General features: G+C 40.2%; 3 protein-coding genes across 5 annotated transcripts; 2 read left to right on the top strand and 1 right to left on the bottom strand.

The window, feature by feature from the left end:
* Positions 1–53,691: 53,691 nt before the first annotated feature.
* On the bottom strand, positions 53,692–60,433 carry CMPK2 (cytidine/uridine monophosphate kinase 2). The gene is made up of 5 exons (XM_064508493.1): positions 59,824–60,433; positions 59,587–59,701; positions 58,581–58,782; positions 56,708–56,941; positions 53,692–55,057 (listed from the first exon to the last, which is right to left on the bottom strand). The coding sequence occupies exons 1-5, from the start codon at positions 60,397–60,399 to the stop codon at positions 54,937–54,939; spliced, it is 1,248 nt and encodes a 415-aa protein (XP_064364563.1). The 5' UTR covers positions 60,400–60,433; the 3' UTR covers positions 53,692–54,936.
* A 6,333-nt stretch (positions 60,434–66,766) lies between these two features.
* Positions 66,767–74,968, top strand: RSAD2 (radical S-adenosyl methionine domain containing 2). Its single transcript, XM_026097147.2, has 6 exons — positions 66,767–67,229; positions 67,354–67,515; positions 67,941–68,170; positions 69,273–69,422; positions 71,279–71,311; positions 71,872–74,968. The coding sequence occupies exons 1-6, from the start codon at positions 66,869–66,871 to the stop codon at positions 72,034–72,036; spliced, it is 1,101 nt and encodes a 366-aa protein (XP_025952932.1). The 5' UTR covers positions 66,767–66,868; the 3' UTR covers positions 72,037–74,968.
* Positions 74,969–76,099: 1,131 nt separating this feature from the next.
* On the top strand, positions 76,100–139,433 carry RNF144A (ring finger protein 144A). Of its 3 annotated transcripts, XM_064508491.1 has the most exons (9): positions 76,100–76,383; positions 77,308–77,458; positions 112,018–112,163; positions 126,992–127,096; positions 127,274–127,334; positions 128,424–128,631; positions 130,306–130,453; positions 131,458–131,547; positions 134,584–139,433. In XM_064508491.1, exons 3-9 carry the CDS (start codon positions 112,029–112,031, stop codon positions 134,713–134,715), a joined length of 879 nt encoding a protein of 292 aa, XP_064364561.1. In that variant the 5' UTR covers positions 76,100–76,383; positions 77,308–77,458; positions 112,018–112,028; the 3' UTR covers positions 134,716–139,433. The 3 variants fall into 3 exon arrangements, with proteins under 3 accessions (XP_064364561.1, XP_064364560.1, XP_064364562.1); XM_064508490.1 differs by lacking the exon at positions 77,308–77,458 and having other exon boundaries at positions 76,101–76,383; XM_064508492.1 differs by lacking the exons at positions 76,100–76,383; positions 77,308–77,458 and adding an exon at positions 90,963–91,058.
* Positions 139,434–144,179: the final 4,746 nt, after the last annotated feature.

Raw genomic sequence — 144,179 nt, 5'->3', positions numbered from 1 at the left:
ATGAGAAAAGAAATCCTCTTTCCTCTTTCCATCCTAGCTCCAGGTGCCACGACCACAGGTAACAACAAGGGACACTACTGTACATCTAATACTACTTATTCCAGAGAATGTCACATGTTACACAATTCCTTGGATCTTTATACTATGCTTATAGTAGAATTGTGATAATCGTTGACTTGACAAGTTTGCAGACCCTTCCGCTTACAGGTAGTCTGTAAAATACTCTGCTGGCCATGTGCTTTGCCCAGAGCCTCGCAAAATCTAGAAGCTGTCTATCTGCATGCAAATAGTTGTGTGTTTAAAATAATAAACCATTTCTACTGAAATAGATTTAGATTTCAGCAAGACACCTAGCTAAACTTAAATGTAGGGAAAGATTTGCCATGATTATCTTTGAAGATTTATTTCCTGTTCATCAGTAAAACAGATTTCTGTCCACAAGCTGTTGCACAGCATCATTTTGGTTTTCCTAAAATCAATTGCTAAAACCAAACCATTTTCCAGACTCTTAAGCTATCAATTTATCACAAAACACTAGCGGGATCTTTCTGCTCCTGTTTCTGTCTTTTCTAATAAACCCAGTCCTAAATGTTCTCTCTCAAAACAGAAGGAGGATCATCAGTTTTCAGGTACTTATCATAGGGTTTCAAAGGGTACCTAAAAATAGGTCATACTGATAAGGGTTTCATTTGACAAATGTCAGGCTTTTCTAATACTTCCCTTTGTACGACAAAGGGCAAGCCAACATTTTCACAGTTGTCAAGTAAAACTCTGCACTGAAACACAGTAGAACAAAACCTGACAGTGAACCATTGCTGCATCTACGTTCTGGTTATATAAGGTAGTATAGGAAAATGAGTGTTTTTCAGCTTAACTTTAATGTCAAGACTGGTAGTATGAATGTAATTATGGCTGATATTTTTATGCTGCAGTCTGACAGATAGTTCGCAATAAATACACTGCCTCATGCAGAAAATGAGCAGACTTTCAATAATGGAAAAAAGAGTATGTCAAGTACTTGTGCAACTTCTGAGCATTTTCCTTCTCTTGGTTTTTATTATCCCCTTGGAAATGTTTCAGATCACAGTTTAGTTTCGGAGCCTCTTCACCTCACCTTTCTGGAGAGAATTTTGAGGGCAGATCTGCTTTCCGTTACCTGGTGATGCTTGTAGCATCCATCTTTCAGCTCAGAAAGCGAGACTCACGATCTTCAGGGGAAAAGGCAGCAATGAATCATGAAAAAGAAGAAGAGATTAAAGTGTTGTGGCTACTACTGACATAGCTAAACAGTGAAGTCAGTGGGGCTGTACCAAAGAACTCACCCAAGTAGTCTATCTCTGCAAAACACATTGAGGCAAGCTACAGACTTTGGTTACTGGTGGCACAAGCTGGAGTATGATTCAGGCGCACATGTCAGGGAGTAGCGGTACATGCAAGTGTTGTGGCTGCAGAAAAAGCATGGAAAAACATCCTCCCTTTGAAAGGAGAGATGTCTGTTCTGCGCTCCACCAAATTAGCACAAGTCATACTGGTAGAGGGAAAGGCTACATGCGGCTGTAACACTAACCAATACCTGCCATCTTGTCAATGCTCAGTATCATCATGTTTACATCAGATTTGAATCTATTCAAAAATAGGGAATAACTCCTTTCTCCATAATATTCCATCTTTCCATTTCCGCCATGAACAAGGCAAAATTCTTTAGCTTCAACATGATGGTGGGAGAGTTCTAAGGGGAGTTTGAATGGGAGGAAACCAGTTAAGGGCAACAAAACAAGACAATCCAATTCTTTGCTGCACTCCTCAACCTTCTCTGTCTTTGGACTACATACATTTGTACACTTACCTCTCACAGAAGGTGGATTTATATTTTTTAAATACCTATCCCTACCTATCACCATCAGTATTCTATTCAGAGATTTTTTTAGTCAACCAGACAAGAGAAAAGACAAGATTGAAGTCCTATATTCACTGAACTTGACTTTTTTTTGATCAAGCCACCTCCCATGAATGTATCGCATCTATCATTATAGATGTTGCTTACATGCATTCATTTTATGATTTCTCCATTTGGTGATTGTGTAAACTTTTTCTTTCATTCGCTCTGGGAATGAACTTCTAATATCCTACTAAATAATCTGCCCTCATTCTTTGATTTAATAGTAAATTAGATTAATATTTATCAATAATATTGCAGAATGCTAGCAGACTGTAGTTCTCAAAGAAGCCATTGGTCATTCTTTCATAGAGAAAATTATCCACATAAAATAAACTGTAGTCTTTTTCAGGTTGACCTGAAGAGCACAGTCAAAAAATGATTAGTGTACATTATAAGAATGTTTGTATAAAAATTATTTATTTAAATGAGCTAGTACCTCATAAGTATTTATAAGTGTTCAGGTTTCAACCAGCAGTAACAAAAATCATGCCTCATGTTTATCAAGTTTCAGAATTGCTGACACTACCTTTCAGGATTGCATGCTTAAAAAGCACAGAATAGCGGTGCTCATTTCTGTGTGCATGGAGGCTTAGAAATGAGGAATAATAGGATATTCCTGTGGTTTTATAAGGCCAGTGATTACTGTAAGGCAGGAGAAATAGAATGTTTTAAGGACCTAGTCTATAGTGCCATCTTCTGTGCTTTAATGCAACACAACAATTGATTTCCATTTCACCCTTTTAATAAATTATTACTATCTATGGGTAAGTCACACTATAGTGCCATCTTCTGTGCTTTAATGCAACACAACAATTGATTTCCATTTCACCCTTTTAATAAATTATTACTATCTATGGGTAAGTCACACTCTCAAAGTGTTAAAGTTGGTTTGGGTCTTTGCTTCAAATATTACATATGTAAATTTCTGTGTTGCAAGTAGGAACAAGTTAATTGCAAGGACAATACATCTTTGAAATTTAGTACAGTACAGACTATATTCTTTCAAGAAAGTCATGCTGATACTTTTATTTGATCTCAGATTTAAGAAAATGCCATACAGTTCAACAAGCTCCAACTAAATTCAACAGAAATATTCCACTGGTTTCGGTGAGATACCAAATTTAGCTCTAGTTAATAGATTACCAGCATCCTGTACTTTATTTGCAGTTCATCCTACCACAAGTCCTCTATGAAGACCTATTTGCTGAGGTATTAGTGTCCTTAATACCAATCGCAAAAAATGGAGAACATGAGATATACAAGATTTCACAGGTGGTATTTAACAACAAGCAGAATCAGATGCTGCATACAGGCTAGAATTATAATAGTGTCTTCCAAATCACTTTGCACAAGCATAAGTCTGTTACTCAGTTATTCCAATAAAAGTGAAAAAGCACTAAGGAGAAGTGTGGATGCCCAGCCCTGAAAAGAACATCTCTGTTTTGAAACAGAGTGAAGTATTCAGAAAGGAGCAGAGGAAATCCAGACACATTCAATGGACCTTGGTTTTGAAGGTAAAGTCCTGAGCAAGGAAGCAGGAACAGTAAACAGGAGAAATCAGGTGGTAGTTTAAAGAGAAAATGTTTCTGTTTTAGACCTAGCTCTAAATGTGATTTAAAATGTAGATGATGAGGTAACTCCTTCCATGACCTGTTTTTAGATGTTTTCTGCACAGAGGCAAGCAGGACAGCCACAATGGAGAACAAAATACATGACCCAGAAGCCTAATTTTCAGCACTGTGCAGCATGTAAAGAAGTGAGTATGTATTTGACAGCTCTGGAAGTCATTACAACAGACTCCATATAAGAAAAGAGCAATAAAGGCACTGAAAACAATTGAAATAGAAGAATAGACTCCCAGGTTTTTGACCAAACACTGAAAGAGATACAAGTGATATACTTCCATCTGAAATTTTTGACCCATATTAGATTTGTACTTAGTCAGTTGCAAAGAATTTCTCTATAGAAGAAAAGAACAGGAAGCTATAGGGGACGTCTGTGAATTTTTCATTTCCATTTCCAAAAATTCAATTTTTGGAATATGACAAAGAGGTCACCAAGAAAAGGATCTTTGGCCAACATGAGAAGACAGGTTCATTTTCAATGACCAGGAAGAAGAATGGAAAAATAATTTATTAATGAATACACAGACAAGATGGACTGTTTTCCTCCATAAGTGAAAATACAGGAAGTAGTTACACAAAATATTTAATGATCCTGAAAAATCTCAGGAAGTGTTAAGTATTCATTACAGTCCATGACTTGACACCACTCAAAAACATATATAAAAAAAACATATATAGGAGACTTTAAAACTGTGAGACCTAGTGATATTTCCAGGGATTCACACAACTAAAACAACATTCTGAAGGTCAGACATCAGGTGCCCTATTGGATTTCTGCTGTGTTTCTGCCAGCGTTAGTGGGAGAGAGAATTGTATCAACTAGATGATGTGTAGCTTATACGTGCATATGTGCATTTGGAAAAGGGCAGAAAGAGAAGATATGGGTATTGGTCTTCTTATTGGGAAACTAGCAATGTAAAGTATTAATTCTAAAATAGAACATACAGTAAAAATTCATATTCAGGGTAATACAGGCATATATGCACTGGTCACCATAACAGAGAATATACAGAAAAGACTGATGATTTTATAGAAAATATTTTTGAAGCCTTACATACTGAGATGGAGTTGGAGTTTGAGAATTAAATACTCAATGATGAAAAAGAAATTCGATATGTCATTGTCACACCTTGTTGAGATGCATCACATAATTGGAATATGAAAAATTTTAGTTGCAATTTGCTCTGGAATGATAGAATGGATAAAAAGGAGAGAATCTGAACTCTCCATTGACAGTACCATCATCTGTTTAAGTTTTATTGATAATTCAGAATGCAGGGATCATGAAAACATAGATAATATGCTAAATAACATAGGGCAGCAAGGAGAACTAATCACTGCCTGTAACAGTCCTCTAAATTATGAGAATGACTTTTTTCATAAGTATATGTTGATAATGTGTAGGAAGAGAAATCATGCTGTTACAGGGGCTGGAATTTGGGAAATGAATATTGGAGGTCTCATGCTCATCTAAAATTATTGATGATGATTTTATAATGCACTAGGAATTACAACAAGAAAAGATAACTTAGTTTTGGACTTCATTGTACTGGATAAAGGTGAATAATCACGATATTGGGAGTCAGTGGTTGCCTAGAAACCAGGGCTCATGACCTTATATTCAGTAAGAACAAACACTGCCCCAACACTGATATACAAGTAACATGCATGATGCTCCAAACTAGCTTATATTCAAAATCTGAAGAAACTAAGAAAAAAAACTGTTTAGATGGAAAAATGCTGACAGAAAAAATGATTAAAAACCTCCATAAGAAAAATTTTAAATGTCTGGAGTTCCCTAGTTCCACAGTTAAGAACAATGAGGGGAGAAAAAGTGAAATACACAGTAAACAACATAAGAGCTGGGAACTGCCAAAAGTAGCTTAAGGCATCAGTGGAATATACAGACTAGCAGAGATAGACAAATACATTTCAGACATCTTTTGAAAGAGGACTAGGAACAAAATAAATTATATAAAGGTACATTACTAGATGAAGACTGTAAAATTATTAATAATGATACAAGAACAGAAGTTTTTAATAAATATTGTGTCTCTATATTTGGAAAGAAGCAGAGAACTGCATTCATACCATATGAGGACAAGGAAGCAATTTCCAGGCTATTAATAAGCCTTAGGAAGAAGTTAGACAATATCTACTTAGAATAAACATTTTTATATCAGGAGGCCTAGAAAACTTGCATCAGAGTCATACAAATGCTGGCTATGGAAACTGATGGCTCACTGATACTAATTTGTAATGAAGATTAAATATATATGTAAGTATACAGATACATATCAGAAAATGCAATGAGGCCCCCAAAAAGCTAATATTATGCCAATATACCAAAAGGTCAGGCAAAGTGATAAGCTAAAAATAGACTAGCTGATTTTTCTTGAATTTCAACAAAAATCCTAGAAAAATCTGACACAGTATTTAATCAGCCAAAGTGTCTGTATGAGAAAATAGCTCTCTCCAAATTACCTAATGGGACAGTATTAAAAATTTGGTTGATAAAGGTTGTGTGCAGATATTACATTCTTAGAAACCCCTAAGTCCACATGAGCTGATAAGGTGTCATGCAAAGGCACTCCAGTACCAGAATTGTAGAGACATGTAAGTACAACTCTGCATCCACATTGATCTTCCCTTTCAGTAGGACTAATTAGCCTGGATACAGTACCATACTTCTTCTGAAGCCAGTTTGCTCAGTGTTGGTTTAAGGAGGTCCTTACTCCATCGAATGGTGTGAGCATGCTCTTACACTTTTGTAAAGATTTTGGACCGCATGATATTCGCCAAAAGGCTAGCTTCATACAGCACTAGTAACACCTGTTAAATGAATTAACAGCTGATTGACAAATCTGAACATGCAGTTGTTAATGAGGAATAGTCATCAAAGCATTTTTTTTTCAGTGGGGTTCCACCCAGCTCCAGAGTATGGAGGATACTAGTCATCATTTTCAGTAAGAGTCTCAAAGGAAATGTAAAGTAACTGGTTATAAAATTACCTCATTTTTTTCTAAATATTTTTTGGAGTGGTAATGAATGAAAAGGACAGCACCTATAAGTCAAAACTAGCTGAATTGTTTGGGGAAATGCCTTCATTAAACTTTTTTTTTTTTTGGTACTGTTAAATATCAAATTATACACCTAGGAACAATGTAAGAACTCTTCATTTACAGAATGAGGGACTCTAACCTGGTAACCAATGACGCTGGAAAAATAAGCAATCCAGCATAAGCCCCTTCCCCCCCCCCACCCCAAAGCTATCATAATAGGATGACATGATCCTTGGTTGATGGAAAAGGATATACCAAACACTTCACTGTTGTGAGGAGGTAATTTTATTTCTCCAAATATCTGATAGTATGTGGAGCAAAACTGGTAATGAAATACTGTAACATGCGCTCATATTCCTATTTGTAAGATTTTTAAATTTGCAGAGTGTTTAAAAGATATCTTCTAAATTATCTGAGAACTTAGAATAGTCTTATACTAAAAGGCATAAAGAGCTAACTTTCAAAAGCTTCTCACAAAGAAGACTTGAGGAAGTAACCTCAGAGGAAGACAATTATGGCTGCTCTCAGGCTCTTTAGTGTAACAGAGAAAGGCATAAAAAGAGCCAGTGTCATAAAGCTAAAGCTAGACAAATTTAAATTTGAAGTTTAAGCACAAATGTTAACAAGGAGAATGGTTAACTGTAGGAAAAAAAATGACCATTGTGATGAATTTTCTGATATTATTCCTAATATTTTCAAATGAAGATGAGATGCCATTTAAAAAAAATATGTTAGATGGGGAAAACTCCTGTAAATAGGAAGTCAAAATGCTTGGTCTGATGGCTCACTCTGGCTTTAAATCTATAAAAGCACATCACATTATTCACTGATGCTGAAGGCTTACATAAGAGCATCTACCAGTAATGCTTGCTTTCTAGCTGGCTAGGAGAGTATTTCCTGGAAGGCAATGACCTGGCCTTTGTCACTTCTCATTTAGACTGCAGTGATTCAGTGTTCAGTGCAAATGCTCATAAAGTTTCAGTGCTTACAGAATTCCAGCTACTGAAGTATGCTGCACTTCCACAAGGGCACACTGTTGACTCATGTCCTATTTCTTGTCCCCAGTCCTTTTCTGCAAAGTGCCTTTGAACTAATATGTCCCATCTGTTCTAACATAGCCCACTCACACCTGATCACAATTTATTATGCAGGCATCCCTGTGCAGGAGATGCATTTCCTTCAGAAGGAAGTAATTTAAGGTGGTGGAATTTGGGGATGACAGTGATGTATAAGTGACCAAGACCAAATGTCTTGCCTACAGATTTTTTATTTTTGAGGTGATTAGTAAATTGAGATATTCTCCAGATCCTAGTTACTTTGCCCAGAGTGCTTGGACTGAGATCCTTCTGACAGCGACCAAAGAAAAATTTCAATGCATTGTTTCTTTCGCTTACCCTTAAAAGACCCACAGATAAGCTCAGCCTAGGGATGCTGCCATGGAACATGTCACATATAAGCTGCTAAAGACATCATGGAGCTAAATGGTTACTCAGCAGGCATGAAAACTCAGCAGGCATGAAAACAACTACAGAGTGACATTCAAATGGATCAGATAGATCTAGTGGTTTTTTGACATTAGTGGGACTCTTTTGGCTTCAGTGAGAGCTGAATTGCTCCAAAACAATAGATTTTTGTGGTTGTTTTTACATTTCAACAAGCTGGATTTAAATTCATTAATATTCCAAATGAGATCAATAATGAATATTTCAGTAATAATTACCAGGACTCTACAGAAAACTCTATAACTTGTCATGAGCTATAGACAGCATGTGCCAATTTTCCATAAACAAGGGATTCATTCGCTCTCTGTTTTCTAACAATGAGCACGTTTGGTAATTGCATCTAGAGCTATATGTTTTTGTTCATTCTAATTTAAAACTGTACTCATTTATTCCTTTGCTAATTTTGTCCTTTCGTTATAATACCAGGTCTGTAAGAAACAGATTCAGCTGAGGGCACCCTCCAAGGCAGAGGTTTCTTGAACCTCATGATCTGGATCTGAATTTCAGCTGAAAATTCATCTGTTCTCATAATAAATTTGCCAAGGCTAAACATGACCCACCAACAGCTTAATACAAACGACCGCAAGACAGCTGGGCTGCCTGCCATAACAATTTTTTGCATATCTCATGGTTCTGTAGTGTTTTTCGTAAGGTTCAAGTCCCTAGAATAAAGTGACTATCTGAAAATATTATTTATTTATTTAAAAATAAATAAAATAAATAAATTATTGACTTTCTGGTCATGGATTGTGGTTGAAAACTTGAGGGCAGAGAAGGCCATTGTAAAGACTTCTACTTTAAAAATTACTTTTAATCTCATTTCATTAATGTATGATGCCTGGTCATAGTATTTGACCAAATGATAGGTCAAAACCAATGGTAGGTCAAAAATCAAAACAGAAAGGGAAAATATTTTTAGAAGGATGCTTTTAGGTTATAGAGAGAAATTTTCAGTTGTGAATTTATTGGTTACTTCACTTGGGGAAACTAAACTTTCAGCAGTCAGTAAAAAAAGGAAAGAACTCATCCTGAAGAAAAAATGCAAAATCATATTTGCAGCAGCTGTGACTGCATTTCCAAAATGATTACATAGAACTATTGATTTCATAATAATCAAAATTCAAATCAACATTTCTAAGTCTAAATGTAGAAGAAGCTTATTTGATATTTTGCCTCAAAAATTAGCCTTAAAAATTCATATGCGGACCAAATGTTTTTATAACCAGGAACTGAAAACTGGAAGGAATCATCCAGTTCACTAAATCCAGACACTTTCTCGAAGTACCAATCAAATCATATAATCTCTTCCATAATCTTACCATGCTGAGCCTGAAGTTTACCTTCTGCCCACTGCTCCAAATCTGTTCCAAATGAAACCTCACTCCTGCCAAGGGTAGAAAAGGCCTTCCTGTAATTTTCACCTTGTGTGATAATTTTATTCATAGCTACTATCTTTTTATTTGTCCTTGTGTCAATATTATTCTTCACTTGAAATAGATCTTTTCCTTCTCTGATGTTTACTATTTTTAGGCACGCTTCTTGTGAAGTTAAACAAGCCAAGCTTTTCTAATCTCCTTTGTAAATTGAACTCTCAAATTTCTTGGCTGTCTTAGTATCTTTTCTCTGTAGACTGGCTGAATTCAGTCTTTCCTTACTGTGGATGATGAGAAGCATTAAGATACACATGTACATTGCTAACATGCATTGGTAAATAGATATGGTAGGGCCAGGACCATTCTGTGGGCCTGAGGTCCATTGGCGTAGCATGGCTCACTTCTGTATAGGTAAATTCACTTATTTCCCTGCTTTCGAATGCTGTCTTGAGAGTGGTTCCCAGCCCATATTAACCCCTTAACCATGTCCAGGCACTACACAGGAGAATGCTAATTGACCCAAACAAAAAACATATAAGGGTTATACTAGCAATTTAAAGTATGGATGATCACGCATCAGTGATTGGCCCATGTCTTGGACCTGTTTAATTTAGATGTAGCCAATTAACTTGACAATAGTACTAGTACTTCTCAATCTCTCATGGAAATACTTTTTCTAATTTGTCCAGATCTGAGTTTGTCTTTCTGTCTGCATCACATTCACAGCTCAAAGGCATTCTGGGGTCAACTACTACACTTGAATCTTTTTCCATTCATCTTCTGTAAGCCATCTAGGCTTTTACTGCGCCAAGCCATTTTTTGGTTGTCTAACTGTGACATTTATAATCTTGTTCGGTTCTCCAAGAGATCTGCAGAATTTTCAAGCCTAAAATAATTAGATCTCTACACTATAAGCTAGAAAATCAGACTTGTAAGCTGCAGTGGATCCATACTCTGTATGGAGCAAGTACAGAAAGGGGTAACAATACAGTGAGCAAGGGTTTTTATATATATACAAAAATGGTCATTTAATCTACTGTATTTACTTGGCTAAGGGAGTGTACATGAGCTACCAAGGTTCACATAAGTATTGGGTTTTTTTAGGTACTGTGATTCACCTTTAGTCATGCGCTAAAAAAATCCTAGATTTCCTCCATTTCATTCCAAGGTTGCATCTGTTAATAAACACTCTGAGAAATTTCATGTTAATCTGTTAAAACAATACCCAGAGAAATTTCATGTGCATTTTATGAGATACAAATCACAGTCCATGCATGTTTATCAAGCTTTCATTCAGAGACCACATGTGAGCCTTCATATTCCTCATCTCCAAGAAGTTTATAGCCAAATCAGCTTTAGTCTTCCATTCACTTGAATCTTTGATTAAAAAAAAAAAAAAAAAAAAAAAAAAAAAAAAAAAAGCATTCTGGTCAAATTTAAATGCAGTACAAATAAAAGCAACTCTGACTTTGACTCTATATTTCTTAAATGTCTATCTCTTAGCCACCAGAGGAAGCTTATCGAGGCTATGAATAGCTGAAATAAGTGATTGATAATGAACAGAGGGGAAAAGTTAATTAAAGATTTCAAATGAGGATTTTGATACCCAATGTGTTCAAACAAACTGCCTTTCTTAGATAGTACAAAGCCTTACCCATATGCTAATTTCATGGAAATGAGGTTTATTATACTCTGTGTTTTTTCCATTAAAGAAGCAGAGACAGAACCATATATACTCTTCTCTGCCTCTCCCAAGCTCTCACAGGTCCTGTGAAAGATATGATAGCTACTTTCTTTACATCCTCTTTTATTCCTTTTCAACTTGTCTGTTGAATCGACATAAAAGATACAGTTACCATGTTGTAGGCCATCCCTAAAATACTCTTCCTTAACACCCCCCAACCCCAAACAAACAGATGAAAAACTATTCTGTTTTTGTTAGGAATGTTTCTTCGCAGACCTCTCTTCCCCACCTCATAAATTTTTGATGTTTACTGTTCTGACTTGTTTTTAAGAAACAATGGGGAACATCATTTTGTGTAAATGCAGGCAGTGCTCCCTATAGAACTGCTATTGATTTCCATAAACTCTTTGGACAACCAGCATAAAGATATTGGCAATGAAAACTTCTGTCCAGCATCTCTCTACAAGGCCTGGAGAAAAGAGATAGTATATTTTCCTTCCTCTTTTTCTGGTTAAAGATGATGTTTATAATGTAACCAATGTTATTATATTTCAACTCTTTTTCGAAATGCCACACTGAATTGCACCAGTGATCCACCTAGCTCCGTGTCTTGTCCCTGGAAGTGGACTTTAATACTGCTTATAGGAAGGGATCCTTTAGTAGATTATCAGGAAATAGTCTACTCGCAGGAAATATTTTCCCTCATGGTTATAGATAAAAGGCCAGCTGAAATCCTGAAGTGTATATTCCTTTTCATGCAATTATGTATGTAGCTTACTCATCGCATTGATTATGTAATCAGTTCTCATGCAGGGGAAGGTATAGCAAAAGGTGTCCAGGTTCCTGCACTCTCTGTAAACCGTGTTTCCTATTGCCACATTTGCAGACTGCATATTGCCCTAGATGGACCACCAGTCTGATCAAACTGAGCATTTCGTATGCTGTTGTGATGCACCTCTGCACTGCTCACTGCTACCACTCTCCAAAATGAAAACTGTCCACGTGTAAACAACTTATTGGGAATGGTGCCTGGCTCACCCTAACCTCCAAACTATGCCAAGGACTGGGCTAACATCTTAACATTGTGTACAAAATTGAGTTTCACTTCCCAGGAAATTGCTTGGTACTTTAAAATTTGCTATTTTGGACATATCTTCAGTCTGTACCGACGCTTCAGTTCTTGCTTGCTGTATCTCACTCCTTGTCTGCTGTTACCTTGCTCTCCAGAAGCTTTTGCCAGCTCTATCTTTGGGCTCTTTTTCTAGTCCAATTATCTTTTTCTCCTACCTTCAGAGGGTTTCACCTGGCCCATAATGCAGCAGCCAGAACAAGATGAGTTTGCAGACTTTTTTGTGCTCCTGGCCACAGCCCTTATAACAAAATATATCATATACTGTATTTCTTCCTGTAACCCTTTCACCAAGCTGCAAAAACAACCAGATCCGTTTTAGACATCAGCAACAAACACCATCTCAACCCATTCAGAGACCTCAGAAAATTAAACTGTCTAGAAACTTCTATCCGATTTCTTGGTGAAGCAACTGCATGGGCAGTTAGCCTACTTGCTATTTCCTGTAGCAACCTTCTGTTCAGAGCATATTAATACTAAATCTCTGAACATACTTCACAACCACGAGCAAGCAAAAGCTGTTCAAATTCTTTAGCCTTCTTAACCTGCTGCTTTTACTGCCTTTATTATTTTTTCTGCCTGAAAGATTCAGAGCTCAGTTGGCTTTTCTATACTTACTTGGCCATCCAACAGAGTGAACAATCACACCACAGAACAGGCCAAAACCTCAATATAAGCATCAGTGTCACACAACAAAGTGACAGTGATAAAATAAAATGTAATTAGTTAAATAAAAACATGCTGCAACTTTTTTATTTTTATTTTAAATGAAGTGTGGAAATCCTGTTGTGTTCTGGACATTTTGTGAGGCTCAAGGAGGTTGCTAATTATTTATTATGCTGCTAGTTGTTTATTCAACTGTGTTAGAACCTGACTCGGTTCCTACTGAAATCAGAGGAGGTCATTCCAGTTGTTCCGGCAAAGAGTTCTGTAAGAATATTTATATTTTTAACATTCTGCATGTTTTTTTTCTCTTGTTATTTATTCACTTTTTTACCAACAAAGACAGCTGGACATAAAGGGCTCAATTAGGTTTTGCTGTTGAATTTGTAGTATGAAGTGTTGTTTGAGCTGTCCTAGGTATCCCCAGCTGCCAGTTCAGAGGGGCAGTTCTGTAGTTCTCTGTCATATTTGCAGCCCCACATAGATGTCTCAGATAACCTGAGGCTTCTTAAGCAGACTAGACATTTATGTTTAGGCACCTCAATCAAGACCAAATTGTTGCAGTTATATCGAAACACAACTATTTTGAAGAATGTTTCAGCTAAAAACACTCATTAAACAATGATGTGACTGTTTGCTTACTTTTTCCACAAATCTAAAATCTCTCTGAAAATTACATAAAGAATGTAAATTCCAGGAATTAAATAATTTTAGCTCTTGATTTTAGAGAGGTTCCAGGAACTTCTGCTCTCTTTCCTAGATATTTTATAGTTATGGGTTTTGGCCTTTTCTTTGGGTAACTAGTTGAGGTTGGGAGGAGTTTTCTAGTCTAGACATATGGATATCCTGTAATGATGTACTAGTAGATGTCCTGTGACGTCCTAGACATCTGGTATGTGGCTATATATGAGGACAAGGAACTGAACTTGGTGAGGTATATTGTTCTTTCCAGGGCTATCCTTGTCTTGCTGTCTGTTCTTTTGCTAAAAATCTGTAGCTTTTATGGCTTTCATAAGAATCAAAGTTCTAAAAACAAATATTGCTCAGTTTGAGCTGTTTAGAAACAACAAAAAAATTCTTCCTACATTCATCTTGAGGTGTGAAAGTAGTAACCTGTATCACTCTAAGCAAAGATGAACTGTCAACTGTAAGAATGAAACCTGGGACCTCTGGTTCTACAGATACATATTTCTACTGACTATGCAAAGGGGCCCTCTTCCACAGCAAGGGGCTGTGGCAAGCTTATCAACATCTCTCTGCACAAAGGAGGGACACATAGTACCTTCAAATGGTACAAAAAAACATTGACTGTTTTATGCTGAAGTACACTTCCTTTGAACTCATTTCACAGAAATGAATGAAATATTGCAGTGTTTTAAGATGATTACAGTGAATGCTTTATATGACCAGACAGTGAACTTGTTCTGAGTTGAGGAATTTTCTTTGTGGGTATATTGATTTAAATTATAGGGAAATGCATGCAAAACTAATTAGGAAGCAACACTTGGCTTCCCAGAACAAATACTTAGGCAAGCTCTTCAAAGATAATGGGCAAAATGATTAACCTCAAGGACATGGCATCCTGTCTATGAATAAGATGTATGTTTATTTTTCAAGAACTGAAAAATGTAAAGGATAATGAATAGGTAAAAGTCTCCTGAGAAGAAAAGATAGAATGCTCCTCAGAATATGGCTAAGAAAACAGACTGAAGGGCTAAATAAAGGGAGAGGCAAAAACAGGTTCTATAGAAAGAGCATAAGATGTGTGTGCCTTTCCAGAGCAAGGTCATAGCAAGCCTTAGGGAAAAGCTTGGTACAAATATCTGAGGGTTTACTGCTTTAAAGTGTGTTTTCTTTCCTTCTAAATAAATTATAGTTTTAGAAGGCCATCAGTCACATACTACCTTGGAATTACCTTGAGGAAAGGGGAACTGTAGAGCCTGACCCCCGTACAGACCCGCTGAAACAATCTCAGAGAAAAGCAAACCAGGGCTTAGCCTAAGAGCGGAACAACTGCAAGGCAGGTGACAGCCAGAGACCTGAAAGGGACTACAGTCACTTGGATTACAAGAGCCACAGGAGCAGTTCCTCGGAGTCTACTACTTTGTCAAAATAAAATTAAAAAAAAAAAGTTCCCTGTTTCATCATAGTTAGTATTTTACATTCTAATAACCCACATCTTTATTTTTCCTCATGTGTCCCTCCTGAGTTCCTTTTCAAATATCTAGACAGGATTTTTTTCCCCCTCCATGAGGGAACTCTTCCTCTTCCTTGTACCACTCCAACTCTTCCTCTGCTGTGGAGCACCTTAAGGCTGAATTTTGACCCATATTGTTCTGAGTAGAAATTGTGTTACTGTTCTAAGATGCAATATGTAGTGAGTCAGGATGTGACAGCTTTATAACTTGGGTGATAGTACAGTGAATGAGCACATTACAAAAAGGGCAATTACTGTAGGTTTTGTGATGTTATTTATAGTACTTACTTTGCTAACATGAACAGCGCTGTAAAAATGCTAGTTGTTAATACTGCTAAAAAGTAATGCCAGAGTTTTCTGCAGCATGAGTGGCTAGTATGCTGATAAATGACACTGCATGAAATGGTGGCCATGAAAAGCAAATTCACAGTGAATCACCCTCAACACCAGACTGGAGTAAGAGCATTGCAAAGCTGATTTGTGGGTTGATGTTGCCATTTAATGTGGTTTCCATCAAACTGTTCATAAAATTCATAGCTGAAGCTAACCTCCATTACTTTGTCCTTGTACATTCTTCTTGAAATTAACTTGTTTATGAAACTTCAGCAGTGCAGAAGGATACTGTATGATCAGAAGTAAATGGAAGAGCTTCATGTAAACATCACTGTGAAATAGTGTCCAAAAGGCATGTTCCCTGTGTGGACTTCAACTTCTAATTTGCACCCTGTGATTATGTTAACAGTCTTTGCGACCATCTCTGCCATATATATTGAGACATGCCTACAGGTAGATGCAGGTTTGGTTGTGACATAACTGTTTTCATAAAGAATCAGTGATGGGAAAATTCTGATGACCAGGAGGCTGTACTAAGGACAGATCCGGTGTCTCTAAGGAAGGAACAGAATGCATGTCCCTCACCATAATTGTGGATCATGATATTCTTTAGGTGGAGAAGGCATAAATGCTTACATTCTGAAAATTATTGTCATTGGTACCAAAAGAAACTATACATAATGCTGTTTTGAGGACTGGCCAGTTACTCTGGTATATGACTTTCTCTGTGTTATGAATTCATTGAATTTTTCCCAGACTACAGAAAAGATCGTTAGGAGGACCTGACTATATGCTTGATTTTCTGGTTTAAATACCCAAGATAGGAGTCATTTCAAGATTAAAACACCGAAACTTAGGTGACTACTTTTTGGTGTCAACGTGTGAGCTACGTGACTAAACACTCATTACTATCAATGGAGATCCAGACTTGATTCAGTTGCCCACATGTAGATAGATGCCTATCTAGTGCCATTTAAGATGCCCTTGAGTATATTACCAGGCCTCCAGCTGTTGCTACAGAACAGCATTGCTCTGCCATTATAGCCTGCAATATATCTACCAGCCCGACAGGACTCACAGGAGATTCTTAGACCATCCTGAATACTCTAAGTGGCAAGTAAGGCAGCAGTAGCCTAAGAATGGGCAACAAATCAAAACCTACTCAATACAGTCAGTAGAGACTAGAGGCCTACTGAGCCATCTATGTTCTGGGGACTAGATTCAGTTGCCTAAAAACTAGCAGCTAGTGCTCCTTGAGACATCTTAGGTTATCAAGACATATGTGTGGGTCTGGCAGATACTACAAAGCATCCATAGGGACCCAGGCCCTTTCTCAACATTAGCTGGAGAAGAAAGCACTAGTGTATCTCAAATGGCATTAAGATTCATTTATGAATCTTAATCTGGAGCTGAACTCCACCCTCTATCACTCTTGTAAATCCCATACCCTCTCATACTGCTGGCAGGATCCTCAAGAAACATGAATAGTGCTCAGGGTTCATGTAGGTACCTGGAGCATCAGAGCCTTCAGCTTCTTGGAGAATCCAGATTTAGACACCAGCACCAATTCACTTCCATGTTAGCATCAAAATAATTTTGATAAAACAGTCTATTTTTATTTTCAAGTTGATGCTTTCATGTGAAGTTTTCACCTGTGTTGATAAATCTCACCAATCTCATGGCCATCTTTGTGATGATTAAATATTCGGCATCTCCAGTCATTTTATATGACTTAGATTCATGATGAGAAAATATCAATGTGATATCTATAGAAAGCATGGCAATAAAATAGAAAAGCACTCTGTCTACTGAAGTTCTCAGAGGGAATTTTTGTATTGCTTGTTTACAGTAATCCCTTTCTTCTTTGATGAAGTGCTTCTTTTTTTAAAAAAAAAAGAACTTTGGCACATACATAATTCATATAAAAAATATTGCTTTTTTATGCTGGAAAAAAATACAAATGTATTTTTTAAATCTCACTATATTAAAGTTAAAGCATATATTCTTAGGTGCCAGAATCGGGAAAGGTTTGTAAAAGAAGTATATAGCGCTGAGGTGTATACTTCGTACAGTTTTATACTCACGTTTCAAATACAGTTTTGACACCATAAATTTAGTCTGTGAAGAAGATTTTTCTTTTAACAGCCCCATAGCAATTCGACTACTTCTCTTAGTTTTCATAGAAGGAACTGGAGTTCTTTTCAGATCACATTGTACGAGTTGTCTAAAGGAGAATCAAACTGGAAAGCATAGTTGCCTTAAAGGTGAATATAATTTTAACGAACCAGTAAGCCCTGGAAAGACTGTGTGTCCATCCTCATATCTCTGACTATAGATTATAGAGTCAGTAAAGTCTTCCCAGATACTTTCATCAGAGGATGAAGCAAACATTGTTTGAGCTCCATAAAATGGGATCTCTGAAAATCTCAGCCTTTTTTTTCCCCGTGTTGGGTAAAAGAAAAAAGTTAAACAATAAAATTTGAAAACTTCTAATTCAATACTGAGAACTGATTATCACAATGAAATTACCAGATATGTTTATAAATATTCTAGGCTCAGTTAGACAGGAAAGTAATTGAAATATTTTAGTGAGATCCAAGCTCTTATTTCCCTGGATAAGCTACTCAGCCTGCTAGCTTGAAAAGGGAAAATACAAAGGGCAAGATTTTCACAACTGATTATAGCACTGCGAGAGTCACTTTGCATTGCATTAAAAGGGGCTTGATTTTCATAAAATACTGAGAAGCCTCGAACTGTCTCAAGCAGAGCACCCCAAGCTAAGGCAGCTAAATTTACAAGTCATTTTTTTTCAGTCTCTGACAAGTGGTATATTTAAATTCAGTTCCATGGGGAAAAAAAGAAATCAAAGAGAAAAATCCAGTTTGATCATGAGAATCAAGTCCTACTGACTTTAATTATTGATAAAATAGATCAAACCCAGGAAGGATGCAACTGCTGCTGACATCTTTTGCTTTCATTCCTTGTTTGGGGTACCAAGGAAACGGCCTAACCTTGCTTGCCACATTATGTTGCATTCTGAAATTGAAAACAAACAACAGCCTCTGCTCTACAAAGTCCTCACCCACAGTCAGAACAACAATAACTAATTGGATTAAGAAATGGATTATGACACCCAGCATAGTTTGAATTGGTTAATTGGATTAAAATAGATTGAACTGGCCATTTGGATTAAGGCATAATCAAACTTCTCCACAGACAAAAGATCTGAGTAGCATGTTAAAAAAAAAAAAAAAAAGAGAGAGAGAGAGAGAGAGAGAGAGAGATTGAGAGAGAGAGAGAGGGAAAAAAAAGATAAGGGGCAAGAAATGCTTGGGGGGGGGGGGCAGAGGTTACGCTACCCTCTTCTTCCCAGCTATTTTTAATGAAGGGCACATTATCTCCTAGCCTAGCAGCTGAAATAACATTGTGTAATGGAAATGAGCTCAGCAAAAGGGCTGTAGTCATTATAAAAGATAAAAATCCCTAGAAGTCTGTTTAAATGTTAATAAATAAAAAAGGATAAAAGAAGAAAGGAAGCACTGCAATACAACATTACCCGCTATGCAAAACTTCCCAGTCTGTATTCCCTCCCCTTCACATTATTGATTTTTAAATTACATTGTCTTTTTATTACTTTTCTCTAAATCTGTCACTGTAAGAACTGACACAAAATCTAATCAAACTGTAAGGAAACCATCAATTCTATCTAGTTATTCAGATGGTTGGTGAATAACATCACAGCCCCCTGGTCCTGTTCACAGTAATGAAATCAAGCCCTGGCCTGTGCTTTCTGATTATAAAGGTTCTACCTTGGAAGAACTGCACATCTGAAGATAACACGTGTTTCGGGATATTGAGGAACAGGGTGGGAAAGAAACAGAATACAGACCATCAAAAGCTATTCACCGAAACATTTCTGTATTTCTTATTCAGAGATCTAGATAGAGATCTGCTTTTGAATACTTTCTCATGCATGTACCTTTTCCACCAGCAGCCCTTGCAGAAATATTTATTTTCAGAAGTTCATAGAGCAATAGAATCTATTCCTATCAGTGTCCTTTCCCTGAGTGTCACATGGGCATGCACAAAAAAGTTGAACTATGCAAAGTGCTTAGGCCCTTGCCATTAGTAACGTGTGTCAAGCCAAGTGCTGCCATCCATTCCCAGCCTGGGAATGCAGAAAGCCCAGGACACAGAGAACTTCTGCTGAACCTCTGTGGTCTTCTGGGAGAGCCACAGTCACACTCAAGCCTCAGTGGCTGGAGGTCTGCTTTATCAGATAACTCCCTATTACAGTGAGGGTGGTAGATGGGGCTGGTGGGAGGAAGGGCTAGGGAAAGAAACAAGAGAGAAGAGGGAGAAAGATGATGATGGCTGCCACAGCAGTAGTTAGGCTCCTAAGTGTTGTCTCTGTATTTCATGTCTATGCTTAGCTGTTAGGTTAGAGAAGACTATTTTTCCTTTTGGGACTTCTTGTACAGAGCTCAATTACCCTGGCTTTGCTCAGGTAGCAGATCAAGTGGGTCCCCAAGTAAACAAAAGTAGCAATAGGGTCATGAAAACAGATGATACTTGAGATCAGACCTGGATTAAGTGTCACAGAAGCTCAGGACTATTTGAGCAATTTTTCCAGCTGCAGAATTTGCCAAAAAAAGTTTGTATTCAACAGAAATGCAATGTGTATTAACTTTGTGTGAAAATCCTACCTCCAGCCTTGACCTTTGCAGAAGCCCTGTCATAATCTGGGTAACACCACTACAAAATGCACCAGTGAAATTAGCAGACTAGTGAAGATAAAAAATAACCATAAACCATAATTATAAACATAATCATAAGTCAGTGTGTATTGTACTTTCCAATCACTATCTCTAAATTAGTTTGGTTCTGTTCAAATTTTCCTCTTTCATCATCTTTCTCATGAAATTAATACCTGGAATTAGTCAGGAAAAAACCAAACTAAAAGTAAGATTCTAGTTGTAATTTTGTAAATATTCATAGCACAGTCTCTGATTGAAACCAAACCAAACCAAACCCAAGAAATGTGTTTTCTGAACTGTGAAAGGAAATGAGAGTCTGTATGGAAACGTCTATCATCCTATCTCCAACTTTCATTCTTATATTAATAAATAACTAGGATTTTATTGTTTCTTGTTGACTAATTCCATGTATTAATATCTTGAGAAATTTCTTTCTTTTGAAAGAGAAGGCACCTGTACTAACCTTTTAAGAATTATGGGAGAAAGCTTGTTCGAGTGCTGCAAAAGTGTAGAGCAATGCTGCATTCTGTGGCTTGCAACAGCTCAGAGCTTGTCTCTGAATGCAACTTCTGCATGTAGCCATCTTCCTCAGGGTCATGCAAAGGAACACATGCCCCTTTTAGCGTGTTGTGGAAGGCTTTCAGCTTCATGAGATACCAGAACCACATGGTTTGGGGGCTTTAAGACCAACTATTAAATTAATCTGCTGCTCACCATCACTTACAGGTTAGTACATTTCAGGATACAAGTCCCATTAATTCATCTATATCAACAAGGTTTTGATGCGCTTAAGTGATATGCTTAACTGTTTCGCTAGGACTCTGTAACTGGCCAAAGAAAGAGGAAATCTCTATCCTTGCTATGCTTCATTATATTGGTCTGGCTGGGTACATCGCCGCTATACCACCTTGACTGAACAAAATAAGAAAGGTGAAAGATTCATCTAGCATCAGAGTAATTACCAAATCAGCACCATAAGGTGTAATTCATAAAGCAATATTGGCTTTGACCCACCCTTTCTTCCTTCTTTCCTCCCTCCCCTCAGCAAACCTGCCTGTCGATCTGCAGTTTCAAGGTGTCAGAAATGAGCTTCTTCATGCTAAAGTAACCAATTAAGTTTTATTGCTTTATTGATGCTGTGGATATAAAATGACTATGTAGAGCATCTGTCATAAAATGCTTGCTTAAAAATCTGTTGTTGGAGACATCAGTACTCCAGTATAAAGATGAAAGGAAGATTTAAAACGCATGATGCGGATATGTGTTAGAAGCTAATTACATGCAGTGGGAACAGATACAAGGATGGCTTGCCATCAGCTGTGGATTGCATCTAAGATGTGGTTATCAGTGCTAAAATGTTTTCATAAAACAATCTTATGTGCTGTCAAGCTAGTCATTTTTCTATCATAAATTGTTCCTTCCAGTGTTTTTTTTTTTTCCCCCCTGAGGAAAACTCCATATTGGATTGAATTTTTATATTATATGGAGTGGAATTGTATTATGGGGAATTCAACAGTACACACAGAATATTAAATGCTGGTCCTGAACAGGGAAGCCTATTGTCAGGAGCCATCTCTGACAACAATGACATTAATTTATAGAAATATAAAGAATATAAACAATAAATTCAACATGAAAAATCTATGACCATATAAATCTATGCTGGACGAGTTTAAATGAACACTGTTGAGCAGAGCTGGACTGCCAATATATTCATGTAACAGCCTGTGACAAAGAAAGTTTAGAAAAGAAAAAGGAAATGATAGCAAAAAAAAAAAGAGAGAGAAAAAGAAATGTGCCTTTTTTTGACCATATCCTTTCATTTTGACATATGCCCTGCTTTTGCAATTTTCTTATGAAAGCTTAAGAGTTTATTGAAATTCTTTAAAAAGAGAATGCATTTTGCCTATCAGATATAGTCACACAGGCAGTACGGTAGAGTCAGATATACAGATTAGAGAATCTTTTATGTTTGGTAGCATCGGCCCTTGCATTGTTCTGTATAGCCTGGACCAGTATTATCTTCTTAATTTGTTATTTCATAAATAGTTAAAGCACTGAAAGCTTAGAAAAGACCTAAAGCGAAACAAAAGGAAGCCCAAATAGCACTGCTGTTGTCAGTTTTAAAACAACAGGCTCAGAGTCCTAGCAGGTTCCCCAGGAAAGAGAAATTGTATATGAGGATCATGCGCATAGGGACATGTTATCAATTCTGAATGATTTTCAAGAAGCAGTCTTGCTTGTTGCTAACATATCATGGAGAGCTGCAAATCGGATGTACCCTCAAGAAAGGTCAGAGGAAAGATATTTTAAATACCATAAGATTCTTCTTCTTTTTATATAAAAGGCTATGCTTTATTGAAGAGGCTGGGAAATCTTGTATTGTAAAATCCACAGTGCAGAACATTTTTATGGCACTGAAATAGGAGGTATGTTATTCACTACATGTGTAAATATGAAAGAACTGAAAACCTGTTCTAACTTAACATTAAACACATTTTTCAGAGATCCAGGCACGTATCTAATAAATTCACCCTCTTGTTCAGGAAAACAAGGAGCTAGAACTAAGTATTAAACACCCCTACCAAACCTGCCCAGATAAATATTCAATGATGATTTCCATTCCCTATTCTTTCTTTTTTCTTTTTTCTCTCATTTCCTCTCTGCCTCCCCTTCTTTCTTCTTCTGGTTCTATAAATACTAATTTTTTCAATATCAGGAAGGATGTTTTGCGGCAAGAGGAAAAAAGCTTTCTTTCTTTTTTTTTTTTTTTTTTGGCCATTTGTTTCATTTATATAGCAGTAGGCTGGTTGAAAAATACTCCCTAAATACTGAAATTCAAAAGAATAAGAAAATTCCAACCTATTTGCCATGATATGTTATAACACAAACAAACCTCTCCGTAATCCTTCTGAAGCATTCAGTGCTTCACTCGATGAAGTTCATGGCTAGAAAACTGGTGAGGAAATAATTTGTTTTGCTATTTTTATTTTACTATTTTAATAATAAACTATACCATTTTTATTCTTTTATTTGAGCATTCACTAAAACCCATTGTGAGATTAAAAATTGCTTTGCATCTACTTATCGGTCCTGACACAAAATTCCTCTCTTATTGATGCAATGAGCTTTTTAACCATCCCATATCTTTTAACATGAGAGAGGAAGCCATAGGAACTGATTTTTTACAGAATTTGTTTCCTTTCTTGACATGGCAAGAGGATCAAATGCACATGCTAAATATCTGCAGGTAATGTGGTTTACCCCAGTCCTGTCAAGTAAGATCACATAAATCAAGATTTACCAGGACCAGTAAGTCTTTGCAGCAATAATGGGGAAAAAATAACTCTGATTGTGGAGAATACACAAGAAGTCTACAGTGGACACATATCTGTAAGTCTGCCCCATTCCCCTCTGCCCACCGAGACAGCATTAATCACCACTATCAGACATGTATCTGTGTGTACTCTCACTGGTTACGTTTACTTGGAGAGTAAAACATAGTTATATACAAACCTCTTCTTGAAAACTCTTGTCCATGTTGAAATATCCAGTTGTCTTGAAAGTTATTAAACAAATTGCAATTGTGTTTCCACGCACAGTCACAGCAATAGCACTGTTTTTGTACTTTGAACATTGTCTAAGTTAAAGTGATTCACACAAATGCACAGTCTTCTTTCATTAGTGCTTTGCACTCTATAAATCATAGGACTAAAGTCACAACACAGCAACAGAGTGTATATTATAAACACTGTGCTGGAGCTACTGCCCTTCTGCTCCTGGGATAGTTTCTATCCAGCCGGCACAAAACATGGATATATCTGGCCATTAGAGTGCTTTAGGCATGTTACTTTTGTGAAGGTTGAATTCCCGGCTCAAAGGAGGCATTGGGAACGTGAATTAATCTACCCTATGCCTTAGTTTCTTAGATCTAAAATGTGAATAATGATTGCCTCTCCCAAAAGGGTATAGGAAGTATATATCTATTAATGGTTATATAAATTTGGATGCCACGGTAATGTCATGAGTTGCCATAGTATGAGTTCCTTGTATCTTAATATTTTTTTTTTCCTTCTAAAATTTTTTTTATATATTCCTTAGTCCCACCATCCTCTTCGAATTCCTATAAATATGTCTCTATTTCATCTTGCCTCTTTTCTTACATGATGTATGCCAGTCCATCAGGAATTATTGGACAGGGCTGGATTCAGCCACTATGTGGGCTGGGGTCAGGCTGTAGAACCATGGAACTGGGAGCATAATCACATGGTTTTAATGGGGATCAACCACCTCCTGAACCCTTCCTGTAATGGCAGTCTATCTTAAGATATGCATTAGTGAAGAAAATCAATTAAATTACCACCATTTAATGAGTTATTGCTTGTCAGCCAAGTCAGGGTACCTGACTATGTTTACCACAATTAAAAAATAAGCCATAAAGGGGATTAAGTAGATGCATTTCATTTCTGAGCGAGGCAGGCTGGGATTTCACACATATTCAGATACCAGTGAAGATTATTGATTGTTTTTGCTTGCAGTGTCTTCCCCTCTGGACTAGCTACAAATCACAAGCAATAATCAATAATTAACCCCCTCCTTTGACTTCTTACTGCAGTAGACTAGGCCTAACCTTATCCCATTGTTCTTTCCCTCCCTAAAATCTGTTCTTGTTTTGGACTCTACCTTAGGAGGAAATTCTTGAAAGAATATTGAAGAGAAGGAATCAAATTATTGCATCACAATTAAACATACAGTTAGTCAAATGTAAATTTAGTTCCAGTTAAGCTACATAACATATTTTTCATATCATTAAGGATCAGCCAGTGTCTTTACTGGTAAAAGGATTAAATTTGGGTTTGAAAACTTTGGGGCTTTTAACTTTATAGTTTCTAGTATGTCTAAGGCCTCAAGCACTAAGAATTTTGTGAACATGCAGTTGCTAGTAGTTCATATTACAAAGTCAGCAGTAAGTGTCTTTCATGGCTCTACACTGGAAATGACCATAAATGATCTGGACTAAATTTCCCCTTTTCCCTCGAGAGGGCTTCCAAGGTCAGAGTTGAGGTCATTAACAGGACAGTGTGGGGAAACTCACACTGCAGCTATCTCTTGTGTTTGCTGCTTGTGCATAAACAACAGACTTCACTCTAAAATGTTTCAGCCCATTAATCTTCATAAACACAAATATTTATAACTCAGTAAGATTGTATTAGCCCTGTACACAGTGCCTGCCTGGTTTGCTTCTCTTTGTGCAGTTCATTAACTGTTTTAATACAGGCTCCAGTTCCAAGGTATATTGTGTCCACTCTTCATCTATGTCTCCATATAAATCATACATGCTGTATCTGAGAATGTAGGGTCATCCTCATGTTTGTGATTTTTGTTATGGTATTTAGGAGAACTTATTGGTTCCATCTCTGTCCTCTTCCTCCAAGGCTGACAAGACCAGGAGAATTCTAACTGCTTTGAAAAATGTGGGAAAACTTTCACAGAATCCAAAAAGCAACCTCTTCCCAAACTGTGCCAAGCACACTTCAAAAAAAAAAAAAAATGCTGGTCCTGGAGAACAGTATTTTCAGAACAGGTTATTTTCATTTGAACAAAAATGCTTCATTCTACTCCACATTTCAAAAATAGGTTCAGCACTCACATCTGCAAGGAATAATTTTTCATAATACGGAGCAGTAAAAATGATGCTGTTTCACTTCTAGAGCTGGTATAACCAACATAATATCATATCTAATGGGCCACTGTCAACAATGAACCATCCATGAAAGAGCACATTCAGTGCTGTCGCTTTCTAGGCAATTAGTTTCACCGTTTAAATTATCACATTTCCAGTAACACTATGGCAGTGACATATGCACATCAAGGTAAAACTGTATTCTGGCAATTCTTCACCCATGCTAATTGCTTGCAGAGCTGTGGCAGGGGTGACAGAAGGAATAAAAGGAGGGGGAAGAAGGCAAAACAACCCCGCTAAGTTATGAGTCCCTGATGAAAATGACTTAACAACCTTCTTAGTGCGCTGTATGGATATCAGTTTATGGATAGATGGATGTTGCACGCATTGTTTTAACAGATATTTGCACGGTTAGATTACTAGTTTCACATCATTAACTAATAGATTGAAATTATCTAGTGCATTTTTTTTCTTTCATAAGATTCCAAACACAGAAAAGTTAAATTTAACAGTGCTGAAAGGTAGTTCTACTTACTTACTCAGCATATTGAAATAAATCAGTCTCTTTTCTATACATAACTAAGCTTTTGGGTTTTGTTCAGCACTGTCACCAGTGCAGAACAACAGCACCATACAGCTTACACCTTAGTGCAGGATTTTTTAATAAACAGCAAGAATTTTCCTCCCACCCATTCTGTGAAGCAGGCAAAACAGAATTGTACTCTGGCACCACCTAGCAAAAGCACAAAGTCACTCTCATTCTTCTTGTTTCTGAGTTTAGACTACAACAGGGGTATGGAATAACTAAACCGGGAGAGAATTCAGAATATTGGTATACATTTAAACACACTGTGCATCTTTTTGACACTGGTGAGAAGAATGCGTTAAGGATCCATTTACAGATACATACCCACTTCTCAAATGTGTTTTTGTACTGTGATAGGAGAAACTAACTTCTTCTGTTTCAGCACACTGGAGTAGAATATACAACACAGAGCAAAGATCTATGCCTTTACAGGATGAGATCACAAAGTAAACTATAGTTTAAGTGTACATTTCTGCTTTAATCTTACCTGAGGTCACCAATGAAGGAATACATTGATCCTCTCCTGAGAGCAGGGCAATTCTGACAGTGATTTGTTTATTGGCCATGAAAAAGTCACCTGACTTTAATTTTCAGTACCTCCATATGTACAATGGGAAAGCAAGATACATTTTACAGAACTGTAGTGACAGAACATTCTTGTACAATTACTAATGGTTCTGGAAGCATAAATTACATTGTCAGATCTCAAGCAACTGCTTTTCTTCCCATTAATATTCTAATCTACAGCCAGCTTTCATGCAGAAGCTTAAACTTTTAAAGGGAAATGAGCAGCCAAAACCAGAGGATGAGAAAGAAAACCATTTTACCTTATTAAAGAGAGAGGCACAGCTGTTCTTGCTTTACCTCAGATACAGAGGGTAAGCTCCTCAGCTGGTATAAATTGCACTCCTTCCAGTGGCTTCAACTGATACCAGTTTACATTTACTGAAGGTCTGGCCTGTGTTTTCTAGCAACTCTGACCTTAGAAATCCCTTTGTTTGAAGATGTTTTATGGAAACCTTACCTTCAAAACATTTATTTTTGGAAAACAGAGACAGTCATAGAATCACAGAATAGTTGGGATTGGAAAGGACCACTGGAGATTGTGTGGCCCAACCCCCCTTGCTCAGGTCAGAGAAGGTTATTTCATCAAATAACAAATAATTATTAACTTCACTAAATAGGGCTTTAGAAAAGTTAAACAATTAATCTGACTTTATATGTCCTATCGTTTAGGCTCACGTTTTAATTTTGTACTTGCCAAATGACTTGTTCCATAAATACCTACTTTTCTTTAATCTCCCCAATGCCATTTTATTTGCAATTTCTGATATTTGTTTGGGATGGTTTCTAAAGAGGTGGGATTCCTTAGCACTGGCAACCTACCCAGATATTTTAAAGCACCTGCTAACACTGGGAAAATCAGGAGAAAAAATTCTCAGCAAGAGGTTTCATTTTGAAAATGTAAAGCTATGTAAGTCATTTCAGACATAAATCAGTGACTATAATGCCCAAGTGTTTGTAAGCATGAAGTTTATTTTACCTGTTTATCTATGGACTTTTTCTTGACTTTTCTCCATTTATGCCAAAGAAGGGATATATTTAAAATTGTGTAAGGCTCATTCCATCCTCTTTTATTTTGCTATTCCTGTTTCCTTCCATCACATCCTCTACAGAAAGCTAACTTTTAGAAGACCTACTACAGAACTTAAATGCATTCAAATTCTCTTTAATACTTTGTTAATTAATTCTAATGCCATTGTATAATATCTATGAAAGAGGAAAGAGGACATTTCTAATTTTCTTGTCTCCCTAAAGGGACAAAGGCAGTTTCTGGGTCTAAGGGATTTTCTCTTCCTGGTTTCTCTTAGTCCCTGTAGTACATATTGAGGCTACAAAGAATTAACTGCTTCCATCTGCAGGGTGTAACTTTCAAGATATGTTATCGACCTCTCAGCTATTTTCTAGGCCAACGCATGAGTTGACAGAGACATATACGAGCACATTGGGTTATCAGTGAGGAATACACATCCATATATTGGCTCACATGGAATACATAAGCATGTTCATCCATGACTATCTTAACAGGGCTCCTTTCAACACTCACATTGCTCTTCTCGAAGGTGGGATGTCCATGGCCTCCCCTGGGGATGCCAAGTGCCAAGCATAGCCTAATTCCAGGTCACGCTGCAGCACTGAACGTGGCTCATGGAGACTGCAGTACCTTGATGCAGATGACCATGCTATAAATTGCAGGGACCTGTATAACTCACATGCCCGGTTTGTGTTCCTGCCAACATTTTGTGCAGTCATGGGAAGACTCAGCCTAGGATCTCACAGAGATAGCTAGTCACAACATCAGGTGATTATAGGTGCATAGCTTTTACCCAAACACATCTTTAAAAATAATACTTGGAAACATTTTTAAATCTGATTGCATTCGTTATTTAGCCACCTGCACTGGATATTCTGTACAAAGAGAGAAGTTTTGTTGAATTCTTGACGTGAGTTTAAAACATGTTTGTCAATGTAGCTGTGTGAGAAATGATTTGAAACTGGACCTTCTTCCATTCTGCTGGAACAAACCCTATAGCTCCAGGGTAAACCAAATGGAAGGCATTTTATCTAAGCTCTGGCAAGTCTCCATGCTGCAATTTTTCACAAAGTCATGATATACATATGCTGAAAAAGTTGACATATCTGAAGTCTTTATGCAGCACAAATGTCATAGTAATAATAAAATAAATGGGCTATGGTTTAGGGCTGGGGTTTTTGTATCATGCCAAATTCCTCTGTAGGATGAACACCAGAGAAATTATCTGTGGAAAAACAGACTGATTATATTTAGTTGCATCAATAAGCTGTTGGTGTTTTCCTCTAAAACACCCACATATGCAAATATTGGCCTTCATATATTTAGATTTTTCTCTATCACCCCAAGCCTGTCCTAGCTCACTGCAGCTGTCCCCTCCAAGCTGTCAGACTCACATATTAACTGGTATTTCATCAATTGGGCCTGAGCTGCATTTGTAACTGAGCCCCGAGGGGAAAAGCTAATGCATTAAACACAGAACATTAGCCTCCTGGAAGTCATATTTCCTTCAGAACTAAAGAATCCTTCCTCAGTCAAGCTATACAAACCAGAAGCCCCAAGATGGCATGGAGAAACTCATATTGTTCCTCGTGAATTTTTCATGAGTGTGTCTGCCTACACATCTCTAACATCCAGCCAAAGTTTACTGACCTTTATTAATCCATATCCCTATGGTTAGGATGGAAAAAATAAAAATGATCCGTCTCCCCTCACCTTTTGACTAAGGATATTTGATGTCAGGGTGCTTGTTTTCAGTTTAAAATGAATGGAGGATATTAGAGAAGAGTATTTGGAGCTGGGGGTGGGAATCAGGATGGATGGATGTTAGTCTGCAAGTCCATAGCCCAATGTCTACAGAATCATGCAGTGCTGGAGGTAGTTAGTTTGTAGCTGCACAGATGGTCATGGATGATAAGATTTGCCTCAGGCAGGAGAGCTGTTCTTGCTTATTCTACTGAAATGCAGCCTTAGATATCTGTAGCTAAATTGCTTTGATTTTTTTTTTATTGTAAACTCCTCAAGTTAAAAGGGTAAAGCTCAATTTACGAACAAGATGTCAGAAGGCGAAGTATAAAAAGCAAGCATCCCTTAACCTAGCTTAAATACAAATTTCAGAAACAATTTCATTTCAAATACATTTAACTTGCAAGCTTACCAATCGCATCATTTCCCATACAGTTCAAATCAAGACTCGGCAGAACTTTCTCATTAATGCATCAAATAATGCAGATGTCCTTTTTTTGCCCCCTTTGAAGTGACATATGCTTCAATTTATTTTTAATCTTCTAAGTGATGTTGTAAGTAAAGCCGCCCTGTGTGACATATGAAGTTACTATTTTCTTCATTGCTATGGATCTGGAGAACTCAGGCAGTAGTGGCTAAATCCAGATTGAATCAGGCTGTTTAACCTAAACGCCAAGGAATGAAAGCCAGCATTTAATTGTGGGGACATATACAAAGGCAAATGCAGTGAATTTGCCCCTTGCACTAAGACACAGAATACCCTAAACACTTAAAAACCCCACATCTGCACTTTTCTTTTGCAAGTCACATTTTCACTGCCAGATGAAGTCTTTCAGCTGTAGCTGTGTGGAACAACAGTGTCATCCAGTGGTTAGTTGGCTAACCACATACTTTTATTCCCTCTAGATTTTCCAAAGTGTGCATCCCAAGCTTGCTTGAGAGATGACAGCCTGAAAACGAGCTGGCATGAACAACTTGCCCTCTTCATCACATCTTTAAGCAATATTTCATATAAGAGAATTGCTTTCTACAAATTCAGCGCTGGGAGAGCTGGAACGGATTCCACTAGGAACATGTTGGTCGTTTGCCTGTCAGGGATAAGGTACTCTGAACAACCATTTTGCTTCTGGCTAATACAAAGAAGGAAAATTTTCAGCTCTCACAAAGTTGTTTCTCAAAGGTTCAGAGGTCAAGACCATTTCAACTGATATATTTTTAGGATTTGACTATAGAAAGCACCTGGGTTGGACTTTAAGAAGAATGCCCAGGGCTACCCCGAAGCATCCAACACCAGCATCTGCTCCTGCTCTCCTTGCAGCAGATTAGGGACACAAGGAACTGCAATCTGCCGCTTCCTGGGGAGAAGGGAGGGAGGGCAGGGAGGTGGAGGGCCCGGAGAGGCAATGAGGAGGTAAGGTGCTTTATTCTTCGCTTGTGCAGACAGTGAGACCAGCATAGGACAAATCAGGTAAAAAAACCCATAAGTCCTGGCTCAGCTAGAAGCACTTTGTTAGATGTGACCGCAAGGCAATTACTATCTGGCTTGTCTGGGCTAGTATTTAAACGTGCTGCTGAACCGGAAGCTATAGAGGACTCCCAGAAAAGCTTGTGCCTTATAACACAAGCATACAGCAGCCATGCTGGGTTGTAACAGAAATCCAGCAGGCCAGAGGGAAGAGCAGATGGGCAAGGTGTCATGCTGTGACACAGAGACACTTTGCCAACCTCACCCCGGCATCCAGCAATTTGCAGCTCGGAGGCTTCCTGAGCCAGAGGCAATATCTTTGTGTGCAAGAGCCTGTTCAGAGATTTTTGTCCAGTTGTTCAGTAAATCTAGGTAAAACTTCTAGTCCATATGCAGCCTATAGGAAGGAGATCTGTAGCTTAAACGTGTGTGGAGAGAACCAACTCCTTTTTTTTTTTTTCTTTTTGACTCTGTCACTGGCCCTTCCTACTTCTTACACTGAAAGAGGAAATGAATAATCTCTCCCTATTCACTTTTTCTAGGCCATCGTGGTGACAGATTTCCACTTATTTCAAACTTCCAGGCTCATGTTTGATCCCAGCAGTCATTCCATACCTTTGAGCTTCCCTGACCCTCTTTGTACCTTTACCAGCTCTATGCCATCCTTTCTGAGACAGAGAGGCAGAAGTGTAGATAATATATTCAATTAAAGATTGCACTTTGTCAACGCTGGAACTTCTTTCATTTTCAATAAAAGAAATTTGAAATTACTCATACAGCTTTTTTTTAATAACATAAAGATCTTTGCTAGTATTAAAATAAATTGGTTTGGCTTTATTGTTTTCATGCATTTTCCTCTGACCTAAGGATTAAATATTTATGTTACTCTATAAATATATAGTATTTAATATTTTATACTGTGATTTGCCATGGTCTAAATAAAATCTTTTAATTTTACTGAACTGATACTTTTTGGCATTCTCAAAATAAAATATAATAAAATTTTCTGTTGTTTCTGAATTTAGGGGAACAATGAAAAAAACAGTCTATCATAAATTTCAAAATTTCCATTTTTTATTATAGTTTGGTATAAGGTGTTCTTAAAAAAAATTCTATGGGAAAACAGTTTTCTCTTTTCAAGGCTGGTTACAAGAGTTATCCAGATGGGAAATGATTCAACTTCTCATGGGAATATAATGTTTTCTATATATTTTGTTAAAGGAGTGTATATGATCACTTTTGAGGAGATATCTTAATCTCAAGATTTATACTATGTTTGCAAGAAAAAGATGCTGCCAGGGAAAAATAAACCTAAAGGAAAGCGTATGAGAGGCCAGCCTTATGACTAAGGAGATTTTTTGTGTTTTGTTTTTGTTGTTTTTTTTCTTTGTGACATAAACCATCCTTTTTCAAAGCTTAATTTCCCTTTCCTTTGGATGGAACCTTTAAAAGAAATTCAACATATCATGATCTAAGACCTCTCTTCCTCCTTTTGTCCATGCGGCCTCTCTATTTTACTTCAGGAGGACTTGAGATAAGGAATTTTATAAAAGAACAATTATAAGCGATTTAGGCACAATTAGATATGTGCTCTTAAATCTGCAAGGTGCATTTAAAAGTCTCCCTGGACAGGTTATGACCATTTATATCCTCATTTATATGGCCTGCCATGACTGCTTCTTTAAATTAGCTTGAAGCAGGCCAGATAAACCTGGAAGGAAGTCAGTTGTCTTTTCTTTTGGCATATAGATAGCCATTGCTTCTGCTTTCAAGGCTAACAACAAACAAGATGAGAGTAGAGATAAAGAGGACAAAGACTAAACTCTTTTTCCTTAAGAGCTCACCCTGCAAGCAGCAAAATGTCAAGACGAATTGGTTGAAATAGTAGTGTAAACTCCAATAAGAACAATACATCTTTGAAAAGAAAGGCTGCCAGATAGCCCGAAAATGTTCCTTGGCTAGATTACCTCTTCCCCAGCAAAGCTCATGAAATCATCACACTAAGCAATCACAGATAAAATGATGGGGTAATTATGAAGGTTTTAGCCATAATACTTGAACTTGGCAAAAAAGCAAGATAAAAGCTCTCTGTTCATTAGTGTTATTAGGTTTCAGTTTGTGCTGAAAATCTATGATATTTTAAGGAGCCTTAAAGCATAACTCAGCTTGAAGAGCAATTTCTGCAAGAGCACACAATGAAACAAGAGGAGAGCATGTGTGATAGCATCGCTGCCAATCTGACTGCAACTGGCTGCTGCAGGGGGTGGGAGGAGGCGGGAAGAGGTAGTACAAGGCTCCTCAAAAGGCAATACTGCTAGGAAAGTTTCAGAGAATGTGTGTTGAGACTCTGGAGAAAAAAAGGTAGGTTTTATATGAAGGTGACCTTGAGATATATGTAAACAGAATAATATCACTGACCTCTACACACAACAGCAAGAGAAAGCTGTGTTCCTGTGGAAGGGGAGGGGGTCACAGTTGCAGACTCAGGTGCTGCCCATATGTCTTCGTATTCTAATTTTAATGAAAGCATATAACACTTATGCTTTTTTTTTTAACCCAGTGTGTTTAGTTTGGGGCGGTTGTTTTTTGTTGTTGTTGTTAGGGCCTTTACAGGTGTGTATAGCTGCAGCTGTCCCATGGCAAAGCACATATACACACACATAAATTCTGGTGTCATATGAAATAAGTTTTCCAGCCTCTAAGGAGAAAGAAGCAGGAGAAGGGTGCTGGTGACTTGATGTAGCAAAGTCATCAGTCTTCCAAACAATAACAGAGAAAACTTCATGTTAGGAGGCGGGGAGAGAAAAATTAATTGCTTTTGCTGAGAGAGAGGCTGAAACGGGCAAAAAAAACAACCTCAGCTGCAAGATGTTAAAAACACGGGCAGTAATGGGCAATATAAATGTCACTGCATATATAGGGTTAAACCTAACACCAAAGGCACGATAATACATTTATTTGCCCTCCTGTTTCTGAAGTAAAGGGCCTCTAAACCTTACTCTTTTTGCAGTTCTGGGAAGCCAACCCTGCTCAGCAGAGCAAGCCCTTGCGGTGGCTGCAGGCTGACAGGGCGGAGAGTCTGTGGTTCACCCCGGCTAACCAAACCCTAGGAGCCACCTCCACTGATGCTGAGGGGTAATAAACACATCTCCTCCCTCATCTCTCCATGCTGCTACGGACAATTCAATAAGACTGTGCTCCAGAAAGCAGCCGCGAGCAGGCAGAACAATAATATTCTTACCCCGTATTGCAGCAAGTGAAATACTCCAGACCCTCACAATTGAGGCTGTAATTCCATTGAGGGTTTCTGGTGACATTAGCCAACCCCTCAAGTCTTGCCCTTGATGGAATTACAGCCCCACTAGGTTCTGGGGGATAGACATCAATGCTGATGTCATTAGCATCAGCTCTGGTTCTGCCTGAAAAGGCTGAAGCGCTGTAGAATAGCTTCCAAAACAAAGAGCTGTTGGAAATAATATTTTAACAGGAAGCCAAAGAGCACAAGTAGCATAGTGCAGTCATCGCCCTCAACACAATAGCAGCTGAAAGACACAGCAATATCCTGAGCAAATTGATGCATTGTTTGCCTTATTTGCACCTTCACTGTGGAAAATCCGTATCTATAAATTTCATCTTGCTTGCATGAGTATGAACTAATGAACTAAAATAACTTCATTGAAGGCAGTGGAATAATTTGGTGTAAATCCATCTGATAGGATGTCAGGATCAAGATTTAAATATAAATATGTTACTCATTCTAGGGCAGCTACTGGACAGTGGGGAAAATCATCATTACATAAGGGGCAGTTCTGTGTTTGGAGTGCTATTCAGGCGCAGTTGAGCTTTCCATAGAAGGGTGCCTAACTGGTTTCTGCACTTTGTCATCTTAAGTGGCCTAAAAATATGCTGACAATAAAAGCTTTTTTTGACAGTTGTGTAGAGGCCTCTAGTGGGGAGATAAACAGAGGATGGAGGTTATTTATCCTCCTCCCTCCCCCAGCCAGCGTAACACTCCACCCAAGCCAGCAAAGCCAAAAATGTGTCCACTGCAGAAGCTTTCTTTTATTTTGGAAAGTTAATCTCCTTCAGAACTGGATTACCACTGGCTAATCCCTTTAACCACAGGCACATAATGTTGGAAATGGATAACTTGCTTAGAAACCTGCTCAGAGCACACACGTTTAACACACATACACGGCCCTTTGGCTTCTCTGCATCATGCCTATTAGAGCAAAACAGTGCCCTCTGCTATTTGCTGGCTTCTGCATTGCAGAAGAGGCATGTCATACCATTGAGATATATATTATAGAGGATTGTGTGCTACCCTCCACATTATGCTAGAGCTCTGCTATTCCACCTCCTGCATTCTTGGAATGTGTTTTATATTTTCGTTGGAGTGCAGTAGTAAAGCTTTTAAATGAGGGGTTTCTGCTCATTACACCGGCCTGCTGCCCTATTAAGCAGTTAGATGTTGCATTTTGTATTGTGCAGGAGTTTTCTGCAGCAGTTTGTGTACTGTGTCCTACACTACACTGCTTTTTATTTACACGTTGAAACACCTGTCCAGTGCTGTTAGTGCTGCACAAAAATTAAATTTACAGCTTAGCACCTGAGATATTGTAAATATTTCTACCTTCTTGATGCTGCACTAGAATGTGAGTGAGAGGAGAGGGAAGGAAAAGGATTATTATTTGGTTTAGAAAACATACGAAAAATCAGAGCTTTTTGATTAGGAATGTGAATCATCAAGGTGCATTATGGTACAAGAGTTATAACACATCCTAGTTGCTAAGTCAGCACTGAGCAGGAGGCTTAAACATGGTTTTTAACTGTGAGCATCACTGGTGTTTGTTCCGCAGTCGGACAGTATCTGGGATATTGATTAAGCATAGATAGCAATACGAGTTATAGTCTAATCATTTAACTGGAAGACAGCTTCTGAACATGTAATTACTTATACAGAAAATCATCCATGCTCTTTGCTGAATTATCATATAAAACGGAACATTATTAATATTCTGTAATGGTGGAGAGGGAAAGTGATGATGATACAGCATATTCTGAGTCTTACATTAAAAGACTAATCCCAGGCTACATAGTGATTCAGGGCGTGGAGCTAAAAGAAAACAAATGCAGTCCTACCTACCTCATAGCCTTGGATGTTGATACCTGCTTAATGTAGGGTGGAAAGGGACTTTCAATCTTTTAGCATAGCTGAACTTCAAATTTACAGATTCTTCTTATGAAATGGTTATTGCATTTGCCTACAGCCCCCCTGTAGTGCCAGTTTCTAATCAAGGATATATTTTGAGTGTATATAATGACTAGAAAGTCATTTTGAGTTTTGTAAAATGAATAGAAAGTTTTAAGTTTTGTATAAAGAGGCACTATCACAGTATGAAATCAGGCCCTGTATAAAAAAACACTAATGATGTAGAGCAAAATCATATTTCTTTTTGTCATTTTTATATTGACCAGCATTAGCTTAATCAATTAGGAAGAGCTGTTAGATTCACAGCTTTGTACCACGTTGGAAATACAGAAGTGACAGTATGCCAGTATGCCATATGTGCATCACTTCTGTCTCCTAGGCATAACAGAGAAACAATTTGTCACTGTAGTGCACCCAACATGTCCCCTTCTATCAGCCAGCCCCTTTATCATATGTTTGTGCCTCCATTTCAGCAGCAGGTACCAAATGTCACACTTTTATTTACTACTGCATGGTTCTGCTGAGACAGCTCCACAAATGCCTACGTATACTACAAAACCCACCCTTTCATTAGAAAGGACTTAAAAAAAAATGCACAGAGACTGTGCCAAAGTAGGTATCTGCCTAGGATCGGCTGCTGCCGGCAGAGATCCAAGGACTAGGTAAACTGTTCTGGAAATGGTTCAGATGATCAGGCAATGTCTAGTCTACAGCCAGCATGTGATCTTCACCTGCTGCCACAAGATTTCCAAAGAGACAGCTGGCAAGTGAGGAAGTCCTAGGGCCCAACAGAGGCTGAGGGATGTTGATGCTCAGTTCTGCATGCATCAGCGAAAGCACCCTGAGGCTGATCTTTGTCTCAGAGGGGCAACTGCATCCAGTCAAGTTGTTTCAGTCCTGTAAAACTGAGAAGTATTTTCCATATGCTGAAGATTTATTGTTTTATTTATGATGCTGTAATTGCTTAGTGTAATGAAACGGTGCAACGTGGGCTGCTCTCACTTTAACAGAGAGCAGAAGTTATCTTCACTTTTTAAGATAAAGATTTAAAGTATTTCTGACTCTAAAATAACTGTTAAAGGAGGTTACCAAATCTACAAAAGACATTCACTTCTAGTCTGTGGAATGGAGTTGGCTCTCAGTGCTGTAATGACTCCAAAGTGGTCAGATATCTCTGATGACAGAAACTGCACACATGTTTCAGTTTAATTATGTGCACAATTTTTTTACAAGTTTTAATTCTGAACCCTCTCCATTTCCTGTGTGTTCAAGGATGCTTTCATAAATTGAAAGTCCTGACAGTGATGTTAGATTTATAAATCTGGATTTGAAAACTAATTTAGATTACCTGGGATAATCCAAAGCATATTATTAGTTTGACTGGCACAGGCTGTTTGAATACTCTCTTTGTATCTGAATCCCAAATACTGACTTCATGACTTTTTCAATGGCCCTTCTGGGAGACATCTAACACAGAGAATGCTACCATGGAATAGGATACAGATCTCAGATGTGTCTGAGCTGTTCAGCTGGGTCCTGGGACGTGGTCACTTATGTTATTAAATTGTTAGCACAGTTCCAGAAAGGCTTAATGAGCTAGTATAGCTGTCTCAGAATCTAGCTGTCTTCAGTTTCTGGGACAAGAGTGGGTGACTCATGTGGCTGTCCCACCTTCTGGACATTCTCATTAACAGTTTACTGCCCCAGAAGCCAATAGTTGATATGTGAAATCAGTAACACACTGGCTTTGCGAATGTTCCTAGACTATTACTGTTCATTTGAAAGAGTACAAGCTGCAGACAGATCTTAATTTAAATCATTGCAACACCTGGCTACTAATGTCTGCCTCAGTTTCTTCAGTAGCTGTGCATACTCTGTGGGAGCTGCTCTGAATCAGCTAGGAGAGCAAGCATCCTCTCTAACAGAGCTTTTCCTGGCAAAGTGCTGCTGAATCTCCTGCCTGTCCAAGAACAAACTATTTTTTTTCTGCTTTACCACAAGTCTTAGCACTTTATGGCCCCATAAGAGCTATTTGAATGTTGCTAGTCTGTGCACTGAACCCAAGCATGATGGCATCGTGCCCTTACCTCCATAATACAAGAAAAATGAAGCAAGAGGTTCATCACAAGTGTTTAATGCAATGAGTTCATAATTTTAAATTAATGAGTTGCAAAACACAGATCTCTGAGACATGAGAAATTGGAACATAGGCACCAAGGAATTTTTATGTTGATTTTTATTTTTCATGTTGATTTTTTTTAACAAATGAGAATGATTTAAAATTACTTTGGTGGCACAACAAGGACCATTTGACTGTGGAAGGGAAGGTATCACTGCTTAAGAAACAGTATTTGCCTCACAGTAGTAGAAGAAAACTGTCCCCTTCACTCATTTTCTTTGTCAGTTGCTTCTGTAATGGAGCAATGGAGAATGTACAACACGGAAAGGGGTGATTCCTTTTTATTTGCATCTTTTATTTTGAGAGTTTAATAATGCAGCCAGAGAATTCATTAATGGGAGCACACCTGGGTGAAGTCTACCTGGCTAGCTTTTTTGAAATGAGACAATTAAAAGGCTCTACAAGTAAATGCAAAAGCAGCAGGATGATAATTTGCACTTTTTCTATCTCACTGCTTGCAGAATACACGTGCACCAGAGAGTACGGTTATCTTTGTGATTAGTAATGCATTGACAGCTCAGACTTGCTTGTTTCAGTGAATTTGTAACAAAGAGACTGTTCAGTTCTCTAGCGACTCCAATGATTTGTCACTCAAGATAATTGGAACTTCCTTAGGGCCAAATTGTGGTGTAACTTCCATAGCCGCATAAGGGAACAACAGGACTCAGACACCCCATAAAAATTATAGGGTGAGTAGTTGCTACAGCAGGGCATTTGGTGACTCGGCTTGCCTTACAGCCTGCTCCCGGGACAATGTAACATTATCCAGCCCCTTGCATGGGTCTCACAGCAAAGCCACAGTTTGCCCTTTAAAGAATAAATCTTCATCCTTAATATTGGGCCGGAATTGTCAACATTAACATGCCAGTGTTGGAAGACACGTGGTGTTGCTGGTTAACATAATGGCCAAGCATGTGTAAAGTGGGAATTCTGAATATTGCAGCAGGATATTTGTGCCTCAACACTGTCTCTCAAAGCTTCTTGACTGTGTAGGCAAACTTTGATATTGCTGGCAGAGTGGTGTGGGGGGGGGAATGAAGTGGGAAAGGGGACAGACAGGGAGGCTGACGGAGGCAGTTAGTTTTCAATGAAGAGAGCTTAGGTAATAGGATGTTGAAGGAAAAGGGGTGTCAGAAAGAAAGGCAGCAGACAGCTATAGACAGAAATGCTTTCTTTGCCTCTTGCTGCTGGGATGGGAATAGGTGCAGCAATTTTATCTGTGGGGAGCAGCGCACACCTTGAAGTAGTAACCCTCCCATACACTGCCCCTGCGAAGGCTGGAGCTGGGTCTCTGTCCAGGCTGGAATAGCCTGCCTCAGAGCAGGAGCCTGCTCTGCCTCTGCCTTGAAAAATTAAAAGATGTCCTGCCTCAGATTTTGCGTGTTACAAACAGCTGGCGCTCCAGCGACTTCAAAGCGCCCACATTCTCCGCTGCTTCTGCAAACCTCTGCAGCAAGAGGGTCAAAGACACCTTACACACAGAACACGGTGCCAAAGAGAATGGCCACCGTTTTTAAATCACATGTACACTGCAAAACTCGCATTTTGTTCAATGGCCATGTTCTCCTTGGCATAGTTTTTGCATTGTATTTGAGCCTGTGTAGCTGTGCTGCATTCACACCCAAGCAGAAAGGGGTTAACAGGTTCATGGAAATGTGTGCTGCAGTTGCCAGCTCAAATGAACACTTGCCGAGATTATATTTCAGTATTTGTACAGGGTTCATTTTCTACCACACTCCAGCACACTCACATACCCTTACTCGCACATGCACAGGCACACCTATATACCCACAAGTACTCCTTTAAGGAGATTACAGTAACCAGCAGTTATATTTTTACTTAAGCCTTTATGACGTTTTTAATTAAAAAGTCTTTAGTGCTTTTCTAGCATGACATTTGATTGCACTCTAGATAATGCACCTTTGCAGATTCTGGCAGCAGTAAGCATTTAGAAAATATATGAAATATTTTTATAAGGAGTTTTGCCTGATCTGTCTTCAATGAGAGACGTAATGATTTCAAATCATTTGTATTCTTTTGAATAAAACAACATATTCTAGAGTAAGATAGCTGAAGAGAATCGCCCTGTCCAAGTAGCTGTCCATTCTAAACTATGTTTTCTTGCATACTGCCTAGATTCAGGCTTATGTTTCATTTAAGAATTTACTGAAATTTATTGCACGATTTTAAATTACTGACTGAAATGAAATCTGCTGCAAGTTTCTTCTTGCCTGTTTGGAAAAACCTGGGTCTGTTGCCTTTGTCATCTGTACCATTTTCATTTCTTTGACTTTATCCTGATTTTCCTCTCAAATAGAATCACACATACTTACTCCTAAGGGGCTGTCAACACTATCCTTTGTTATTATATTAATATTTATTTTCCTTTGATTTATTCACAGGCATTTTTGTATCCAATTTGGTCAGCAGCAGTAACACTTTGCTTAAACATGGTACCTTGTTAATCTGTGATACTGAGCTCTCTTGCTATGTGCTTTCCTGGATTTGAGAAAATCTGAAAGCAGAAATGCTGTTACTAAGGCCTGAACACGCTTTGATATCATGGATACATTTTGAAGATCAAAAAACAAAATTCTAGCCCTACTGAAGACATTTGGAGATAGCCATTAGCAACAACAGCTTCTAGACCTTACTGAAATAGTAGATCTCTTAGAGAATTATCACTTTTTTTTTCAGTTAAGCAGTTTCTGACATTTCACACTGTTTCCACATCAGTCAAAGAAAAATTCTTTTTAGAAATTTCTCTAAAACCTAAGTTTGAGGAAAAGAACCATGTTAGATCAAGCCAAATTCCCCCTTTTGAAAAAATTAAAATCATTTTTTCATTTTGTAGCAAAAATTTGGTATATATTCTGCTGAAAATATTGGGAAAGTTGTACTTACATTGTCTTTTCCAAAATAAAACTTAACAAAATGTTCCTGCAGAAAGTTGCAGTCCTGGGAAAGTCATTTCATGATGGATTTGTCTATGGCTCCATGATGATAGTATGTGAATGCTTTCCAGATAGATTTCTCCTCATAACATCCTTATGCCATGTATAGCTCTCACCCGTCCCTTCTATGGATGAGGAAAAAGGCACAAATTTTCACATCAAAACATCTCCTCATCTGTTATTTCCCAATTTTAAATGCCTATCTCCAGATTTTTTAGACAATGTTGTTTTACGATGCTTTATTTATCATATGGCACTTTATTTATTCTGAGTGTAATTCTCACTGACTTCAGTTGTCATTCTGAAAGCCCAGGATTTCTGCAGACCAGACACCAGATGTCTCCTGGTAGGCACTACAATGAGGGACACACACACTTAGTTGCCACCTGTGAAAAAAGTGATTTATGCAACTTGCCCCGGGATGTAGGGTGAACTGACCCTGCGAGCACCCCGGGGCTCATCTAGACTTGTATCAGTCTTGTCCCATCTGCCTATATAAATGAAATGATGAAGAGGACTGCCTAAAACTTTGGTTTATAGCAGATAGAAGAGCACTCTGCAATAAGAAAAAAGCAGTCAGGGGACACGACAGGAACTGCGAGTCAATGTTTCACAGAGAGTAGATGGCTTTTCAGAGGACAGCTCTGGGAATTGAGTATTGTTCAGGCAGATTGTTCTGAATTTGGTATATACTTGGAAAAAAAGACCACATATTGAATCTGCTGTAGGACTGTTTCTTTGGAAGAGCTGGGGAGAAAAATATTATCCCCCATCTGGAATTATACAGGACTTTTCAGTCATAGTCAGGGACTGAATATCTATCCCTGGGCGGCCTTAATCTGCTTTAACAACCAGGCCAGCCTTCCTGTTGTTGCAAGTCCTTCACCGCTTTCAATTTTTATAGTGAGACAAGGGTTCGTTTTAACAAGGCTTTTTAAAATCCCCATCTTGATCTGTTTCCTGAATCACATCTATCTTCTGTAGTGTATGAGGTGGAGATACAGAGACAAGGTTTCCTCAGGCTGAACCTGGTGAGTCCTATCTCACTCATCAGCAGGTTAAGCCTTAAGCGACAATGATTTCTGCCCCTTCACTCCATAAGGAGACCAACAGCACCAGAAAGTGGTCCTCTCTCGTGGATGTCCACCACAAGGAGACAACAGCACCTGCAGATCGCCTGAACTCTTGCCATCATGTCTGAACACTGCTCCTGACCTTTGCTTTGTCCCAGTTCTTTGGATTTTTACACTGGAATCAGGGGGCACTTCTTGCCTCTGCCAGTAACCAGGCAGCGAGCTTGGAGAAAGCAGGAGGCAGGTCCTGTGCCCCGGGGCAGCCACTGACGGGGGAGGTGGTGAGGTCTCGGGGAGAGCCCTGCTCAGTCTGGGTGGGACCCTGCTCATCAACAGGACCATCAGGGCACTTTAACAAGCCTCTTCTGAGTTTAGGTGAATTTTTCAGTTCCAGGCTTATAGTTTGGCCAGATTTTGATAACTTTTTTTTGGTGAAAGCTAAAGCCTCATTTCTGACATGTAGGCAGGAGTGGCCAATGACTTGAATTTCAGATGTGTTGCAAATTGTAGAGATGATCGAGTCTTTCAACTAAATGGTGGTTGAAACTAAAATGGATGAAGTAGCTTGTGTTCCCTTTATGCCATTCTGAGGAACCAGTGTACCCTTTTTTAACTTTTTTCCCTGAATGTTTTGTTAACACTTTTTTCCAAAATCATTCACCCTGAGGCAAACACTCTGCAGGGCATATTTCAACTCAGAAAGGCTGGCAAAGTTACGAGAAACTAAAAATGGAGTCTTAAAACAACATGTTTCAGGCAACTTTCGCTATAAATGCCACTAGTTGCACTGTTTAGAAGAGGCGTAGACATACGCAGTATGTGTTCATACTCAAAATTCAGTATTAATTTTCCAGCCACAACCAATTTCTCAACAGTAAATTTTTCCCCTGTTTTAAAATCAAAACTCAATGTAAGCTTAACTGTGGAGCTAACATGTTACCTCCACAAGGAAATTTTGTAATATCTTTAATACCATTAATTCGTATGACTCCTGCCATTATTTGTGGCCTAAAAGATACCTGGAGAGGAAGGGGGAGGAATTCCTACTAACTTGAAAGAGATTTTTAGAACCAACACATTATGGTGTGCAGTCTCCTTTCTCTTAATGGCCCAATTTGGTTCAAAGAATGCTTCAAGGCATTCAAAAATGCTTTAAAAGCAGCAGGTTCTCAACTACATATGTCAAGTTGCAGCCTAGAGTGAAATTTTATAGCCCATTGAAAAACAACATCATATTACGGAAAATCTGACACGCCCTTAATTACTGCAGCCTGAACGAGCCCCTTACAATAAAGCACGCTGGTTAAACACCGGGGACACAAAAGACAGTCCTGTAATAGGAAGCAGGATCAGTGCAGCGAGCACACTGCTTCAGAGAGCTCTAGGAATCATGACTTTTTAATCAGGATACCTGGACTGCAACCTCTGCAGCATCAGTTCTATGTGGCTACATAGAAAACTAGCCTAGGAGGCACCTGAACAAAAATAGCACCATTTAAAAAAACATGCAGTTATTTTATGCTAGTTATAGCAATCAAAGATACTGAGCCCTGAATTAGTGCAACATATAAGCTTCTTATATTCTTTAGTGTTTTGAGCATGTTAAGTTTCCCTGCGAGGGAAAGGGGTTACAATACATCCATTTCAGACATGCAGAGGGAATGTGATGTAGGGAAAGAAGTGCCACAAAATTGTTTAGGTTCTGATGTTCTGCAATTTTGGTGAGTATTCGTTGCCTAATTATCTTTGAGGATCTAGGTTTGGGTGATTTGCTCACAGCCGCACAGGAGATCAATGACAGAGAAGTCAACCCTTGCTTCAGCTGTGCTGTTGTAAAGATAAAATAGTGTTTAAATTCTGTGTAACTGAGGGTCATACTAATCACCATTTTTAATGTACCCCTTCTCCCTTTTTCTTAGAGGGGCAGTGGAAAAGTACATGTAGAAGCTACATCTTCATGCCATTTGGCATTTTAGGAAGCTTAGTGAGCATTCTTTATAAAAAGAAATCCACCATTGAAAAAAAAAATTCTACCACATGAATTTGAATGGCTTTAAACCCTCTTTTTGTTTCCCACATTTTAATAAAACCACATACCTTCTGAGCTAAATCCCCCTGTTATTCCAGCTCTCTTTATTTTTATGGTATATCATTCTAAAGCTGAGGCATAGCTCCCTGTTAAATGCCAAGGTGTTTTACCAAGTCCTTTCACTCCCTCTTGTGGCTATAGCTCCATACGCTGAATTTAAAGAATGGCTTGCAAAACAGTCGCAAGTAACATCAGAGGAGACAGCGTTAATCTAACGTGCTTCAGATCTCCCTTTATACATGCGTGTGTTTGATACATTGGATTAATAAAAGAAATAAGGAAGACTTAAAAGAAAAGGAACTGGCATCTCAACACATTTTAGCATATAAATAGAACAAAACACGTAGGTCGGAGCCTGCCATCTGATACGCAGCGCTTCTGCCTTTGATGGAATTTATGGCACGGTGCATTTTGAAATCAGATTGCTTGCATCATGTGTGCCAGATCGTTTCCCTATGTGGGAAAATCTGGGCAAGAGTCAGGAAATTCTGTGAGGTTCCCTTAACATGGATTCCAGCAGATTGTTTTGTCAGATGTTGGCCACCCTGCAGATAAGACACCAGGGCCTATAGATCTCGGAGGGAGTCTGCCAAAACCCGGAGTCACCTCCTCTGAGCCTCCGGGCCTCTGTTCTCCCTTCCAGCCTCCCACTGCTCTCAGCCTGCTTTTAGAGGAACCGGCTTCCTGAGTTTCCCTTCAGGCCTCAGGGTTCCCCTGAGGGGAGGATTTCACAGCACAGGAGGCTGCCTCAGGCAAAATTAACTCGATCACACTAAAAATACTCTTTTTCAGAGGTCAAGATCTTAATGACAAGAGGCAGCCCTCCTTTCTGTACAAGTCTCTGCACAAACGATCAGGGACATTGGTAGGTCATGTACACACGCAGGCAGCCATTGGTAGAAAAAACGTGCAATCTGAGATCCCTGCTTCTGTCTGGGAAGGGCAGAGAGTCCCTGCAAAAGAAAATGTTTGATGAAAGAAATAAGAGATATTTGTCTAAAGGAAATGCTGCTCCTCCCATACTCTTTTGTGCTATAACACAGATTATGAGGACAGGGAGGTCTTTGAAACTGCTTTGAATATTTCACATATGGCTCAGTTGCTTTAAATATTTGGTTCTTCTTATTGAAGCACATGAAAATAATTATATCTTGAGGCTGTAAACCTACTTCACTGTCTGAAACGGGGTGGGATGATTTCTCATCTGTGACCAACAAACAGGATCTGCTCGTCTGTTCATCAGTGTGTGCACAGCTCCTATTAATTGCTAGAGGATTAGTGCACAAGGCCCTCCACCTCCGAATATTAGCTTCCAGATACACCATGTGGATCCTGTTAATTCAACAGTGAGAAAGGATATCAGAATTCAAAGTGATAGTCCACAGCGGGCCTAAACCAAAATCCCAAACTGAAACAGCCGTGAATTTTGAGGGAGTTCAGGTTCAGATCTGGACTCCTGTGACTTACAGCAGCTTGAGAGACTGTAGATGCAACATTAGTATAATCTGAATCCCAGGAGACAAAAGCAAACCACAAACTTGTTAATGCCTCAGCAGAGCTTGATTTACTGAAACTGGATTCAGGGCCTTCCCTGTCACATTCAACCATGGCAATGGCATAGTAGGAAGGAAAGGGTATTATTTGCTTTTCTTCCACAATGTACTAATATGCTACTGCCCATTTTCTCCCCAATACTATAGGAGCAGGAAACAAACCAAAGCGAAGCAAGGTTTGATATTACTAAGAAATTGTTTCTCTGTAGGGTGTGAACTAGAACAACGAACTTGATTACAGAAATTCTTCAACAGCTTTTTCACCCTGGTCATCTCTTTACTCCCTCTTATGCCAATACCTCCAGTCCTGCTAGTATTTTCTGCTCCCTAACCTGGCAATGGAAATGCTAAAATCACTCACTTCTTTTTTTTCCCTACAGGAGATGAACAAATGCCATCTGCAATATACTCTACTTCTCTCTCAGTAATACAGCTGCTGAGGAAGAGAACAAAACAAAAACAAACCCTCAAACAGAGAAGTGAAACAGTGGTGAGAACAAGCCTCCCACAAAGCTTTCAAGCCTGCTGTGGCTTTAGTGATAGAGAACCCTCTGAGAGCAGAATTTCTCACTGCTGCAGCATTTGTAGTCCTGGGTGAGGAAAGGGAGAGGTATGTGTACAGGAGCACTCCAGCTTCAGAAGCTTCTTGAACAGTTTCTTGGCCTGCTACAGGGTTTGGTTTAAGAGTTTCATCATGTTCCAGGAGTTTTAATCTTGTCCAAAACACTCCTCCCATTCCTATTTCTGATGTTTTCTTTTATGCTGTCCCAGAGAGTGTCAGACCTGTGTGTACTCCTGTGGTAACCGCGAGGCACTGTCTTAACTAACACTCTGTGTTCTGATGTTAACCTATTGTGAACATCTGCTAGGAAGTTAATGTGCTTAGGAACATACGACTGGATTTTTGTGAGGTTCAAGCATCTAAAAACTGGTCAACGCATCATTTTTTTCTATCTGGTTGTGAAAGATGAAATCAAAACTCTGAATGAGGTACGTGCGTTTTGCATACGCAGTGCGCAGCCGCACAATCAGCTTTGATCAAGGAGCTTGTTAGAGCAATTGTGCACAGCTTGGGCATCTTCAAAGATACCACAATGGAAAGACTGAACACAAGCTCCATATTAATTCCTACTCCCTACCAGCTACATTATTCAGATCTGCCCAGAAGTGCAACCTTATCTTGGTGGTACCCTGCTGGCGAAAGTACTGACCGAGGCTCGCTCACTCACCTTGAAAGCACAGGGACAGAAATGCCTTTCCTTTATGCAACAGATTGACAAAGTATATTCCGAGAATGGTTTTAACCAGGTCAGATCCTTACTCTATCTTAAGAGGTTCAGCCCCTTTTTTGTTTTCCAAGGCCAGAATCGGGCTAAAATTGCTTGGAGAATGAGAGTATTCTTGCTCTTGTTCCCCTGAGAGGAAAAGATTTCTGTCTAAAACAGTTTTCTTTCTTGTGTGAGAGAAGCCACACTCTACTAAGGCACCATACTGCAAATTGAATTCTTTTTTTTTTTTTTCCCAGTGGTTTTGCAAGTGCTTTGAATGGCACTTAGATCTAGGGAAGTAAAACCAATGTGGAACACTACACCCACTGCAGCTTCCCTCACAGGGAACAGGTTAGGCTTTCTCCATGCTGGAGAGCCAAACAGGCAGCTTAAGGGATCTGCTGACCCACAGAGGCGGTCCCATAGGGATGAATATGAAATTCTCATGTGGAAGGCATTTGAAAAAAATTCCTGCCATTTCACTAAGCTGTGTATTCACAGATTTCACTCCCTATCCATCCCCTCCCCCAGCATGTTTGCACACACACGCACATGCTGACACCATTCAGGGTGGCATGCATCTAACCCTGCATCCTCGCATCCTCGCAATCTTGCATCCATCTGACTCCATCACAGACGGTTGGCTGTATGGCTCTTAAAATGGGAATGCCTCTACCCTTTGCATTTTCTTTGATTTAGAAACATTTCTCTTCCTTTGTCTTCTCCTCTCAGCAAAGCTTAGTTTCTTTCAAACTAGCATCCCAAAAGCCAGCAGAAACTGCCTGCCCAATACAGTCGATACATAGTCAGTGGCTCCAGCTCAGCAATGATGACAACAGATGACAGACTCCTTACTTTTCCTGCCTCATTCTTTATTATACCGTGGGCTGAATGTAGCGGCCCCCGCTGTTTGCTCTCTGACTCAGACCTCCTCTCAGCATGGTGGGCTGCTACCTGGGGGCAGTTCTCAGGTTGGTCCGTTTGTGCTGGAAGACTTTCCCTGTTTTCCCTTACTCTCCCTGAGAGGCTTTTGCAGCCTCCTGGATTTTTGTTTGATCAGGTTTCTGAGGCATGTGCAGCGTCCCAGAGCGCTGTGCTTAGGGTGGAGGTTGGGGACAATTTAGCCAGCAAACTTGTGTATACAAGTGGCTGCAGATCATTCTGCTCCCCTTCTCCAGGACAGTGCTTCAGCTGCTCTATTTTGCCCTGGAAAGCACTGCCATGAAGGATTTCTTTGCAAAAGAAGATGAGGCTGACAACCCCCGTCCCCCACATAGTCCTGTCTGAATATTGTGAAATCATCCTGAAAATCTACCCTGTAGATCCAGTGTCTCTAGGGACTTATGCCAGCAACAGTTTTTTTCCCAACAGAGTCAGATTTATTGGAAAAACTTTGTGATATACCTAACAATTTCTACTTAAGATCAAACTCTTCGGGAAAGTGAATCTTTTCTAGGTGATTGCTGACAACGCAACATATAGGTGCTTCCCCTGAATTGCAGCTGCAGATAAACAAGTTTTAATTTCCTATGCAGATACCACATTCAGATCATTTCCTAGCTGTTTGCTCCATGAAACTCCCACACATATAAAAGAGAGGCTTTTTACAGTACCTAGAGAGCAGTTTGTTGCATAGATGATACATCCTCTGAGGGAGTCAGATGTAAATTAAAAGTAGATGAGCTCTACAACTGAACTCTGCTGTATTACAACAGTCATATGGGAACGCTCCTGGTAACTCAGAAGCTGGTGAAGCCAAGTCAAACCCAGTTTAAAGATCTCTGGTCCCAAATGCCACAGTTAAACCCAGCAGCAGTTCAGAAGCTGAGAACTGATAAATAAAAGCTAACTGCGAGTGCTTTCACTTCACTAAAATAGCCTATTTTCCACTTTCCACACAAATCTCATATGGAAAATACAAAAGCAGAGAAAAAAACAGAGTGTTTGAGCAAAACACATTTGTAATACACAAAAATAATACATAAACTACATTACTAAGAAAGATCTATATTGATCTTATGAGAACACACACAGTTATGAGATCAGCTCCTGTAAAAAATATTGCTGTAGTCTGAGAAAGCTGGAATAAAAATATTAGCACAGAGACATTTTCTTCTGCCCCAATTTGACACGCAATCTGTTCATCCCATTTTGGAGTGAAAACTAAAAAAAGACTTAAATGGTCTGGACTGGGTTTTTTTTGGAGGGTTGGGATGAGTGTTCAGGGGTGTCAGAAGTCTGTGCTGTGTCTCCTGCCAGCCCTTTGGACTGTGGGTGGGAAAGGAAGGCCCCTGCGAGCTGCGGTTGGCGACCAGCACATTTCTCCGCGTGGGGCATTCACCTCAAAAGCTCACACACGGTCTGGGAGTGAGGGGTACATGCAACTGGATCCAGACAGACAAACTGCAGATACAGCAGCAACACAATACCTGCTGTGTGCCAATATACCAAGAATTCCTCGCATCTAAGGGTGAGACTCTTTAGCATGGTACATCTAGAGATCCCCATCTGTAGCGTGGTACATCGCACTATTCCCATTGAGTGTAAATCTGGCTGACACCCACTAGAGCCAGGGAAGACTCTCATTTGCATCTGGAGCTTTATAAGTTTATGCATGTCACTGACAAAAGCCTCGGAGTCCCTGGCCCAGGAGACTTGCAGCTGTGCGATCTGGTCTTGATTCTGCAGTTTTGTCTTTTGTTGTTTCAAGGAAAGATATGCACACTTGATCACAGAATATTTCATGAAAGAAAAACTCAAAGCTGAAGTAAATATGCAGACTGCATTAACCCTTCACCTGTACAACAGGCCCTGGGAGAAGGACTGCAGGAGAAAGAGTGAATTAGCCCACTGGAGTTCATTTTGTACCTGCCCAGTCTTTAAACTGGAGCTTTATCTGGCTGGCTCTTTTCATAAGCAATGAGTTTGCAGACACAGGGACACTTTCCATCATATTTCACTGGCTTTGGAGTACATGACATGCACTGTCTCTATGGCTGAATAAAAGGTCATGCCTGACCAGCTGGTAACACAAAATGCATTTTTTAACTAATGACAGGGTATTCTAGCTTTTGTTTCACATTACAATGACTGCATATTTACATTAACCCTACATCTGTTTCGCTAAATTAAGCCAGAGGGTGATGATCTTTGTCTTTACAAAAGAGCTGATTTAATTTTATTGAACACAGTTTTCCATTTAAAAGATCAAAGTCAGCGCAAGCCCCCTGCAGCAACAATTCAGTCTTATGCATTTCTTCAAATATTCAAATTAAGAAAATAGAGGAACTGAGACTGAAAAAGCTAATGAATTTTAACAGACAACTAGCAATTATTCATTCCTTTAAAAAAAAGACAAGAGAAAAGTCTTTGGGGCTCTTTGTTTACTATAGGCTTAAACAAAGACATTTTTCCTTCCATCAAAGTCCCAGGGAGTGTCCTGATTCTCCTACCTCCAAAACTGTCAGGCATTGATAGTGGATGCAGCATGCACATTTTAGGCAAATCTCGAGAAGCTGGTAATGTTATGGAGGGACTACGTAAAATATGGATCAATGAAATAAAACTGATGAATCACTGGATGTCCTAATATTATATGTTAGTTTTAGGAATTCAGCGCAGTGACTCCTACTTTATGAAACATCAGTTTGTATATAAAGTTGCTTGATAGGGATATGGGAAATAACAGTAAAAATCCTATGAAATTGCATCTCAAATGGAAATAGATACATCATGTCTTCTGAAAGAGCCTGTAAGTCATCTCCTAGCCTCTGACTCCTGGGGAATTAGTCTTTGCCTTCCAAACTTTTACTTTTGTTGGGGGGAAACGGCTGAATACCAGCCTTACATTTCACTGCTAAAGCATAATATTTGCTTAGGATAGTGGTTTAGATGCCTCTCAACCTGACAGCACCATTTATTGCTCACAGGACAGGGTGAGCAGCTGGGCTACCCCCATTCTATGGCAGGATGGGTCACAGCAAGCACCATGATCCACTCTTCTCCCTGCCCCATCTCCATGGGCATCACCTGAGAAAAGCCTGGGAGCATGGACCAAAAGGAGTTGTGGCATGTTCCAGATTAGCCCTCAATCTGGATGCTGGGGAAACAGGACCCCAAGTCATGTGTCAGTGTTCACCTGCCCTTGACTTATTTCTTCAAACTCTCTGCCTGTCCCACTAGTATAATGGATTAAAGAACCAAATTCTGTTTTGGCTCCAAGCAAACCTTTCCATTCCATCTGCAACATACAAAAGATTAGGGGTGCATCCACATTAGCATTTCAGTTTGGATCAGGTATGCGCTCCTTAAAGGGTTTTTTCAGATCATCCCGCCTTTCCACACTTTGTTTTGCATCATGAAGCGGTTCCGATGTGTGTGAACTGGACTCTGTCCGGATGAAACTCAACCTAAAGATTTGGTCTAGGAGCATGCTTAGTGCACTACAGCTGCTGGTGTGAGATCGGTCCGTGCAACCAGATTAAAGCTAGTCCAAAATAAATCTTTGAATTACATGTAGGGCACATGCTGGGTCCTCAGCACCAGCTCTTCTGCTCTCTGGAGCTGCCCTACTTGTTCCACACCATCTGCTAACATCGGCAGAGTCCAAACAGGCTGCGTATTTCTTTTTCTAACTCTCTCACTGCTTAAATGGGCAACTAGCGCCATGTTAGGCACCATATGGTATCCCTGCAGGCCACCAGCTGCCACTGTATGGATGAACAGGTCACTCAAATGTCTTGTGTCATATCTGGCAGCCCTATGCAGACATCTCAGGTACCGTAGGGAGGTACTAAAATCCTTAGGGAGGACTAAACTGGCCCAGGATATCTATATTTGGGCAACTAATACCATCTTATGTAAGTATCTATTGCTCCTAGACTGAAAAAAAAAGGGGGGGGGGAGTAAATAAGGCTAAAGACAGAAAAAAAATGATTAAAATACTATGGTGAGTTCTATAAAGTAAAATATAATGTCCTGTAAAATTTCCTGATACAAAAGGCTGGAAGGTTGTTGTTTTTTTTTAATATTAAAAAGTACAAAAAGTTTTATCTTAGACCAATGAAAGTATTGTTTTTGACTTGCAAGGAACACCTCCATGTTACAAATAGCGCTCTTTGTTCAGTAAGGGTTGGATTCACCAACTTTAGTAGATCTACTGAGAAGCTTGAATTCAAATTTATGCGTATGTTGCTTTGCTGGTCTGAGACCCCTAAATGCTCTTAGGACTGTAGTATCAGGATCTTTGCAGGTTCAAATCCTAAAGCCATCTCTGTGCTAGTAATTAGAAAGATAGCAAATTAGTAAATTTATCAGAATAGTAATAAACTGAACATGCCATGGAGTGATGTATGCTTTGAGGACAACTGACACAGAGCAGCCTTCACCGTGCTAGTTGACTCCTGGCCTCCGACGTAGCCTGGCCGCAGGTAAGTGGGAAAAATGGGAGCCTCCAGCTGCTGCCCCTGCCACGGGATCGCGCGGGGCAGCCCAGCACCCACGGGCCAGTGCTGGCTCACGCGCTCTCCTCCCTGCTTAACTGAATGCTCCCGCTCCAAAGCTGTGGAAAAACAGTTCCGTTTACTATGACATAGCCTAAATTCCCGAATCTACATGGAATTATTTGAAGCCTCAGATATTTTGGCAATGCAATCAACATCCTGACCTCTTGCAGCCATTAAAACTTCCCAGCAAAAATAATTCATAACACAAGGCACATCAAGCAGGTGAAATTCTTGCTCAGTGTAACGGGCGCTGCACTCCTCCCGTGTCTGCAGGGGACTTCAGTTCCTTTCACAGCAAATCGTTGTGTATCCATGCTGCTTCTTTCCCACCTGCGGCTGCGTATCAGCATCCAGAACAAACCTCTTAATTTGTTATACACCTTCTGAGTAGTAAAGTCTTTTTGGACACTGTGCACAAAAACGTGAAGTGGATCACCTCCAACTATGTACTTCTGCTCACACTGCCTGGGTGGTGAATCCCAACGCTACTGCTATACACATAATAAGCCAAATATAACAGCACATTTTAATGGTAAGTACAAATTTATTACATTAATAGCATATAATCAAAAATATTAATCAATACATTAATAAAACACATTTAAATGTAACAATATGATTTTTGGAAGTTTTTCTTTCTACCGCCTTCCTCCCGTGCATATACACATTGGATATAGGGACCATAATTCTGAGTACATTTCTACTGACAGGATAGATTCATAAATAACTGTACTTAACATAGGAAAGCATAAGCAGTGTTTTAAATAAAAAGACATTTTATTTAGGTTCTTTCTTGAACTGTTGTTCATGTCTGACCTCAGAAAGACTTACGCATATGTTTTGTTTTATACTTAAGAATAATGATAATGAAACCAACATACATAAAAATAAACCTTTGCAGAACTGAGGTTTTGATAGTTGCCTGCTTTCACACTCAGCACATGGGGGAAAAAAAACAATAAAGCAAAGGTACAACTATTTCCATTGCTCAAATTTTCTATGGTTTTTCATTTCACAGTCTCTCAAAGGAACACAAATTCACATTAACAAGCTTGTTAATCAGATAGAGAAAATGCTGTGCAGAAAAATATTTCAGTTATTATTTACCAAATACTTGTAATTTCAGATTCTTCTCAGGTCTCTGTTTCTAATATGTCAGCATTCTCCCATTTCCCTCTGAAATTAATTGATATTTCATTCGCATATGTCAACAGGCTTGTAAACAGGCCTAGAAGCCTAAATGCTTACTGGCCCCTATTTACTACACATTTTTTAGAGGATGTTCATCACAACAGCAGCTGCTCATCCTCTCTTCCAGCAAACACTTGGCCACCAGGTTCTTTTTTCCTAAATGTTACGATCATCTTATTGGCTTTCTGCTGGATTAAATTCCAGCATCTCCTTCTGCACCTAATATTCCTGCTGTAATCTACCAAATTTTGGTTCACAGCAAGAGCAGGAGCAGATCCTCCTTGTGATTTTGCAACATGATGACATCTTGAAATGTCACCGCTGCCCTCATGTACCTGATACAACACTGTGGCATGTTTGTGGCTTTGCTAGGAATGCTGAACAACACAGGAGCTGTATCTTGCCCCATACAGAAAAGCATACTAGGCAACAGTGAAACAGAAAACCTGCCATGATTACTAAAGATAGAAGAAAGAAAAGATTTATCCGTGGGAGGAAACACATCTCAGTGTGTTTTCATGTAGCAGAAACAGAGGACAATAAAAAGTATTTTTAGTGCCTTTACACAGAAGTTGTTTTCACAGAGCACAGTGTTTTTTAATTAGTTGTAACACTGTCTTGAGAACCTCTTCCTTGGAAGGGCTGGCATCAACCTCTTGGCATGCAGGATTCACCATCCGTCTGTATGACTCTTCAACTCTATTTAAAAACAAAAAAAGAGAAATAAAACCCCAGATTGCAGGGATATGAAATGACATAATTAGTTATCCATCTCAGGAGAAAATATTGGCACTGTGGGGACACAAAAAAAGGTAATAGGAAGCTAAGAAGGAGATCTACTGCAAAGAGCAACAAGTCATTAGTAACTATTGTGATAAGAACCTCAAAGAGCATAGTTTCCACGACACTGTTGTACAGCGACCTACCAATATTCTCATGTCATGACACTGAAGTTTTTTTTTTTTTTAATAGCTTGGGCACTGGAAATGATACAGTTTAGCAGCACACTGGACAGACTGCTTCTAATGCCTGAGCTAATTTATTCACAGCCAGCTACGGTGTCCGTGCACCATGTGGCATGGTGTTGTGTAGCTGTGCTCACTGATCTAAGCTTGGAGTCACTGGAGAACTGCAGAAAGGTTACATCATTTAACCCTTTCCTGAAATCAGCTTTGCTAATCCTCCATTTACCAACTCCTAATTCTTCACTTACAACCAGCTGCTGAAACTGAAAATAGTATGAAAACCTCCTTGCTTAGACTAGAAACTTTCTCATAACACAGAGCTCTCCCATAGTTAGCCTCTCACAATATGAATGAGCAATAAATATCATCTTCTCTGTTCCCACAAGAATTAATAATGTCAAATATTCAGGCCTCAAGTCATAAAAGCAGTTGAGCAAGACTCTGAATGTTCTCACATCCAGGCTGACACAATTAAAAAGCAGAAATAACCAAAGGTTTTTGTAGAGGCAATGAGAAGTAGCAGAATTAAAAGAAAGAAAGAAAGAAAGAAAGATTCTTAAATGGCATCATGATCCTTTAGCTAACCTGTTCTTCTGCAGGTTCAACTGTGTGTGTCTGCACAGAGCTTATGTCAAAATTAAGCAATGAATACTCTTAAGGTATGTCATCTCTGGAAATGTTAAACCCTAGAGGTGGATTTTAGCTTTGAGATTTGTAGGTGCAGGTAGCTATATTCAAGCATCTGCCTGGAAATGGCTGCAAGTGCACTAGGTCTCTCAGCTTCTACTGGAGACAATGACGATCTAATCAATACATCCAGGGGTGCCCAGACAGCAATTCAGCTCACCCTGAAGTAGGATACCCAGCGTGCAATTTGGTTGCCTCAACACATGTATCTAGTAATGCTTGAGATGCCTTAGAATATCTCATTTAGCTTCTAGCTGCTAGTCCAGAAAGGGTCCATAGGTTGTCTCATATCTGCCAGCCTGATGCAGATGTCCCGTACAGGCCAGAGTATATGTTTACTCAAAACACCCATGTGATATTCATGACTCATCAGGTGTCACATGATGCCAAGCATGTCACATGGACACCAAAAAGGAATCCAAGGAGGAGAAGCAGCAATGACAAAGACAGTACTTTGATTCTGAACTCCTCTGCAAGAGAATGAAATTCTACGCCTGCAGCTTTGAAACATCTTCAGTGAGAAACAACAGAATTTACTCTCCTTGTCAGCCACGAAATCTTACTTAAAAAAAAAAAAATCCCCAAAGCCTAAACCTATGGGAAACCGTTCTCAATACTGTGAGCAGAAGGGCATTTTGCCACTGAGTCCAAAAGAGCCGAGATTGACCCCACCCTCTTATTCCTCATTAAAGCGTACTTTTGGCGAAACAAGCTGTTAGCCTCCAGCTCAGCTTCCTCCTTTGTTTTCTCCAGCCCTCGGCCCTGCAGCCGCCGGATCCTCTCTTCAGGGCTGAGAGTCAGGAGAAGAACAAGATCAGGCTTAAGGAGATCCTCAGGCCACTGGTATACCTCATGGTGAGCGGGTGGAAGATCCTCGACTTTCCCATTTATTTCGGTGGCAATTGCATAGGCAGCTGTGCTGTGCCAGTATCTGACAGGAAAACACAAAATGGAGAGAGAAATTTTAGAAAGGACACTAATACTTCACTAATACAGAAGGCAGGTCTCAGTAGGACCATAAGTGCAATAATGACTAACTTGGTAGGTGACCCTGTGATTTTGAAGGGAACTGTGAAAAATGGTTCTGTGCTATCAATTATTTCTTAAAATAGCAATAATACTCAATACAATATTTAGAATTACTGTGAATTATTAATTAAAACATATGCCAGAAGCTACATATTAGGCAAACAGTGTTCCAAATACTGCTGTCAAACAACTTCTTCTCCTGTAGTGAGATCAAATGAGAAAGAGTTACATTATATGTCCAAATCCAAACATCAAGCCCCTTTTTTGTGGTTCCAATCATGCCACTTTATGCATGGTAGAGAATATATAGTTTTCAACTATGAAAGAAAGAACCTGATTAACAATTGTGCATTTCACCTGGGTTTATCATTGCAACCACTGTGAGGCACTGTCTTTTATGTACTTTAGTGGGTTTGATGATGATTAAAAATAGCACCCACACACCTACAAACAGCTTCTGTGTATGTTTGTAGGCGAGAGGTTACAGCATATCTACTGATGTAAGAAAGGGGTTTCAAACTGCATCTAAACTTTCTTTATTAAGAACAATACTGAAAGCTGTGTATGCAGTGAAAACAAGAAAAGACACAAATAAAACAAAACCAACAGCAGAAGCCTGAGTAACAACAACTCGCATTGAGTTCAAATATACGTACTTAGTTAAGTCCCAAAAGGGCTTTTCATCCAGGTATGCTGCTGGAGTCTGACATCAAAAGAATTCAGTCCCATTTAAAGTCACTAAAATGAGAGCCAGCTTTTTTAAAACTTGCTCAGTACCAACTACTTCCCTTGTAAAATTAATATCTAGACTTCAGAAGGAACTGATCACTTCTAATGAGAAAAAGATTGCTTTGGAAATGAAGGCTATATGCTCTTGGGTAAATCTGATCTTTCACATGTAATGAAAAGGAAAAAAAACAGAAGCAGAGAAAAATAAAACAATATAGAAAAGAAAGTGTAACATAGGATGATTTATGAAAGACTTGTGAAATGAAAAACAGAGATAAAAGAAGTAAAAGAATCAGAAAAAATATAATAATGCTAACAGGTGAGTCAAGGACATAAATTGCAATAATCATACTTCTGCACAAATAAAATGGGCAAATTAAGTGGCTCTGTGTACAAAGTGAGAAGCAGACTTCTGGCTTTACATCCTGAAAGAGCAAGTCCACCTAAATTCAGTCACTGATCCAGCCATACCTCAAGCCTTTCTAGAGGCAGCCCCGTGCAGGCGCGGCACAGCCATCCCCGGGCCCTGCTGCGGGCTGCCCTGCGCAGCACACACCTCCACTACTCCTGGCTGAAGACGCAACACTTTGCGAGTGTCCTGAAACCAGTTATGGGCAGTATGGTGACAAAAACCCCACGCTTGACTCTTACCTTAGGTATTATTCTTCTGAAGGCTTACATTTACCAGACTACTTGCAAAGTGGCGCTCCCAAAAAGGAGACTCCCAGAAGGCATCACTGACAGCTTTTGCCTGCAACACTGAATGACTGGGTGACGGCACTGTTACAAGAGGATTTCTTGAATTTACAAACCTGTCTACAATCACAGGTGATTGAGTGGATGCTTTTGCTATTTCTGAAGCAAGAATGTAGTTGCCCGCAGCATAAAATGTCCTTCTAATGAGTGTTGGTTCGTTATCAAACGTCGTCCTCCACTGGCTGATGCAAGCTGGTGGCGACCTTAACAGAACGGCATTCAGAGCGTCCTTAACAGACTCGGTTACAGTGGTTTTGCCTGCATTTCATTTACAAAAGGAAACATTTGTCATATTGCGTATCAGATACAATTGACTTTTAAAAACTGGAAAATGCTCTTATCTTTTCATTTGGAGCATATGTTCTGACACCCGACTATGTAACTTGAGAATATTGTGATAAGGTTTTCAGCAGAAAATGATTATGAGTCTGATCCAAGGAATTATTACTCCACTTCCCACGCTAAGGGCCTTCTCTCCTCCCCCTTGCCAGCTGTCTGTCTTCCCTCCTTTAAAAGCATTATACAGGCCAATTTCTCTACATAACCATTCCAGTATCCTTCTAGTCAGCAGTCTACACGGATGTCGCCACACTGATTAATTTTTATCATCACACCGTTTATACATGCATTCTTTTTAGGGGGGATTTTCAGTTCTTTTTAACTGAAGACACAGAAAGCAAAGTTATTCAGAAGGTAACTTTTAATGAAAAACTGCTACAAGTTTATCAGACTGTCACTATTTTACTGATTTGAAAACTCTATGGGAAAATTACGTTTCCTAAACTGCACAAGCGATTTAATCTCCAGTACTCCACCTTTTGTAGTCTTTCATTAGCATTGATAAGGAATTCATCCACTGAACGCAAATCAGTGTATGTTCAAATAAGGGAAGGCAGACTGATATTTACAATTACTAATTCATCCGAGTATGTGACAGGTTTTCATTTTTTTGGAATTCTTAAGCCTTACGCACGGATGAAAGTCGGGGCAATCATTATTTTCAACTATTTATCATCAGATAACATGAAAGAAAACGATTCTCCATTCCCATCGCGCTCTTACCTGTTGCATCCAACCCCTCAACGACTACGACGGGAAAATCCCCCTTCTTCGGGCGCCTGGGACACTTCTCCAGGACCTCGAGCACAGCGCCGGCCTCGGGGATGACGGACGCGCACTGCAAGGACAGAGCCAACCCTTGACTGCCCCCGCCTGCCACCTACGCCGCTTCCGAGCGACGGGCTGGCGAGGGCACGGGGACCGGGCACGCGGCTCCCCGAGGCCGGGCGTGGCGCTCACCTGCCGCAGGCGGGCGCGGGCGGCGGGCGCGGAGGGCGGCAGGGCGCCGCCGCGCAGCGCGGACGCCGCGGGGTGCAGCGGCGGCGCCGCGGCCGCCACCACCCGCGCGCGGCGCAGCAGCCGCCGCCCGCCGCCCGCCGCCAGCGCCCAGAGCCGCTGCCGCAGCGCGCCCCGCGCGTCCGCCTCGTACACGGCCAGCGGCGGCCGCGGCGCCGGCTGCGCCCGCAGCAGCTCCGCCAGGCGCCGCTCGGTCTCGGGCGCGCCGCGCGGGTCTTGCAGCAGGAAGCCCTTGCGCGGCGGCCTGCGCGGCGCGTAGCAGAGCAGCGGGAGCACGCGGCAGCGCGCCAGGGGCCCTTCCCGCAGGCGCTGCTGCAGGCTGCGGTGCAGCCGCGCCGCCCGCACGCCGCCCGCCCGCGGCACGCACAGCGAGTAGCAGCGCGCCGGCGGCGGCGGGAAGCAGCGCGGGCGGCTGCCGGCGGCGGCGGCGCCGGGCGGCGCCAGCGCGAAGTGCAGGAGCCGGGCGTCCGGCAGCTCCGCGGCGTAGCGCGGCGCAGCGCGGCGGCCCCGCGGCGGCATCGCGGAGCAGCGCGCCCGGCAACGCCGCCGGGAAACGAAAGTGCCGCGAGGGGCGGCGGCGGCTGGCGGCACACCGGGAAACGAAACTCGTGCCGCGAAGGGCCGCAGCCCTCTCCTGCCGCCCGCCCCCCCTCCCCCCCCCCCGTTTTGGGGGGCTGTTTTGCAGTGCCCAAGTAGGACAGCGCTGTCAGGGCACATGGGGAACTTAACCCCACACTTCTGCCATTCCCCGCCTTGACAATGAGACTGAAATGACTTTCTAGGTAGAATGAATGGTCTTTTACAAGCCTGCAGTGTTTTCATAATTTTATGATGGCTTTGGGTACACACAAATGTCCTTTGGCCAGTTTAAGCTTTCATGGATTTGGAGGCAGAAGCCAGAAGCAATGCAAATAGCTGTAATAGTTATTTAGTTTCATGACAGCTGCTGTGAGTGATATTGTCCAAAATGTGGATTTTGAGTTTTTTAAATATATAACCCAAAGCATAAGAGAGCGTGCACCTCCGTAGATTCCACTTTGCTCACTCAGTTGTTAGAAGCGTATGTGTAAGCTGCTGAGGCATCTTCTGACAGAGTATATTCTACAAGAGAACATATTTTCTGACGAGATGCAGCAGAAACTTGATGTCCTCCTCTGGTCAGCCTCAAGCATGTTGCTGGCAGGTCTGCAGGGAGAACGGGGCAGCCGGTAGGCAGTGACGGGTTAGCTAGGGATCAGCTGTGTCGGTTGGAAACTGCCAATGCTAAGGACACCAGTGGAAGGCTGGGCCAGAGCATCAACTGGGAATATAGCCATGAAGGCTATTCAAATACAGGCTCAGCAGCAGGTACTAAAACTGCCTTTTTCAAGGCAAAACGTTCCTTTTCTCGTATCTGAGAACTCTCGCATTGTTTCACATCACTCATAAGCACAGGGCGACAGATCCTGGGTATGGATGGCAGACGTGTGGTGAGACATGGTTTGTTGTGTAATAAGCCAATAGATAGTAATTTTAAGAACATAAGAAAATGCACTACTGAGTCAGATTAACGGTCCATCTAACCCAGTATTTTGTCTCCAACACTGACAGAAGGACATGCTGCACATGAGCTGACTCATTTGTGGTCTCTTCCTTGTGCTTCTTCAGCATCCACAGTCATTGGATTAGGAATGTTCACCTGCTCCTTTTAGCACCTATTAATGAATCGTTGTCCACAGTTGTCCACAAATCTGTCTAAATCCCTTCTTGACTCCGTGACACAGTCTACCTCTACAAATCTGCATGGACCCAAATTCCATCAGCGCACACCTCTGGTGTAGAAAGATTTTTTTTTTTAATCTGTTTCAAACTCCTATCCTACTGGTTTCAATAAATTCCCCCTTCTAATAGTATTGCAGGCTTGGCGAATAACGGTTCCACCTTCAGTTTATTTATCACCTTCATGATTTTGTAAACAGTGCTCAGATGTCCCCCTCATGTCCAAAATGAACAGCCTCAGTCCCTTGTAATCCCCAATCCTTGCTCCATTTGCTTCATCATTTAGTTACAGGGATAACTTCTTTAACACCACGAGGTCCTGCTGAGATGTGGGAACCAGAACTGTACACGCTTCCCAAGATATGATTGTGCATACCAAGGTGTTACAGAGCAGCAAAATAATACCTTCTGCCTCGTTCTCAATACCTCTCCTGATGGTACCCAACTTTTTGTTGACTTTTTTGGTTGCTGCTTCTGTTAAGCCAATGATTTCAATGGCTCAGTAGAGCCACTACTGAGCTCAGCATTATGTAAACGTGGTTTGCATTTTTTTTTCTTAGACCTTACACTGAATCTCATCTGCCACTTATTTGTTTATTCAGTTTTGTGAGGTCCAGTAGTTCTGTAGCCAACTTGCACTTGAGAAAACGCGTTCTGTTCCTCACTGAGCTATCTAGGTCATTGCTCCTTTTTTTTCTAGCTTCCTGATGCCACAGTTGCCTTTCCCCTCCCTGCTGAATAAACAGAACGATTTTACTTTCATTTCATGTTTTCCCCGCCCACCACAAACCCTGTGTCAATGTTTTAATCTGACCCTGCATTCAGGCATACTTGAGCTAAGTTGCTGGTGCTTCATTCCTCCTCATATGCTTGTGATATCATTTATAAGATGCCTGTGACATCTACTCTACTGGCTAATTTCCTAAAAGTGTCTTGCAAGATTTTAGGGCCTTCACATCACATTATACACAAACAGTTCAGGTAAAAATATGGGAAACCACAGCTGCTTTCTGTCTCCAAGATGGATCTTTGTCTGTATTTAAAGTCAGTATAGAGAGTATGCATCTGTTTTAAAATAAGTATATGCTAAGCACTTTTCCGTTTCTTCACAAGGACCATTATCATTCTACGTTCTGTACAATGTGAAAGGATGTTTTGAAGAGCAGATGTGCTAGTTATGTAAAAAACGCTATTCTGCTGTAGCCTTTTAGTATCTTTGAGGACCTGTTCTGCTTATATGTAGCCATAGGGAAGAAACATAGTCACAACGAGAGGCAATATGGCCATTCAACCACTCTGTGATCCACACAAACTGGAAAAGAGAAAAAATTAATGTGAAAATAAGCCAGCCTGTAGCTTTACAAATATATCTAAGTGCACAGTCTTGTAGTGTCGATAAACAGCTGAGACACACAGCAGGAAATAAGAGAAATTATGTAAGCTGAAGGCCTGTATGAGTACATAAAATACACAAGAATGAGGAATAGCTGCTTTTATGCAGAATAACCTTTAAAGATAGTAAAAATAATGATGTAGGGATAATATCATACCATAAAAGTTACAATGTCAGGTGAAGGACCCACCTATCCCGTCTGCGACGATGGCTGCTGCCAGATATTTGGGGAACAGTACAGGAAGAACACAGAGGAGAGACTGTCTCCTGGCATGTTGTCCCAGATTCCAGGAGGCATCTCTTTGGATACTTCCTGAGCTGGAGCTCACGTATACATCATCGTGTATTAAGGGCCCCTGGTGGACTTCTTTCATATGTGCCTAATCTGTGAGCTCATATTTACATTGCAACGCCCTGTGGCAATGTGTTCCACAGCTTCACTTCATGTCTGATTTCACTTTCTGGTTAGCAGTTTTGGTGGGGACTTCTGGGGCTTTTGTACCGCAAGGAGGAGCGAGGCACTGCAGTGCAAGGTCCCTGGACACAATTCTGTTCATAGTGCTGCAGATGTGGTGGGAGAAGGAGAATTTCCAGCTGGGAGTGGAGCAATAAGGAAAACATTTATCAAGTGCTGACAACCATGGCTGCCATGGCACGACATGTCTAGTTGTCCTTGGATCATTTCAGGGAACGGTTCTCAAATTGTACTCTGATGATGGTCCACAGGGCTGGCATGAGAATGGCTCCTCCTTACATCAGGAAGTGAAAAGCATTACTTATGTTCTTGGTTCATGTCAGTAATTTTTTTCCTATCAGGATACTGTCTGCTTGGAACTGAAACTAGCCACACTGGAGAAAGTAATCTCTGTATTTCACTGGAGAAAGTACATTCTGAGTACTGTGACCGCGTCCTCCCACTGCAGGATGACTCCCATAGGAATCAAAGGGAAGGAATCAGACCTGCTACCACTTTCAAAGAACATGCTATTTTTGAGCCTCCTCTACAAGGTTACAGGCCATAAAATCTGATTACAGTTCTTCCTTGAAAAAAAATATTGTAGATTCAAAGCCGTTGTACAAAAATGCATATCTATGTTTTCTCATAGGTCTCACCAGAGAGTACGTGAGCTAGAAGAACAGTTTAGAAATGCCTTTCCTGGTGCTTCTAGGACTTGTACATCTGTAGCGGGGACATGTCCAGCTCTATGGTTACTTTGTGGTGACAATTACACATGGCCTTTACAGGTAACATAGAGAGTGTTGTCTGAAAACATACTCAGGAGATAAGTTGAGGCAAAAAAATGAAGAAAGCTTTTATAATTGCCATTTTGTAAGGTAGCATCAAGAAAATTATGGAGAACAAGAAGTCCCAAGTAAGCTTGAGTATTAGGTTCTTTGCACTTTTCATTCCCTGAGATCCTGACCTTCAAATAAAAGCATCTGAAAAATGGCAGTGTTCTGGTCTACTGGTTCTTCGAACAGCATTCTTCTGCCTTACTCTTGGCATCTTTGTATATCAGATGCAAGTCTTGTGCTGAGAGAAACTGGTAATCATTTAGGATTTTTTGATACTTTTGGAAATTACATATTTTGGACCTTATTTTCCTATCCAACACTTTGCCTCAGTGCTAAGCAAAGAGCTCAGGGGTAAGGCTGCAATAGATATAAGTCACTTTGCCAACCTCATGGCTAATCAGTGGATCTTCTGTGAGGCCCAAACTTGCAGAAGGTCAGGGAAGTTACTTAGATAAGGTGAACTAAGTGGTAAGTTTGTCACCTGCAAGAACAAGATCTCTATGCAAAACTAATTGCATGCCAGAGATTGTGGCTTTGATGGCGTATGTACATGTACGCACACATACAAACACAGATGCACACAAACACACTGAGTGATGATTCTTGTGAGGCATGACTTGAAAAGTGACGTAACTGTCTGTGATGTTGTGCCTACGAGGAGTTTTCTCAGTAAAAGATTTTAAACTCAAAGGAAGGGGAAAGGCTGTACTGACTGCATCTGAATTGACTCAACTTCCCATGAACAAAAGTTAAGAATAAGGTGAGAAGGGAATTTGAACTGGGGCCAGAGAAGGTACGGACCTAGAGAGAGTTCCTAACATGAAGCAGAAAGGATGTGTGAGCACTGCAGGGCAACAGAGGGTACTAGAGTTCTCCAAACTAACTGAAACACTGAAAGAACCAAGGAGCAAATTCAATGCCATGTGTCAGTCTAAACTTGCATTGCATTGCTTTTCTCCTTACGCAATTCTGTTCTCAAGTTCGTGATCAATAAACCCTTTCTCTTATTAGAAAATCCTACTTTCATCCTATGCTTGTATCTTATGTAACCTCAAAGAAAACGGAAGGACCCACAGATCCATGGTTACAAGTCCAGATAGTCTCTACTGACAAGCTCTGGACAACTTTGGAAGCCTTGGGAACTGAAATGTTTCCCATCATGCTGCAACAATACATTTGTGAAGCAGTAGTAGCAGGGCTAGATAAAGGAAAAAGTCTCCCTTCCTGCCCTACTGCAGTTCCAACAAGAGAGCTGACAGAGAAACCAAATATTGTCTGAATGGGAAAACTTGGATTAGTTATTCACTAATCCAGCCATTAGTGGGCCAATAGACCAGATCTAGGAAAGTGAAGGAAAGGTGATGGGAAGTGAAAGATAGCAAATAACAGTACTATTCAACCTACCTTTTTATGCACAAGCAAGTATAATTTCCCATTAAAACTGGCAAATGGGATTAAGCTAATTCTCCTACTGTTTTTTTCTAAGGGGGAAGAAGAATCCAACCTGAGGCCAAGTCTGTCCTGCTATGTTGGCAGTTCTGACAGGTAAGTGGAAGTGAGCAAAGCTCTAATTTAATCCTGCTAGCCGTCCCACAGCTTGTAGATGTTCAGATCTGAGAGTCTGACGTATTCAGACAGAGCTGGCTCAGGATCTCAGCAGTATGGCAATGCTGACATTGGCCAAGCAAGAATGCGGACAAACCACCCAAAGGAGAAAGGCAGCGTATGAGGCTGGCAGGTTGTGGAGGGCATCCTGGGACTGAAGATAGCAACTGTTGCTGTAACACAAGCCTCGTGATAGCTGTAGGGCCTCGAAGGACTCAAGGAATGCAAAAATTGGGTGCTTGGTCTCTCTTGGCATTGCCAAGATAGGCATTCATCTGCCCCTGGCAATTTGGCACCTGAGGCAGCTGCCACCTTTGCCCACACTATATTCACCACTGTGCTGTAGCTTTGCTTGAAGTGCTTTAGGCAGCATCTAAGGTGAAGAATTAAATATACTTCAAGCACTTTTTTTCCGCATTAACCTGCAGCAGTCGCCTGCCTCCCCGACCTGGAGTGCTGTGCAGACCTGTTTAAAGTTAAAAGAGCTCACGGCTGTCCCGGAGCAGGGTGTGACCTAATCGTACAAGTCCAGCTTTCACTCCCTTCCATCAGTTACACCCTCTTTAACGGGGAGAAGTGGGGCGGCTGAGATCACACAGGTCCGGAGGGGCCTCTGGTGCGCACGGCCCCGGCGCCCCGCAGCAGCCGCCCCACCCTGGCGGCTTTCAGGGCCGCGGGGGCGCAGGGCGGGCGGAGCAGCCCGGGCCCCGCCGGGGCGCCGCGCGGGGCCGCAGCCAAGTTTCCCTGCTGCCGGAAAGGAAAGCGAAACCGGCCGCTTCCCGGCGCCGCGGCACCGCGGGGCGGGTCGCCGCCGCCGCCGCGCTCTTAAGTGCGGAGCGCTGCGCGCCTCGCTGCAAGCGGCGAGCCGAACCGAGCCGAGCCGAGCCCGGCGAAGCCGAGCCAAACGAAACGAGCCGACCGAAGCCGAGCCGAGCCATGCAGCTGGGCGCGCTGGGCCGGCTGCCGCTGCCGCTGGCGCGGGCGGTGCTGGCGGCGCTGCGCGGGTGGCTGGGCGCGCTGTGCTGGAGCCTGGCGCCGCTGTCGCTGTCCCTGCCGCTGTTGCTGTCCCTGCCCGGCTGGCGGCGGGTCTCGGCCCCCCGCCCCAGCGCCGCCGCGGGGCCCCGGCGGCAGCGGGAGCAGGAGCGGGACGGGGCGGCCCCGACGCCCACCAGCGTCAACTACCACTTCACCCGCCAGTGCAACTACAAGTGCGGCTTCTGCTTCCACACGGCCAAGACCTCCTTCGTGCTGCCCCTGGAGGAGGCCAAGCGGGGACTGGCGATGCTCAAGGCGGCGGGTGAGTCCGGCAGGGCCGAGCGGCGCTATAGAGAGGTTTTACCAGCGCGGGCGCCGCCCGAAAGGGGTGGGCGCTCGTGCAGAGAGCGGTTCACGGCATCCTCCCCTGTCTGGTCCTGTCCTAGGAATGGAGAAAATAAACTTCTCGGGAGGAGAACCATTTCTTCAGGACAGAGGCGAGTTTGTGGGCAAACTGGTCCAGTTTTGCAAGCAGGATTTGAAGCTACCAAGTGTCAGCATCGTGAGCAATGGCAGCCTGATTAGAGAGCAGTGGTTCAAGAAGTACGGTAAGGAAAAACCGACATGCACAGAAACACTGACGTGGTTTGGGAGCTTTCTCAGTGCAGCCTCACGGCAAGCTTTTTTTTTTTTTAGTGCGAGTGGGAGATGGTTTGCCAGTCGGTCACTTACAATAAATGCAAAACAAAAGTAAATATCAGCGAAATATTGTTAATTATACGTTTTGAACAGGTGCAGTTTGTAATATTGCCTCTTTGGTATAATAGTCTGATAAAATCAGAGTATGTCCATCATGCTGGGGGAGGGCACGCTGAAGGTGCTGCCGCTGTGGCTTTTGTGGTTTGTACTGTTCCACAGAGCTGTGTTTATGGCACACATTGTGACAGATTGCGAGGAACTGAAAGTGGGCAGACTCTTGACAACCTTTAGCTAAAGATATAAATGTTAATTAATTTTTAAAACTTGTTTTCAGGTGAATATTTAGACATTTTGGCGATTTCTTGTGATAGTTTTGATGAAGAAGTCAATGTTTTAATTGGCCGTGGTCAAGGAAAGAAGAGCCATGTGGAGAATCTGCATAAACTGAGACAGTGGTGCCGAGATTATGCTGTTGCTTTCAAAATAAATTCAGTCATCAACAGATTTAATGTTGAGGAAGACATGAATGAACAGATCAAGGCACTCAACCCTGTGCGCTGGAAGGTAAAGTAGTATATATCACAGGTTATCTTCTGCTCAGAGAAAACCAATGGTGAAGTGAAATTCTGGAATTGCCTGAACCTCTAGCTACCTAGGTTAGCCCTCCAGCTCCAACTTGGGGTGGTATAAGCAGAGTTGTTATTAATATTACATGATGGTGAGGCAAGTTCTGTCTCTTTTTATACTTAAATGGATCCCAATATGCCAAGAATCTTTTCTGTTGTGATATTTCCAGGGAATTACTATTTCAGGCTATATAGTTGTTTATGACACTAAAGATAAGATAGAAGGTCTTTAATGAAAGTATTCCATAGTTTAGAAAGAATGAGGAAAAATTAGCATACAATGGTATGTTAGAGTGAATATTAGCATTATATTAGTGTACACTGTACATTAATATTCTATTATAGAAAATATCATAACTATAATATATACTAACCACTAATACTCTATTAGAAATGTATTAATTACATTATGTTATTGGTTTGAGAGCAGGTAAAGATCATATATATATATATGCCTTATAAACATGGGAGGACCCATGGAATAATTTCTCAGCTGTTAGGACACAGTGGGGTGATAGAACCCATATAACTCCTGTATGTTAATTTTACACTATTAAAATTTAATAGAAACAAATATGAATTTTATCAGCCTTGAATTGATATACAAGCAATATTTTCCAACTAGGAAAAAAAATCACTATAGGTGTAATCTTGGTTCCACTAAAAGAGCGTAAGGAAGAGATGACATGCATTTTATTTTTTTATCAAGTTTCCTGCCCAACTTTCTTTGTGGGGTTGCAGACCGTGTTGGTGGCAAAGGCACCTTTTTCCCCAAAGTCTGTTCTGAATGTGTTTGAGGGTTTCGTCTTTAGAAGGAATCCGTTAAGTAGACAAACATTTGCAGTTAATCTATGAAAAATAACTATGCACTGTGCCCTTTGTGTACTATTCACTTATCACAGTTTGTGTCAGTATGGCTCCACTGACAGGAAAAATTAAAGACAGGTACTGAGACAACTGAAGGCTTTAATAATCATGGCAGTCTCATCCTCAAGGCAAGTAAAAACATGAACTCTTCATCAGGTGCTTTTTGTCTTCAGGTATTCCAGTGCCTCCTCATTGAAGGGGAGAACAGTGGTGAGGATGCTCTGAGAGAAGCAGAAAAGTTTCTTATCAGTGATGATGACTTTGAACGATTCCTGGATCGCCACAAAAATATCTCCTGCTTAGTACCAGAGTCTAATCAGAAGGTAAAATTGAAACTGGCTTTTCATAGCTTTATCCTGGCAAACTGGAAAGATGGCTTAAGAACTAGAAGTTTTCATGGTTATTAACACTTTGCCTGTTAATATTGGCTAAAAGTACTACCGTACCTGGCTTTGTTATGGTGGAAGGCAGTGTTTGCACTTTTCTGTGAGGCTTTCTGCTGAGCACAAAGGTGCTGATCCCAATTCTGTGGAAACCAGTGGGAATTCTGTCACGGTGTAGTGTGACAAGATGCTCGGTTACCTGAGGGTATAAAGGATCAGCACAAAAACTGTAGAAACTGGGTTTTCTGCAGTTGGGCTCTAAACAATTAACCCCCAGGAAATGAAGCGCTCTGCCCTACCAGGGCACTGAGGCTGGTAAGGCTGACTGCTAACACAAACAGTTTATACTCTAAGCACAGTTTCCTAATAGAGATTCACCATGGCACCACACTGTGGCGGCGTCACTTAGCTCTATACCAAGTAAAGATGTCAACCCCGTCAGCGTTATTTTGGGCATCAAATGTATTTTATTTCAGAGGAGCAAGAACTAGTATTCGTGCCTGACACATCTCGCTAGTAACTCGCCTCACAAAGGAGCGAGGGGCCTTTTTAGCTTTGGCGATCTGACCGCCTTTGGAGTGCACTTTCAAGCTCTGTGTTCATGAGGAGACTTCTTGAGCGACTGCAAAACCTAGCTGGTTCATATGCTGAGCTGCCATCTAGCTCAGGTTAGCTCCAACAAAGGACTTTGGTACCTAACGGTAGAACCCAGAACTTTTTGTTAAATGCCTACGAACTCTATACGTGGCCTGAGCGGCGTTAGAAGGCTCACTGTTTAGAAAGCTTATGAACTGAGTGAGCAGATACTAAGTTTAGCCAGTTAAGTCTAGTCTTAAATCTGTCCTCTTTCCTTCCTTTTCGTCTCCAGAGATTAAGGCCTCCATATACAGTTTACTTGTTTTAAGTAAAGTGAGCTCAAGTGAGCAGGCTGGTTTGTCTTATTAGGTAACATCCGAGTGGGTAACGTGCTCCCCTCAGAGGAAAGAGATTTCTGTTTACCGTAGCCTAGGTGAATATCTCAACTACTAAGTGTCTAAACTGCCAGGCTTTAGACTATGACGACTCCAATCTTCCTGCCGAAGTTGTGCCACTCTGCAGCGAAGTGTTCCAGATTAGCTGTGCCGAAGGAGGGAAGAGCACGTGGAAGTGAGACTGTGCGATCCAGTGGGAGGCATTTGGTGGGAGGCAGGACCCATCAGAGAAGGGATTTAGAGGAGAAGCCAGGACTGTTCCTGCATTTTTGCATTCAAGAAGTCCTACCAAAAAAAAAAAGTATGCTTGGTTCTTTCTTCCCGTAGTGGAAGAGACGTTGTTTCTAATTTCTGTCGAGATTGTGTGGAACATGGACCCCAAACAGATCAGACAGATTTCCAGGCCTACACAGCAGCAAACTCCAGCTACCCAGAGAGTTATAGGGGTCAGGTAGGAGATGCCTAATTAGCTGGGCGAACATATCTTATTTCAACTGTTGGCCTATTTCCTGGTGCAGGAAAACCTGAGAGTTTTTTGAGCTGGTAGATTGCCGCTAACACACCTGTTTAGTAGGGTCGCAGTGAAGTACCCCAGCCTAAATGGCCACATCATTTGTTTGGAAAATGACCTAATCATTCCAGTATGTTAAAAAAAAACAAAACAAAGTTTGATCCAAGCTCACTGAAATCAGAGGGAAGACATAACTTGTTCAGAGATTTGGATTACACTTTGAAAGAATAATTATTTGTCTTGGCCTTGATTTTTCACTAGAATGGAGTTTCGGTTTGTCTATTAACTTAAGCTTTTCTTTTGGTCTGTTACAGATGAGGGACTCATACCTCATTTTGGATGAATACGTAAGTCTTTATTTGATCCTTGATATTCGTCTGTTAATATATACCTATGTATACAACAGCAATAACCACTTCAGGTTACTATGTGTTCTCTAAAAGAGTTATACATGGAATAAATAAAATTTCTTTCCATCAAGCATATTCTGAACTGGAATGTAGGTATGGCCTAAAGAAGGGTCCCCGATCAGTTTGTATGCGTGATCATTGCATCGTGAGTCTAGAAGTGTATCTTACACATCTTTTTAGACAAGCCATTGCTGTTTTTTTTTTATTATTATCTAAATGTTTGCTCTTCAGTTACATGTAAACTAAGTAAGCTTTTTGAAATGTAACTTTGAGGACAAGTTCTAAGTTTTTAACCTTGGGTATTTTTGGAATGACTTTGTTCTTGCAAGGTTGTATCAGTATGAGCCTTTGAGTCTTCCTAAGGGCTATGGTGAAACTGTTCATAGGCAGATAACTTACACACCCCTTTGAGGGATTGTAGTGCAAATGATGTAGTTATGTACGAAAGTCAAGCTTTACAAAATGACTTTCTAAGGTCTTATCTATGAATTTTCTAGATGCGTTTTCTAAACTGTACAAATGGACGAAAAGAGCCTTCCAAATCTATCCTGGACGTTGGAGTAGAAGCAGCTATACAATTCAGTGGATTTGATGAGAAGATGTTCCTAAAAAGAGGAGGAAAGTATGTGTGGAGTAAAGCAGACATGAAACTGGACTGGTAACTCAATTAACTGAGTTATGGCACGTGCATTTTGTGAAGAAAATGTGTATATGTGTGTATATATGTGTCTCTGTATATATATATGTATGTATATAGTGCTTTTAACTACACATGGTATATTATACAGATCGATGTTCAATAACTTTGTAGGTGAATATTTTAATGTTTTTGGAATGTAGACTATGTTCTTATCTATTGTTTGGTTGAACATTACCAAGTACCAATAGAATTTTCATATAAATAGATCCCAGAAATCTAGTTACTAGTTTATTGTATGAAGGACTGTAAGGGCAAACTGTTAAGATAATGCCACACAGGAAACAGTTTTAAGATAATAGATAAGTGTGCATGCAAGAAAACAAAAAAAGTCCCAAACTCTAACTCACTATAACCAGCCATAATGATTGATAAGCGAAAATTCTTATCAGGAAACATTTTCTGTGTAGTTCATATGGAAAGGTATATTGCAGTTCCTTACTAGATCACAAGAGGGCCAACTTTGAAAGCAGCCCTGACTTTTTCAGGGACAGTAGAGGGTCAGAATGTAGTTGTTATTATTTCTAATAAAGAATATATCAAAAAGGAAATCAAGATTAAAAATTCACAATTTTAATTCCTAAATCTTAATTGTAGAGGTGTTGTTCTTCTCCCTCTCCTGCATACACATGCACAGTATTTGCAAAAAGGTTAGGGGATGTAAGTTTCTGTGAAAACAATGCTTTGGTTATGATGTTGCTGCTCAAAACATAGGAAATGCATTTTATCCAATGGTGAGCAACTTCTTATTTCACATTGGCAATGACCTTTACTCTAACAAATATTTACAGTGAAAACAATGTTTGCTTTTTATTCATAACTTCCTCCACTTCCCTTTTCTCAACCAATCTTTATTTTTTGTTTGTTTGTTTGTTTGTTTTTCTCTTCTCATCTGTACAATTCTGTTGAAGATTCCTTATGGAATGAATGAATACGGCACACACTTCTCACTGCCTTCTGTTGATTGCTAGGTCTGTGTTATTCCCATGCTTTTTATTTCGCTAAACCATGGAATTACAAATGACAAAGTTCATATATCATGTAACCTTGTTTTAAAGGTCGCTTGGCTCAGTAATCACTCTTACTTGCTAGTTACCAACATGCAGGTCCTAAGTGAAACTAATTAGGTTTTGTGATGGCTGCCTTGGGTTGAAAGAGCTAGCAGCATCAACCTAAAGTAGAGTAAAGTTAACAGCCCTGCAAAGGCAATAATTTAATATGCTGTCCTCTTTTTTTTTCCCCCCTCTGGTAATTTTTCTGGCTTTATATTACAGTTTTTCAAATTTAATAAGCCCTCTTCCATGTATAGCCCTGTGTGAAGGCAATGGGGATAAGCTTTGCACGAAACAGAATTGAGCTAGCATGCCTAGACTTTTTCACATGTTTAAATATTGCAGCAGCTGGGACCCAGCATGCACTAAATACAGCATGTAAAGAAAATTGCACTTTCTTTCCTTTTTCTGATAATGTAAGTTGATTTTTTTTTAGAGTTTTCAGAGTTCTGTTTCCATTTTTACTGTCCTAACTTTAAATGTACAGTCTTAATGGTGCTGGCTTGTTGCAATCCCTGTACTTTCTATGCACTTACATTTCAGTATTTTTTTTTCTTCTATTAGTATTAAGGATACTTAAACTGTGGCCTGCACACATTATGCCCAGAGTCTTTTGGCAGCTATTTTACTGACCTCAGCTGGAGTTCTGCCTGAGGAGCAACTATGGGCAAAGCAAATCTATGCAATTGTGGTGTTTGACTTCCTCGTTGTTCCCATTGCTCAAAAGCTGAATCTAGCATCTTCTTCAGCATATACACCGCATGGTAGAGAAGAGGCATTTTTCTTTGCTGCTGGCTCAGTCCCAGCATGAGCAAAGATTAGTGCATCAATGTAACACTAAATCTACCAGCTTGCTGCCTCTGCTGAAAATGCCAGCTGTATCACAGCACAGAGGCAGGAGGGGCACAAAGCCCCGTTCAGCTCCAAAGGTGCTGCCGTTCTTTGCTGTGGCACTTCTCTCTGTAAATGGTCATTCTTTTGCTGCAAGAGATCCTCTATGCCTGAGGTTGAAGCTACAAGCTAAATAAAAGGCACATGAAAAAGTGAAATTGTATGAATAGTGTACAGACATTGAAGATTGCTTTCATCAGATGGTTGAGTTCTTATTTTTGGCTTTCAAAAGATTTTACATTGCCTCTTATGACTACACCTAATTTAGGAAAAGTGTCTGTTCCGATACCTTTTTTCTGAAGGAAATATCAGTTGTGTACATCGGAAATGAAGACTTTGGCTTAATTTTCAACATGGCTACTGCTTGATTAACCTAGAAAGACTTTTTTTGTAGTTTATAAACAGTTTTTACTGGAAAAAAATGGATTTTAGGCTTTCATTCTGCAGCTGTGTCAAACTTTCACATGGGACTAGAAACATAATATTAAATTCAACAGGGCTACTCCCAGGCTGAGAGATTACATGTACATTGTGACTGTGAAGAGTCAGGATTTAAATTTAAGTCCTGTAAACATAGATATGCTTAATTGTATTTTCATACAATTGTGTAATCTCATAGTACTGCAACTAAGCACGTGCTAAAAATGCTAGATCAGGCAGTAACTTAGACCGTAGTTTATTAGTATTATGCAGCTGTTCATATTTGTAAAATTTGTAGAGAATGAGAATTTGAGAGAATGAATTAATGAAATTAAATCATTCAGAATATACCTTGAGTGAGGAATAAAGCTGTCATATTGTAGCATTTTCGGATGTTCTCTTTTTCAATGTGAAGGATACCTGATGTATTTGAATGTTACAAATAATGAAATTTTAAATGACACTGTCACAGAATTCATACTATTTTACACATTAATATGTTGCACATTGCAATAAATGTTTCTATTTTCTTAAGTTTATCTCCAGTTTCTTTTTTAAAAATATAATCCAGACCCATAATAACAAAACCTGAGTGCATTCACAGGGCAGCGGTGACTCTGGATGGAGTCTGTGCTTAGCACAGGGGGCTGCCTGGGCAGTGCCAATGGCAGCACCCAGGCCCAAGAGCGGGGCACTAGCGCTGATTCTCCTCGTGCTGAAAAGCGTCGCCACATGCTCTAGCGGCCTGGGCGGTGCTGGGAGAAGAAAGCTAAAATACGTTGTGCTGTTTCGATGACAGCCATTACAAAAGACGCAACTGTCCATAAACATCTGAGGAGAAAAAGATTACCTTCTGCTAGGGTGAATAAGAGAGAAAAACTAGTCCATTTAGAGATGGAGTAAAGAGAGGTGGCTTCTCTCCAGGATCATGCGCACATCTGTAGGGTGCAGAATAAACTCTTGCACTGGAGAGCCTGAAATGGAGCTTTTCACGGTAATTGGTTGGGGAGGGGGTATGCTCCCCTCCCCTTGCCAGGTTTTTCTTCCACATGCATGGCTATTTCCCAGCACGGGACTCCCCGGCTGGCTCCCCCGGGGCCCGCCAGCAGCTCGGCGGGGCCGGGGCCCTTTCCGCAGAGGCGACCGCTGGCGAGGTGCCTCCCCTGGGCATCTGCCTTGTCTCGCTCTCGCCACCGCTCTGGCAGGGGCGAATGCTGCATTTGAGTAAATCAACCAGACATTGCTCCCTTCAGCGCGTTTTGCTCTTTTGTGTCTCTCTGCCTTATGAAGGAAGGCTGGTTGTTGCTTGATGCATAAACCAACAGCAGGAAAGCAGCTGCTTTTGCAAGACAGGTCTTGCAAAACAGCTGTACAATCATCATGGTTTGCTTTGGTTTCCCTTTTCCATTTCCTTGCAAGCCAGTCTAACCTTTCTGCCTTCCTTTTCAATGTCCCTCCCCTTGTATCTCTCCTGCTGCTGAATGCCCTGGTGGGCCAGAGGCAGAAGGGGCAGGGACCGGGCGCTCACGCAGCAGAACCAAACCCCTCGGGCGGCACCGCGGGCCGCCCCCGGCAGCTCCAGCATCCCGCGCCGCGAGCGGCGCCTCCTGCGGCCGCCAGGGGCCGCCGCCGTGCGGGGCGCCGCGGCCGCTGCGAGCCGGGCGGCCGCTTCCAAGCGCGCGCGGGGCGGCGCGGCGGGACGGCGGCGGCTGCGCGGCGCCCGCGCGCCCGGCTGCGCGGCGGCGCGCCCGCCCCCGCCCCACCTTCCTGGGCCGGCGGGGAAAAGCCGCGGCAGCGGCGCCGCCGCGCGCACTCGGGCTCCGCTGCGGACGGCGCCGCGAGGGGCGGGGGACGCGACCATGGCCGGGGCGGCGGCGCCGCCCTGCCGCGGCCACTCGGGGTAGCGCGGGAGCCGCAGCCGCCCCCTTGGCGGCAGAGGCGGCGGCTGGGTAAGGCGCGGCGCGGGCGCGTCCTGGGCAACGGCGGCCGGGCCGGGTCGGGCCGCGCCGCGGCGGGTCCAACGGTCGCGCCGGGGCGGGGGGCGCTGCGCGGCGGCGGGGCCCCGCGTGCCCCTGGCGCTGGGGCGCGGCGCGGCGGCGGGAGGCGGCCGGCCCGGGGAGGGTCGCCGGGGCGACCCGCCGGCCTCGGCCCTGTCTGCGGCGGCACGGCGGGGGCGAGCGCCCGTGTGGCCGTGGCCGTGAGCCGGGCGGAGCGGAGCGGCCTGCCCGCGTCGCCGCCGTGGCGCGGGTCGGCGCCGGGTGGCCGCGTCCGCTCGCGGAGCGGGTCCCGGGGAGCCTCCACGCGCCCGGGGGCGGCGCCGGCCGCGGCCCTGGGCCGCTTTGTGGGGGCGCGCTTTGCTGAGCGCGGAGGACCGGTTCCTGCCGGGGAGGCTCCCCGCGCCCCGAAGGGCGCCCCGGGTGCCGCGTGTCCCCCCCGCGTGGGCGCCACTTGTCCTACGGGTGTCATTTCGGTTGTGGCGAAGGGTTTTCTCGGTTTTGGAAGCAGTAGCTGGCCGTAACGTAGCTATCACAAATTACAGGCTGCGTTGGCAAAAAAAGCGGCTGCCAGTGGCGTGGCTTTGAGTGGGTATTACAGGGTATGCAATGAAAACAGTTACTTAGACTTGTGTATTTTCTGTTCTATGATTTATGTAAATGAGCCAAAAACCTTCTTGAAACCTATCAGTAACTTGAAATACAATAAACGCTCTTTGAAGGGAAAAAATGAAGCAGCATGTGGATTGGTGTCCTGGTTGCGGGAACACTTAAAGCATGCAATTGGGGAGAAAGTAATTTGTTTGGTCTGCAGGAGTGAAAAAAAGAGAAGTTGGAGAGTTTTGATGTTGCTTGTAATTTTTCCTTCTCTCCCTGAAGTTAAGAGATGCTATCATTGACTGTTTTGAAGTATTGGAAGAAACCATATGATGATATGGTTGCCCTCCCTTCTTCTCTTCCACGCGCCCTGGACCCCAACGTTCATTACAGTCATTGCTCCTGAAGACCTGGAACAGGGCATATCGATGAGGTGGGATGGTGGCAGGAGATAGGAGCTGTTTGAATTTTCACTGTATTCCTGGAAGCCATGTCACTTCTGTCCTGGAACAAATTACTTTCTGTTTTACAATAAAAGTGAATGATGACTTTTTTTTAAATATAGACCTGTTGTTTTTCATTTGCTTATATTGTTCCCAGTGTAGCTAGACAACTTTACATTGTGAAATGAATTGCTTTGTTTCACACTTGCTTATCAGCTCTGTTCTAGAAGTGGCTACAACTGAAGTTAAAATCTTTGTGTGCAGAATGCTACTGAAAATTACATCAGCCTCTGTATTTTGGAGTTGCACTGATTGTTGCTGGCCTTCCTGTTTGCTTGTGTGCTTGTGCTTGGCTTTTAGACACGAGATCTTTAAATAGCTCAGGGTGGAGGGGACAAGGGCATGTGGGGATGTGGCATGCTGAAAGGCAGACTTGTGACTTTAAAGAAACTGCTCTGTTGATATTTATAAGGGTCTTTACAGCACGGGAGAACTTGAATGACTGCCTCATGGTAGTCTTAGAGAGTCAGCCAGCTGGCCTTATGCGAAGCTTGTTAGATATCCAACAGAAATAAGGAGAAATGAGAAGAGTGGAAAAAGATTTTTCGCTTTCACTTAGGAGTTGCTTGAAAAAGACAATTTTTTTTTCCCTCCAGACAGAGGTTTTATTCCTTACCCCTCCCTTCCCTGGTTGTAGTATTTCAGTATGCCCTTGCGCAATCTGTATGTTGTTCATAAGGTGGAGAAACCGCCTCTGTGATTGAAATAACAGAGTATAATGACAGATGTTTCACTTTGATATGACTGCTTTGAATGAGATGTCTTTTAGGTGAAACAAAGGGTTGAATCTGTCCTTTCTAATAGTCCCAGTTCAGTTCTGGTAGCTGCTGGACCAAATCATGTGTTTATCATCTACAGACTCTTATTGTACACAGTCTAGTCTCACTAGTTATCTTCACTAAAAATACTGAAATATGTGAAGTCTAGATTGTAACGCAGTAACTTGGGAAAAAGGAAATTATATTTTCTTTAGTGTTCTTGTTTCTAATATCTTCTCCAGTATTGTGTTCTAAGTCTTTGTCAAAATTTATAGAAAAATATATTCAAGATTTGACAGTTTTCTTTTCAGTTAAGCCAAAGGACAAGGCTTCTGTCTTAACCGTGGGTTTTGGCTGCACTGCCATGCTGGGGGTATGAATGGCTTCAGTGTACTGGCTGTATTTACAGGAATGCTCTCATAGGCTGGCAGAAAACTATTCTTGTTTGCCCTCCCAGTGCTAATTCAGGGAAAAATACAACTCTGACCTTCCTGCAGCTTGATCTGCACAAATAAACGCTTTCTTTCCTAGACACCTGATTATAGCACAGGGATTAAAACGTGTCTTTTCTCATCATGTTTCCCATGGAGTTGTACTAATAATTGGGCAGTTGCATTAATAGTTTGTGGTTTGATTAAGACATCTGTTTTTAACTACGTTGCTTTCTATTTCTTATTTGTGACTCAAGCCACGACAGCAACAAAAAATTGCAAGCCAACCCATCAGTTAGAATGCTTTAGTAATCCTGCTGTGTGTAACTTAGACTGTAGTCAACTGTTGTTTTTGTAAGATGGGATCCCTTTCTATTCTGCTTTTCAGAAATAAGCTCATAATGTTTATCTTTTCCTGACCTTTTGAAGGAGGTCAGACAAAGAGATCGTAATGATAATTTCTAATTTTAAGTTCTGATGGCTGGATGGAGCTGTTGAAAATGCACTTGCTCTTCTGCCCACGTGCTGCAGTGTAATGGGAGTGATTTTCTGTTTCATAGTCTGTGTACCTTAAATCATACCAGAGATGCATACAGTTTTTTCTGCATGCGCGGTCAGTGAATACTGGAGCTGACGGTGCTAGTACAAAACTAGTTTTCAAGTAGCTTCACTGTTTGCTGGTGGTGACATTTATGATGACACCATAGTGTTCTTTCTCAGTAAAACTGGAGAAAATGAGGAGCAGAGAAAGTGAATCAATGAGACATGGTGGTGCTTATTTATTGTGAGAAGGAAGAGTCTGATCAGATGGTTCTAGTCTTGACAAGACAACTATTTCCTATATATAGCTCACTTCAGTCTCTTCATTCAAAGAGCAGCAAGGGAGTAGTAGCTTGTTACATTAAAATCCCTTGCTATGCTGTGTTCCAGGTAGCACTGTGGCAGTTTAATGCAACTACATCCTGTTTGTATTGAATGGAAGCGACTAATGACAAAGGATGTGAACTAATACTTGTCATACTGTGGACAAGTTATATTAAATATCCAAAGCATTACCTGAAACAACTGGTAGTGAAGAAGGGCCTTGCAAGGCTGTCTGGAAGATGACAGATTCTGACCTTGGGGTTCAGGCATAACCTTCCCCTCCCCTTCCCCTCTCCCCACTGTTATGTAAGTGCTCAAGTCTGTCTCTCTTGATCACAGCCTTGCAACAGGCTTGTGAGCAGCTAGATTCCAAATTTGGGGGGATCTTTACTTCCGGCTTTCAGCTGGAAATTTAACTAGCAGTTCTGTTTCTGGAGTACTGGGCTTACTTCTTGTTATCATAAAACTCCAAACGTAAACTGCAGCAATCAATTCTGCAAAGCACAACCTGTGAAAACCGTCATTGTTGTACTTGGAGAAAGCTTCTTCTAACCTACCTTCATGCCAGCTCCAGCCTCTGGCAAGTCAGTCACCTGCATCATTAGAATCAGATAATACCTGAAAATTGTTGTTCGCATCCAGCCCTTGCAGAGGCCTCGTGTACTTAGCCAGCAAGGAATGTGAAGATGAATTTAGAAAAATACAGTCAGACAGCAATCCCTCGTCAGTTCCCCAGGATCTGTTACATCATCGGTTTGTTCCCATGTTTATTCTGCTATTGCTGATGACCAGACAGTCTATTTCATGTCTCCTTGCTGGTGAGGATTGGTAGAAAGAAGGAGAACCGTGGGTGTCTTCATCTCTCAGGTACTAACCTCCTTACAAATATCCCTACGCACACCACATTTGAATTTCTAAACAGATCTTTTAGGGGATAGATCTGGTGTTATTGTAGACAGCGACAGAGTACTGTCCCACCCACGCTACCTTTCCTGCAATGCTTGCTGTCATGATTTTTGGTATCTTGCTTTTTCTCAGCATGTGGTCCTTGAGGTACACCTCCTCCAGATTTGGATATGCTGATAACAAAGTTCTAGTTTTGTCAGACATCATGGACTAAGGGTAGCCTCCTCCTATTTGTTGTTTGTATGTACAAACTGAAAAACCTGTGCAGCCTGTTCCCTGTGGAGCTGGCTGGGGTAGCAGTCAAGGGAGGCTGTTGCTGCTCCTGGGGCTATTTCTCTTCCTCTTTTGTGGTATTTAAAAGTAACTTTGTGGCAAGTCAGTTCTTCTGTTCTTGCCATAAATGAGCCCCCTAAATAGCTGCTGAAGCTGCTTAGGCCATGATAGGTGCCTTGCTGTCCCTTTAGTAACTGGGGGTGGGGGGTGGGGGTGTGGATCTGCTGTGGGCCCAAGTCTGCAGCTTGGTCACATGCTGGTGCTTGAGGGACTCTTGGGAAATGCTCAGCTGCCATCGGTTATGCGCTCTGTGGGATGTGGTATGATATTAGATCCTCCCAGGAAAAATTTGCATCTTGTCTGCCTGGAGGAAGCCAGACCCTCCCTCTGCAGAGCTAGCCCAGGTCACCTGTGCTAACAGGGGTGTGCAGAGCCTCCTCCCTGCCCCTCGCTGGGGGGCTGGGGGGGCAGAAGCATCCCAAGGACTGACTGCAACAGAAGCTGTCAAAGATAGCAAGGATCTAACCCTGTCCCCCATAGCTGCCCTGTGTACGTACACTGCAAGGGCTGGAAACTAAACTCTGTACCAAGCCAGTGTACCTTAGAGCTTGTATGTATATAGTTTTTAGGAACTGATAAAATTAATGCAGTACAGTCCTCTGGTGTGAACTCAGTTATGCTGTTGTGAAGGTGTTTATTTCAATATTGCCTAAAGAAATTGTATTTTCCAGGCATAATGCCTGAGACAATGTTTATGTATGCTTAGGGAGAAAATAAACTTGGTAAGGTACTTCATTCTGTTTTTCCTTCTATTGCTACTTAAGGAAACAATTTTCCCTTCATTTCTACCTGTATTAAGAATTACATTCATCCAGACAGAGAATTAGAATGGTGCCCTGTGATTTATGTGGCCATCCTTACATCTCCCATGTGATCTTACAACAGCAATTAAAAATTCAAGACCAAGTTATTTGCAACCAGTATATATGTGTTACTCTGTTTTTTTTCCTAAGAAAGCAAAGATTACATGCAACTCTGTTTGTCTTTCACTCTCCCTCTTATAAACTTCTAAGCCAACTACATTTATGAGAGGGGTAGATTTCTTGGAGATACTAAGCTTCTCCAAGGTTGGTGGTTTTTTGTTTGTTTTTCTTCTTTTTTTTGACAAGAAGCAGCCTAGGCAGATGCAAGAGATCCTTTACTGAAGGAAAAAGATTGCAGTCTGAACTCTTCCTACAGCTTTGAGACGCATGTTCCAGGGGAACTGGATTTTACTGGCTCAGGTGGTTATAAAACAACTTCGTTATGCTGCTATGTTTTTGACCTCTCAAATTAAACTGTTACTTCATTTTTGGAAAATTTTCTGACCGTTCTGAATCTGGAGCAGCTAAGTGTTTAATTTTAGGCTCAACATTGATTTGAACACAATTTAGGCTCATCTTTAGCCCAAGATCTTGTAATACTGCAGGAAGTGCATGATGAAAAGAAAGTGTGTGGTGTGTGTAGTTTTTTTAACGTAGTATATTATAATGATGTGCTTCTCTCCATATATTAAATTCCTTTTTGTTAAAATAATTTTAACTCTTACTCCTTTTGCTCATGTAGAGTAGTATGATAGTGATTCTTCAGAGACCTGGATATTTATGTGATCCTTATAGTTGTGTTGCATGAAGACTGCACCCTTAATGGTGCATATTACTTGATAGAACACAAGGAAAAACTGAAGCAGTTCAGCTAGTATTTGTGCAAACAAAAGCAGAAATAAAACAATCTGTGGGATCCTATCAATTATGCTGGTCACTTTTGCACATCAATATCTGTTGAGTGTGTCTATGTCTTCAGTTTGTTTCTTCATACTGACTTGATTCATGAAGTATTGTCATCTTCCTTGATGTATAATATATTTCTTGTCATGTGTTTAGAGCGTAAAGGAGAAAACATCTACACCAACTTTTTTTAGATTTATTCATTACCTTTGATGTATACTGTCATGTTTTATCTTTGTGGAAAAAGTGCTGACCAGAAGGACGTGCTGAGGATAGGTATAAGATCTGTCCAGTTGGAAAGAAGAAGATCCATATATAACTGCTTTAAAAAAAAAAAATTTTAACAAAGGCTTTCATTTTTTTTCCTGCTGCTCTTTGTACTTTCTGATATTTAATGTTTTAGATTTTGAGAAATTTCATCTGCATACAGCTCTCTGTTTTAAAGTATTAGGTTATGCTCACATCAACTGCTGCTCCTTAGTTCTGCTGGCAGCTTTCTAACAAAGGTGTAGTGGTGCAGCCACGAGGCTTCAGTATCTGCGGTTTGAAACCTGGGAGAGGCAGGAGAGCCGAGCTGCCTGCCACAGGGTCACAGCATCGGCTCAGGTGAGGCGTTAGCACTCGCTGCGCCTCGAGGACTGCGCTGAGCCGATCCTGGCGGCCAGATGTTCAGGATGCAGAAATGGAGATCAGAGTGACACTGAGCAGCTTAGCCCCGTGTGCCTGGGCAAGTAGGTCAGGCACCCACCGTGCTTTGGCTCACTCCTAAGGCCACAGCCACAGCAGTGTGCCTCGGGTAGCCACAGGTAAAATGGACCAGACAGCTCCTCCTCTTAACGATGGAGAGTTGAAATCCATCCAGGTTATTAGCACAGCACAGTGGTGACCTTTGTAGTTGCTAGAGATGTTGACAACCACCCCTTCCTAAGGGTGACGCATGTGTTATCTTATCTACAGCTCTGATAGTAAACAGGTGAAGACCTAGAAGGTCATGGCTTCTACCCATTCATATTCATTTGGAGGGTGTAAATCTATCTCAGTGCTCCAAGCTAGCTTGTTTCTCTTTATCTTATAAGTAACATGACAGTCCTCTGCCTTGGGAAACTTTATGCTAGGCCCATTTGTGCTGTATGTGACTCTAGTACTCAACAGTACTGCTGATGCTGGCAGATTTCCCTGCTGTTGTTGGCTCTGGTACATCTATTCAGCTCTGCCCTGTTCTTTGGAGCTGCAGGACTTGCAGGGAGCAGTTATCCACAGCGTGATTTCATCCCCCTCTGCACTGCCGTTTCTCACCTCTGCTGCTTGCCTGGGCAAGAGCAGCCAGCACTTGGCTCACATCATGCTGCTACTGTTACTAGGCATTGGCCTTAACAGTATTTAGAATATGCAGTGACCAGTAGTTTTCTCCTTACTTTCATGATGTGATGTACCGCTGGAGCAGCACTACAGGGGACACACTTTGTATGGATCTAAAATATTCCACCAGTGACTATTATTTAGGGTAAAACTTACAGTTCTGATTGTTTTCCTGTTCTCTTTGCATCTGTGAGGAGACACACTAGTAGAATAATAACCCACTTCTTTTCTTCCATCTTTTGTTTCAGGATGACTTTCCCTTTGAAATATTGAACTTCATAGGGATCAGCTATGTCGTTTTAGCTTCAGTTCATGTGAGATGTTTAGCTTAAAATCAAGTTATGACAAATCCTTAGATGACTTGTAAATCCGAAGAGTGCGATAGTCTTTTTAGCAAACTGTCAGTTAGTGCTAAATATTTTCACCAGTCATTTCACATTTCCATTAGCTTCTTAAACAACTGAAATTCACAGATTTGAATGAAATCTAATGTTTATGGCTGTGTTCCCTGTCTTTCAGTTTAGACTACTGCTATGAGACTTGGTTATATCTAATGGCAAATGAGTTTTTAGGTGATGGCTCCTCTCTCTCAGGAAGATCATTGTTTTGTTTGCTTGTGTCCTTAAAGGTCTCCATTTTTCAGGATTCTGCTGTACTGGTCTCCAGACCAACACAAGCCTGCCTTCCTTACCTCTTATTGCTGGGAGTTACTGCTTTTTCATGGGACAATTCAACATAGCTGTTGGTATGAGGAAGAGTCAAATGGTCATGTCTTCTCGTTGAGCTAGTAGTAGCAGTGCACCGTTTTGCTGATGGGCCAAGCTGCTGCTAGTGGCAGCTTCAGAGGAATCAGTGGAAGGGCAAGAAGAGTCACTCATGACCTCTGCTTTTTCTCTTGCCTTAGGATCTTGCCTCATACCGCTCTGTTTCAGCCCTTCCTTCTCACCCTGTGAGGCTGACCCTTTCTTTCAATTGAGAGAAGTGGGTATTTCTCGCTGCAGTATCAACTAATTTTAATCTTAACTGCAAAAAAGGGCAAGAACAGTGCTTTTAACAGTATTAACTAAAATTATAACTAAGAGAGGGCCCAGGTAAAACAGGATATGGACACTTACATGTGGATATCCTATCAAAGCCACTTCAACTAATATGACAATCTACTTAACTTCCTTGATATTTAGAAGGTTTCATATGATTCCTATAAAATGAGAATCATCCAGTCCTGCTGTTTATGGAGGCTTTGAAGAATTCAGAGTGTCAGGGTTTGATGTGATGAGCTGGATTCATGTTCTGTCTCTCTCACAGTCGAAGTAACTTTAGGGCAGTAGACTTAACGGCTCATTCATTAGAAATCTGTCATGTCACAGGAAGGTCTACATCTTTTCTAATTTAAAGATTTCTGATAATTTTCTGGCCTTTTTGTGTGTGTGTGTGTTGCTATTATGCTAAAAAGTCAGTAAAGGCAAACATTAATCTTCTGTTGTTGCTGTAAAGCAAACCAAGGAAATAACATTTAAGTAAGTGCAACTTCATTGCTTTAGAAACAATAGACCTAAATTCTCCCTGTGTAGCTGTCTGCATTACTTCAAGGCCTGTGTAAAACTGCTAGCAAGTCAAAATGGCCTATTCATTCACTCAGTAGGCTGCTTGCACTTCCTTTAGAGGCAAGGGGGGGAAAAACTAACACATACAGAATAGGGCTGTTAGGTCAGTGTTTGTCTGATGGGAAAGAAAGCAGCTTAAAGGGTGTATTGAGAACTATGGGAAACGAAAAATGCCTGCCTACAGACAGGCTTTTGGGGGTGGCGAAGATGCTCTTCCTATCTGCTCTTATCCTGAATACAGACATCAGATACATGCATATTATATGCATGTATGAATGTTGAAGAGGGCTTCATGATAACTGTGTCTTCTGTAGTTGCATCTGTCTATGTGAAGGAATTCTAAGCAGCAGGAACCATCTCAGTTAACATACATACACAGTGCTGGGAACTCTGCAGGGATCAAAAATGATTTTTGAATTGCCCAAGAACTCTTATCTAAATATACTGTTCACTTTTTTTTATCAAAAATAAGTTACGTTAAAAAAAAAACAAAAAAAACCCTCCAAGTCTTTTCTTCCTACTCAGCAGTCATTCAGTACAATGAAACAGGGAAATAAGAATGTTTACAATAGGGACAGTTTGCACAGGTTACTTCCAAAAAATACTTGCTGCTTCTGAATTTCTATTTCTTCATTTCCTATGGATGCTAACAGTTAACTAACATATCTTGTTTTCTTTGGTGATACCATTATGAGCTCCTTGAGAGGAAAAACACTACATTTACATTATTCTTTTTCAATGTGGAATGCTTTGGCAGATGTCACCGATTCTGGGTATGTGCCACATATGCAAAGCACATAAATACAAAGAGAATGGCTTCAGGGCGATCTGTCTCAAAATGAACAAGACTATTGGGCATCTGATACACATTAAAAGCTCATATGCTTTATTTAAGATATAAAGATGACTGTTGAACAGAGCTGTATAACAGAAGATTTGAAGTATTGGGGAATCTTCTTGGAGTCCAGTGTTAGCCACCACGGCAGTCAGTCTGGATTGCGGCCTTTGATTACTGTGATATTAAGAATTAGTGTTGCATACCATGCTATAAATAAGTAACAGCATACACAGAGAAAGGGGGGTGTACCCTGTGTTTCCTCATTTAGTTAGGACTGTTTTTCTCACTCAGTTCCTGTTCTGATCATTTCCTTCTGCTTTTACACTCTCCCTTCCCTCTGTGTTCTCCTTTTTGAGACTACATGGGAAACTTGCAGCAGAAAACACATATCAGCCACGTGATTTTTTTTTTTTTTTTTTTAATATAACTCCCTCTTTTATCAAAGGCCCATGGTCTCCTCAAGTGATAGAGTGCCTGTGGTTAAGTGTGCTGATATACACAAGACCAGGAAAGAGCCGTGCCTGTCACTACTGATGTTCTAATTCTGCAGATGTGGGAGTGTGCACTCATAAAATAATGAGGCTGTTAGGAGTTTATGCTTTGGGATAATGATGTTCTACTAATTTCTTCTCCCCTTCCTCTTCCCCCCCCCCCTTTTTTTCCCTTAATTTTGGCAATGTAGCTCACTGTTGGTCGCTAGTGATCAAACAGTGGCCAACTCTTTGTCCATCTGGCTGTGGAATATGTGAAATGCCCTTGTACCTCTATCAACATTGTTCATTATGTAGATTATGGCTTATGGTCTGTAAGGAATTGTCCCATGTATATCCACTCACCCAGTCAATGTCTTGTTTAAGCTTCCTGGGGAAATGTAGATGCTTTAGGACTGCAGGAATATGCATTCATGGTCTTTAAAATATATATCATTGTCTTTTTTAACAAAATACTACCTTTTCATTGTCAAATACTTTGTGTTTTTCACAGTAACTGTGAGATGAGTGAAACCTTTTCCGTTCCCTTTGTGAGAGACTGTGAGTGACTGAGTTTTTTCAAACATTCAGTATACCTTTTCTGCACGACTTGGCATTTTGTCAAAATCATAGTCAGATTATTTTAATATTTCTCCTTAAGGAACCAGACTAACAAGCCATGTAAAAAAAGCACAAAAAAAAATCAACACAGTATTAGACTGTTCACACAGTGCTGAACATCTTTTTATAAGAATCTGTACATTATTTCTTTAGCCTTATTGCACTTTAAAAGCATCTAGAGGAATTACAAAACATTTTTCATTAATAAGAAATGCTGATTTCATTATGTTAACAGTAGCTCTCAAATGTTTGTTCTTCACTACAGGTAAAAAATAAAAAACAGGGAAGACCTTTTTCATTCCAATTTCTTAATGAGGTGGGGAGGAAATTGTCGTCTTGTGAAGGCATACTTGCATGTCCTTTTCTACTGCACATGTTATAATAAATATGGCACTTGAATCCAGGTTAAGACCAGCTCTTTTTACAAATCTGAGATAAAAGGATTTCTTCTGCAAGTGCATCCAGGAGTTAATAGAATACTAATAGCTGTTAGGTTCCAAGCAAAACTGGTAATTAAACCTTCTGGTGTATCTCGTTAGAGATATAGTATATTTTCCTGTTTTCAGCACACAATGCCTCATGTATTAGTGTGAATGGATCCATTAAAATACCTTTTATCTCCCTGCTTTGAGCTTTTCTGGTCTCCTGAAATCATGTAGCTGCTCTCTGTAAAAAGCCTTTAAAGAGCTTCCCACATCTCATCTGATAAAAAGCATGTTATTGTTATGAATCAGCCAGATGAATAACTGCCTAGCTGTGGTAATTGTCTCTTGGTAAACACTATTCAGTTTATGTGGGATATAGTGGGTAAGACTTGAGGGAAGGAGGGGAAGGACTGGGCGGTGTCAGACTTGACTCTTTAGGGTCCTTTGGAATTTCACCTTTTGACTTGAATGATAGCAGAGTTAGACCAACACAGAACAGATGTGCCTGCATTTTCGTCTTCACCAAGTAGTGCGCTTACATTCTGTGTGTTTCAAGGTATAACTCTCTGTAACCTCTCTAGCACAGGGATCACAGGACTTTAGTTTGGTTGTGGAATGTAAACATTATTTTGGATAGCAGAATTTCCCTTTTACCAATGAGTTATGTCACTGACTCTTACATTACTTTAGTTCAGACTGTGTTCTGCCTCAGGGAGAGATGACTTCCAAGGAACCTCATTTTTCACTCTGTGATTCTTGCCTTTTTCTTTAGTGCCGGCAGTATATGATTATAGAAACACAATATCCTGACAGTGCTAAGGAGGCCAGGGAGGATATTACATTTTGCATAATCACATATTGTCACCACCATAAGTAAAAGTGATAATGCAAAGTTCAAATTCCCTCTTGTGCATATAATGTGTTGAATTTCATCTTTTTTCTTCTCTTACGTGTCCTTAAGTTTTTGTCCTTGAACCCTGTGGCTCAGAGGCCATGAGATAAATCATCAGCTCTGACAGAATGGAGTGGAGGGAGATGAGTTTCACGGCCATTCATGCCTCCTAGCTACTCTTGGCTGACACAAAAAACAGATGAACCATGGTCTGTCACACAAATGTAGAGCAGATCCCACAGCCTTGCTTTCTGCATCTGTCACTGGTCCTGTGCTGAACTCGACAGTTTCCTAACTCTGATTGTCAGCTTGTGGCTTTGTGCAGCAGAACATCCTTATTAGAAAAATCATTGCAGTACAGCGCTGGCAAAAGTGCACTGACTGCATGGTGTAGGAGCTGGCTGAGAAATATTAACAGGTAGAAGACTGTGGGAAATAAACTGGTAATCAAGGTGTTCCAGAAAGACTGGGACTAGACCAAATTACCATTAACCACTTTTGTTTACAAGCCAGAAGTAATAAAGCATTCTTTGTAACTGCTCACTCTTCATTTTTGGGGGAAAGACAGATGGGTAATTGGAAAGATTTGTGAACACTCATAGAATGGGAGACTGTATCCTGGAAAGTGATGATTCTGTGTACGTATTGGGGATGATACTCGATATAGACGTTCATCTGAGTTTCCAGTGCAGCGTTGCAGGGAGAGGAGAGAGGGCTAATTTAATTCTTGGCTAACAGTATTAATAAAGGATTTTTTTTTCCTTTGCAAAACATGAATTAAGAATAATACAGAAATTCTGTGTGTGGTTCTGGTGTTCACATCTTTTCAAAAGAGACTTGAGAATCTGGAAGAGGTGCAGAAAAGGGCCAAAACATTTTCAGATTGGTGGAAAAAATGCCTGGTAATGACTTAATGTAGAAGGGATGGGGCATGAGCAGCTTCTTATTTTTATGTATTTGTTTTATTATTTATTTGCAATTTTTGGGTCTTTGTCCAGGTAACTTTAGGACAGACTGCATTTCATCCAGAGACAGATGTCTAAAATAGGTCAGATGGGTTGCTCTGTCAGATCCATCTCTGAGACGGGTTGCTCTGTTGGTGATGGAGAGCAATGTCATGGGTTGTTTGGAAGCAGGCAGCTAGCTCTTAATAGGTAGTGAAAGATGATCAGGAGAAAACAGGCTGAGAAGGTTCTTGAAATTATGAAGAAGGAGTTAGATTCCCTTCCTTCCCCCCCCCCCCCCCGCCCTGTTAGATAGCAGAAGAGGGGTTAAAGGGCAAGGTGGCAAGCTGGGGGGATGATCATTGCTTATGTCCCATCAGAAATGGCTTTCAAAGTCAAATCGTCTTGGTCGAAGCCCAGGAAAAGGAAAAACTTTGAGTGCCTGGGTGAGCATTTCAGCTGTCTGACTGCACATGAAAAGACTGCATTTTATGTATATTGTGCTTGTTCTTTCTGCATGATTTAGACACGGAGTTCTAGTTGAATATAATGAACAAGCTGCAGGCTGGGTGACTGGCAGATGCTGGTTAATCAAGAAAGATCCACACAGGAAAGACTTGTGTGGGAGGGGAGATAAGAGGTTTTATCTTTAGCTGTGTAGAGCTTAACCTGGCAGCTAGGTATCTCCAAGGAAATGTCAGATAGGAGGACTGAAATTTTCAGTCTGGATAAGGAGAGGCAGGCCTGGAATAGGAAGGTAAATCCATGAGCTCTCCCTGTGGAAAGGATAACTGAATTCTTGTGGTTGGAAGAAATTGCCCAGGAACAAATAGAAAACAAGATGAATGCTGTTGGTAAAAGGGAAATGTTTCATCGGGTCCTCTCCTGCCTCTGAAAGACAGAAGTGGGAGAAATAGGCTACCAGGAAGGTTATACTGATGGAGTGGTAAGTGAAGTGGTGAACAAGGTGCCAACAGGGGCAAGGTTTTAAGAGGAAGAACTAGGTCAGGAGGCACCTGAGTCAAAGCTGGTTGATGCAGTAGCTGAGAGTATTGGGTATTGTCTTGTGAGAATGAAGAACAAGAGCTGTTTAAAAAAAAAAAGGGGAGGCATCTGTGGTTGAGTTGTAGGAAAGGAGTTCTATAGGTGGCTCTAACTAGGAATTAAAAACCCCCAACAGGATACAAGGTGTCTGAGGACTAACTTAGCAGTGCTTTCCTGAAGAGAAAATATCTTGTACTAACTTTATTTTCTTTTATCATTTAGAGAAAGAGACAGACAGAACTAGAACCACTGACTAAAGTTGAAGCAATTCTAAGTGGAGAGAAGGAGAACATCCATAGCTATCCCAACTGATAAATCGCCCTCACCACTGTTAGGTAAAGTAGTGGATCTCTTGATGGATCCAGTTCAAGGCAGGTCATGTGTCTGGGTGGTATTTGTTAGCCATGTACAAATTATTTTTCTTGCTTTCAGAGTACCTGGGAAATATGTAGTAATTTGTGGTATTCAGGTTAACACACTAAGACATTTAATGACTCTTCTGACCCTAAACTCCATGAAGCCATTTTCCTATTTTATAAGCAGAAATACTGTAACAAAAATAACTTTGTTTGTAGGTCCCTTCCGCCACCCTCCCTCAAATTGTCCGGAGAATGGGGGAAGCGGGTAATTACGCAGTTCTGTCAGATTTCCTAATTTTGAAGCAGGATTTGTGGCAAAGAAGCAAGTGGGAAGATAAGGTTAAAGTGGGGAAAATGTGCAAGAAGACAAGGGAAATAGTAAACTTCTTTTTGATGACGTAATTGTTGGCTGAATAGCATATCAGTAGCTCTAAAATTTTACAGCACATAGATATTGGAGCTTGTTCAAGGAAAGGTTGTCTGGGTTTTCAGGCCACACAGTTCCTTTATCTACTGATGGGTTTTTTTCCTAAAGTATGGTAGATATTTTTTCATATCACATGTCCTTCTATGTGGAAATTGAAGTGTGGAAGAAGAGAACATTGCAGAAACGAAGCGGTCACTTTTAGAATGTGTTCCAAAGGTTAATCCACGCGTCTGTCATTACAAATATTCTTAAACGGCGTATTGTTTGAACCTTGTGATGAAATTAAGGAAGGCTAGAATCTTGCGTGTTTAGATATAAACTGATTTCAAAGTTGTGGATTTTTTTTAAGATTTGCTAATAAGCTATGTTTCTGATTTCAAAGAATTACATATTCAGTTTGAACATACGGATTTTATGAGTATTTACTGGAAAGCAACTGAGCCAATGATTTCTCTCTCAGAAATAACACTGTTGGATAAACCTGAAAATGGGAAATAGCTTGAAGTGAAAGTAGAAATTCTGCCAATTGCTGTATTCTGAATTCCTCCTCTTCCCTGGCATGTGATCATATTTATTAAAATGCTCTGCCTACGAACTGATTTTTGCATAAAGTTGCGGGCTTTGTGGATTTTGTATGTGTGTTGTCCTGGTCCAGTTTCTGGAATTGCTGTGCTAAGTGTGTAGAAAGTTGCCATAGTTCATTGTAGATCTTGTGTACACAAGAAGTCTTTAAATCTAGTTCTGGGTGCAATTTGTGATTCTTCAGAGTACTTTTTCTCAAACTTATGGATCATGAGGACTACAGTTATATATTAGTAACATGTATTTTCCTCCTTCAGGTTTAGAAATCCATTGCAGTTAAAAAAAAAAAAAAAAATTTCTGTGTGATGGCGTTAATCTTCCCAAGCTAATACGTATATATGCCAAACCAGTAAGTGCGGAGAGAAGAAATGGTTAAGAGGCGAATTTTGGATTTCTGCGTTAAGATAGCTTGTGCCAACAACACAACTTTAGAAGCTCATTGACAGAATAGAACTGTTAGTTTCAGTTTTATACAGTTAATCCTAATAAAGTTTGACTCTTATTTTTCAGCCTTTTATAACTCTACCTGGAGTCAAATTCCTGGACTGGTTGGTGCTTTCTCATGGGATCCTGTGACTGACAAAGAAGAGATTGTGCTGGGCGTTTGTATTAACTGTCCTGACAACATTTGGCCAGAGCACAGACAGATACAGTTTCTAATACAGCCACTCTTTCACAAGACTTTTATGCCAAGGGGAGCTGGGAAAAGTGCTTATGGGATGGGCTTTAGAGAGTCTTTGGAATTGCTGTTGCGTGCTCCTCCATAAAAATCAAAACCACATAGTCCAAATTACTCCAAAGGAGGGCATTTGTCAATGTTTGTTTTTAATTATGGAACTCTAAAATGAAAAGGGTTCGTTCATTTACCAATTAAGTGTAGGAACACAACAAAATCTGCATTCCAGTTAGCTTCCTAGCAAAGCCCAGGGCATAGAAAGAGAGACTTGTTTTGGTGTAGCCCTGTGAAGTAAAGTTGTACTGTACTGCCTAACATGGGTTCATTAGGCTTTTATTTTTTTTATATCTACCTCTGTAGAAGAGCCTGTTTGGCTTTGTAGATGTTCCTTGGTTTAATAGTTTAATGTTCCACAATGCTGCATTTTCAGTTTTAAGCAGCAGTAAATCCATACTCCAGATAAGGAAGCAGGATAATAAAAAGGTTACTTCCTTTTCATGGTATCTACAGATCTGTATGTATGCCATAGTAAATTGTTGATAAATGCATTTCCAGTCAATTGAAAACAGCATGAAACACACATGGTTTTCTTTGACTTCTAAAAGGCAGTAAAAATACTATTTAAATAATGAAAGTGTATCTATTTTTCTGTATTTGTGGTTTGGAAAAGATCATGCTGTAAATGTAAGCAGAGATAAAAGGGCTGCATTATGCTTACCCTAATACATGGCTATATGGAAGAAGCTAATGACACTTCTCGATTCTCCATTTACCCAAGCTTGTGATTTACTACTGGTGGCTTTTCTACTTTCCCAATCAATGTCACTTCTGCATGCTTGCATCTTCTGAAAGTAGTATTGAAAAGGCATATACTTAGTGGCAGATTTTTTTTTTTCTCCTTTCCTTTGAAACTCATGTTGTTGGCTCAATCCTCAAAGTGTAATGATGTTCTGGCTTAGCCCATTCTGAGCAAGGAATGAACCTAGCGTGAAGAAAACCCAGTTCTTCTGCTTGTGTACATATTGAGGTTTTTGTATAACAAGCTGGATGTTCAGCTTGGATAACAAGTTGGTGTGGGGGAGTGAAACATGACTTAGTGTAAAGAAGTGTTTAATTGCAGAGCTTGTTGAAATATTTTTGTCTGTTTCTTTTGTGCTGAATTATTTTTAGAATTAATTGAATTTGGTTTTGTCTTGCCTTTTTTCTGGCAGATAAAACAACAACAAATGAAGAGTAGAAAGAGATAAAATTTTACTTAAAAACAAAAATGTCTGTCTGGTATTGTTTTCAATATCCCTTGCTTACAAACAATTGAAGTCCAAAAAAAAATCCCTCACTTTCATTACGTATGTTTTTAACCAATTTAAAACTCTGCCCCTGCACCCAATTCCCCATCAAGTACCTATGAGCTGTGTAGTTCATTCTGCCCGCCCTGTTTGTTTAGTTTTCTGCTGATGGGTTTCTAAAGATCCTCAAAGCTCTCCAGGCACATAACTCCTTTTGAAATCTAAGAGGAAAAGCATGCCTAAATAACAGGATGCCTAAAGAGGACCTGTGTCCTAGTCTCTTGAAAAAGCACACAGAGCTGGGTGTTTCTTTTTCTTTCCCTTCCCTTCCCTTCCCTCCCCCTTAGTAGAAACCAAAGTTCAGTCTCATATTGTTTTTTCCAGATGTGAAACAACTGTGGATCTATTGTGCACTTGCACAGCTGAAATACTACTTTTACTTTTTTTGGAATCTTTCTGCTTCCAGCCAACCCTGTTTCACCGAGATGTCTCTGAAGGGTTGCTGAAATGGAGCATACGCTGGCAAAAGATCCATATCGGAAAATATTTGTGGCATATGGATGACTTCTACTTTGCATTCAATATCTGAACTTTGTTTTTGTCCATTACACAAATATTGCAGATGAGTATTGTCTGGGTTTTTTTTGTTGTTGTTTTTTTCTTTTTTCTTCCCCCCTAGTCTGGCAGGCAGGAGCCCACCACTATGTCAGTCTGATAGTGAGAATAGTGACAGACCTCCACTGGCTTTTCCTAAGTGTCTAGAGAGAAGTTTGTGCAGCTTGTTGTCTTTAAAGCTACTTTCATAGGTGTAGCTTCCCCCCCCCCCCCCCCCCCCGCAAGTGAAGGGGGAAGGGAGCAGATGGGGAAATTCAAGCTTGCCAGGAAAAGGCAAAATTCTTCTGCACTGATCTAGTGTTGGCTTGAAATTGTGGGGCTTTCTTAGAGTTGTTTGTTTCTGTCTGATTGCTCATGACTTTAAAATAGTTACTATGTCTCACTTTGCTGTAGAAGGAAGCAATCAAAATAATCTGGCTTTGCTTTGATTGTTAACAGCAAAGGTAGCTGTTTCTACATAGCTGTCTGTAACCAAAGGGCAGCAGGGATCTCTGTAACTGAGCTAGTGTGCCATGACCGAGTTAGTGGTAAGTGTGCAGTATGGATGACCCCCTTCCAGTGGCACATTCATAATTTGCTTGATTATTATTATTATTTATAGCTTGTAGCCAAGCGGTGCCTTTGGCTACTGATGAATCCGTTGTTTTGCTTCCAATTTGGAATTTTTGATGGGTGAAGTGAAATCTAGTAGAGATGTAAATATAATCTGCCCATGCAAGTCAGGTAATGATGTTTTCAGCTGCTGACAGGAAGGAAGAACAATACTGCAGAGGTGACAAACTCGTTCTGTGGTGAGAGCTGTAAAGTAAACATTTTTTAATTTATGAAACAGGATATAAAAGTAGAACAGTTTGTTAGCTTTAGTCCACGGCAAATCTCCTCCTGATAGTAAAGAAAGGCTTGAAGTTGGGAATTGGCCTTCTTATAGTAAATAAAAATTTTAGAAAGTAAATTGCATCATCTAATTTTATAACCATCTGTATTCCTTTCTTGTTTGCCTAGTTATTCATATGTGCAGGTTTGAGATTTGTACAAAGTGATCTGGAATGGCTCTAACTAGGTAGGCAGTTTTCAGGGTTTTTTTTTTCCCCCTCGATTCCTAGTTCTGAATGTGAATTATTACTCTTGAACAGCCTAACATCCTGTTGAAATCAATAGCTGTAGGTTGCCTCTTTGAAGTTTTATTTCAATCACTGGGGGTTTCTTTGTTTGGAATTTGGGGATTTTCTATTTGTGTGTGTTGTTTTGTTTTTTATGTTATTAACCTAGCATTGATTTATAGTATGCTCGAACAGAATAAAAAGTTTTGGGGCTGTACCACATGCTAAAAACTAAAAGAGTTATTTCTTTCTTTTGCATTCTGCAGAACTGAAATCTGGCTGGAAGTGTCTGTTTTCTGAACAGATGCTGTGTGTGTGTGTGAAATTGTTTCTCTAAAGAGTTAGTTCCAGGTTGTGTATAACTGGCCATTTTTCTGTTAAGAAGGGATGGGAAGAGTGAATGGACTTGGGGATATGAAGCTTAGGTTTTTTTGCTTGGTTGTTTCTCTCTCCTTGCTCCGTTCAGTGGGTGAGAACTAGCCCTTGCAGCAGTCGGCTGCCTCATGTGAAGGGGTCTTGCCGCTGCATGACAAAGTCAGCTCCTGACCTTTCACAAGCAAGACCTCTACTTGTTCAGTTTCTTTTGACTGGCACATACACAAATTCATTACAGCAATGCTTGAGAAACTTTTATCACGCTTCCTAATGTTGAGGCTTACACTGAGGCTTCATTAATTTTATCTCTATTACCAGTTCTTCATTTTCCTGTTAGTATATTGATCTCATCTGCTTGCCAGGTGAAATCAGTTTAAAAACCCTTTCCATGCTTTTTCTCATCCCAGTATTTTCTGAATCTTCTTCCCATACTCAGTAACCAGAAGTTGAGCTCTTCCTTCCCCTCCACCCCCCTGCAGTTCTAGCCTGTCTTTTGCATGTCTCAATGAAGTTTCATTCTCCTGTGAAATTTGAGGGTTGCGTTGAAAGTCACTTGCAGGATAGGAGCTGCGAGTAGGAATGAAGCTACCAAAGAACTCTGCAACTCAGAGAAAGGACTTGTGAGCTTCAGCCCTGGGCCTTCAGCCTTTGCTACTGACAAAAGGCTAGCTTTCAGCTTTGAGTAACCTGCATATTAACCAGTGATCAGATCTCCTTTTAATGTCTCTATCATAACTTTGAGATGCTGAATCCCATTTATGTGCAGTCAGAAGTCCAGGGATGAGGGGGGAGCGCAGCTGGTGGCAGGGTCTGTCACAATAGCGCATTGAGCTCTGCAAGGGAGCAAGTTTTTCTCAGGGGTTGTAGCATGAACTTCTCCAGGAACTTGGAGCCCTCCCAAACCTCACTGCTTTCTATTCCAAGTGCAACACTCACTTTTCAGCCATGCTTTCTGTAACCAAAATATAAACCAATGTCCCCAGAACACAACACTTTACTCGAAGAGCAGAGAAGGCAGGAGGGGGTACAAACTGTCTGTGACCCAGGATGATTACATTGCCTCAGGCACTACATACCCCTCTGCCTGGGTTTCCAGCCTGCTCCATCCCAGGCTGCTGCTGGAGTTCAGGAACCGTGGCCTGCTGGTCCTTCTAGGGCTGGTCAGAGGGCTTGCGAGCAGGTATCGGCATTGACTCTGTCCCACGACATGGAGATCCAATTCAGTTGCCTTTTCACTGCAGACTCGAATTGGGTCTGGTTTGTCACTTGGCACTTCAAGAGTTGTGCCCCACACCCTCAGTCTGTACTGCCGGCCCACTACTGGGGGAAGAGGGTTGCTATCCAGCAGTCTGAAGTCCAGCTCTCATTCTCTTTTTTCATAGTCAGTTCCTTGCATATTGCACTGTGGATTTTTCTGCTGACTTCTATCATCTTTATCAGACACTTAAAAAAAAAAAATGGTTAGTTTTATTCATTTGCTAAAAGCCACACAGTTAGCACTGCATGGTTGGTTTATGCTTTGTCTTTAAATCCTGTCCTTGGATGTTTCATGGCCTACATGTCCTTCTTGTACTAATATTGTGTCTCCTGTAGACCTTCAGTAGTGGGTTTTTCTATTATTAGTGTTTGGGTTTTGTGTGTTTGGGGGTGGGTTTTTTGTTTGTTTTCTTAATGAAAAGATAGATGACAAATGTGTCTTCCCTCTGAAAGTTTTCTTCCTGTCTAGTTTTACTGTTGACAAAGCATTGCATGCTAAATGCTTGTGAAGCTCTTAACTTCTAGCCAAGGGCTTTTACTATCCTTTGCTGCCTCCCCCTCCTCTTCCCTTCCCCCCCCCCCCCAAAAAAAAAAAAAAAAAAAACAGAGGAAAAAATGATCTAGAGAATGGTTTTAGGCCTGAGACACAGCTTACTCAAGTAACAGGCCATCATTGGGGATGTTAACAGCCATATTTTAAACAATTTCTATTATTGGCCTCCTAGATTGCTAGGTGCAATAAAATCAACCAAGAGAGAGCAATCAGATTGAGTTTGTTACTAGGAATATCTTAAAAACAAACCACAAAGGCTAATTTTAAGCAGTGGGCTGTAATTCATGTCGTTTAGTTTAGAACCTCCAGCGTGATTCCTTTTTAAATGCCGATTCTAATTTTACCTTGGTATGTCAGACCAACGTGGGTGCTCTTTCACTGTCTCTTTAACGTGAAACACTATGGTGGCCATTAAAGTGGGGAAAGCAATGATTACAGAACTTACCAAAAAAGATTCATTTCTTAGTACAGTGCATTTTCTTTAAATAGGGGGATATGTCTTGAGAGCTTTTCTTTTTTAATTATTATTTTTCTTTTCCCCCTTCTCTCTCCTCTTTCTGTTGTGGTACCATGTTACTTGGCTTGGGCCATAATGAACGAGTTCATCTGTGATCTTCCCAGAAGCTGAAGAGAGGGCAGAGTTCTGTGGTTTAAGTTTTGTTTGGTTTGGGAAAGCATGAGTTGAACTTGGAAAGAGTCCTACTATCCAAAATATTCAACAAGTGGCCTCTGGAAAATGTAGAATATCTTTAACTACTATTTTCGAATACAGCCTTTTTAGTAGTAACTTTTTTCCAGTGAAATTCTGCTTTACTAAGGGTGCTTTTTTGATTTATCTTTTAACAATAAAATAACGTGAAGAAGGTGATGTGGTTGCTTCTATTTTTATGCTGCCTACAAGAGGGAAAAAAACTACAGGAGTCAAAACTGCTCAAACAAATACTGTTTCAAAGGTATTTCCTGACCCAAATCAGTGTAGAGTAAATGATTTCCCACTACATTCAACTACTTACACATTTTTTGAGGCAGAGAATTTGGTAGATGTGGTATTAAGTTTAGTTGAAATGTTTAATAACCTTATTCCTGAAAGCTTACTCATTTCTAGCTTTTGGTTTAAAGTGAGAGACATGCAACTCTTCCTTTCACTTGAACACTTAGAGGCCATTGTAGGGTTATTAATTGGCCTAATTTCAATATTGTCATGTCTCAGGAAATAGGGAGGCCAGAGGGAGCGGCTGGTCGGTGCAGCAGTCAGAACACACACAACATTTATCGAATAAGTTCACTGTCTTACATGGCTGCGATCTGTGGCGCCGTGAAGCAATTACAATAGTAACATCAAAGATCACTGATCACAGATCACCATAATAGAAATAATAATAATGAAAAAGTTTGAAATATTGTGAGAATTACCAAAGCGTGATGCAGAGACAGGAAGTGAGCATGCGCCGTTTGGAAAAACGGTGCTGATAGACTTGCTTGACACAGGGTTGCCACAAACATTCTGTTTGAAAAACTGCAATATCTGTGAAGCGCAGTAAAGCAAAGCATGAAAAATGAGGTATGCCTGTATTTCTGTGTTTTTCAAGCTGCTCTTATAAAATCCCCAAATGATGGGCACAGACTTAAACTGCCCAAGGAATGTTTTTTCTCCTTGTCAGGGTAAGTTTCCTCAAATTTCCCTTATTTTGTGCTGCATGTCAGGTCTCTGTGCTGGGAAACTGCTAAGAATAAATCATAAGTACATGTTTTCTATCTCTGGGCCTAGCATGCTCTCTGCCAGGAAACAGATAAGCACCATAACCATAAGAAACTTGCAGCGAGGACTATTTTAGGATTCTTTTGCCTAGAACCACAGGCAGGTAAAACTTTGGGGAGGGAGAAGGTAGGGGCATGTCTTAACCAGAACCTGAAAAGTTCCCATGTTAGCAACATATGAATTATGTGGGTATGTAGAAAGTGAAAGTGAATGACTTTTCTCTTTCTAACCAAACTGCGACATGTAGGACAACATGCATTTTTATTGCAATTCAAATTAATTATGCTAAAATCATGTCAGAATAAGCTTTTCTATTTAAGTTACTTTTGGATCATTTATTCTATACTGAGTTGATGTTTTCCTTCAGCATATACTCTTTCAACATCATTTCTGTTTAGGTAACTCAAAAGCCAAGCCGCTTCCACAATATGAAAAATCTAAAAAAGCAGAAGATCCTCATTGCTCCCTACTGTCCTTACTAAATGAATTAATTAGCAATGAAAGTCATTCTACATTAGCAGTGAAAGTTTTCTACACTCTGTACATGTCTGTCTTCTTGGTCCTTTGGTTTCTGTCTTCTTGCCTTCACTGTTTGCAGATACCTTATGCATCATTTCTGCCACACGCAGCTTGTGTGTTACAGTGCTTCCTGTCTCTGCAGTAAACAAGTACATGCATTATACAGAAAAACTTGTTCGATATGCAAAAAAACACTACTACTCTTCAGTAGCATTATTATGTAGCAGTAATATTACTGTGAAAGATCAGAGCTCTGGTCGATGTTGTGGGGCTAATACATTACACCTTTGGAAAGACAGCAAATACTGTGATTCTCCATCTGCAGAGGGAGAACAGAAGGGAAATATGCACACGGGTAGTTAATGTGCTGCACATTCACCCTCCAGCCTACCTGATGGTAGCCGGCTTATGTGTCCGTCCATGAGGCATAAGTAAACCATGCGAGTTGCTCAAAGTTATGCGGCAAATCTGTGACAAAAGAAATTTTTGGTGTGGAATTCTACAATTTAAAAAAGAAAACGTGATCCAGTGGTTAGAATATTACTTAATCTTAGTGGTCACACTGATCAAAGTCAAGAATTTTCTTTGGATTATCTTTCTTGAAAGAAAGAAACTTGACCAGGACAAATCAGTAAGATAGGAAACTAGACCAAATTAAACATCTGACTGACTATACAATAGCATTTTGATTAGAATCTGTCCCTAGTGGTATCGTCACATGGGAGTGACAGTTTTCTGTATAATTCTGTTGTCCGGGCATATACTGGTTGAATGCCCCATCAGGACATGATTTGGAGAAATGTAGTTAGAACATACAATGCTGTAACACGTAGAAGGAAACCTGGAAACAAATAACATTTTGTTCAGCAAGCTAATGTGGCTGAGATACCGAAAGAGACCACAATGTAATTAAAACTGTTATCACAGTACTTAGAAAGGCAAAATGCCTTCTTGAGAGAAAAGGAAAATTCGTCCCAAGTCAGTTCCCTGGCAGGACAATCTGACCTTTCCTCTTTGGTTGTAGGATGCCTTGACTAAGTTAATGGTAAAGCTTAAGAAGATGTGGTGGGAAGAGGGCAGTATTTTTCAAGCAGGAGGAAAATTAGGGAAGCAACAGTATGTATAGGGAAGGAGATGACAAAAGATAGCTTTTAGGATGATAGAGACAAATGAGCAATAGGAGCTGAACAGCATAGGGAGAGAGGGACCTGTATGTCTGAATCCTGAGTTGTCAAATTTGTCAGGTCAGAAGTTTGTTGTAAAATGTGTGCTGATAGGTGTAAGAAGGAATGGTCTTGAGACTTATTTCTATCATGAGAAGTATCAGATGATATGAAGGACTGATAATTTGGTGAGAGAGATGCATAAAATCAAAAATGGATAATAGATAACAGAAGGAGGAAAAGATTTGAGATTTTGGCACTGTACGGAGAGAAACTGAGCAGCTAGTGCTGTTGATTATGCTAGATACCATTGGCAGGATGTGCAGAGCAGACTGTATCAGGGTTTCATCGGTGCTTAAGAAGAAAATATTTTTTTCTTATTGCTCTTTAATGCAGTCTTGCACAGTGCAGGACTAAATTTCATTAGGTTTATTGTCAGGATTTCTCCTGAAGGATGATGGTGTGTGTGTGCATGCATGCACGCATGTGCTTCCCACCTCCTTTAACTGAGATAACTAAGGCCCCTGAAGACCTTCAAAATCACTTGCCTTCTGTTGACTGCGTAGGTACCCTACATGATTATCTCTTGGAAAAGCTGCTTCATCAGGTGCCAACAATAAAGTGACTATTTCAGGGAGACAGAATCCCATGCTAGGTCTCTCCTTATGCTTAGTCCAGTGTGTCATACTGACCTGGTGAGAGAATTTATATTCCATAACATTCAGTTTAAATCTACTGAACTTTCCCATCCACTGAAGACTAGAAGGGCAGTTCTGGGTCTTATATGACGGACAATGTGATACGGTATTATAGAGGCCATTAGTTCTGTAGACAAGCAGCAGAACTATATGTTCAGAGCAATTCAGCATCCCATGCATTTAGATTAATTATACATTTAGGGTTTTTTTGTTTGCTAGATAGCTTTAAGTAATCGGTGCACAGAACACTTCTATGAAGTTTCCTTCTTTCTATGAAGATCTTCTCCTGTACTTTGGCAATGTTTTCTTGCTAGTCCTATTGATTATGCATGCTGTGTTCATTCTTCTCCCTCTTAATATTGCCAGTGGAGGTGACCTCTTCAGAACAAGGAAAAAATCACGCTGTAATTTCTGAAGGGCAAAGCTGTGGCGTGGAGCTGAGAACTCACTGTGTAAACTGTAAGCTGTGATAAATGCTGTCTTTCATAAATATCTGCCTGGAATTCGGTTGTTGTTATTATTGAGCCACAGGAACAAAGTTAGCTGTGGGTAAGCTAACACAGTTTCTTCCCACTGTGATGAATGCTGTTTTCAGCTACAGAAATATCTTCAAGGTACAGTTGTAGAGTACGAAGGGATGGTACTTGTATATGTGTTGTCTTATAGCTAGGATGTGAACTGTTGTCACAGTGTGAGCTTTGTTGGTATTAAGCAAGTGAGATAATTAGAGGATTTGGGGGTTTTGTTTGTGTTTTTTCTTCATTCTTAAGCACTCTGTTCCTTCATCCGAGACTTCTAAAGTGTTATGCAAATACAGCACTGAGTATTTCACCATAACACTGAGCACACATGCTGCCACACAGTTACAAGGTAAAAGACTATTTTGATCTCTTTTTAACTGTGGGAACAGAGAGAATTGCTCAGCTGGTTTCTTCAGGCATCACAGAGTTGGAACCAGGAGAGTCATGGGACTCCACTCCCATTGCTCATCTTTCTACTTTTTGAACAGTTTGACACAGCTTTAAATATGGTTTATAGCTTTAAGCTTCCAAGGCTTTTATCTTCCCTCCCTTCCCCCCTCCAACAGAGGGAAAACCCACAGAGCTCAGGCTTGGTGTTGTTTAGGCTTTGTGTAAACATAGCTGTTACTGCTCTGAGAGAGCCAACTGTCAAGAAGAAAATCCATGTGGTGTGTTAATGTTTCAAACTGCTCCTTACTGATTTATTGTTGTTGTGCAGGCTGCTCAAAGGGCACACTAATTCATCAGTTCCTTGTAAGCAGGGAGGAGGGAAAGGAGGAAGTGAGAACAGGGTAGCGATGGGGAAGAGAAAAATCAAAACCTAGAAAAATGGTAGGGGGGATGGAAGAAAAGAGAAGCAGTTGGTTTTGAGTGGGTCACTTACTAGTTTCTGGAAAATAATAATAAAATAAGATGTTACCCTAAAGCATAGTGAAAGTGTCTGTATCCTTATTACTCTTGCCATCTCAAACTAGAAAGCAATGAGTAACTTCTCCCTGCCAGTTGGCATGTGGAGTTTGTTGCAGTTGAGTTTCATGTTTATGTGACAATTATCTTCAGTTAAGACCAGTCTTTTTTAGGTTGGCTTCACCTTACCTCATCTTCCGACCTCTTACAGGTGTTGAAGTCCAATCAAGCCACCTTAGGCTCCTTTTCTTGTGAGGGTGTTAGGACCAGCAAGAGGGTGGGAATCAATCTCAGATTTAAGATATTTTAAATGCAGTGTCCACATGAAGGTAAATGCTGGGTCACTAGTCAGCAGTAGAGCTCCTGTCAGTACAGCCTGCTGAACTTCAAGAACAAGCCAGCACACCTAGAGCCCATGACTGTAACGGGAACGTAGAGATCTAGAAAACACATGAATATCTGGAGCAGGATTTACAACTGCAAGTTGTATTAAAAAATTACTATGCCTTTCCTGCCATAGCACTGAGTACACTGAGGTCCTAGTCTATGACAGACATTGTTAGGTACTACCTAAATATACGCTATATATCTGCTAGTTACTTCCAGGCATTTGGAAGCTGGCTTTTGAAGTTCATCATGAGCTGCCATTATTTAGCCAGTAAACTCTAGCTGCATAGCTATTGGTACCCATGGTTTTGAGCATGAATTGTTTTAAGAAGGATGGTGACTACAAGTTGCAGAAAATCCTGTAAATATGAAAGCTTAGTAACGTATCTCCTTTCTGTTAGTAGAATCAAAATCTGAAAACGTTCAGTTTTCAGGAAAATGAGTTTGACTGTTTTTGATTTTGTCTTTTAGATATGCAAAAAAGTGAAGTCAACAGGATGTTTCTTTTTCACTCTGTCTCCTGGCTGCTGCCAGCACTTTCTTAGGCATCTGCTGAAATGCATATTCATGCAATAATTCCTTTCAGGAATGATTACATCATTTTTGTTGTATTCAGTGGTCAGTGGAAAAAGATTCAGTTTTGTTCTGAACTCTTGTTCCTTTTGCTGATGACGCCGATGCTGTTAAATTGTTTTAATCTCTATGCTTGATCTCAGAGGTCTGTTTGTCTCACAAACTGCTATCTCAATGTCGTATTTCTGGTTTGTTGAAATCTGTGGAGAAGAACAATAGTGTGTGCTGTGTCAGTCTTGGTAGGTGGAAAATCTTACATCCTAGATTCTGGATGCACTTTACTTTCTTCTCCCTGAAATATTTACAGAGCTTAAACACTTCAACACTTAATGATTTAACCGTTGTTCTTCCACACTTTGATGTGGGCTTAGTGGTTGCCACAGTAATTCATAGACTGTGACTTGGTCTTGGTCCTAGTATTCAAAAGTAGTCGTTCATTGCATTAAACTGGATTTGGAAATTGGCTGGAATTAATGAAAGTTTTTAATGTGGGTCTGAGGAGTTCATGACTCTCCAGGCAAACGGATGAGATGGGCAGTCTCATTCTGTCCATTCTGAAATGTTTGTCTTGCATCCACATTGGTTTCGGATCCAGGCAACAAATACCTCTGCTACAGCATCTAGGCTTTTCTCCAGCATGAAGAGGAAAATTTTCCTACTTGGAGGTGGAAGAAGATTCTTTTAAAGCACAGAACATCTTGGCTTAATGGTTTCAAATGGTCCTGAGGCCTTCTTGCTCTGGTTGCTGAGACAGTGTCCTGAGGTGAAGTGAGGGCCTGGAGCCCCAGTGCTGGGCAATGGGATGGTGCAGGGAGTCCCAAGCTCTTGCCCAAGGTGCTCTGCTGCTCTGGTTCCTACAATCTCTTGGATAGCGAACATCAACTTGATATAAACTCTGAGCAACATTCCTTATTACTACTGCTTCTCTCCTTTTCTTTGTCATTGTGTAGTAGAGCTCTTTGGGATGTTGTATGTTGGGGACATAATGTAGTGGAGTTCTACTTCAGTTATTACTGTGCTCTGTATCACAAAATGCACTTCTGGGAACAAATGAGGAGAAATGCTCTCTTCGTCTACTTTCTCCTCATTTCTTCTTTGTCTTTCCTATGGTTTTTTGCTGTCTCAGCCCTCTTTTTCTTTTTATCAAAATATATATATTTTCCCCACATCTTTTTCCAGCCCCTTACCTTCTGCCTGACCACAGCTTATTTTCACCACTGCCTACGGTGTTCTGAGTACCGTGTTCTGAGTACTGTGTTCTGTGCCTACAGCCGCACCATGTTTATTGCAGGCTGCCGCAGTTTAGCAGTGCTTTAAGAAGCCATACCAGCACCAGAACTGCTTAACAACACAGGAAGATGCAAAACCATAAAAGTATATGGCCCTGTCACACTACGTGGAGGCTGTATTTTGCAGAACAGATGATAGGATCTTGCACTGTGAGATAACTTCGGCATCCCAGCTTGCAAGCGGCTGTCTTTTGGACAGATGAGGTTCTAACATGTCTGTTTTTAGTATCCTTTAGAAATTGGAACTTTAAGAATTTGTATTTTTGTAGTGGGTTTGTGTGTGGGGGGAGGGGGGAGGAGTGTCTCCATAGTATCTTTTGCCCTCCATCCGCCCATTCATTTGATAGGCAACATTTTCATATATATCCACAGATCTAGAAGTTGACTATTACCTTTCTAATATTTCAGATCTGATGACAGAAGCCAGCTTTACCGGTTGGGATTGTTGAGGATTCAAATAATGAGAAATACCTGATGGACTTTAACAGTTGATTTTTGGATCAGATTTATGAGGAAGCCTTAAAAAACGGATTGGCATTTGCAGGATTTAAGAACCCAAGGAAATGTAGGCTAGTCATCCTTAAACATACAAATACAATCCAGTATTTTGTGCATTAGTTTGCCTGACGTCTAACAGAGAATTATACTATTTTACCTTCCAAACAGTTCTTTGAAGATGAAGATACTGAGACAGAAAGCTAACTCAGTGATAGGAACCATTAAGTAACCGAGATTGATAAGTGAGAGTTACTAAGTCTGCCTATCAAAGTTTATAAGCATAAAATCTACTTAGTGGATGAATTTATTCATTTTTTTATTTTATATAGGGGCTTTTAAATGACCTTATCGGAAAGCCCATGGTACAATGACAAAATGGAAACTAGTAACATTAGCAAAAAGTACTTACTGATTAGACTGCATGTTGTCATGCAGACTACTTCTTTATTTCCCTAGCTATATAATGCTACTGCGAATCCCTGGAAAAGCCTAGGAACTGAGCAAATGGCATCAAGCTCAAACTCTGCTAGAGGGAAGCAAATCTGAGTTGCAGGAGCCTCACTGAAAACCCTCAGCCACAAACTTGAATCATATAAACTAGTCTCCTGCTAACTCGGAGATCTTGAAGATAGCTGTCAAGTCACATGCGCCATGAGCTGCAGCTGTGGCTATATAGGAAGGCTCAGAATTGTTTAGGTTACTGTGGGTCAAAATTATTGACTTTATAGATCTGGCAGCCAGTGCCAGTTGCAGAATGCAATGTAGTATCCTTTGTGCAGATGAATCCACTGTGCAAATGAGCATTTTTTCCCCTCTCATAAGCAAAATATTTGGAGAAACTGTAGGAATAGCTTTCTATAGTAAGTGCGTTTGATTTCTTTTTGGAAGAGGTGTAGCCTGGGTTATTTTAACTAGAACTACTTTGACAAAGAGGGACAATAGGAATGAGAACCAATTTTTAAATACCATGTGAATAGGTTTCCTTTGATTACCTTCCTTTGATTTCTGTAAGAGCTGCTTTCCACAGTATGTCAGTAAATGTAGTCTTAGATTAAGAAAACTCCTTAAAGCAGGTGACTTGAGCTGTACGTGATTAACTAGCCATCTTGGAGGAAAGGGCTCTGAAGCCCGTGTTCAGTGCCTACTTTGAGAAGTTAAACCCATTTCTGTTGTAAAGCTAAAAATTAAGTTCTGCCGCAAGCTCTGTTATGAGATTTGCTTAGTGAAACTGGCCCATCAGTGAAAGCACACTGTGTATGACAACTTCATTCAGCTATATTTTCTAGTCACTTTTTTCTCACCCAGCTAGTCATATGTCAATGCAGTGTTAACTTGATGTAGTTGCAGTTTGACTCTGCAGTGCCATAGTTGCAATAAAAATTCATACCCTTTTATAATTTCTTGATGGACTTGCATGGAACAGAAAGTCACATTACTGTTTTCACCTCATACTCTTCTTCAACTGTCAGAAGCCTGGAAGGAAAGAAGGGATGGTTCTGTCCTTGATTCATCAAGGACCAGTCTGCCATTTGTCCTCACCTAACAACATAGTCTGTGAACATAGGCCGAAACCTAGGTGGGTTACAATCCAGCATTCCAGTTTATATTCATTTTAAATCTTTTAAGTTTTTAATTGTTGTACAGAAATAATGAAAGGCTCCTTTCCCTTCTATGTCCATCTTATATAATGCATAACAGTTATGTTTTAAATACATTAACATGTTGTTCCAGCAACAAAACTTCAGTCACCTTCATCTCTTTATGCAGTGGTTTCTTTTTAATGTGCACATGGTGCATTTGCAGAATTAAACTGTCAGCCTGCTGATTATGTATGAAAAGATAGTGCTGAATAAACTATTACATAAGCTATTTCCTGTGATTCCTGTTCCCAGCTTTTGTTGGGATGTTGTTCTAGAAATTATGCTGTATTGTCATATTCTACAAATTCAGTATTAACAGATGTGGACTACATTCTGCAAAATTATGTACGTAAGGTTGACCTTGATGGTAGTAAAGTTCCAAGTCTGAACTTAAGGCTGACTTCTATTTTGGTTTGCCACATCTTATAATGGTCGCTGTTACAGTTAGCATCAGGGCCTGCAGATCATTGATTATATGTACTGAGTTTGATAATCTACACTAAATCTAAATAAATATATACTGGGGTAAAATATGTTCAGTTAGGTGGATTGCTGGGTAGGAGCTTAACCTTTAGCGTTTGAAATACATTTGTGTCATTATGTTGATAACCCAGACTATAGTTGTATTCCATTACTACCTGTATTTCCTGGGGCCTTGTAGCAGTCAACCAGTTCATGAGACACAACTTTCTACAGGCTAGTGCTGTAACTGGTATTCTCTGCACAGAGGTACCTCAGTGTGTGGTTTTTCAGTTTTTTGTTTGTTTGTTTTGTTTTGTTTTCCTCCAGATCTCCTTTTGGTTGCCTCCTCTCTTTCTTTTTGCTGTTGCATTACTTTCTAAGTAAAGCTTGCCATATCACTAGAAAACATCAAAATACAGTTTGAAATCATAAGAGACAATAGTTATGGAACATTTAGGGGAATTAATCTGAAAGCTCCAAATTTGACTGAAAGTGTTTTCTTCTCTTCTTTTGGGAGTGTGTTTTTTCTTAATTTTTCTTATGCATCATAATGTAAACACAAACTTATTTAGTTACGACAGTGTGCCGGATGGTCACGAAGCAAGATTCAGTCTGTGCTCTGAGAAGTTGAATGTCCTATATTCCTTTCCAGGAATATGTAACAGACACATTCACGCCACTGGGAAGTGGTAGATGTTCTGTGACATTTTCCTGCAGGCTAGTTGACAGATCTCTGCACCCTTCCTTTAATGCCATCAGTGGCAAGAGATATTTCTTTCTTTTGCTAGTGAATGTAATATTTCATTACTAAAAGCAAAGATAATTTTAAATTAGATTTAGCAAGTACTTCAGGTTGTAATAAATGTGTGTATATATAAGACTTCAATAGGCCAAAATGAAAGATGTAAAATGAGGCAATGTTGTCTTCTGCTGTTTGTACTCCATTTCAAATAGTGACATAATAATAATATGGCAATGTGGGTCTTGTTTTCTATGATAGCAAGTGATAAGTTCTTGTTAGAGGCTTAGGAAGCAACTAAGTATTTATTTATTTATATATTTTAATGTTCCCCTACGAATGCAGGCAGGTAATCGTCGTCTGCAGCATATGCTGCAGTGTCAGCAGAAGGCAAGTTTGGCAAGAAGGGTAAGCAGAAAGAGGCAGTGCTGCCTGCTGCCATTTGAACCTGGAAGTCTGCTTTTGCTTTCTGTTGTCATCACTGCTGAGTTGGAGCCACTGACTACGTACTGACTGCGACTGGGCAGGCAGTTTCTGCTGGCCTTCGGGATGCTAGTTCGAAAGAAACTAAACTTTGCTGAAAGGAGAAGACAAAGGAAGGGAAATGTTTGCAAATGAGATGTTTTTGCAGTATAGTTGTGCTGCAAAAGAGGAACTACCATGGCAAGACCAGTAGGCCTCTGTTCTAGAGAACAGCAAGCAAGTATAAGAATTGGAGCTGAAAGATTAAATTTTACCCCATATTATCACTTATTAACAAACACTGAATAAGTGTGTGTTTGGGCTTTTTGTCTGGAGTATGTTGTATTGATGTGTTGCATTTGACAAGGTTTTAGTCCGAACTGAGTGAGATTTTACATCGTCATCATAAAACTTATACTAGCCTGTTGACCTGATTGATGCCTGCAAGTATATCCTTAATTTAAATTTATCCCTCTTCATTGTTCATCTCCTAGTTTCATCTGCTTGTGGCTATAAGCAGCAGATTATAACGTGCAATAAACTGGGCAGGACAAGCAAAGGACATTCAGACTAATAGAAACAGAGTTAGTTTTGGATTTTGTGGTCATTGCTTCTCAAATACTTTATGTCATTTTGTAAATGTCAGATAAATTTGAGTTTGCAAGGAGAGACTTGTTTTAGCTGATTTTTGTGTTAAAGGATAAAGCAGTGGCAATTTAGAGTAAGGTGGTCTAATATCCTTAATCTTGGGTTTTAATTCACATCACAATGTCAGATTTTCATATTAAAGTCTCAGAAAAGACTGCTCAACACATCTCATATCATGACTGGGAGACATTATTCACATGTAGTTGCTCAGGTCTATTTCCTATGTTTCCTTTGAAAGAGTGTTGAATTAGTGTGGGGGTTTTCAGTGGAGGCGACCCAGAACATCACTGGAAGTAAGATTTAGTCTTTCCCCTCTCTCTTTTCTCCTGGATGGCTGCACTACAAATAAATATGATTAAGCGTTGCTTTTTTGGTGTCTTGCATGTACCTTTTAAAGAGCGTTTTCTAAGAGGTTAGACTGAATGGAGAGCTCACCTAAAATCTTCACTTTGTTTCAGAGAGTTTATAGAGACCTTGGTGGAGTCATGTGCACAGTGAATTGAGTATCAAAGACCTGGACTTCACAGACATTTCTTTGAACTCTCCATGTGATTTGTTTGGGGCAAAAAGCCATCTTTTCCTTGAATGTCTGCCTAAGCGTAGTCTGAAAGGCATATAAGTCATGATATTTGTTGCAGTTCTGGAGGTCTTAGGAAGTTCACAAATAGATCTAAGCAAAATAAGTTCTGTAAGTGCAAATAAAAAGATTGTTACCACAGTTGGTGTAGTCACTGCCTTTATGGGGAAGACAGGGAACCAGCATATCTTGGTAAGGAAAGAGTGGTGAGATGATGTAGACCCTTCAGCAGTCTTTGGATGTGGATCTCCCACTTTCAAAAGGTTGATGTCATTGTGGCAAAATGATACTAATATGGCATTAAGACTGGATATACTACAGAAATTACCCTAGATGTGTTTGATTGTATATGTGTGTATGTGTGTAGCTTGTAAAGTAGTTTTCCTCTTTGTGGCAGTACAGTTATTCTGTGCTGGGTGGTCATTTGGCAACTCTCCATCTGGCCCCTGAGCCCTTATGTCTAGTGTATGACATGGTCCTATCTTATTGCTGTCTTGAAGGTAATACGTAGGTGTTATATCATCTGGTATTAAATAAAGCACACACTTGTGTTTGTATTTGCCTCAGTAGTTTGTTGCTGCAACGAAGCTGCGCTGTCTGCATATAGCAAGGGTTGGGAGAAAATTGCAGGCTGGGAAATTCTGAGGATACTCATATTCATCATTCTTTCTAAAATTAACTTAGCAAACTGATCAATCTGCCATGCTCATAGGAACAGAAATATCTGGCTGCATTGGCCAGTTGCAGTATTATCATGCTGGAGAAAGAGCATAACAGATGCTTGATTCATGAAGGATACTCTGTAAATCTGACCTGGGTGGCAGGAGGGGACTTTAAGCAATATACTTTAAGGAATGGGTAATGAATGTGGGTGAAAGAGAGGTAATAACTAGTGGGGAAAATGGCAGAAGTTAGGAGTGAGATATTTAGTGTGTAATGTTAAACAAAGACTGTGACCTAAGAATGTTTCCTGCTTGGTCTCTTGATATTTTATCAGTGTATTACATCCTTTTCCTCCTGCTTTCGTCTTTCTATGTGCATATGCTATCAGGCAGGGATGCGTAGCCTATTGCATGTGCCGATAACTGTCAGATTAGCCATCACCAATCATATTTATTTCCAAATAGCTAGCAGGCAGCAGCAAACAATGAGGTTTGCAGTACACAAAAATATACGGCGTATCAACATAAGGAGGTGATGGAGTAATAATCTGTTTATTTCAGACTGCTCTGCAATGACTCCAGCAAGATACAGGCCTACCTGGGACTTGGTACTTGACCCATTAGTGTCCTGCAAGCTCTGCCTTGGCGAATATCCTGTGGAGCAGATGACAACAATAGCACAATGCCAATGCATCTTCTGTACCCTGGTGAGTTTGTTTTTTAACAGACATAATTTTTGACGTTAAAATTGGGCATTGCTTTTATGCATTTTTCTGTTGAGGGGGTTTCACCCTCAAGTGTTGATGCTATAGTTCTTATGCCATCAGGACTCCTGTAATAATTGCTTAAGTGCTCTCCTCACCCACACACTATCAGTAAAACTTGACTCTTACATCCCAGCACAAGAAGTGAGAGTGAAATAGAGGCCCCGTTGGCCCAGAGAAGGGTTTACCTGCAACATCAGGCACCAGAGAAAGGTTTGTTGTAGCACCCTGTCTCTGATAGCCAGGAGCTGAGTGCTGTCCTGTGTCGTCTTTGGGAGCTGAAAGTGTTTCCCTCTTCCCTCTCTTAGTATGCAAGAATCTGTATGATTTTCACTTTATCTGTAACAAAGGAGAGAGAGAGCTGGAGATGGCATGGAAAATGCATTTTTTTGTGTGCGCTTGTTTTCTTCTCTTAATTTGCTTATCTTTGAACTGGAAATGAATGCTGTTGCTGGGTACCTGACACAAATACTAGCAAATAAACTTACCTGTTTTGCTGTAAAGAGAGAAAAAAAAATGAGGCTTACTCACGTATTTAAGAAGTATACTGCTGTGTACAGTTACCTGTAGCAAAGTTATTCCCACTTGATTTTTCTTTTTATCTGTCTGGTTTAGATTTGCGGGGGTTTTGTTTACTTTTTTATTTTAGCATCAAGTCTCTTTGGAACAGAGCCATGCATTCACTTTTAACTAGAAAAGCATCTCATACATTATGGGTTCTGATTTCATCATGTAATAATTACAATGACATAAAAAGTCTTTACTGTCATATTGCACAAATACATGCTTAGAATAAGTAAAAGAGAATCTTTACAGTTTAGTACAAAACACTGAGTTTGAACATAAGTGTTAAGTAGTGAGGATCAACCTCATAATACAATATAGGAATTGTTAATCTTTTCTAAGCTTCCATGATAGTGATTTGGTTTTGGCAGTTTATAAGCAGAGAAACGGAAGTATTAGTAGTTTTCCAGCCCTGAAGGCTGTGTTGGAATGATGATGTTAGACCCTTTAATTTTGCAATGGCTGCAGGTACACAGAAAGAAATCAGAACACAGAAATCCTTGTAAGGATTCCTCAGCAGTGCAAAAATTGCACTAATGCCAGCAAGAATGTAATTCTAGGATGTGTTGTGCTCAAAGATTTTAACACCATATCATGTACTCTTGAGAAATTATACATAATGTGCAGACACAATCATGTGATTGACTTGAAAATCCTTTCTGATGGATCTTCCTGCTTCCCCGGCAGTGTTCAGGAGCAAGGATTTTAAGTGGTCTTATCTATTTTTTTTCCCCCTTAGAAATGTTACCCGATTTTCATAATTTTTTTTGATGATATGTATTGACAAGATACCGAACAGACAGCTCCTTTTTGTTACTTACTGAAAACAACAAAAAGAGAAGCAATGCAAACAGCTTGGCTCCCAATGCATGTAATATTCTAAAAAGCTTAAGTTGTCACAACTTTATTAACATTGATATTGCATGAGGAAAGAGGAGGTGGGCATGCATGCAAGTAAACAGAAATGGCCCGTTACAAACACTGTGTCTGTCCAGTTACAAAATAAGTATTGCTTCCTTGCACACATTGAAAGGAGTATTTGCTCAAGCATGGAAAAGTATATGAAATAATAGGCTTCATGGAAAAACAGAATCGCAGGCTTTATGAAAACTGCTCTCCACTACACAATGGATAGTTCTGGTATTTACAGCTGAGCTTTGCATGTCTTTTCCTGTTACCTTGGATGGAGAGAATATTTTAATTTTGTTTCTCAGTAACATCCAAGTGGTTGCAGAAAGACTGCATTACCAAATATGTCTCTTCCTCCCCACTTCATTCCTTCTCACATTTGCTGCCCTCACTGATCTTGCTTTTCTTTCTGGTGGAATATTGCTACTTACTGCCCTTATGATTTCTCAGAAGTTGAAAGCCTTGATAGCCTGTTCTTAGGACCTGGTATAAGTAAACTTACTGTGGTGGCATTGGCCTGTTGTGTCTGGCTGTTTTCAACTGGAATCATCAGTCCGATTTTACCACCCATACTCGTTTGTCTTGAATAGTTCATTCTGCTTTATCCTCAAAAAAAAACCAACAAATACTGCCTAGCTAGAGATTTGTATGAGCTTCACTCCAGTGAAGTCTGAGCGCACTGAAAAAATGTATTTACCCTAATGCTGTCCTGCGAAACAACAGGGAAAATACTACTCTCGCTTTCACTGATGGGGGAAGAAATAAGAATTCATCACAGTAATCCCAAAGGGCAGACTACAAATCTGTGGTAAACCATCTATTCAGCATGACTGAAACACAAGGCCTCCACCTCTAACTTGCGGACAGCCTTACAATTTAATAAATTGCATAAGAAAATACTCCAAAATGGGTCAGGCCAAAGACTCTGTAGGCCATTGGCAATGATTGAGGAAGAGTGCATTGATTCTCTTACTGGTATTATTTCTTAGCTTCTGGAAGTCATCACTGCAATCCTCAATATTTGGCTATGTTTTGGAAACAGCCAAATAAAGATGTTGAAAATAAACAGGAAAAAATCCTTTTTACTCAACTTTGGACAGAGTCTAAACACCGTGGATTTGTTGATCTACAGTTAATTATACTAGGATGAATGGAAATATACCTGGAGAAATATTTGGCCTGCTATGTTTAGGTGGACCCATATATGATTTTGTTTTGGCTTTTTGCTTTTATGTAGATGATCTTCTGCAGAGTGATAATGAGGAAAAAAGAAAGCAAGCTGTTGGTTACAAGTGTGAAAACTGTTTTTGCTGCAGCTCATGCTCCTGGCTCTAGCCATTCTCTCTAAACCACAGCCAGCTGAGACGGTGTTAGGCTGTATTACAAAGAGATCTTTCAAGGGCAGTGCTACGGGTATGTAGGCAGAATTTAGATCAGTGTGCAAATTTCTCAATCCTGTAATATTTGCCTGCAAGTCTTCCCTCCTTTACAACCATGGAAGTGCTGTGGTAAAGATCTTACGAAGGATTATCTCTTCCCGACACTTACACAATGACACAGCATTGCTATGCTGAAAGGCAGAATGGGGGCTCCGTTTCCTTTGCTCACAGGCAGAGCTGTGCAGGAGCTGAGCAGAGCAGGCTGCCACTCTGCTGCTGCTAAGGCGTAAACACTAAAGTTTCCTATCGTATTATTTTGCCAGTTGGGGCTATTAAAACCCATAATGGAGTATTGTACTATTGTTAGACTGTTAATGCACACACAATGCTGTGAGCTCCTTTTAAGCTTTGTACATATCGCCCATTAGGAATATATCTGTTGTTGGATTACTCAGTGTGCCAGAGGAACAAAAATCTAGGGAACAGAAAGGAAAACAAGCTATCTGCTGTTTGGATGTTTTTGTGGGTTTTTTTTTAGTTGTTTTTTTTTGAATATTGTTAGGGGCAAACTAACATCTTTGTCCTCCTGGAAGCTGAATCATGTCAACAACAGAGGCAATGATTTTGGACCAGAATGCTTCAATGTTCGTGTGTTTGCTTTTTATTAAATCATTTTTGTCCAATTAAAAATTAGGACACAGATAGCTAATAGGCTCAAATTTTAAGATGGGGAATCACTTAGCATTTGCTTGCCCCAGGAGGAGTAATTGATTTTTATTTTCTTTTTTGATTGATTTGATCTGAAATTGATTTATTTTCTTTTCCTGCACGTTTTCCTAGAAAGGCTTTTCGGATGATACCTTATGGAAGGAAAGAGCAAAACAAACTAAGAGAATCAGTTTTCTTGTTTAATTTTTTGTTAGTTACTGCACCAAAACTCATCAGTTATTACTTAGCCTTTGCTTGCTTTTGGTGTAGGGGGCAGCAAAGTCAGGTTCAGTCCATTTCCAGCCTGAAATTCTAACCCTTTGACAATTGTAACTAAAGCTACAACAGGTTTTGTTTCAGCTGACATTCTTGCATTGAAATCAGCTGGTTAATGCTGAAATAGAACAGACTTCAGTAACTGTGTCTGTGTGTGTCAGTAATATATAGGCATAGCAGTGGTAACTAACTTGTAAGTACAGTAATACCACTGCTGCTCTTTAAGACAAAGGCTAAAGTCCTCTTGACATTGCATTACTTAAACTTGAATGGTGCAGCACCACTTTTATGCAGTACTGATCATTCTGGTCCCTGAGTATTCATTGCTTACCTTTCTCAAATTTAAAAAGGAAATCAGCCAGCTAGGCAGTCCAGGCAAGCAAATATCTAGAAGGAATGCAAAGCCTGAGAGATAAAATTGCTCCCTCATCAAAGGCAAGTTATCTGATTACTCACCTGCAAGGCCACTTTGCTACCACTGGAAGGAAGGGACACTATTTGGATGTCTGAGAGATACCGTTCCTACAGTTGGAAACAAAATAAAACAACAAAACTTACGCTAAGACCTGCCCTCTGCTCCTTGTTTGTGACTTTTTGCCCAGTTGTGGATGTGTAAATCGGCTTTATGTTAAAATGGGCATTGCTGGGCCAGTGTTTTATCTGTTGGGTAGCTTGCACTCTAGTAGGCTTGCCCAGAGGCTCTCGCCTAAGCCCTGCCGTAGTCCTGTAGATCCCTTTCAGCTTAGTATAGTGATGATTTGGGTCTCTGTGGGTATTCTGTCTCAAGTATCATTAGCCCCCTTTAACCAGGATAGCTGTATCTGCCTGACAGTCTGACTGTCCGCACACATCTGCCTAATTCCACCAGTTCCCCTAGTTGAGCTTTGCAGGCTGAAGACCTGAAGGGAAGGGAAGACCCTGCCATGAGCAAGGTAGATACTGTTAAGCTACCTGTAACTGGCAGCACACAGTAAGTTTTTCTTGTCGTTGTGGTTGACTGGAAGCAAACAGAACTCTGCTGGCAGTCGAAAGGCTGGAAAATTGAGTCGAAAGGCAGGAAAAAGCAAGATTTAATTACTTTGTTCTCCTTCCTCCCAAATGAGGGAGCATTCGCTTCTGCCTCTCCAGGATGAGGCAGGCCCAGAACAATGTGGAGGCAAGCTGTCAAGCTCAGCTACCTTCCCTTTGCTACTGGTTTCCCCGTTTGCCAAGGAAAACCTGCCGAAGCGGGATATCTCCACGTTGGGCTGAGGCCAGGCCAGGCTGGCCACCCCCTCTGCCAAGAGGAACTGCCTTGCTCATTTTGAAACATGATAGAGGGGGAGAATTAAATGACTTGTGAGTTTTTACAAAACTCTAGGTACTTTTTAGTAGCTTTGTCTTCCTATTTCCCAACAGCTTTTGGCAAAGCTTAGAGCTTGCTACTTGTGCTCATCTCCCTCCAAATCTTAACTGAAAACTGATACCAATCTTGAGGTATGATATGTCAGTAGAGGTTTCGTGGTTAGAGGTCACTTTGTGTTTGTACAGCAGCTCACATGGCTGTCTGAGTCCTGGCTGGTCTCCTAGGGGCTATGACAACAACATTCACTGCTTAAATAATAAACTGGCCTATTCACAGAGTAATTCATTTGCAGCTGGGAATTGCACAATCCTGAGTGGAATCCAGGCTTAATTCAGAACAGCTCTTCCTTCTCTAGTGTGATGTTGCTGAATGATATTAACAAGAGTTGTCTTCATCTGGATGTTGTGAAAATTAGTTCTTTATTGTTTTCATAATGTTTTGCATGTGCCCTTTGTTTGCTGCAGGTATATTGTTCTTCTAGTCAAATATATTCATTCTATTCTGAAATAAAAAACTTTTTTTAAACAAACATATGAGGGAAAATTGATAATTTTTTGCCTGCTGCATACATTGGCACTGAAAAGAGATGAAAAAAGATGAAAAGTTCACTGCATGTGTTTCTATCCGTTGCAGCTGCGAATAAATGAGGACAAGCAGCTTATGAGAAGGAATAGAGGAATAAAAATCTGACATGTAGAAAATGTTTGTATCTACATTCACTTGAAACTGGTACCATTTCTTCTTGCCTCATCTTGATCATTTGTCAGTTGATGGACAGATGTCAGTATCTCCCTGTGCTCAAACTGGCACAGTTACACTCTGGTGCAGTACAATGATGTAGAGGCTTTGAAGGCTGCACCAAAGCAGAAGGTTGCTGTACCCCCTTCCTAGTGTGAATACCTACTTTGAGAGTTGTTTACATCATTTAAGAAATGTGTGCTACTGATTGCTATAATATTTGGGTGTACTGTCAGAAAGCATTTGGACAATGCCAAAGCAGCAAACTGCACTACTGTCTACAGGATAAATCAACGTTTCTGTCTCTTCTCTAAACACGGAGGTGTCTTTAATGGGTGAGTCTGTGCCCTTGTCAGGCTGCCAGCTCGTTCCTGTCCTGAGGTCGTACCAGCTCATGGGAGCACAGAGACTTATAGATGAGGTTGACTTAAAACTGTGAAAAGGTTGCTCAACTGGTTTGTCTGAAGAATGTCGCTAGACCTCCTCCTTGGCCAGCAACATGGAAGCACATGGACACCATTTAACCATCATCTAGGTGGAAGACAATGGGGCTAGATTGGTGCTGAGCATACAGACTGTAGTAGTTTTCTCAAATCATTTGCCACTTTGGAAAACCTTAACACCTGTTACCCCAGCTTCATGATCCTAGCTGAGGTCCCTATCTCAGTGCATGTCATCTTGCCAACTGCATAGGAGTCTAGGTGCAGGTGCTAGATATTTTCCAGTTGCAGAGTTCTGGAGAGCCTTAATGACACTAGTCTTAAACAGAGCAAGGGTTTTGTATACCTGAGTAGCATGATTTTTTTCCCAGCAGCAAAGGAGAGGATCTAAAGAGCAGCCATGTGTAAGAATATTCTGCATTATTACTTTCATATAGTAGATTTGAAGTACCACATGTCAAAATAAGTGACTGTTTCCTCATACCATTTATTCTCGAAGATGAATCAGCTACAGGAATAATAAAAATGAGGATTGTGATAGTGAGGATTTCTTGGAAAGCAGACTCTTGCTTCAGAGAAATTCTCTATAGAAGTAGAAATGATTTATTAAAGTTCAAAGTAAAATCATTAAGCACCTGTCTATTGTATATCTGTCTCTGTGAGATCTATGTGGTCAGTGAGGTTGAATATATTTTGTATTCCTGAGTTTAATCAGTAATGACTGACAATATGTCTAATGAAGAAAAAAATCACTTCCACAGTTACATCTGTGCAGATCTCTTTGATAGATATTTTGCAGCAAGTCGTTTGTCAGCCAGGTAAGATTAGGGTGATACTAAAAAGCAGCATAACCAGATTGTGCACGCTGGAACAGCAGTGTAAGAATATTTCAAAGTTGAGTTTGTGATTAAGCAAGAGTAGAGGTTTGGGCAGGATTATAACTACTGCTTTACACAAAAAGGCTGCATAGTAGGTTTAAAAAGCTTAAAAGCTATCCAAGAAATCTTTTTTTTTTTGTCTTGCATGGTTTTTTCATGTTTCAAGAGCACCACTGGAACTTGGCAAAGTATGTTTTCTCTTTCCATGAAAAATTAAGATTAAAAAAAAGTGCTTTGTTTCATCCAGATGAACAATCCTATTAGATTCAGAAGGATTCACAGAAACATAAAAGAAAGTATCATTTAACAGCCAGTTATTTATGGCTACAGCACTCATCAGGAATATGGAAGCCCAGGCTTAAAATCTTACTTTTTTCATTCTTCTTTCATCTGTACTGAATACCCTATCTATAAGCTATTATTTATTTTAGAGGAATTCTTCTTCTTGGGGCCATTCAGCTTTGTTCAAACAGAATGTCTTTCTAGAAAGTGATGTTTTCTTTATGGAAATACGCTTGAGCCCAGAGTGAAATTTTCTGTTCATACTGGAGGGCAGGAGGTATTATTCCAAGAATATTAGGCTTCAGCTGAGCTATGGACACCCAAATTCATCTCACTGATTTTTTTATAGCAAGTGACTTTTACACAGACACACACACTCCCAGTGAGTATTATGCATTGCATCACTATTTACTGTTCTAATCAAAAGCTAAAGACTAGCATTACGTTACGGACAATGCTGTCTACCAATGTAAGTACTTATTCACCAAAATGACTGCAGAATTGGCTTTGGTACTGCTTGAACACTTGTCTACCCAGAGCAGTGGAATAAACTTGGTATTACTCTGTCTCCTACAAAGAAAGATACCACTTTTTCGATATTCATTTTTGAAGAACATTAAGCAAAATACCTGACATGCAAAACAGAAGCGTTACAAATACTCTCAAAAGTAGTTGTTGCAGTGTTTTTTTTCATACTTCTTGTTCATCTGTGTAAGCTCATCACATGAATTTTGAGCTTTGGCTTAGTAGTCGTTTAGCAGAAAAGCTACTCATAGGCCAAACTAGACCTGTAGAAGCTGCAAGACACTGCTAAACAAGTGCTACTCACTCAGTATCGTGTTCTGTTTCTTTCATGCCCAGGATGTAAGGCCAAAAGGCATCATTACGTTAATGTAGTCTGATGTCGTTTGTAATGTAGACCATAACATATCAACTGGCACATACTGACGCTTCTTGTGATTGAAATTAAGCATTTATGTGTGTGTGTGTGTGTATGTATATATTTAAATGATCATCTAATCCTGATTTACAGATGATACAGGATTTCCTTGTCCCCTCAATATTTCAGTTTTCAGGTTAACAATCATCTTACTTGGAAATGTTTTCTTTCTCAGTTTGAACTTTTTTTCCTGTATTGTTTTTTCAGTCCTCTCTTTGCATTGAAACCCAGGCCCACTGATTAGGCCCACAAAGCATGTCAGCACTTGCATCTGCCTCTGAAGTGGGATGCAAGGTCGGTAGTGACTGTCTGCCCAAGGCAAAGGGTTATTTTTTTGACTAATATCTGTGCAAAAGAGTGACTGCCTTTGTCAGCCTTTACTATTTCCCTTTATTGAGTTCATTTTTAGAAAGTTATTCTTTCACTTTTTATAAATTTGGTGAATATTGAGTTTCTCCCCCCACCTTTTTTTTTGATTTTATCAGTAGGAGAGTTTTTAAAATGTTTTAGCAATGGCGGCATGTGATTATTTTCCTGAAGTGCATATTTAATTTTGGGGTGGACTGTGGCCTAGTGCCAGCATTCAGATACATTTAAAGTTTTAAGCAATAAATTAAATGACAGAGTGATGATATACTTGTGTCTGCAATCCTGTCATGCTTTTGGCATTTCCAAAGACTGCCCCTGTGTAGATTTCCTGCATGACTTGCTGCTTGCGTCTGCCACTTTAGTGTAGTCAGGAATCTGCATTTTGACAAAATTCATCCATCAGCTGCTAAGAAAATAATACAGATTAATTTTTTTGGCTGCCTAACTCTCAAAAAAAAGGTGACATCTTAAAAAGTCATTGTCCATCTCCTGCAATATTAGAAATAACATGTTCTTAGCAGTAAATGCATTGGAATATTTCAGAATGTTGTGCTGTTCTATCTTGTCTTAAAAAAAAAGAAAAGAGAACTTTTTTAAAAGTGAAGGCTTTCACTGCAAATTCCTTCAGGTGTTTTCAATTATAGTTGTGGCGTGCTGCAAAATTAACTTAAAGACCAAGTGAACACTTTATTCTGTCAAAATAAATGGCAGCACAATTTTGCCATGCTTGGAAACAGTGAAAGTCAGATTCTTTCTTATGAGTAATGACGTTTTAAATTTGGGTTTGGGTGTCAGAAGAAACAAGTTGAAGCATCATTACCATAAATAGACAGAGTTGTTGCTAAAATTCTCCTAAAAAAAGGAAAGTTGGACATCTGAATTCTTTGTCAGGATTTTGCTGTGGGCTGTGCAGGTTTGTCAGAGTTAAATGCAGCAGAATAATATTGTGCATTATTGTTTAGAAAGTAGGCAAAAAAGCAAGTTTTGCTTCTCAGAGGTGAGGATACCTTTACCATGGATTAGAGGATATTTCAGTCTTTACAGTGTCAGACAAAATGGTGTTCAGCTATAAAGTAATGGCTCATCAATGGTCATTGCAAATATACCTTTTTCTGTAGCATGATCCTTGATGGACAGAGATGAGAAGAACAATTCATCTTGCTGAGCTTTATATATTTAGCCTAAGTTAGGCAGTTTCAGAAGGGAAGTTGTTCGTTTATTAGCCACCTATCTTTGAGGCTGGGGCAAAAAAAAAAGCATTCCTAATTTCCACAGGAAACTTATAGTAAAACCACTTGTGGGCAGGGCTCTCGACTGGGGCCTTGTGGCAGAAGGGACCTGGGCCAAAGCCCCTCGAAAGGGATGCACTCTTCCCCTCTGTCATGGGGACAGCAGATGGCAGTAGGATTTGGGGTCAAATTGTTGGATTCCTGGGTGAGATGAAAAGCCTTCCAGACTCCAGCTTGGGAGAAAGGGCAGAGGCAATGTGCAAAAAGAGGGCAGAGCAGGAGGGTGCAGGGAGTGTGCACACAGAAGTGCACAGGGCAGCGCAGGCAGAAACGCAAGTCCAGGGCTCGGGGAAACTAACCTGTCCTGACTGACCTTGTACCATTCAGGGTTGGCATAAAGCAATTGGGGCACGTGAGACATCTTGACCTACAGCTTAAAATAGGATATGCAATGTTTTGCTTTCTTTTGTCTAACAGAAATTACAAATTTTACATGATAACATTTTCTCGGGGTTCCTTGTCTAACATTCATATATGATAGCATATTGCAAGCATGTTTCAATTAAAAAAATGTACAAACTTGTTAAACAAAAAATGAATTCTGAGGTGTGGGTATTTTTGTAGTTAAGGAATTCACACCACCTTAACACTGTACTGAAGTGACATTGCATCATCATCAGTGACATCATCATCATAGACTAGAATTTTCAACTTCAGATTAGAGAATCTTTCTGGAGAGACTTTTTTTTTTTTAAAGCACTTTTTATCCTGAGTTATTTGATATGCTTAAAGAATGCACATCAGATAGAAATCCAGCCACTACAAATGCCTGTTCACCCATTGCAAGTGCAAAATAAAACAGCAACTTGGCTAAAGAATGTTATAAACTGAGATGTTTTACTTCTGGTTTGGGAAAGGAGAAGGATTTTATACATGGTTTGTTAGTTCTTTAGCTCAGCTAATGACTGAAAACTTATACACTTAGTTTTCTGTTCTTACTAGCCTTATGTTACCTTATTATTCCATGTGACAATTGTCAAAGTACAAAAATGGAATACAAAACTGAATGTAAAGAAAATGTTTTCTGAATTGAAGAAAACTGCTCTTTCACAGTTATCCTCTTACGATTTACTTAATTCAGTCTAAAGAGTTAATTTTGGGAAACACCAAGCCTGATTCAGGTTTCATTGTTTCAGGCTATGTGGATAAATGGAAATGTGCAGAATAACCACACTCATTTTTTGTCAAGAGCATTTCCAGGTGTGGCACACTTCAGTAGCATTTAGTTACTTAATTACTGAAATGGAAAGGTTTTTTGTTTTTTTTTTGTTTTTTTTTTAATAAGAGAACAGGTGGAATTGAGTAAAAAGCATTGCTTCAGAAACAGATAACTCACCACAGGGAATTGTCCATTACATGAAGAATAAAGGTGCTCAGCATATTAATTTAAGGGGCTGTGTACAACAGGCTACCTTTGGTACTTTATCTCAACCTATTTCACCCATTAGATATCTAATTTCAGCTGCCTTATTCTCTGAGAAAAGTTATGTAATTAATTTTATTCTGAAAGTTGTTTTGGGTGATTTACATTCAAAACACTTTTTTGTTTTTCCGTCATACTAAATAGTCCTTTATTACTTAAACAGAAAGGCTGAGAAGATATTTTATTTCAGCAGGGGATAACATGACAGATGTGAGAAAATGAGAAACAATTTAGAATGTGTCATCCTTCTGTAAAAGTAGTTTGTTTGTTTTTTATTGATTTTTTTCATAATGTATAACTGGCAACCTAATCCTGTGTTGTTTTGTCTACATACTGGTGCTTTGTGGCATTTGTGGTACTGCAGCCAATTCAAAATTTTTGAAGGGAAGTGTCGTGTCTCGTGTCCTTTCTCAAGAGAAACCTCAGACACCAAATGCCTCAAATTCTTCTGTCTCCGCCTGAGGAATCTCTGGAGCTGGGAGTCTTGAACTGGCAGGATGTCTTATCGTCTGCCTAATCTATAGTGCTATTTCATGGCCTCGAGACAGCACCTGTGTTCCCAGAAGGTATAGCATAAGAAGTGTTGGGCTGATTTTGAGGAGGTAGGGACCAGTGACATGCTAGTGGAAGGGGAATGCCTTGGACACAGCACACAGCAGGGATGAACGCCATTTCTTGGAAGATGTGAGTAAAGGGAAACAAGTCTAATGGACTTTGGCAATCCTCCCAAACAGGTTGAGGAGGAGAATTACTACATTAATGATTAATGCTGGTAAAGCTCATTCAGCTCGAAAAGTACTTTCTATAAGTGCCAAGTACAGTCATTAAAAATGTATGCATTTTCATTTTAATGCACAATTGGCATCTGCAAATAAAGGGGAAAGAGAAGAGCCAACAGTGTCATTAGACAAGGCTAATACTTCACTGCAGCTGACACCACAGCTTGCTAAGGCACCGAACCTAGGACCTTGTCCTTGCAGAGCTCAGCCTCCTGTGGTTGCTGTCAGTGGTGGTCAGGAGCTACCACCACCCACCACTAGAGCTCTAACCTTCTGGAAGTCAAAACATCTTCTCCTGAGTGAACTGTTGTCTTTATTAAATTCATACTGACAAAGAGGAGGCCATAGGCCATAACTCGTCACACTTTTGCATGTAAAACTTGTAAAGATATCAGTTAGCCCATCTCTGTTTTTGTTCTCCAGCAAGCAGTAGTCTTTGTTGAGTAGGAGACACAGAAAAGAAGAATCTGACAGAAATGATTTGTTGTGCTCTGAAGGGATATGCTGCCACCAGCAGACCTATATACTGCAGTAGCAGAAATTATGTGAGCAGGAAGTGAAGATTTTGTGGCAGTTGAGGTGCAAGAGGTAAAAACTAAAATAAAATGTTAAGATAGGTGATAGATTCTCTGAAAGGAGCAGAATAGACATATTAAGAATCAGAGCAAAAGGAGAAGAAAGAGGCTGAATGAGTAGTCTCCAAGTCTGGACCTTCGCAAGTACAAGCCACGTCCAAAGGGTTAGACTGGAAACGTGCTCATCGAAGGGCCGTGTTGGATAGTGTGGCTGGAGTGAAGAGGTGGCTTTGTGCTTTGAACTGCAATTAGGCATGCTGGAATCTGCAAGGGTGATGCAACCCTTTGCCTTCCAGGCTGATGACAAGTAGGTGACCTGTTTGAAAATTCTGTCAGAAAATGGTATTTGAAGTCCCTGTTTTGCCCACTTGCTGCAGGGTGTATAATCCCTCTTGCCTCCCATCCAGCAGTATGCTAGGCTTGTTTGTATCTTCATTTCGCTCCACTGTTGGTCTAGTCTTAGTTTCTGTTCTGTGTATCTGGTAACTGAGAGTTGGGGATCTATTTTCTATAATTTTCTCCAGTTTGTTGTTGCCAGTTGAGCCCTTGGGAGTCCCACAAGCAGGACAAAAACACCACAGGACGATCTGCTAGAAAATAGACTTGCATTTGTTTTTTTCTCTTTAGTGTAAGGCTGGTGGAAGTTCTGTGGGATATGGAGAGAAAAGGATCTCTCCCTCTTTCGCCATCTCTCCCCTTGTCTTCCCAGCAGACAGCTATGTCGTAGCTCTAGCCTTGATGTGGGAAGTATGGAGATGATGGGGGATGATTGCATTTATACCCATGCAACCAACTGGATTTCAAAATGTCCATGGATAGCTCTGATACTGATCTTTGCCCATATCACAAAATGTCAGCAACTGAGTAGAGGAGGCTGAGTAGACAGCCAAGGGTGGATGGATAGAAGCCTCTATGTGGGCCATTGTTGCAGTAAAAAGCCAATGTATCAGGCCAATCAGATCAATGCTAGTAAAATATTAAATATTAAATATAATATAAATATAAATAAAATATAAATATAAAAAATATAAAAAATATAAATATAAATTAAATATAAAATAAATATAAATATAAATATAATATTAAATATTAAAAAAATATTAAAATTATCTGCTTTACTTAACACTGCCTGCTCTTCAGGAGTAACAAGATTTGGTCTTAATTTGACCTTGGTCTAAATATCCACCTTTGTTCTTTGTCTCATTGACAGTCGTGCTGTGCACAAGTATGTTATGTGCCACATTTTCAGTTATGACTTGGGTAAAATGCTATGGTTGCTATGGGAGGAAGGCGTTAGTATTAACAATATTTATTATTCAGTCCCCATGGAAACTGTAGTTCTTCTGGGAGTCCTAATTCTCTCGTTCTTTTTTCCTATGGAAGAGAAAATATATCTTTAGCCATGAAGTTCAAATAGTTGTTTTCCAAAAATAGAAGGCAAGATACACTCCCATTTGCTTTTTCTCATTCTTGACAGATGTCTGTTTATGGGTAGTTACTGCTTACTAAGCTATGTATGTTTCCAGTCACATAAAGATTTTTGGAGTGTGGTTAATCTAATTTTATCTTGTTATTTTTCTAGCTCCCCATTTAATTTGTCTCTTTTACCCATTTTTATTTTTTCTTATTTGCTGCATTTTTTTTTCAAATTGAGGGAGAGTTATTTGATGAGCACACCCGGGAAATGAACTTGCTATTTGCTATTTAAGAGTATAACCTTAACAAAGTCTGTAAGTATGTCCCACAGTTGTAAACGGGGCACAGCATCTGTTTTTCAAAGAAGTTTAAGTTCCTCAGATTTTCAAATGAAAGTTGTTAAAATATTGAGTGGTTTATTCTTGGTGGAGCAGTTAACTCAGTCTTTGGCTCTCTTGCAGTGCCTAAAACAATATGTGGAGCTTTTGATCAAAGAAGGTCTAGAAACAGCAATTAGTTGCCCTGATGCTGCCTGCCCAAAGCGAGGTCATCTACAAGAAAATGAGGTATGTTTTTATTGCAATTTTTCTTTTCTGAATGTTCAAATGTGTCTTGCTCAGTCATTGTTGCCAACATATGTTTTTAATGATTCTGTACAGGTCAATATTTTGTCTCCATTTATTGAAAATGCATTAGATTATGCTGTTCTTAATTGAAAACTTGTCTTTTCCTTCCTTCAACAGATTGAGTGCATGGTTGCATCAGAAATCATGCAAAGATACAAGAAGCTACAATTTGAAAGAGGTAACATACGCTATCCCTTGTACTGTTGTGGGAACGATATCACTCCAGAACAATCCCATAACTCAAAATCTCGTTCCATGCATGTTCATGCAGTAGTGTCATGTATTAATGGTTTTGTCATCAAAAAAAAAAAAGCTTAAATTCTTTCTGTTCTTGCCAGCTTGATGCCCTTTGCAACTTTCTGGAAATAAACTAAGGAAAGAAAATTATTGTGTAACATGTTGCTCTACAACTAAGGGAAGAAGTGACTTCTGTTTAGAGCTTAGTGCTGATTGGGTTGACTGCCAGTACCCTTGACACTGTCTACCTAGGCTGACCCCTTTTATGGAGTCACCATTATGTCTTATACTAGAATCTGCTGTGGAAGTATTAGGCAGTTATGTGTATAAAGATAAAGTGAGCCTTGTTAACTTTTATGAGGATATAAGCTGACCAGGTTTGGTCTTTGCCTCTCACTATGGTGACATGCAATTGGGCAGACTTTCATAATAAAAGTTCAATGTGTATGGCTATAGAGAACTTAAACTAAAGTTTTTACCAAGTGATAGATGCAGCTAAGAGACCACGTGAATCAGTGGTATATTTTTGTTGACTACAGTGGGCTTTGAAACATGAAATGAGTTAGCAGTAAGCAGCCTTTAGGAAAAGGGTGAAGTTGGATAACAATCTTATATTATTGCTAATCACGTGGTTACATTAGTGCAGCGGCCAACTTGAAATAGAGCCCTGCTGGGCAAGGCACTGTAAAAACACTTTCTGGTGTGTTATGCCTGCATAGGATATGCTCTATTTAACTTTAAGTGTAACAGAAGAAAAATAGTGCATTCCATTCTCAGAATAGGTTTAGTTCAGTGAATGAAAGTGAGCAATTAATTCGGACTCTGGAAATTCAGTTTAGCTATCTTAGTTTGATGACTCTTTGCAAAGCAGGCCAGATTTATGTTTAAATGAGTAAAGTAGATAAATAGGCTGCTTTTGAAAAGGTGGGTGTTCAAATGCCCTGCCCCTCAACCTCATCTGGAACACAGTGTTATGGAAGGCCGGTCTTGTAACTGCCTTTGAATTTAGTTCTTTTATGCCTCTTTACAGAAGTGCTTTTGGATCCATGTCGGACTTGGTGTCCCTCCTCTACTTGCCAGGCAGTTTGCCAGCTCCAGGAATCAAGCCCTCAGAACCCCCAGCTGGTCCAGTGCAAAGCCTGTGAGATAGAGTTCTGCTCCGCTTGCAAATCTAACTGGCACCCAGGTCAAGGCTGTCAAGAGAATATGCCAATCTCCTTTCTTCCAGGAGAAACAAGGTATAGTTTTGAAAATGACCGAGAATCTAGAAAGAAATCACTGAATCTTTTAACAAACAGGAATGTGATAATAAAGAGGCATTTTCCAGATGCTTTGTTTGGTTTTCAAGCCATTTCTTTCACCTAGTCACTCCAGTTCTCCAGTTAATGCTATGTTCCAAAAGTGGATAACTCTTGATGGCCTCCCTTCCTTGCTACCATCCCCACCAAAGCACAGAGGAGACATGCAGCCAACTAATGAGCTTCTCCTCACAGAAGCTATTCTAGACATCCTGAGGGTTGGTCATTACATTCCAGACAGTGATTTTTAGGATACCCTGTCAAGTATCCTGACTGGTGCACATCTGGATGATGATCTTGAGTTCTGACACCACAGTGAAAAACCTCTGAGCTGTTTCCGCTGGCATACTGCAGCCAGTGAATAAGAGAGGCCATTGTGCATGTGTCTCACTCAAAGTCTGGGCTTCTTTGAAGACTGTATGGCAGTTCAAGGTATCATTAAAGCCCTAACCTTTGGACTTAGCTATTCCTAAGTTGTCTTCTTTCAACCTTTGTTGTAATAGATGATTAGCTAGGATGCTGTCACGATCAGTTCCTGGTCAAATATTATAACTTTGGCATGTGGATTTCATGTGTGCTTGAACCAGAACTCAAGCTCAATAAACTTCATTGCAAGTTAAAAGACGTGATCTGTTTTCCTTAGTGTTTTGGTTACTTTTACTTTTCTGTGATATGGTTGCTACTAATGTGACTAATGAGTGTATATCCATCAATCAGGCAAACAGCAATTGATGAAGAGTCAGTCCTGTTTTACTGCAACTTGCTAATTCCCTATCAGTCATTCTTGCATCTCCCACTGGCAGCAGCTGCAGGAAGTGTCAGTTGTCAAGGCACATTTTAGTTGCTGGAGTGGATAAAGCCTCGACAGAGTAGAAAGCTACTCTAGAGAAATACTCTTCCAGTGTTTCTACATTCCTGCTGTCTGTGCTGTGTCCGCTGAATGAGGTGAGGTCCTACAGTTTTGCAGAGTGGTACAAGACACAAGAAGCGGTACTGACCCAAACTCATGAACCATGTTTTGACTCAGTAGTGTTGGAGATGAAAAGAGATCAACTCTGAAAGAACAGCAAACCCAGAAAAGCTCATGGTACTTGACTTGAAGGGAAGTTCCTCGTGAGAAGCCTTGAGGAAGGCAGAGACATGCAGTCTCTCCCTGGTATCCTAGCCCCAAGGAATGCAGTCTGAGCTCACTGTGCCATTAGGAGATACCTTCCTTTTCTCTTCTGAGGGAAAAGAATAGAGGGAAAAGAAAATGATCTAGCCATACAAAATATTTAGCTGTGAATTAGCTGCTTGTCTGATATTTCAGGAGGAAAGCGTATGGTATTATCAATATCACTAGATTACAAAAGCAGTTGGTACATACATGGTAAAGAAGATGTCCTAACTCTTATGTAGTCACCGTAGTCCTTTTTTCATATTAAAGGTATGTTTGAAAAATAGAGTATAACCAAAATATCTGAATAATAGAACTCAGCGGAATGCCTAGATGTTTATTAATTCTTTTTTTTAATAAGGAAAAAAGTAGGCATATCTACTTGTCACAGCTCTTAGAAGTTCTCCTCTAAACTGACATGTATGCACATCTTATTAATTCACCACTCTCCCTCACAGTTCAGTTTTTAAAATGGAAGATGATGATGCTCCAATCAAGCGCTGTCCAAAGTGCAAAGTTTACATTGAGCGAGATGAAGGCTGTGCCCAAATGATGTGTAAGAACTGCAAACATGCCTTTTGCTGGTACTGTCTGGAATCCCTTGATGTGAGTACACGCAGCATGTTCTTGCTCTCAGAAGCTTGGGAGTTCATTGCTTTGCCATCCAGCTGTCTCATTAATGAATCATATACTCGCTCACTAGCCAGCTCTTCCTCTTTCGTGCCTTGTCTTCTGCACTTTCTGTCACAGCAGTACTTTTGTGTTTCCTTCTGCCAAACTTGGTGGACTGGCATCCACCAGAGCTGTAGCTGTTAATTTGATAGGATTTATATACTTAATTCTGCTCGTCTGATCTGTGTGATCTTAGTATTTTGCCCATGTGAGACAGGAAAAAAAGTGTTAGTATAAAGTAAAATTTCATGAAAATATTTCATTGGCCATCTTTGCATGGCATCTAGCTTGGTTGTTTTGATAATACTTCATTCAGGATTGGCTTTTTGATGTTCTACTTTTTGAAGGAGTTACAGAATGAATATAGTAATGTTCTCGGTTCTGTGGAGGCTTAACAGACAAACTCTAAATTCATTGTGCCACCATGCATTTTAGTGCAGGAGTTTAGAAGTCAGATTACTTACTGCTCCTTATACTTTGTGGGACAAGAAATCAATCTGATATATCAAGAAGAATACAATGGAACAAAGTCTGGGAAGTCTGTGGTACAAATATTCATTCTCTCTCTCTCTCTCTCTCTGGGTGGGTGGGTGGGTGGGTGTGAGACAGAAAGGGAGGGAGGGAGGGAGGTGCGGTGGCCAGCTTACCATCTCAGATTCTCCTGATAAATTTTATACTAGCATCTAAATATGCAGCTTGAGAGCCTTTGAAAGAAGAGATTCATTATAGATAAACAACAGTTCTTAAACAAACCTGCTTGTGAAGACACTTAACTGTAAACAAAGCACTTTGGAAGGTTGGACTTGGCCAAGGTTCACTTTACCAAGACTTTATCTTCCTGTACAATTCCTGGTTATAAGTTCTCGGGACATAGTATTTCATAACTTAACAATTTATACTTCTGTTTATTGCATATGTTTCCATTTAATATTTTGTAGGATGATTTTCTCCTTATACATTATGACAAAGGACCTTGTCGAAACAAGTTGGGACACTCCAGGGCATCTGTCATCTGGCACAGAACACAGGTAAAGCTCAGATCTTTAATAAGTTTGCATGAGTCTACAGAGAAACAATACGGTGATGATAGAACCTTCCTTTGCCTTATTCCTCCTAATATCTAGGAGTCAAATTCTACCAATCTTGAATGTTGACTAATTTCCATAGCCAATTTAGAGAGGCCTGTGGCTTGGAGAAGAACACTCTTAGCACTCCCAGAAAGGACACTTCTTGACAGAAAGCCATTCAGAACTGCAGATGGTATGGTACGTCTGCATGGCAAGTTAAGTGTCAATGTAAATAAGTTCTTAATATACCTGGTGGACATAGCAGATTGACACTATCCATACAATTAACAGGGAAGCCCATCCTGCAAGGGATCTTTAGCTCATGGTCCAGAACTAGAAAGGAATCTTATAATCTTGCTATGGATTCAAACTGACTCATTAATGTAGGTTGGGTAGAGCTAGGTCCTCTAGTAGGTATCCCAGTGGGCTTGTCAGTTGTTCCAAACACAATTCAAATTGACAGTTGCAAAGAGTTTGGAGATACTTCTTATAGCCTAGATCAGGTCTTGCTGGATCCAGCATGAATGCTGCATAACAGAAGAGCTCCCTGTCCTAATTTAACACATACAATAGAAATGCCAACCTGTGAGTTAGGTGAGTATACTACCTTTACGGTCACTTTAGAAAAATAGGTACATTTGGGGTGAGTCATCTCTTCCTAAATTAGCTGTCTGCCAGTAAATATCTACCTTTGCTTGAGATGAAGTACTTTCCTTGAAATACAGATTTCTTTCCATTTGAGCATAAATCCCAAATCTGGACAATAAATGCCAAGCCTGGAAAAACAGCTAAAATGCAGGTATCTGAAATGAAGTGAGAAGGATTGCACCCCGCTCTCTCCACACACACCGCTAAATGCCAAAGCGATAGACTAGGTTTTGTTTGATTTAGCCAATAGTATGTTAGAAAGTGTATGAGTTACAGAACTAGTATGTGAGCTTTTTTTTCACTCTTGATATGCCTGCCTGCTTACTCTGATATTTGGAAACTGTACTTGGCCACAGTAGCTGGTACAAGTATGTTTGATAGACAGTATGTCTGATGTTCTGGTCATCGTGAGAAAGAAAGCTGTAATTCTCTACCATTGGGGTTACAGTTCTGCTAAACCTGCTGAAGACAGATCAGCACTGTAATCATTTCCTTATGTTTGACTTCATCAAGTATTTATCTAAGGCAAGTTGAAGTGAGCCTCTGGTTTGTTGTTTGTGGATTTAAAAAAAATGTATATTTATTTTGGCTGAAGTGAATGGCATGATAGGGAAGATTGCTTCTGGATGTGAAATGCTCAGCTGTTCAGGAGCAGCTGAATCTAGGTGGAAAATGAGTAACTAATACTTGGCAGGCAACCTGCTGAGCTAATGTTTAAAAAAAAAAGATGAAATTTGGTGAATTCTTTAAGGGTATATTGGGACTGAAAAGAAGATATAAATAGGTATCTCATAAATAGCAGCAGTGGCCAATCCAGTGCACTGAAATGCTAACTTCCATCTTGGCTCTGTGGAGCGAGCAAGTGACCTATTGTGCAATCTTAGCCTGGACTGCAAAGAGCTAGGTAAGTGCATGCTGCCTCTGTAGAGCAAGACGGGGGCAGTTGCAGCTCACTGTATTTTAAAGCAGTTTCAGCTGAGAGGTTAGCTCTCTTTTCTGCCTGTAGCAAATGTATGCAGACATTAGTAAAAGAAAGTTGCATCAGATTGTCAGAACTTCCAGAAAAAGAATTAGTAAAATTCACACACTACTGAAGTTTAAAGAGAAATTGCTGTTGGCAAGAAATAAGTTATTAGAGTAGGAAAGTTTGAGCTATATACCTAGACAGCCAAAAAACATGATGAAAAAATTCTAGCATAGTGTTACGTAATGTCACGGTGAGGGCTTCACTCTTCAAAATTGTTTTTGTTTAACAGCGCCATCTGCCGAATGCAGAGCATTTGATTTCAACCCTGCATTTTGAAAATAGTCAGATAGTGAAATTACAAAAAGATACACGTAGTAATCAGAAAGAGAAATTATCCATGGTTAGTACTAGTAAGTCATTCTTCCTATACCATGGCAAATTAAATATTTGCTAGCTAATTGAAATGGTATATCTAACTCTGGCTAGAAGAATTCTTAATGAGCAATGCACTCAAATTTCATTTTGTCTTCTGTTGTGAGTTTTTGTTAGCAGATTATTATTCCAGTCCTGCCTTCATTAGTCAAAATTATTCACAGATGCTATCGTGAATCAGTCTAAGTGTTTTCTCAAATAATTTACAGGCATATTGTCTCAGCCTGACTATTACAGTTGCTTATGGAAAATAGGAAGCTTTCTCAGGCAGTGACCCTCAGCTTGAGATTATATGTGTGTGTGTGTGTGTGTGTCTATATATATACATATATATGTATTTAAATTTTCCAAATTTAAACTCTGTAGAAACTAACAGAGTTTGGCGCACTGACAGTATTGGCAGATCTGGGCTCTTCTGCCTTTGCTGGGAAGAGGGTGATCAATAAATGTAAGTGGAAAAAATGCTTTTAGATGGAGTTAAGTCATGTACCCTGAAGCAGCAGAGTGAGCTCAGTTTCACTTGTAAAATGCCATTTGGCATATGCAAAGTCATCCTGTTGTTCATAGCATTTGCAATCCAAGGCTGAGATTCCCAAGCTTATGTTTCTGCTGGTGGGAAGTTTGTGGGAGTCTTTCTGGGTTCTCTGTGAACAACTCCAGATCCTGACTTGACTGCTTCTTTTTCGAGTTTTCTCCAGCAAATAGGTAAGCATTTAATAGTGGGAGTTTCTAACCATCTTGTAAGTCTTGTCCCCAGTATTTAATATTTATCTTTGAGAAAAAAAGAAAAAAATATCTAGTCAGTTGCTTCATTAGGTGTTTGAGATATAGCAAAGCTCATCAAGACACATAAACATCTGTATCAGTTTATATGATGGAACAGAGTTGTGTAGCATGGGTCTGACTGGAGCAATGAAAAATGAGCATTTGCTCTCTGATTTCTCTTTCAGGTGGTAGGAATTTTTGCAGGATTTGGTCTTCTCCTTTTGGTGGCCTCCCCTTTCCTTCTACTTGCTACGCCATTTGTTCTGTGCTGCAAGTGCAAATGTAGTAAAGGTGATGACGACCCTCTGCCTACCTAGACTGAGAGAAGATTGGACTCATCACAACATACGTTTTGATTTTATTGTTGCTGTTGTTGTTTTCCTCTTGCACTTACATTGCTGTAGCCTTACTTGGCCCGTTCTGCTTTTTGTTGACACACAGTCTTGGTTCCAAGAACTGTTGTTAATACTGCTGCATAGATCAATTGATACTAGACAAGGAGGGTAATGGAAGGCAAGTTTCATGCTTAAGGAAGACCATGGACCAAGGTAGCTATCTGAAATGAAGAGGTGATTCTGCAAAAAATAATGCAAAAGGTTTCTGTTGCCCTTATTGGTGGACTGGGAACTGTGCTAAATGACATCGGCAAAACAAAAATACATACAAATCTAAACTTTTTGCATATCCGTTTGCTTCAAAATTTGGTGTCTTATTCCTCTATGTATTTAAGCTGCCTATCATTTAAATTGGATAGTAAACTCAGAGGGAATTTAACATATTTATTACACTTCTGTTTTTTGTTAATATTGACATCGCAGCATCCTTTTTAGTGCATATTTTTCTGAGAATAGCAAAATCAATAAGGTGCATATAGGCCATCCTATGCCTTTCTTGAAAATTGGGGAGGGATAGGGGGACAAAATTGTTCCCTATTGCCTTCTGGGAATTTTAGGAAGTCTTATGAGAAATTTGTTTGATTGAAAACTACATTTCTGAAATGAATTTATGAAGCTGTAAGGTTGAGTGGTGACACAAACCTGCTATCTAATCAAGGTTCTTTTAAAAATGCATTGATGGTATTGATTACCACTGAACCACTAGTATTTTTCAGAATTGTTATTTTTTGCTGTCGTTTAGGGTTCTGCTACACTTACAGGGCTATATAACTTCTAATCCAGGTATCTTAATCTTTTTATATAGAGAGAGATATATATATATAATCCTATTTAAACCAAATGTGTAAATAGCTGTGCTATTGAAATATTTTGGAAGTTCAGGATAGCTTGCTTCTGTCTTAAGGGCAGTTATTAAAAAAAACAGGACTAATTTTACTATTCAGCAGACTTTGGGTTATCAATGAATCTTTCCTTTTAAGTGTAAAAATTCTAAGTATCAGAATGATCCCTGTAGTTAGTAATAAAAATGCCTGGGATATTTGTGGAAGTTGTATTTAACATTTAAACTACTTAGCCCATTTTCAGAGTTAATATTGTATGGTGTATGCTGTTAATAACAATGCTGTGACAAAACAAGTTTTTATTTGACAGCGAATCAGTGACCTGGTTTGGTAGTTTTTCAGAATTCACAGTGCTGTGTGTTTCCAGGGTAGTAAAATATGCTAGTCGGCAAACTGTTAGTCAGTAGTTTTTATTTAGTAACATTTTGTGGAAAATGATCTTAGCTGTTTTTAAAGCCTGTAAGAATTTAACTAACAACTTTTCATCATGGAATATGATGCACCTGAATCGCTGTGTATGTTTGTGTGTAATCCTGGAGGAAAACATTCTTTTGAATGGCGTGTGGACTGAAGTTTGACTGCATTTATTTCATTATCACTTATGTCTATGCATTATCGATATACTAAGGTGGGTGAATATATTGAATCCAGGGTGACTTTGCACTGAAAATGTATCAGGACCTTTAAACGCAACTGTTTATGGCTGCTCTCACAGGCTGGGAGTACATTTTCATAGCTCAGTCATAAGGAATTGACTCCTTTTTTTCCATTAACTTTTGTTTTATACTGCCTATTAAATAAAATGATTAGAGGGTACAATTTTGAAAAGGCCACTGTCCTTTTGTAAAACTAGTCTTGAACTCTTTCTTCCCATTTTTCCAAGTTTTAAAGGTATCCAAATTCAAAGTGTATCTAAATCCAAATTTTACTTCCAGGAGTTGCACGTTTGCTTGCCTAGCTGGATTTTAATGAGTTCAGCCATTATAACATGAAGGAAAAGGATATCTGTTTACCAGCAAGTCTGAATTCCTTATGATAGCTTCACCTTTTTTATGGCATTGCACACTTCAGATCTTTGCTTTAATATCTATTTTTGTTTTCATAGTTCTTGTTAGCCAATATTTTACATCATCTTTGATATTAAAAATGGCTTAGTTATTCAAAAATATTCCTAGGGGAAAGCTGGGTAACACATCCAGTCACCTTGTTTGCCAGCTCCCAAGTAGTATGTGAAGCACTGCTGGATTCAGTGGGCAGTGAAGTGGTTATCTCGCTCCAGTTCTGGCAGCAAATAAGTCCATATCACCAGAGATACTGAAGGAGAACACTGTTCAAGCTTGGCTTGTCTTGAGTCATTGCTTCAATGTGCAGAAATAATGGAAACCCTTCTGTGAATGACAGCCTCCTGCAGGTAAGCTTCTAAGACTGAGTGGGAAAGCTTGAACCATGGTCTTTGATCTCTGGCCTTGTAACTCAATTTAACTAGTGAAAAAAAAAATGGACAAAAGGATGTAAAGATTTCCTGGGCTGTAAATTTTCCAATTGCGAGCGCTAAGAGATTTTCCTCTGAGTGGCACTGTTTCTAGTGACCAGTTCTACTAGAGTGTCAGAAGGCAGCAGAGGTGCGGTGGCCTATTAACAGTATCTGGGTTGTCATGGTACACGGTTTATTTTCTACTGTGCCTTCCTTAGAGACAGTCTTTATGTGGCAATGTAGCGAATCTTGCTTTCCATGGTAGAGAACTACTGTCCCCTGGGTGGCTAGCTAATCAATGTCAAAATTAAGGGATGTCCAGATTCAAAAAAGAAAAAAAGGGAAGTGAAAAAAATCCTTTTCAAATATAAATATTTTAAAATGGTAGTTTATAACTGATGCTCAAAGGTAACATTATATATGAGCAGAAAACTTTGTACTTTTGTCAGCATATCTTTCTCTGATCTCAACATACTTGAATTGCTACTGGAGATCTCTGTGTCATGTCACTTGGTACACATTCTGGCTCTTGGGATAGACCATATGCCTAGATACATTTACCAAATACCTAATCCTTTCAGGTATGCTAAATGTCATTTCTTCTGCATTGTTTTGGGGGAATTTTTGTTTTTCTTTTTTTTTTCTTTTTAATGCTGTTTTTTTTTTCCTGAGTAGTGTATTTTCGGTAGTGATGTACTGAGGTTGGGGCTTTTTTGTGTTACAGTTTATGTTGATAGTGTGACATCTAATACCCTGAAATCAGATTGTAAATATATTATTTTAGATTTTGACATTTAAGCCCTGTGTCATGGAAAAGTGAATGTTTATGTCTCTGCTGCTTTTCAGATGACTCTGTTGTAACAGCTTTGTCTTTTTAAATTTTCGTCTAAAAATGAGATTCACTGCATGATTTTTGCTGCATTCTTACAGCTGTGCTATGATTTAGTTTGTTTGCATTGCCTTAAATTCTGTTTTAATGGTTTTTTTTAGCAGTACATGGTTTGCATGATCTGTTGGGATGAAGTAGTGTCTTGTCTAGTGAGCACAGGAGTGAGTGAGGCAGGACTCGTAAGGCTTTGCTTCTCCCTGGACTTGCCATTAGTTGTGCTTGAGTCAGTTCTGAGCAAGATCAGTAGCAAAACCCGCTCTGGCTTCAGTGACAGCAGCATTGGGTCTTCCCATGTGACCTTGGACAAGTCATTTTTCTTCTTTTATCGCAATTTACCCATCTTTTAAATGGATGGAACAATGCTCAGCTACCTCACAGGAGTGTTGTGAGGATGATTTCATTGGTTTTGGGGCTCTTCAAGATTCTCTGATGAAAGATTATGTATAAATGCCTACTGTGGTTTATGTTAATATTTAAATTTTATTCAAGTTGGCATTCATCCTTAAACCTCCTACTACTGACTGCAGCATACCAAGAGTTTGGGATTCTTTCCCCCACATACCAAGCAGCATGATCTTTCCTCAAATACTCTGACTTATAAATTAGGTGAGGTCCCAAATGAGAGCTGAATGGCTCAACTCTCAGCATGCAGTTATGCCCTGACATGCAGGAAACACAGTCAAAATTAGTGAAAAGCTCTCTTGCGTATGGAGCTGACAGGATAAATATTCGTAGATCAGAAAAAGATGATATGCTTTCGATTTAAAAATGTTATGGACAAGAAAACAAAAATGAAGTTTCATCTGTAGTCCTTTGACTGTGAAATAATAAATATGTTTAAAAATAACTATGTTTAATATAAGTGGTGTTCAACCCAATAAGGTGCAGCATGCATAAAGCTTTGTGCAGGTTTGCTTTCTAAAACCAAAGTTTGTGCGTTTCATATATATAATCTGGCATCCTGAGGAAAATGGATAGAATATGGAGGTTATTGCTGACAGCGATATTAAAGACATCAAAAAAGCCTGCATCAGCGCTTAATTGCTAATGCACTTATACTAAGTAAAGCATGCTGTTTGTGTTTAGAGCCCTGTGGTCCTCATTATTGCTTTGATTTGTGTATCTCTCTTATAAGAATTCCAGGAACATTAGGTACCGGTACATGGTACATAACTGAACCTTTCTTGATCATTTTATCATGGGAATATTTTAAGCTTGTATAGGGATAAGCATGAAGGAGTCATGCATATGTATAAATAATGTATTTGAGCAGTGTAAAAATAGTTCTGTTGATGTATTTGAAATGTAAGTACATTTTGTGCCACTAACACTGTGATGTATAAAAGAGCTGTTGAATGCCTTTTAATGTTGTGTTTTGTACTTTGAATCATATTGGAGAGTTTAATTTGTAATTTCAATAGATATTTTAAATGAATATGTCTCCTGTGATTCTTCATAGTGACTTTTCAGTGTTATGTTCACTCAAGAAAAGTGTTTTTGTTACGGGCAAACACTCTCTCCTCTTCCCCTCCTTCCTTCAGAGTAATCCTGTGGCCTGGAGTCCCACTTGGCTTCTGGGCAGAGCTGTGGTCTTGCCCATGGGCGTTAGTGCACTCATCTCCCCGGTTAGCCAGCAGGGAGAACCTAGGGATCTCTAGAGGCTAATTCAACGTACAACTAGGTCTTTGCTCCAGCTCCTGTCACCATCAACTGGTGTATGCCCTGACTGGGTGAATTCGCTGCTCCATGAATCATGCCGAGATGGGTGTCTATTCTTGCTTCACAGGGTGAAGTCCGATGGAGGTGGCTTTGATATATCTTTTCACAGTGAGTAACTTAGGTTCCCCTCAGCTCGGTGTGTGGAAGTGAAAATTTTAAAGGCAAAGTCCTATCTCCTGAATAACAGGATACCTTACTCTCTCTAACTGTGAGATTTTGCCCTCATGTTCTTGGTTAAATTTTCCATTGATTGGTGCTTTGTAGTTCACCTGAATTGCAGTTTAGGATGAAGTCTTTCAGTCTCTATAGTTTCTTTCCGAGCTGTTAAGATATACTTTGTCCATTCCCATAAAAAAACACAAGCACAAATTCTTCCTAAAATTTGTGTGCATAACTATTGGAGCATATGTGTCCTTTTTACCTGATAATTTAAGAAATGATCATTTTAAAACACAAGCCTGAAACTTGAAAAATCAAGTCTACCTTATAATTGCTACTCAGGTACTCCTTTCTTTCATTTGCCTGGATCAAAATGATTTTTCTACATAAAGAGTAGATCAGTTTAGATATTTTATTCAAGTAAATGGGCAGAAAATAAATGCCACAAAGTCTTCTGGCCTATTCCTGGAGCAGGCATTATTAATAAAGCAATCTTTGTACTTTTTTCCTCTGTTTCCACAGACATTTGCTTCTAATTAGGATTGAGTTTGCTTTGCAATTTTCATGTGGAGAAAAGTTCTCAGGTGCATCACTTGCACAGCCTCCTGGTCATTTCACCACTCTCTTTGCCAGGTTCAACTTACCTTGCCATGGAAGAATTTTCTTAACCATACCTTCAGCTATGTGACTGGATCCCTGTACAAAAAACAGGTCTGTAATCAGAGAATCGAGCACTGTGAAGACTGTATGTGGCGTAAAAGACTTCAGAGTTCCATGTGTCTAAACTTAGAGCATTTAAGTTGAGTTTTTAAATGGCAAACATCTAGCCAGCTCTAGTAGATTTGAGTGTGTCCAAGATGATCCTCTCGCTCTGAAGCCGTCTGGCATGCGGTGACCCACATCCACAATAGTAAGCTCTGTTAGGGGTGGCCCCAGCCCCTCAGCAGCTCCTGGACTGCCCCGGGCATTGGCTAGGAGAGCGCTAGCAGGCACAGGTCAAAATCATGCCATTAACTGTCCTAAGAATTGAGCGATTCAGACAATCAAATTCCAGAGTACAAAAACTTGGCACTATTAGTAGGACCCTCATAGCAGTGTAAGCACAGAAATTGAATTCTATATACACGGGAGAGTGCTAGAGACTACCACTGCTAACCTGGAAGCATAGTACATCCACAGTGCATGGTTTTGTCCTTTATTTTATATTTGAGACCATTTAGGATGCTTCTCATAGAAGTTTTTGTGCTGTGGATTCTTACTCTTTAGCAGTGCACCTAGGCTAACAGACTTACTATATGCAGGATATATATAAACCAATGACACTTTTGTTGCTTTTGAAAATAAGAGGAGATAAAAGACTATTTTGTACAAGGAAGCCCATGCTACCTAGCCTGCTCTCTAGGTATCAAGATTCATCCTTGAATCTGACTCCACCGAAGTATGTCATTTGTCCCACGTATGAGATCTGTGCTTAAAATATAGATGCCTGGACTTAACTGATGGCAGTCAGTGCAGAGACACACCTATCTCCTGGAAGGTAACATGTCCCATCCTATGCTGCTTGTTGAAGATAGCTATCTGGAGTTTAATTCTGGATTTTTAGCCTCAAGAGGCCTTTCAGTTTTTCCACTTTGATCACAGAAGCCTGAGCAATTTGCTTTGTCTAGGCACATAAATTTTATACGGCAAAAACTGAGTGAAATAACTTCCAGTTTTAAAGTGCCTTATGACAAATGCTATTTGCAGATACTAGGGCAGAAGTTGTTGCTGCAAATTATAACCAGGTTCTTCTGCTCCCATACGGGGTTTCCAGACAAATGTGTGTGTACGTGTGATGACTATTACATAATACACATATGGCACATATACAAAATGTTTAGATGATGTAAATCGTGCAAGCCAACTTCATAAATAGAAAGCACTTGTTTCTTACTTGAACAAAAACTCACATATGCAAACAACAGTAATACACTTAAGAGACCGAATAGTCCAGTTTTTTAATGGTGTGTGCACAGCAGAGAACAGTGTAACACTTCATATGTTAACCAGTAATTATTTCATTCCTGGTGTTCCCTGATCAGTTTGTTGGGGGGGATTGTTTTTTGGTTTTGGGGATTTTTTAGCCAAAAATAAAATGAACACTACAATGAGTACATAAATGCTAAATTTAAACCTCAGTCTCAGAGAAGACATCTCCTGCGCAAATTCCAGATGTTCTAACTCAGTGCTGTTTTCTAAAATCTGAATGTGAATATGCAGCTCTAGCCAATATTTAGTATTTCAATATGCAACACGTCCTCAAATGTTTCTTCTAGTCTTTGTAGGATTTATATGTCCTCAGGAAAGACAATCTTGTTACCTCAAAATTTTTGAAGAGCAGGAAATCAGATTCTGGAGCAATTCAGATTATCCATATTAAATACAACAACATAGGTTTTTTGCAGCTTTAAGTAGAAGAAACTCTTTTGAAGGAGGAAGTGATTTAATTCTATTCCTAATACACAACCCTTCTCCCTCAGTAGCTGAAAAGGTAAAAATTAACACCTTTAAGCTTGAGTGAGTGGTACTTCACGTGAGCTAGGATTTTATAGAATTGGGTGCTCAGGGTCCATTAAAATTGATTAGTCTTTTCATTAACTTTGGTGAGTTTGGGTTTTCATTTTAGATGAGCAATGAACTCTTCTTTGTTGTCCTATTCATCTTGCTGTGAGAGAGAAAGAGAGACAGCAAAAGCTGTTTTTATCTGACAAGGTTTTCTTTGAGAGTATTTTGTTTCAATTCACATGATCTGTTTTGTGTGACACAGTATGAGAGACTGATTTCATCCATGGTCTATAAGAGAAGAAAAGATATAGATCATAAAGGAGAATGAACATAACCCATTAATCTAGCAGGTTCTGTTGGCCTGACCTGCTCATACTAGCCTAAATTAAACTCTGTGGAAACAGCCATCCCCGAGATCTACACTGTTGTGCTTTATTCTTGAGAATGATTAAAAGCAAGCATGCATTTTATTTTTCTTTTCATTCCCTTTAGTTGATGTTTCGGGTTTGCTGGGTGGCAGAAATGCTCAAGCTGCCTAAAAAGCCTGAGGTCTCAGTACACTTTGAGAATGACCTTGTCATTTTGTGGGATTACCCACAGGAGAAGAGCACAAGGCTGTGCAAAATTTTATCTTAAAATTGTCTTTGCAGAAGAACATAATGCAACATTATTTATTTATTTTTATGCCTCAGTAAATGTTAGTGTTCTCTTTTTGTTAGTGTCATGTAGCTTCTACTATGGGTATAAGCTGAGTGAGTGATATCTGAGTCGGAATATGGATAGAATTTTCTTTAATGCATTTTAAAAGGGATATTGAAAGAATATTTTAAGCCTTTATCCTAATTGGTGCTGCTATGAGCCAGCAGGGTGCAGTCTTTGAACACCATTTTGGACAATAAGGCATGGCTTTCTTTAAGAGTATTGCACATAAATCTATATGAACAAGATTTCTATCTCAAGCTTTTAAAGCCTATGTTTCAAAACCTGCACAGAGTTAATTGTAATGATATCATAGCTAAAAATAAAGATGTTATGATGGGCCTTGCACACTGTGCTGGGCTGTTCTAGTCTCTGGATATTAACATATGTTTCTGTTTCTGTTTTGTGAGAGTATACAAACTTCTTCTGAAAATCACAAATCTTAAGTGTTTGAACTTCCAGAAAACTAATATAAGCATAGAGCTGTTTCAGTCTGCAACTGGAAAATGCAGTGCAGAGATCTCTTTCAAAATGCTGTGTTCAGAGAGCACTGATCAGTCCATTGGAGAGAGGGAGAGGCAACACTGAAAAATCAGTTGGTTCAAAACACATTATGTATTGGCTAATAGTATTTCATCTTCTCTATATTTTATAATTGACGGATGTTGTAACTGAGCCAAATTGTTCTCTTCTCCCTTCCTACCCACGCCTGCTGTCATATCTGTGTTCCTCAATACAGATGTTCTGCAGAAACAATACAACTGTCCAAACAATAACTGTAACCATCCGTTTAGCAATCAACATGTTTGGCAGAGAAGGCAAGCTGTGACGGGTGAACACTGAGAGTCCTTCTGCCTTTAGCTCACTCTACTTAAACATGTTCCAAAGTTCCTCCTGCGAAGTGTATTGAATAAAGTAAATTGCAAAATTAGTTTCTTGTATTTTTTGTGGCCTAGAGGTATGCTTCAGGATCCTGCCAACACTAGCACAAACCCTAACTTTTCAACAAAATATGAATGTGCTGTTCTGGCTGCCACCATCTCCCTGCCAAACTTCCATG

This window comes from Dromaius novaehollandiae, chromosome 3 (genome assembly GCF_036370855.1).
Source record: "Dromaius novaehollandiae isolate bDroNov1 chromosome 3, bDroNov1.hap1, whole genome shotgun sequence".
Lineage (NCBI taxonomy): Eukaryota > Metazoa > Chordata > Aves > Casuariiformes > Dromaiidae > Dromaius > Dromaius novaehollandiae.
Note: the sequence above shows the minus strand (reverse complement) of the source record. Positions and strands in the feature narration are given on the sequence as shown.

Excerpts from the sequence above, each read along its gene's own strand:
- CMPK2 (XM_064508493.1), bottom strand. The coding sequence starts at position 60,399 with ATGCCGCCGCGGGGCCGCCGCGCTGCGCCGCGCTACGCCGCGGAGCTG. Across the intron at positions 59,702-59,823 it reads CCCGCGCCCGCCTGCGGCAG|TGCGCGTCCGTCATCCCCGA; the intron begins GTGAGCGCCACG and ends CTGTCCTTGCAG. Across the intron at positions 58,783-59,586 it reads TGAGGGGTTGGATGCAACAG|GCAAAACCACTGTAACCGAG; the intron begins GTAAGAGCGCGA and ends AATGAAATGCAG.
- RSAD2 (XM_026097147.2), top strand. The coding sequence starts at position 66,869 with ATGCAGCTGGGCGCGCTGGGCCGGCTGCCGCTGCCGCTGGCGCGGGCG. Across the intron at positions 68,171-69,272 it reads TCAACCCTGTGCGCTGGAAG|GTATTCCAGTGCCTCCTCAT; the intron begins GTAAAGTAGTAT and ends TTTTGTCTTCAG. Across the intron at positions 69,423-71,278 it reads TACCAGAGTCTAATCAGAAG|ATGAGGGACTCATACCTCAT; the intron begins GTAAAATTGAAA and ends GGTCTGTTACAG.
- RNF144A (XM_064508491.1), top strand. The coding sequence starts at position 112,029 with ATGACTCCAGCAAGATACAGGCCTACCTGGGACTTGGTACTTGACCCA. Across the intron at positions 112,164-126,991 it reads AATGCATCTTCTGTACCCTG|TGCCTAAAACAATATGTGGA; the intron begins GTGAGTTTGTTT and ends GCTCTCTTGCAG. Across the intron at positions 128,632-130,305 it reads TTTCTTCCAGGAGAAACAAG|TTCAGTTTTTAAAATGGAAG; the intron begins GTATAGTTTTGA and ends TCTCCCTCACAG.